The sequence below is a fragment of the Bubalus kerabau genome, chromosome X (assembly GCF_029407905.1).
Source record: "Bubalus kerabau isolate K-KA32 ecotype Philippines breed swamp buffalo chromosome X, PCC_UOA_SB_1v2, whole genome shotgun sequence".
In the NCBI taxonomy this organism is placed as follows: domain Eukaryota; kingdom Metazoa; phylum Chordata; class Mammalia; order Artiodactyla; family Bovidae; genus Bubalus; species Bubalus kerabau.
The window spans coordinates 22,611,926-22,755,311 of record NC_073647.1 but is presented as its reverse complement, the minus strand read 5'-3'; the positions used below and the strand labels follow the sequence as shown (position 1 = coordinate 22,755,311).

The following is a 143,386-nucleotide window of genomic DNA, read 5'->3' as shown; positions in this document are numbered from 1 at the left end:
TCCTATAGCCTGTAGCTCAGTACTCTGACAATCTACTAGAGGAAAATCTACAACAGGCCTTTCAGCATTCTGGAAGGTGCTCTGTCTGACTGCTGGGGAGAGGCTGGGTAAACCAGTGAATCTCCTTAGGATTCACTGAAGTGAGCCCACTGCTGTTCTTTTCCAAAGCTGATGAGAAGCAGGACAGTAGGCCTGCACATGAATAAGGAGAGGCGAAGGAAGCTCAGAAAGCCAACCCAAATCTTAACTGTGAGGTGGCCTGGCTGGCGACGCTCAGTAACCCATTTTGTGTGTGCTGGAGTCAGCACAGTGGACTGGGAGGGCACATTCAAGTCCAGACGGATGAAGAGACCATTCACATTGTACAGGAATGCACGGATTTTGCTCTTTCTGTCCACTCTTTTTGACAGAGCTGCCCACTAAAATTCCATAACTGAAACTCTGCAGATCTGAGTCCTTGCCTCCTACCAAGTATTCAGGCAGGTCCTGTGCACCACGAGACACTGAAATCGGACCTCTGCCAACTGGAGATCAAATCTCTGCTCCTTCAGAGCACTTGAGAAAGGGACGGTGAGAGATGAAGTTCAGCTCCACTGGCCAGCAGACTGCTGACATCAGCAGAGCGGTTTAAACCATCTCTAAACAAGGTTTGTGGTTTTAATCCTCATCCCGAGTGACCCTACTGATCACAGAGAATTCCCCCTGAGGACATATGTATGGGTAAAAAGCTCCTAGAGGATAAGCAGTCACTCATACTTCTTACTTGTCCTTCAGGTGCTCTTTCCACAAGTTCCTCTTGAGGAAGTTCTCTGCACAGGTCTGACTATGGCCAGGACTTTAGAATCAGCACTTGGAGGGAGGGTGAAGATACCCAGGGGTATCTCACGGGCAGCACATTGTAAGGAAACTGAAATAAGGAAAACTAAACTGCTCATGCTGAAAAGGGACAAGACATTCTTTCTCGCCTTTCCTAAAAAACGGTGGAATACGGGTCAGTTCTTTGTCTGACTCTGCTGCTGCTAAATCACTTCAGCCGTGCCCGACTCTGTGCGACCCCATAGACGGCAGCCCACCAGGCTCCTCTGTCCCTGGGATTCTCCAGGCAATGGGTTGCCATCTCTGACTCTCTGCAATGTATGCAAATCTGTTCTCTAAGTTAAATAAGCCTCTTGGTAATTTGACAAACCAAGAGAGTTCCTTCAGGGACCTGGCAGCAAAAGCAGTGACCAAGAGCCCATAAAGCTACAGGAAAAGGGCAGAAAATATCTCTGCAGAAAAACAATCAATAGTGTAAGCAACAGCAGTTCCTTCTCAGAACTCCCTTAGATTATACACTGAGCAACAGTACAGCAGGACAGAGAGCTCCTCTTCCGCAACAGCCGTTTTTCACGGGTCTAGCAACACAGAACAAGGAAGAGACAGCCAAGCCTTCACTTGCAGACAAAATCACAATTCACTTGGGAAAATGGACAATAATCCTGTTCCCATAGTAAATGTCCTAGTTTATGAGAAAGCCGTATTTTCTTATACTATACCCATCAGGGTCCATTGCTATCTTCTGTCCCTCAGCTGTGCTAACCCAAAGGAAGGGCACAAGAATGGAGAAAGGAGACAGGAGAAAGAGCCCTTAACCCACAATGCCCACCACAGTCGTCACACCAGAGACCGTTGTCCTCCCCACTGTCAGTCTTTCCTTATACTCTCAGAGCCTCCTCCTCATAGCCCTGCTGGGCCCAAATTTCCCTAATCAAGAGAAAGCAAAACCCTGAAATGCGGAAACCATGGGACCTTTTCCCTCGCCAAGTTGAGCTCCCCTTTCCTCTCCCCGACTCCAGTGGCACACCACCACAAACAATGCATAGCTGTCCCTCCACTGTTGTACCAACACCACCTTCTTCCTTCAGAATGCAGTGAAGGCCCCTTGAGGCAATGTCACCCCCACCAACAGGAAGACCCAAATGGAAGAGAAGCCACCAGCAGCCAGCCTTTCTGCTAGAAAGGCTTTCTAGCGGACACACTGGGGGAGAGACAGCCACAGCCTGGGGGTGTAGCCCTCTCCAGCAAGAGGAATACAAGGGCTTCATGCTCCAGCTGGGGCACCTGACTCGGGAGGTTCCTGGACATCCAGGCTCATCGGCATATGCGCCGAAACAAGCAAATGGCCCCGGATTCATCGACAGTTCATTGATAAGACCCATCAGACCTCTTTCTTCCAACCAATGTGCAGAGTGTGCTCAGTGGAAGAGTGCAGAAAGTGAACGTGGAAAGTTCCAACCACATTCCTACAGAGTTGGGACTCCTCGGGAATCCCAATGTGCCCTCGCTCTGCACAAAGGCACAGAACTCTGACATCAGGCTACCGCCAACTTCTGCCCCAGACTCAACATTTCCCATGCCCCACATGCTGCCGTTGCCAATATGCGCCTCCTTTAGGACTTTAGCAAGGCACCTGAGGTGTGTGAGTGTGGAAGGAAGAAGTGTCTGGCTGCTATATCACTAGAACACACCAGCAACAGCAGCTCACTTTCATGTGCCTCTTTATGGCCACAGGTAGTCCCAACAGAAGACTTGAGTGGTCTACTCAACCAAGTGTAGTGACCATCAGTGGGCGCCTCCCGGGAGACTCTCTCAGATTACTGCTCTAGGCCACAGTATAGGAGGGGGAAAGCTCACCTTTCCCGAGCCACTTTTGACAGCCTAAGCCAGTGCATAGACTGAAGCAGGAACACAAGAACATCCCTAACAGTGAACTCCAAAATTCTGAGGGATGCTGTAACATAGGGTAAAGCCTTCATCATCAAAGTCTCACCTTTGCCAGAAAGTAATCCACTCTCATGTCACACTCAGCGATGTGCACTATTCTCTTCAGTCCCCATGCTACAATGATCCCAGGCAGTATCAGGGACTGAGAAATAGGTAGCAGACACTTTTGACCACAGAAAGTCCAATGCACCTTTCACATTGAGGGCCTTTATCCTCCTGTCCAGCTTTCTCCTTGTGCTCTGAGAGCAGCTCTATAGAGGGTCACTCTTCCCAGCCCCTTCCCCACCTCTAGGCAGGTCCGTATGCAGTCAGTCATTCCATCTTTCCTGATCAGGGGCGTGCTTTCCCCTTTGAGCCCCTAATCTCTCCAGTACTTCTCCTGAAAAGAACCGACAATCAAAAGTGGCCGAGAACCGCTCACCAAACTCATTTAGTTCAAGACTAAATTGGTACAGCTACTATGGAAAACAGTATGAAAGTCCCTCAAAAACTTAAAAACAGAACTACCATCTAGTCCACCAATCCCACTTGTGGTATGTATCCAAAGGAATACCTCACACCAAGAATTTACAGAACATTAACATTCCCACAAGTGAGTAGACATTCACTGAGGTACTGTCTCATGAGCCTAAGTGACATGGCTGGCCTAGGAATGAATTCCTGGGAAGGAACCAGAAAGCCAGATCCCATCTCAAATTCAGAAGAAGATTACCTTCTCGTTCCATGAGAGCCCTGATTTGTGCGACTGTCACCATTTGGAGAGTCACCTTTGTGGAATCCTCAACCTTGTGACTTATTTTTAAGTGCCAATACACAGCAGATTTACCAATTACACCATCCATTTAGGCTTTCTTGACCCCTGCCTCCAATGAAGGCAGCCAAGATGACTTTGATGGGCAGTGGGAACAAGCGTGTTTGGAAGGGGAAGAAGGCCTCACGGTTATTCTTAAATTTCACAACTGTTTTGACTAGGAAATAAGCCAGTTTTGATCATCATCATGTCACTTGGTGAAGGAACATGGGCCTACGACAGGTTTTTCTAAGTATCTCAGGCTTCAGGTTTTCACTGAGTAGGAGACTATCCCACCCCCGTCTTTCACAGCTTTAAAGTAATTTCACCAATTACAGGGATGAACAAAAAGTCTTCAAACATGCCCTCTAAAGACTACACACTTTCGTTTCCAATCACAAGGAAATGTGGATTTTCTTTTTACCTTCAGTGAATGAAATTCAGGTTCTGTGACGCCTCCCTCTGGATAAAACCTGTGCTAATAAAGCAACAGAGGAGCCCGAGGTTTCTATGAAACTAGAGGTTAGAAGTGTCTCTGAATGCACCTTGGAAGAGCTCACATTTCTATTTAGCGCTTTTCCCCGACCCCAACTGTGAAAACTCTTCCACACATTTTCAACAAATTAACCACTGCCCAGGAAAGAAGTAACTTTATACAGACAACGAAAGAGAGGAGACCTTTTCCGCACCGCCAGTTAACAAGCACCTTCTTGGTGCCTGAACTTGGTGCTGAGCCACATCAGCTTCGGCATAAGGCGTCAGAGATGGCCAGAAAAGAAAGTGGCTCAGAGCAAGGCAAAGTGTGAGTTGCTGGGCTACCTCTTGGCATCATAGCAGGATTAATGAGGCTGGTTTCCAAGAAGCCCAGTAATAGCTGAGGAAATCTGCTGGCCCTGTGAAAGGAAACAAACGTTTGGTTGAAATGGGGGTCTGGACAGGTAGGGAGACGAGCTAAATCAAGCCACAGTGTTCTGTTCCCATATGTTGGAAATGGTGTACTAATTCCCTCCGTACCTCCTGTGAGCTGAGTGCTTTACAAAAACCATACAAGAGATATCCCTGAGAGCAAGGTGTGATTCCCATTTTGCAAATGTGGAAATTGAGGCTCAAAGATGACAGTAAGAAAGAGTCAGACTCAGACGATAAAATTTATTTTTAATGAAACACGATGTATTGTCTCAGCAACACCTGCAAAGCAAAAAAAAAAAAAAAAAAAAAGCCCGACAAACTGTGGAAGGGTAAATATTTAATGAAGTACTGACCCGCATATTACTTGAATTGTTAGCCTACACCTCCAGGACCCCTGCAAAGTAAATGCCCACCCACTTATGGAGGGGAGACTATCATTCTCTGCCACTCACTTGGTGTACAGGCCTCATCTTTCTCCCCTTTCCTAAATAGAGCTGGCTTTAAATTACATTCAAATCCATGTTCCCCTACCTGAAAAAAACAGCACTCCCACAGTCTCTGGATTCCTGAAGTTTGTTTTTCACAATCCCATCCAGTCCAGCCTGCTTCTGCCTGGTATCACAAGTGTTTTCCAAAAGGATAAAAAGACAGGTCAGAGCTCTGATGTGAAAATAGCAAGATCAGGCTTTTTGGAAATGTGACATTCTAATAAATTCAGTCCGTCTGTAATAATGGCACTCATGGTGAACTGGAAAAAGATGCCGCTGACTAGTTAAAGACATGGATTATAAACAGTGTCTGAGCAGCGCTCAGGGAGTGAGCCTGACATTGTTGGAAGTTCCGATCTTAGACACTCAGGGAAGACATTTCAACACCATGTTAAATAATCTTACAGCTGATGGGATGGATGCTACCCTCCTCCCAGCATTTGTGGCCCCACATAACATAAGGTTGCACTTACTCATCTGGCAGGTCTGGACAGATGTGGCTAATTCCGGGTCCACTCTCTTCTCATTACACGCCCATCGGCTGGCCAGTACTAGATTTTTCCATCACAGGTCCTGAAGGAAACAGTGATTATGCAGACCTCCAAGGAGACTTGCTTACAGATGGACAGCCTAACACAGCGGCAGGAAAATTAGGTAAGTTGCAAGCTCGTAACATGAGTGGCTGGGGCAAACTTCCCCTTTCCCTTATCCACAAAACACCAAGGCAGCCAAGGGCCGTCAGCTGTCCTAACACCGCACGCGGTCCCTCAGAGCCTTACTGTCTCGTTTCACGTGGAAAATAACAGAAATACCCTCAATGGTGAAGAAAGGTCACAAAAATGGCCAAGATCAACATTTGAACCAATCCCCGGCAACGATATATCCACCCCAAACGCCCTGCAAGAGAAAGCCGAATCAGCTCCAGGGCGGCCGCCAGTCACCAGTCAGACTGTCCGGCACCCCCACCCACCCAGCCAAACGCACCCGCCCTTCCCTCTCTTTAAGCCGCAAACACTACAAAGCATTAAGACTATAACTGGGAAGGAGGCTCCGAGACCCACATTTAAACCAAGAAAATCTTCTTCACGTTTCAGCATGCCGTTACAATAATGCCCAACACCAAACCCGGAAGTGCCGGAGAGCTCTTCTCCGCCATCCACCCAAGAGCCCGCAGACACGTCTGTCAAAGTGTCCATCAGGACACACCATCTACCCGACTCTCCACTCACACCGCAGACAGCCAAATATGAATAAAGTTAGTAAAACTTACACTTTTGCCATCTCCGGAAAGGGAGCCGCCATGTTAAATCCTAACCGAGGAAAACGGTCTACGGAAGCCCCATAGCACAATCCAGACAGTCAGGAGCTTAGGCACGTGCTAGGGCTTCTTCCGCCTTTCACGCCCCCGCCTCCCAACATCGTCATTGGTGGGCCTGCGATGATTGACGGGGACAATGGCCATTCCTCTCAGCTAGGTCTACTGGGGGGAAACTGTCCATTTCCCAAGGCCCAGCTGACGTTATGAAATCTCTGCTCCTATTCCTATGTCTTGCTATATCTGTGTCCATCCCTGAAGGCCTAGCTCTACTTCTTAGGCCTTTGCACATACCTTGTGCCTTGTTTCTTGTCATCTTAGACTTTGGAAAGCATGAACATTCCATTTACCCGTGCCTAGATCAGTTACGTCCCCCTCCAGGAAGCCTTGGAGAAGGCGATGGCACCCCACTCCAGTACTCTGGCCTGGAATATTTCATGGGCGGAGGAGCCCGGTAGGCTGCAGTCCATGGGGTCGCAAAGAGTCAGACATGACTGAGCGACTTCCCTCTCGCTTTTCACTTTCATGCATTGGAGAAGGAAATGGCAACCCACTCCAGTGTTCTTGCCTGGAGAATTCCAGGGACGGGGGAGCCTGGTGGGCTGCCGTCTGTGGGGTCGCACAGAGTCGGACACGACTGAAGTGTGACTTAGCAGCCAGGAAGCCTTCCAAGTTTTACTCCTTCCAGGCAAAATGTGAGTTCTTCATATTAGATAGGGACATGGAGATGTATCAGAGCAGAGAGGCAGAGGACTTGTTTCTGAGCCCTGGGGTCAGATAGTACTGGGCTGTGCATGTTGTGTGGGACCCAAGGTTTGCACCTGGATATTTTGCAAGTCAGTTCAGGTTGCAGACATTTGGGGAAGACCAGGGAACACTGACAACAGGCTAACTCTAAGAAGCTTGCTAGGATTGGTACGACCGTTTTCAGGAATTTCATATCCTTTCCTGCTTTTCTATCTGTGAAAATCTTGTCCTTCCTACAAGGCCCAGGCATAAATCACTTCCCTAACTTTTTCCTGAATTCATGTTCCCACCCCCAACCACAAGAGTTATTTCTCCTATTGCTATAGGAAGAAAGATATGAGGATTTCATATCTCCGCTGCAAATGTCATTAAGCTTCACAGTTATCCAAAGTGAGACTGGAAGCCCCCTTCCTTCCAGGAGGCCTCTTGCTGAGAGATTTCTGCACCTGCTCACAATTTGTGAATTGTACAAATAAGAAGGCGCAGTTCCCCTAGGCTTGACTGCCTTGAGTGTTTAACTCATCTACACTCTACATGGTGTGTGGACCACATAGGCACGGGGTCCCTTAGCTGGACTGCATGGTCACAGTGCACAGTGCTCCTAGGAAAGGTGATCTAATGCTAGCAGTGTCCCTCCCATGGGAAAGATCATTTGAGGCTTCGTGGTGTGCAGTGTTATGCAGCAGTCCATGATGTTGCCCTACACACTGTGATGCCTAATTTTATGTGCCAACTTGCCTGGCCATGGAGCGTCCAAATTAAACATTATTTCTGGTTGTATCTGTGAGGGTGTTTCTGGATGAGTCTCATTTGTATTCCTCCCTGTTCTCATTCTAAAGAATGAACACCATAACCACCTGTTTTGAGTGGCTCCAGGAACTAAGAGTGTACTTCACATTTTGTGGAACCATTGTTTTGCTGCATACTAGATGTGCTTCTTCTAGGGAACGAGAACTTCTAAACCAGCAGAGATCAGACTTGCAGGCACACAAAGTACAACTGTTGCAGATGAGTCAGATTTATTTATGAGAGACACCACCTTTGTTTCTGCCCCTCTGTTCTGAAACTTGCAGATCTTGGCAATGGGAGAAACAACAGCATAAATGGGTTCCTGGTTCATAGTGGATATTACCTCCTAGCAGCCTGAGCTACAATTCTTGCCACATGCTCCACACAGCAAGCATAGCCATTCACCCTAAACGTTTTGGGCACAACAGGATCTGCTACATGATAAGAGCCAAGAGGCTGACCTACTAGCATGGAGAGCTTGTTTTAGCTGTGGATCCACATTAGCCTGGGTGTGGTAGGAATAACAAGTGCTTTTTGAAGTCTTGGATGGTGGCCCAAATCTCTGCAATTCCCATAAGGATAACCCCGTTTTACTTCCTCTATTGATAAGGAGGGTGATTCGCTCCTTCTGAACCTCATAGCTCTTTCTCCAGTGGCCAGGGAGCATGGGGCAGTAGACAGGAGATGAGAGTCTGTCTCTGCCTGGAAATTTCTGAAGTCAGGAGGTTTCCTGGAGCAGTCTATTCCAGCAGGGTGAGCAGAGACCATTATGAGGTGGATTCCGGAAGAAAAGGATGGGAACAAACTTCCACACCCAGTCTTAACTCTGCATCCCTCAGAAGGTGCAGAAGATGATTTCAGTGTCTTCAGAGATACAACCAGCTGGAGCACAGAGGTTAGAGGAAGCAACAGAACATTAGGATAGCCCTGACACTTACCAGCCACATAGAAATAGATGACCATTCATCACCACATTTATCCTCACAGCAATGCTTGTGTGGGAGATACATACAGCCCGGCCTAAAAAAGCCCTCAATAAATGAAAAAAAAAAATATGCACACTCCTCTCAAGTCTTCCCCAGGCCCAATATCCCTTGGTCTCCTATAAAACACAAAATGTGTCAATTGATTAATTAATTAATACCTGCCAATCCTGTATTAGGAGTACAGATGAGAAGAAGACCTACTCCCCCACATCCAAATCTCAGCATGTTTCTCTCCTGCCTGCTGACTTGGACTTGCATAGCTTAGTCGGGTAGCTCACATCTTAATGGATAAGTCATTCTTTAACACAAGTAGGTAATAATACTGAGATAAAGAGGTACATTCCAGCTCTGATAAGAGAACAGAGAACTTTCTTTGACATCTGCATCCTGAGGAACCCCTTGCGCAGGAGGTGACACGTTGCAGCTTTGGGGGACCCCTAGACCGGGATGGCAAGATGTGAGTTGCGGACACCCACAGCCTATAAAATCTTTATGAATAATCGGGGAGAGACCCGAGCCCACCCACCCAGCGGGCACATCTTCAATCAGGACAGACTGTGACACTCTTGGTTTCTTTTCCCCAGGAGGATGATTTCAATGAGCACAAGGTTTTAATGACTGCCCTCCGCCCTCCCTGCCTCAGCTGCCGCGCGCCCAACTTGCGCCGCCTCACTCCAAGGCCATGTGAGCCTTGTGCCTGCACAAGCCCACCAGGTCTCATGGCCAGTGGAACAGGGTGGGCCTGTGGATGTCAGCACAGAAGGCAAGGTCGACGGCTTCACCCGAGAAGCAGTTCAGGCAGCCATCATCCCCGTGTTGGACCAGGTCAACACCTGCCTGGACCACCTGGAGGAGAGGAATGACCACCTCCCTGGCCGCCTCCAGGAGTGCTTGAATCTAGCTGGCAGACACATCTTGAGTTCCAGCAGCTGCTCAGGGAGGCCCCAAGCGATTGGCAGCCCCTAGTGGAGCCCTCCAGGGGCCCTGGGGCCAGGCCTCAACCCTGCCTGCCTGAGCCCTCACCACCTGGCTTAGGGAGGCCTGCAGATGTCTTGGGGGATCTGCCTACCTGGGCCATCCTTCTGGTCCTTCCCTTCGTGGGCCTGGCATACCCCATCCTGGCATCCCCACCCAGGGTCAGGTGTGGGCCTGTGACCCACCCAACTTGCCTGCCTGCCCAACTCCTGGATGCTGCTCACTCTGCCCAGGCCTTGAGTGTTCACACTGAAGTAGTCTCCAACAGTGTGTGCACACTCACGCACACAAACACACATAAAAGGTCCTTAATATTCTCAAGTTTTTATAATATGGGCAAACCTCATACAAAAGAAGGGGTTAGGCTTGGTTTGGTGGATTCTAAATGGAGGCCAAAATGTCCCTTTTGAGAGGGTCCTTGGCTTTATCAGGGCAGTTCGGATTCCTTCAGGCGTGACATCAACCACAATTACAAAAAATGCATATTCTAAGCAGTGTGCAGATGTTACCTGATGCTAAGTGTTCCTGGGAACTGGTAGAATAATCCCAGAGGAGGGGGTCAGGGTCTCCCTGAGCCTGCTGAGTTTCAACCTCCGAGAAGAACCCTTTTTTCCTAACCTCCAAAAGCACTCCCTCCATTCTGTGCTAGGTACTACTGCGGGGGTGTCCTGGATCCCTTACCTTAGCAGTAGTTTTGCCTGAAAGGCAGTTTCCAGTTAGCCTCTGGAAGGTGTGTGGCTATCCTGCTTCCCTCTGTAAGTTGCCAGGGTTAACTGGTACAGGTACTTTGGGGCGAGGCCAAGAGGAAGTTTCACAAGTGTTACAAAGGATTCACCTGACCATCCTCTATTCTAAGGACTCTGGGTGTGAATAAATCATGCCTGGGAATTGAACGTGAGCTATTCCTTTGTTAGGCTAGTGTGGTGACTAAAAGGCCAGGCACTTCTGTTGGCCAGACCGAAGAATCTTTTTGGTTATAGAAATCAAATTTGGCCTGGGTGGATGATCTGTAGATTTCATTCACGGGACCTCCAAGGTTAATTACCTGTGGCCAGAGATCTGCACGTGTTTTAGTCCACTCAGAATGCTGTAACAAAATGCCACAGACTGGGTGGCTTAAATAGCTCCCATTTATTTTCTCATAATGCTGGAGCCTGAAAGCCCAAGAATAACGCTGCCAGCAGGATTGGTTTCCGGTGAGACCTGTCTTCCTGGCTTGCAGATAGTCCCCTTCTCTTTGCGCCTTCACATGGTCTCTTATGTGTTTGTAGAGAGAGAGATCTAGCGTCTCTCCCTCTTACAAGGACACTCATTCTATCAGAAGAGGGCCCCACCCAGATGACTTCATTTAACCTTAATTATATCCTTAAAGGCCCCATCTCCAAATATAGTCACATTGGGAATTAGGTCTTTGACATATGAATTATGGGGAGGGGGAGCACAATTCAGTCCATAACATGTCAGATGATCCCCAGATGTATGTTATATCTTCTTTGCTACTGATGTTAACTGTCACCACCTGGGCTCATCTATGCCTGGCCCCCTCCAATATGCTACAAATCAGAGAGACCATTTCAATGGCCTCTACTTCTCAACGGCAAACTGAGTCTCAGCGGAAGTGCTTTTGCAAGCTTTGGATGCTTCCCTCACCCACTAATTTCTCCAGGTAAGGGTTACAGGAAAGATGCTTTAATTTCTTTGGAGGGCAAAGTTAGCAGTGAATGGGTAGACCCTCATAAGATTCAATACGGTACTCTCACGTTCAGAAGTTTTGAATTTCCTCCCCTACATTATGCCAGTAGCCTTCCAACCACTCAATACCATATGTCAGAGGCTAGCATCTGGTCCAGGTTTGCATTAGACAACCCAGAAAACAGAATCACAGCCTGCTGCCTGAGCTCACCACTGTAAATAAAATTCATGAATGCCTACCACTCTTTCCATTTCACTCTATTCCTTTCCTGACACTGCATCTCACTTGCCATCCCTGGGTAATATACCTTAAGTCAATCTAGAAGGATGACAGCATCTTTGGACGGTCAATAATATTACCATCTCCATGAGGTGGCCCCTTTCCCTCTGCACATAAATACATAGGGCCCATGGGATAGAATAAATGGACAGCAGTTATTGAATCATATCATGAAAATGACCGTTTAATACTTCTCATTAGGAATGACTTCATCTTTGCACCATAAGCATTTTATCTTTCCAACTTGGGGACAAAGGAGGGTTAATAAACAGTTAATTTCAGTACTCCCTTTCCTGGAAAAAAGATTAGTGCAAGCTCTTCAGGATTCTATCATTCCCGTTGTCAGCGAGTGTAAAAGAAATGGAAATATGATTCAGTCGGGACCATTGAGAGGTGCAGAGTGTACTAGGGTGCTTCTAAGAAATGTTTCCTCTCTCCCCAGAACTAAATGCACAGAGGGCTGGTCCTTTTGTTTTCCCTGTGGAAATGGTTGGATCTGGATGTGACTCCTGGGAACTGCTGTAGCCATCTTGCCAAGAGCCTGACAGTGAAGCCAAATCATGGAGGATGACAGATACAGGGAATCACAGAGAAGTGGAACTGGAGCGCTGTGTCTAGAGCCTGCTATACCTCTGGACTTCTCCCCTGATGACACTAAAAAAAAGGGAAGCTCTTAATAAGTGTGTAACAGGTATTGGAAACCCACGTACGTGGTTTCCTCTGTGTGTCCATCTGTGTGTGTGTATCTTGCTCAATGTAAATTACTAGAGTCACTGGGCTTCCTTGGTGGTACAGTGGATAAGAATCTGCCTACCAATGCAGGGGACACAGGTGTGATCCCTGGTCCAGGAAGATTCCACATGCTGCGGAACAACTAAGCCCGTGTGCCACAACTACCAAGCCCACGTGCGGCAACTACTGAGGCCTGTGCCCCTAGAACCTGTGTCCACAGCAAGAAGCCACTGCAGGGAGAAGCCCATGCGCCACAACAAAGGGTAGCCTCACTCTCTGCAACTAGAGAAAGCCCACATGCAGCGCAACCAAAATGAAGGCCCAGCACAACCAAAAACAAAGTCATTTAAAAAATAAATTATTAGAGCCACTGAAGTCAAGTATTAGCCATCATCCAAATAGGCACTGATTTACAGGAGCGTAGTGCAAATCAATTAGATGATTAAACGGAGGCTGAAGAAGGGAAGGAGAATTGCCTAAGGTCACTCCAGAAGTTAGTAGCAGGTATAAGACTAGAACCCTAGTATTGGCCTGGGAGAGGCTGCAACTCTCCAAGTATTCTGGGATGCTAATGAAGAGTAGAAGGGACAAGAAAAAAGGATCTCAAAATGACAGAGTTTCAGAGGCACCTCTCTAAATGACCCGTCATCAGATATATTTAAAAAATATGCATTCTTAAAGAATATATCAACAGAAGGATGGCTTAGGAAAACTAGCTGTCTCAGCCTGACATGTATCTCTGTCCATCTCAAGATTTAGTAGATGGCACTGTGGGCAGAGTAGGCTCTACAGGAAAGGTACCCTCCACCTCTCCTTTCCAAATCTAGACTTCTCTTTCCCTCAGTTCTCCTCTTCCCAGGCCGGAGACCTGGCCTGTGAGGAATACAATAAACACCCAGGCAGATGCTTTATCCGTGGCACTGATTCATGAAATACAAAGCTGTTGTATTTCAAGACTCAAATGAATTCAGTACTCATTCAACTTCTCCACCTGTGCAGGCACAGACTAAAACAAAGACACAGACTGCCACCTAGGGGTTATTTTTCAGTTTAGATCAGTTCAGTCGCTCAGACCTGTCTGACTCTGTGTGAACCCAAGGACTGCAGCACGCCAGGCCTCTCTGTCCATCACCAACTCCTGGAGCTTGCCCAAATTCATATCCATCGAGTCATCAATGCCATCCAACCATCTCATCCTCTGTCGTCCCCTTCTCCTCCCACCTTCTGTCTTTCCCAGCATCAGGGTCATTTGCAATGACTCACTTTTTCGCATTGGGTGGCCAAAGGATTGGAGTTTCGGCTTCAGTATCAGTCCGTCCAATGAATATTCAGGACTTATTTCCCTTAGGATTGACCGGTTGGACTCCATTCAGTCCAAGGATGCTTAGGAGTCTTCTCCAACACCATAGTTCAAAAGCATCAATTCTTTGGCACTCAGCTTTCTTTATGGTCCAACTCTCACATCCATACATGACCGCTGGAAAAACCATAGCTTTGACTAGACGAACCTTTGTCGGAAAATAATGTCTCTGCTTTTTAATATGCTGTCTAGGTTGGTCATAGCTTTTCTTCTAAGGAGCAAGCGTCTTTTAATTTCATGGCTGCAGTCACCATCTGCAGTGATTTGGGAGCCCCCAAAATAAAGTCTGTCAGTGTGTCCATTGCTTCCCCATCTATTTGCCATGAAGTGATGGCACTGGATGACATGTTCTTAGTTTTCTGAATGTTGAGATTTGCCCCAGCTTTTCCCCTCTCCTCTTTCACCTTCACCAAGAGGCTCTTTAGTTCCTCTTCGCTTTCTGCCATAAGGATGGTGTCATATGCATATCTGAGGTTATTGAAATTTCTCCCAGCAATGTTGGCCAAGAGGACACACTGATCATAGCAAACACCCTCCTCCAGCAACACAAGAGATGACTATACTCATGGACATCACTAGATGGTCAATACTGGTATCAGGTTGATTATATTCTTTGCAGCTGAAGATGGAGAAGCTCTATACCGCCAGCAAAAACACGACCAGAAGCTGACTGTGGCTCAGATCATGAACTCTTTATTGCCAAATTCAGACTTAAATTGAAGAAAGTAGGGAAAACAACTAGACCATTCAGGTATGACCTAAATCAACTCCCTTACGATTATACAGTGGAAAGGACAAATAGATTCAAGGGATTAGATCTGAAAGAAAGACTGCCTGAAAAACTAGGGTCGGAGGTTTGTGACATTGTACAGGAGGCGGTGATCAAGACCATCCCCAAGAAAAAGAAGTACAAAAAGGCAAAACGGTTGTCTGAGCAGTCCTTACAAATAGCTGAGAAAAGAAGAGAAGCTAAAGGCAAAGGAGAAAAGGAAAGATATAAGCATCTGAATGCAGAGCTCCAAAGAATAGCAAGGAGAGATAAGAGAGCCTTCCTAAGTGATCAATGCAAAGAAAGACGAGAACAATAGAATGGGAAAGAGTACAGATCTCTTCAAGAAAATTAGAGATACCAAGGGAACGTTTCATGCAAAGATGGGCACAATAAAGGACAGAAATGCTATGGACCTAACAGAAGCAGAAGATATTAAGAAGAGGTGGCAAGAATACACAGAAGAACTATACAAAGAGAGCTTCATGACCCAGATGACCACGATGGTGTGATCACTCATCTAGAGCCAGACATGCTGGAATGCAAAGTCAAGTGTTCCTTGGGAAGCATCACTATGAACAAAGCTAGAGGAGGTGGAATTCCAGCTGAGCTGTTTCAAATCCTAAAAGATGATGGTGTGAAAGTGCTGCACTCAATACGCCAGCAAATTTGGAAAACTCAGCAGTGGCTACAGGACTGGAAAAGGTCAGTTTCATTCCAATCCCAAAGAAAGGTAATGCCAAAGAATGTTCAAAGTACTGCACAATTGCACTCATCTCACACACTAGCAAAGTAATGCTCAAGATTCTCCAAGCCAGGCTTCAACAGTATGTGAACCATGAACTTCCAGAAGTTCAAGCTGGATTTAGAAAAGGCAGAGGGACTAGAGATCAAATTGCCAACATCTGTTGGATCATCGAAAAAGCAATAGAGTTCCAGAAAAACATCTACTTCTGCTTTATTGACTATGCCAATGCCTTTCACTGTGTGGATCATGACAAAATGTGGAAAATTCTGAAAGAGATGGGAACACCAGACCACCTTACCTGCCTCCTGAGAAATCTGTATGCAGATCAGGAAGCAACAGTTAGAAACAGACATGGAACGACAGACTGGTTCAAGATTGGGAAAGGAGTATGTCAAGGCTGAATATTGTCACCCTGCTTACTTAACTGATAGGCAGAGTACATCATAAGACATGCCGGGCCAGATGAAGCAAAAGCTGGAATCATGATTGCTCGGAGAAATATCAAAAACCTCAGGTGGTATTTATAGTGGAGGGGGAGATGGTCCAAATATTTTGCTCTGTGCTCACGCTTGGGCAAGCATTTTCCCTACAAGGAGCATAATTTCCTCGCCTATAACATGAGTATGTGGTCCTGGAACAGTAGTTCCCAAACTCAGCTCCACAAAAATCTGTATGCTTTTAGTCATTCATAATCTAGGGCACTCTGCCCCTAGCTATTCTGGTTCAGAGGTGTGGAGTTAGCAAAGTCAAGGCCTGGACAGGTGTGAAACAAGAACAAAAACAATCCCCCAGGGCTTCCACAGGCCCCATGTAAGAAATCTGTGATGTAGATGTTAAAAGGTGCTGCTCCGACAAGGTAGCCAGGTTTCCTCACTCTCGGGCTCTGAAAGCCTTCAACAGCCTAATGCAAGTTGTGAACTATCAATAGATGTTAATATCATGCAACATTCTGAAAGGTGTTTGACCAGAGAACCAACACCTACTAACAGTCCAGGCACAACAGCATTTTCCACATCACAGTTAAGAAAACCCTAGATTAGGTGTCTTGGCTCAGATTGTCTAAACAAAGTATCATAGACTAGGTAGCTCAAACTACAGAAATCTATTTCTCACAAATTTGGCGGCTGTTAACTCCAAGATTAAGGCGCCAGCATATGATTGCCTTCTCCCTATGTCCTCACATGGCCTTTCCTCAGTGTGTGTAGGCAGAAAGAGATCTCTCTATCTCTTCCTCTTCTTGTAAGGCCATCAATCCTGTTGGATTAAGACGCCCCCCCCATGACCTCTTTTAAATTCATCTCCAAGACTTTCTATCTTCAAATATAATCACATTAGAGTTAAGTGTTGAAAAGACTAACTGGGGTGAGGAGTGGTTACACAAGTCAGGCTATAGCACTAGAAGATATCCAAGGCCACTCTGAGTCTATATCCTAAGATTCTCAGTGAACCATTTTGTCCTGACGAATCATTGTTCACAATATGAAGGAATTTCCACTGGGAAAATAGTATAGATAACCTCAGTTCAGTTCAGTTCACTCAGCCGTGTCCGACTCTTTAGGACCCCATGAACCGCAGCACACCAGGCCTCCCTGTCCATTGGTAGACGGCCGAAGTCCACCCAAGCCCATGTCCACTGAGTTGGTGATGCCATCCAGCCATCTCATCCTCTGTCATCCTTTTCTCCTCCTGCCCTCAGTCTTTCCCAGCATCAGGGTCTTCTCAAATGAGTCAGCTCTTCACATCAGGTGGCCAAAGTATTGGAGTTTCAGCTTCAACATCAGTCCTTCCAATGAACACCCAGAACTGATCTCCTTTAGGATGGACTGGTTGGAGCTCCTTGCAGTCCAGGGGACGCTCAAGAGTCTTCTCCAACACCACAGTTCAAAAGCATCAATTCTTCGGCGCTCAGCTTTCTTCACAGTCCAACTCTCACATCCATACATGACCACTGGAGAAACCATGGCCTTGACTAGACAGACCTTTGTTGACAAAGTAATGTCTCTGCTTTTTAATATGCTGTCTAGGAGAAATCTGTATGCAGGTCAGGAAGCCAACAGTTAGAACTGGACATGGAACAACAGACTGGTTCCAAATAGGAAAAGGAGTACGTCAAGGCTGTATATTGTCACCTGCTTATTTAACTTATATGCAGAGTACATCATGAGAAACACTGGACTGGAAGAAGCACAAGCTGGAATCAAGATTGCCGGGAGAAATATCAATAACCTCAGATATGCAGATGACACCACCCTTATGGCAGAAAGTGAAGAGGAACTAAAAAGCCTCTTGATGAAAGTGAAAGTGGAGAGTGAAAAGTTGGCTTAAAGCTCAACATTCAGAACTCTAAGATCATGGCATCCGGTCCCATCACTTCATGGGAAATAGATGGGGAAACAGTGGAAACAGTGTCAGACTTTATTTCCTTGGGCTTCAAAATCACTGCAGATGGTGACTGCAGCCATGAAATTAAAAGACACTTACTCCTTGGAAGGAAAGTTATGACCAACCTAGATAGCATATTCAAAAGCAGAGACATTACTTTGCCAACAAAGGTCTGTCTAGTCAAGGCTGTGGTTTTTCTTGTGGTCATGTATGGATGTAAGAGTTGGACTGTGATGAAGGCTGAGCGCCGAAGAATTGATGCTTTTGAACTGTGGTGTTGGAGAAGACTCTTGAGAGTCCCTTGGACTGCAAGGAGATCCAACCAGTCCATTCTGAAGGAGATCAGCCCTGGGATTTCTTTGGAAGGAATGATGCTAAGGCTGAAATTCCAGTACTTTGGCCACCTCATGTGAAGAGTTGACTCGTTGGAAAAGACTCTGATCCTGGGAGGGACTGGGGGCAGGAGGAGAAGGGGACGACAGAGGATGAGATGGCTGGATGGCATCACTGACTCGATGGATGTGAGTCTGAGTGAACTCCGGGAGTTGGTGATGGACAGGGAGGCCTGGTGTGCTGTGATTCATGGGGTCGCAAAGAGTTGAACACGACTGAGCGACTGAACTGAAGTGAACTGAGGTTGGTCATAACTTTCCTTCCAAGGAGTAAGCGTCTTTTAATTTCATGGCTCCAATCACCATCTGCAGAGATTTTGGAGCCCAGAAAAACAAAGTCACCCACTGTTTCCAATGTATCCCCATCTACTTGCCATGAAGTGATGGGACCGGATGCCATGATCTCAGTTTTCTGAATGTTGAGCTTTAAGCCAACTTCTTCACTCTCCTCTTTCACTTTCAGCAAGAGGCTCTTTAGTTCTTCTTCACTTTCTGCCATAAGGGTGGTATCATCTGCATATCTGAGGTTATTGATATTTCTCCCAGCAATCTTGTTTCCAGCTTGTGCTTTCTCCAGCCCTGCGTTTCTCATGATGTACTCTGCATATAAGTTAAATAAGCAGGTGACAATATACAGCCTTGATGTACTCCTTTTCCTATATGGAACCAGTCTGTTGTTCCATGTCCAGTTCTAACTGTTGCTTCCTGACCTGTATACAGGTTTCTCAAGAGGCAGGTCAGGTGGTCTGGTATTCCCATCTCCTTCAGAATTTTCCACAGTTTATTGTGATCCACACAGTCAAAGGCTTTGGCATAGTCAACAAAGCAGAAATAAATGTTTTCTTGGAACTCTCTTGCTTTGTCAGTGACCCAGCAGATGTTGGCAATTTGATCTCTGGTTCCTCTGCCTTTTCCAAAACCAGCTTGTACATCTGGAAGTTCATGGTTCACATATTGCTGAAGCCTGGCTTGGAGAATTTTGAGCATTACTTTTGCTAGAGTGTGAGATTAGTGCAATTGTGCGGTAGTCTGAGCATTCTTTGGCATTGCCTTTTTTGGGATTGCAATGAAAACTGACCTTTTCCAGTCCTGTGGCCACTGCTGAATTTTCCAAATTTGCTGGCATATTGAGTGCAGCACTTTCACAGCATCATCTATTAGGATTTGATATAGCTCAGCTGGAATCCCAACACCTCCACTAGCTTTGTTCATCGTGATGCTTCCTGAAGCCCACTTGACTTCACATTCCAGGGTGTCTGGTTCTACGTGAGTGTGAGTGATCACACCATCATTATTATCTGGGTCGTGAAGATAATTTTTGTACAGTTCTTCTCTGTATTCTTGCCACCACTTCTTAATATCTTCTGCTTCTGTTAGGTCCATACCATATCTGTCCTTTATCGAGCCCATCTTTGCATGAAATGTTCCCTTGGTATCTCTAATTTTCTTGAAGAGATCTTTAGTCTTTCCCATTCTATTGTTTTCTTCTATTTCTTTGCATTGATCGCTAAGGAAGGCTTTCTTATCTCTCCTTGCTATTCGTTGGAACTCTGCATTCAGATGCTTATATCTTTCCTTTTCTCCTTTGCTTTTCGCTACTCTTCTTTTCACAGCTATTTGTAAGGGGTCCCCAGACAGCCATTTTGCTTTTTTGCATTTCTTTTCTTGGGGATAGTCTTGATTCCTGTCTCCTGTACAATGTCACAAACCTCCATCCACAGTTCATCAGGCACTCTGTCTATCAGATCTAGTCCCTTAAATCTATTTCTCACTTCCACTGTACAGTCATAAGGGATTTGATTTAGGTCATACCGGAATGGTCTAGTGGTTTTTCCCCACTTTCTTCAATTTCAGTCTGAATTTGCCAATAAGGAGTTCATGATCTGAACCACAGTCAGCTCCCGGTCTTGTTTTTGCTGACTGTATAGAGCTCCTCCATGTTTGGCTGCAAAGAATACAATCAATTGGATTTTGGGGTTGACCATCTGGTGAGGTCCATGTGTAGAGTGTCCTCTTGTGTTGTTGGAAGAGGGTGTTTGCTATGACCAGCGCATTCTCTTGGCAGAACTCTATTAGCCTTTGCCCTGCTTCACTCTGTACTCCAAGGCCAAATTTGCCTGTTACTTCAGGTGTTTCTTGACTTCCTACTTTGGCATTCCAGTCCCCTATAATGAAAAGGACATCTTTGGGGGGTGTTATTTCTAGAAGGTCTTGTAGATAACCTCACAGAGGTGTATTTTCAAAGTGTTCTTAGTGCGTCCAATGAAAGAGGTTGCCAAAGAACAAAGTATTACTGTGATGACCAGTCCTTTTGGGTGGGGGCGGGGAGGCTGTCCTTTCTATGAATACTGGGACCAAAACAAGTACCAATATTCTGAACCTGCTCAGAACGCTAGTCCATATCACGTTACCAATTCTAACTCAGATGGTGCCAAGCCATGCCTTATTTGTCATCAGTTCAGTTCAATTTAGCCGCTCAGTCGTGTCCGACTCTTTGCGACCCCATAAATTGCAGCACACCAGGCCTCCCTGTCTATCACCAACTCTCGGAGCTCACCCAAACCCACGTCCATCGAGTCAGTGATGCCATCCAACCATCTCATCCTCTGTCGTCCCCTTTTCCTCCTGCCCCCAATCCCTCCCAGCATCAGAGACTTTTCCAATGAGTCAACTCTTCGCATCAGGTGGACAATCATGTCAACACAAATAACCAATAAACGATCTGTAACAGGAATAGAAATAGAAAAGAGTTTTCTTTGTACCAAACTAAGGACTATAGCCTAGGGAAAAACTTATCAGTAACTCTCAGAAGCTGTGATGGAGAAGCGTGGTTTTCATCACAGTTTTGTATCTTTTCAGAACAAAGAACCATCAAACAGAGACATGCAGGGGTACAGTCCTTCAAGATTTCAAAAGGGATAGATTATCACGTACAAGAGTGAATCAGCAGGAACTTGGTATCTGGGAAGAAAAACTTATCTTTAAAGGAATACTAGCATAAGCATCATAGGAGAGGGTAGCATTTATCCCTACCTTCAAAGTGGACATACTTTACTTCTGGATAATGATTTCTTTTCTTAAGGGCTAAGGCAGATGTACACTGCAGGATAAACAGGTCATAAGACAGGCTACTCTAGTTAGCATAAAGTTCAAGCTAAATCACATATAAGCCAGAATGATTTCCCCATACCTCAATTGCGAAAATTTCTTCCTTCAGTTACAAAGTTGTACTGATGCCAAACAGTGATCTCAAACTCGAATCCTGCATCTCAGCTTTACACAACATTCAAGTTGTGGACCATATGCTTATTTTCTCCTCTACTCTCCTGGAGGTAGAAAGGAGATTCCATTTATTTTCTACTCCTCTTAGGATATGGGGAGAGCACACTGAGCTGAAATTCTAACCCTTTGCAAATCCACAGATATTTCCTTTACACCCATTTTTGATTCTGTGTCCACCCTAGGGGATTAGAAGGGATTCATACACCTTGTGTAAGCACATACCTTCCATACTGACTTTGTTTCCTTATACTGGCTCATGTCTTTTTATGAGTCCATATTCTGCTTGTGGGACTCTGCTTCTAGGTATTGGCTCATATTTCCACATACAGACTGTGGTAAATTGACTGAAAAAAAAGGCCACAGCAATTCCTCCTGTTCCTGGATGTGCAGCCCTTTGCTTATATGTTGAAGGCCGAGCTGAGGATTTGCTGATGGAGTTAGTGTGGGACATGAAGGAAACAGAGGAGTCGAGGAGGATGCCAAGGTGCTTGGCCTAGGCAATATGAAGAAAAGAACTTTCATTTACAAAGGGGAAGAAGACAAGAGGAAGAACAGAGTTGGGAGGGGCAATAAAGCAGTCAGTGAGGAAAACCTTCATGAATACCCAACCTATTTTTAAGTAAACTTATAAAATTCGTAAAACTGAGATTCCCTTAAATGTTCCCATATATATGCAATATATTAAGGAAGAGTTCAACTAAAATCCCAACTCCAAACAGGTGAGTTAATTACCTATTTTCATTTGGAACAAGAGTCACATCCTCTTCGGGTTGAGCTGTTGTGGGTATCCAGGGAGGTTGACCTGTGGCACTGTCTCATAAAAACACATGACTTGTGAAAGAAATTGGAGTGCCATTGCCCTAAGTCAACAGTGAATTATGTGCATATATGTGATGATGCTGTCAGAGAAAGTAACTTAATGATCTGAGTGTTAATTTGATTTTCTGGTATTGGTAATAGACTAAAAGCAAATGCCTCTGGTAACATCAGATACCCCTTCATTTTTATCTTTTCAAAGCTGATGCAGATGACCAGATGATTATTTTTTTTTTTAGTCTTTTAATATAGAAAATTAAGAGATTTCTTATCATTCAACCTTCCTTACATTCCCTGGTCACGGTGCACTCTTTGAACATGCTGCTCTGGATTACGCTGGCTAGTGTTTGGGGCTTTCCCATTAATGTGGCAGGCAACATCTGCAGCGTAGGTGCCAATCATCTGTCTGAGAGATGCATGAATAAGCAGGGAAATGTGTTCACAGAACCTCATGCAAGCCAAAGAACTCAGATGGCCAAGTGAATGGCGGGCTCAGGAGGGAGGGTGGGAACTGGCTGACTCCTCTGCTCCAAGGGCAGAGGGCCTCGCCCCCATCCTGTAAGATGCAGAGTCCTGGGCCCTGGCCCCTGCCCTTCACCCACGGCCCGCCTGGGGAAACCTAGGCCCCGCCCCTCGTTGCTGATCCCGCCTCCTTATGGCCATTAGCTCCGCCGATCCCCAGCCCTCTTCTCCCGCCCCTCCAGTCCTAGCTCCGCCTCCACCTTGCGCCTGCGCACTTGCAACCATCTGCTCTTGAGGGCGGGCCCTGCGCGGGCGCCAGTTTGGCTCTCGCCCCGCCCACCCCTGCCCTGGGCCCGCCTCCATGGAAACCGATGGTCAGGCTTGGCGTGTCAATTAAAATCAGAATGGTAGTGGGATTTCACGGTGTTTGGCAGTCTAAATGCAAATGCCTCAGGAAAAATCATACCCACTGACCTGTAATAGAGCCAATGGGAGATGGCTTACAGTCTTATGTTAGACTCGTTCTGTAGCTGCTGCTGCTGCTGCTTAGTCATTTCAGTCGTGTCCGACTGTGTGCGACCACATAGACGGCAGCCCACCAAGCTCCCCCGTCCCTGGGATTCTCCAGGCAAGAACACTGGAGTGGGTTGCCATTTCCTTCTCCAATGCATGAAAGTGAAAAGTGAAAGTGAAGTCGCTCAGTCGTGTCCGACCCTCAGCGACCCCATCGACTGCAGCCTTGCAGGTTCCTCTGTCCATGGGATTTTCCAGGCAAGAGTACTGGAGTGGGGTGCCATTGCCTTCTCTGCGTTCTGTAGCAGGAGAGGATAATTAAGGGATACAAAGTTCCAGCTGCAGTTAGAGAAAAAGAGAAGTGATCTGAGCTCTGCATCCCGATGAACCTCTCGGGCAGGAAATGAGACACTGAAGCTTGAGGCTCCCTAGACTGAATGGCAAGAACAGAATTGCTGCCACCTTCAGCCCAAGAGTACTGGAGTGGTGTCATCTTCATGACACCCAGCCACCCAGAAGATCTACAGGCAGAACACACTGCCAGTCTTACTCTCCTTTCCTGTGGGGGTGGGGAGGGGGTTACTGACCACAGTAAGGCTATTTGCTGGGAAAATTTTTTTTTTTTTTTCATATTTCTTAATTTGGCTGCGCTGGGTCTTAGTTGTGGCATGTGCAATCTATTTTCCGAGCCATGGATCGAACTTCGGCCCCCTGCACTGGAAGCATGGAGTCTCAGCCACTGGACCACCGGGAAAGGCCCTGCTGAAATGTTTAAACCATGGTAAGTTATATGTAAGACCTGCAATTTTAGTTAATTGCATGTCTAGTTCCAGTTAGAACTGGAAAGTGTATCGATATGTTTAAAGAATAAACAATGCCAAAAAATTCTACCCACTTAGTAATTTAATTCTGCTATTACAAAGTCTTTATAAGACCTAGTGGTGTGGCGTAATAAAAGATGTCTCAGGCACAAGGGACTGAGATACTAATGCAGGCTTCAGCAGGAATTAATTGTGTGCTTCCTGCTTCTAGTTTGGTCCTACTGACTTCTGAACTAATCTTCTATAAAACCATGCTGGTCACCCTACCTCTCCTTGCCCTTAGGAGTATCAGAAGATTTCTCCATGATCCCTAAATATGCATTCATGGGCTTCATGAAGTGGCTAAAAGTAGCACTTCTCTTAGGGAGGTGTTAGATTACCTGCTACCTTTAGGGGATCAGGCTTCCCAGATGGCTTGGATGGTAAAGAATCTGCCTGTAATGCAGGAGACCAGGGTTCGATCCCTGGGTTGGGAAGATCCCCTGGGGAAGGGAATGGCAACCCACTCCAGTACTCTTGCCTGGAAAATCCCATGAACAGAGGAGCCTGGCAGGCTACAGTCCACGGGGTCGCACAGAGTCGGACATGACTGAGTGACTAACATTAAGGGGAATACTTCCCTGAACAAAGGGGTGAGCTTAACAAAGAGGGGAACTTTTAGCATGGTCTGGACACCCCATCCCCTTGCCACCCGTTCCTGCTCTTAACTCATCAGCCTTCAGAGCTTAGTGCTCCACCGCGGTTCAGGTAACAATGCCCATGACAGAGCCGAAGCTTCCTTGATCATGCTGGTGTTCATTGTGAGTAAGAAACCCATACAAGTGAGATCTTCTGAAGCAAATGGATTTTATTGGAAGAACACAAGTATTTAACAAAATGCAAGAAACTTAAGCAACAAATACATTTTAAAGACACAGAAATGAGGCTAGCTCAGGGAAACTCAGCATTAGGTCTTTCTTTCTTTTTTTTTTTTTGGACATGCTATGCAGCATGTGGGATCTTAGTTCCCCCACCAGGGATTGAAACCCTCCCCCCTATATTGGAAGCAAGGAGTCTTAACTACTGGACTGCTGGGGAAGTCCCAACAGTGTATCTTTTTACATTCTCTGCAGTAAAAGGTTACTAGTGAACCTTTGCAGGCTCTCACTCATTCTTGCGGGTCTAGTCCCAAACTATAGCAAAAGTATTACTGGCTCAACGAGGATAAGATGAAAAGTATACCAAACCAAGTAGCTTGGCCAGGAAACTCAGTGACACAGAAAATAGAAGGCTGTGGGAAGGTCTCAGAGAAAAGAGGCCTGCTAGAGAGACAAATGAGCCTGAGACAGGGCCTTCCACCCTGTGGAATACAAATACAGCACACACGCATGTTGACATGCCCCCATGGGTACACAATTTTTAAAGATTTCTTGAGTAAGCACAAAAGCATATATTACAGAAAATGAAAACAACCCAAAGTCCAAGCCATTCCCAAAGGCACAATACCCAAAGTCAATTTCTGGTCAAATGACCACTCGCTGATGTCATAGGGTCACTCCTTGAGCCGAAGTCCCCCGCATGAAGTTGACGACTTCTGTAGAACTGCTGTGATTCTATGAAATTCAAAACCCTACGGACTAAAGGATAACCTTATACACCACTAATGCAAATACTATGTATCCATAGAAAAACTAAGGCAAAACCAGAATACAGAAGCTGTAAATGGCATTACCCATTTCCCCAAGGAGAAACAGTCTTCCCTCTCAGTTCTAAAATCTAAAAACACTTGGAGGGGGGCACTCATTTGTGATCACGGAAGGGTCTTTTTTATTATGTTTTTAAACCCCTTCATTGAGGTATGAGCAATGAGTGACATACAAAAATAAAGTACACATTTAATGTATACAATCTAATGAGTCTGGAGATAGGTTACATCCATAAAGCATCCCCATAATCTATATCGTAAACACACCCATCCACTCTGAAGTTTCATTCCACCTTCGTAATTGATTGTTATCTGGTAATAAAAACATGACGGAGTAAGATCTACCCTCTTAGCCTTTCCAGTACACATCAGTTCTGGGGTCCGGAGGAGATGCACAGGTGCTTGGTTCCTGGCTTTAACTATATCCTATAGCCTGTAGCTCAGTACTCTGACAATCTACTAGAGGAAAATCTACAACAGGCCTTTCAGCATTCTGGAAGGTGCTCTGTCTGACTGCTGGGGAGAGGCTGAGTAAACCAGTGAATCTCCTTAGGATTCACTGAAGTGAGCCCACTGCTGTTCTTTTCCAAAGCTGATGAGAAGCAGGACAGCAGGCCTGCACATGAATAAGGAGAGGCGAAGGAAGCTCAGAAAGCCAACCCAAATCTTAACTGTGAGGTGGCCTGGCTGGCGACGCTCAGTAACCCATTTTGTGTGTGCTGGAGTCAGCACAGTGGACTGGGAGGGCACATTCAAGTCCAGACGGATGAAGAGACCATTCACATTGTACAGGAATGCACGGATTTTGCTCTTTCTGTCCACTCTTTTTGACAGAGCTGCCCACTAAAATTCCATAACTGAAACTCTGCAGATCTGAGTCCTTGCCTCCTACCAAGTATTCAGGCAGGTCCTGTGCACCACGAGACACTGAAATCGGACCTCTGCCAACTGGAGATCAAATCTCTGCTCCTTCAGAGCACTTGAGAAAGGGACGGTGAGAGATGAAGTTCAGCTCCACTGGCCAGCAGACTGCTGACATCAGCAGAGCGGTTTAAACCATCTCTAAACAAGGTTTGTGGTTTTAATCCTCATCCCGAGTGACCCTACTGATCACAGAGAATTCCCCCTGAGGACATATGTATGGGTAAAAAGCTCCTAGAGGATAAGCAGTCACTCATACTTCTTACTTGTCCTTCAGGCGCTCTTTCCACAAGTTCCTCTTGAGGAAGTTCTCTGCACAGGTCTGACTATGGCCAGGACTTTAGATTCAGCACTTGGAGCGAGGGTGAAGATACCCAGGGGTATCTCACGGGGAGCACATTGTAAGGGAAACTAAAATAAGGAAAACTAAACTGCTCATGCTGAAAAGGGACAAGACATTCTTTCTCGCCTTTCCTAAAAAACGGTGGAATACGGGTCAGTTCTTTGTCTGACTCTGCTGCTGCTAAATCACTTCAGCCGTGCTCGACTCTGTGCGACCCCATAGACGGCAGCCCACCAGGCTCCTCTGTCCCTGGGATTCTCCAGGCAATGGGTTGCCATCTCTGACTCTCTGCAATGTATGCAAATCTGTTCTCTAAGTTAAATAAGCCTCTTGGTAATTTGACAAACCAAGAGAGTTCCTTCAGGGACCTGGCAGCAAAAGCAGTGACCAAGAGCCCATAAAGCTACAGGAAAAGGGCAGAAAATATCTCTGCAGAAAAACAATCAATAGTGTAAGCAACAGCAGTTCCTTCTCAGAACTCCCTTAGATTATACACTGAGCAACAGTACAGCAGGACAGAGAGCTCCCCTTCCGCAACAGCCGTTTTTCGTGGGTCTAGGCCACACAGAACGAGGAACAGGCAGCCAAGCCTTCACTTGCAGACAAAATCACAATTCACTTGGGAAAATGGACAATAATCCTGTTCCCATAGTAAATGTCCTAGTTTATGAGAAAGCCGTATTTTCTTATAGTATACCCATCAGGGTCCATTGCTATCTTCTGTCCCTCAGCTGTGCTAACCCAAAGGAAGGGCACAAGAATGGAGAAAGGAGACAGGAGAAAGAGCCCTGAACCCACAATGCCCACCACAGTCGTCACACCAGAGACCGTTGTCCTCCCCACTGTCAGTCTTTCCTTATACTCTCAGAGCCTCCTCCTCATAGCCCTGCTGGGCCCAAATTTCCCTAATCAAGAGAAAGCAAAACCCTGAAATGCGGAAACCATGGGACCTTTTCCCTCGCCAAGTTGAGCTCCCCTTTCCTCTCCCCGACTCCAGTGGCACACCACCACAAACAATGCATAGCTGTCCCTCCACTGTTGTACCAACACCACCTTCTTCCTTCAGAATGCAGTGAAGGCCCCTTGAGGCAATGCCACCCCCACCAACAGGAAGACCCAAATGGAAGAGAAGCCACCAGCAGCCAGCATTTCTGCTAGAAAGGCTTTCTAGCGGACACACAGGGGGAGAGACAGCCACAGCCTGGGGGTGTAGCCCTCTCCAGCAAGAGGAATACAAGGGCTTCATGCTCCAGCTGGGGCACCTGACTCGGGAGGTTCCTGGACATCCAGGCTCATCGGCATATGCGCCGAAACAAGCAAATGGCCCCGGATTCATCGACAGTTCATTGATAAGACCCATCGGACCTCTTTCTTCCAACCAATGTGCAGAGTGTGCTCAGTGGAAGAGTGCAGAAAGTGAACGTGGAAAGTTCCAACCACATTCCTACAGAGTTGGGACTCCTCGGGAATCCCAATGTGCCCTCGCTCTGCACAAAGGCACAGAACTCTGACATCAGGCTACCGCCAACTTCTGCCCCAGACTCAACATTTCCCACGCCCCACATGCTGCCGTTGCCAATATGCGCCTCCTTTAGGACTTTAGCAAGGCACCTGAGGTGTGTGAGTGTGGAAGGAAGAAGTGTCTGGCTGCTATATCACTAGAACACACCAGCAACAGCAGCTCACTTTCATGTGCCTCTTTATGGCCACAGGTAGTCCCAGCAGAAGACTTGAGTGGTCTACTCAACCAAGTGTAGTGACCATCAGTGGGCGCCTCCCAGGAGACGCTCTCAGATTACTGCTCTAGGCCACAGTATAGGAGGGGGAAAGCTCACCTTTCCCAAGCCGCTTTTGACAGCCTAAGGCAGTGCATAGACTGAAGCAGGAACACAAGAACATCCCTAACAGTGAACTCCAAAATTCTGAGGGATGCTGTAACATAGGGTAAAGCCTTTATCATCAAAGTCTCACCTTTGCCAGAAAGTAATCCACTCTCACGTCACACTCAGCGATGTGCACTATTCTCTTCAGACCCCGTGCTACAATGATCCCAGGCAGTATCAGGGACTGAGAAATAGGTAGCAGACACTTTTGACCACAGAAAGTCCAATGCACCTTTCACATTGAGGGCCTATATCCTCCTGTCCAGCTTTCTCCTTGTGCTCTGAGAGCAGCTCTATAGAGGGTCACTCTTCCCAGCCCCTTCCCCACCTCTAGGCTTTAGGAACCCCAACGAAGGTCCGTATGTAGTCAGTCATTCCATCTTTCCTGATCAGGGGCGTGCTTTCCCCTTTGAGCCCCTAATCTCTCCAGTACTTCTCCTGAAAAGAACCGACAATCAAAAGTGGCCGAGAACCGTTCACGAAACTCATTTAGTTCAAGACTAAATTGGTACAGCTACTATGGAAAACAGTATGAAAGTCCCTCAAAAACTTAAAAAACAGAACTACCATCTAGTCCACCAATCCCACTTGTGGTATGTATCCAAAGGAATACCTCACACCAAGAATTTACAGAACATTAACATTCCCACGAGTGAGTAGACATTCAGAGGTACTATCTCAGGAGCCTAAGTGACATGGCTGGCCTAGGAATGAATTCCTGGGAAGGAACCAGAAAGCCAGATCCCATCTCAAATTCAGAAGATTACCTTCTCTTTCCATGAGAGCCCTGATTTGTGAGACTGTCACCATTTGGAGAGTCACCTTTGTGGAATCCTCAACCTTGTGACTTATTTTTAAGTGCCAATACACAGCAGATTTACCAATTACACCATCCATTTAGGCTTTCTTGACCCCTGTCTCCAATGAAGTCAGCCAAGATGACTTTGATGGGCAGTGGGAACAAGCGTGTATGGAAGAGGAAGAAGGCCTAACAGTTATTCTTAAGTTTCACAACTGTTTTGACTAGGAAATAAGCCAGTTTTGATCATCATCATGTCACTTGGTGAAGGAACATGGGCCTACGACAGGTTTTTCTAAGTATCTCAGGCTTCAGGTTTTCACTGAGTAGGAGACTATCCCACCCCCGTCTTTCACAGCTTTAAAGTAATTTCACCAATTACAGGGATGAACAAAAAGTCTTCAAACATGCCCTCTAAAGACTACACACTTTCGTTTCCAATCACAAGGAAATGTGGATTTTCTTTTTACCTTCAGTGAATGAAATTCAGGTTCTGTGACGCCTCCCTCTGGATAAAACCTGTGCTAATAAAGCAACAGAGGAGCCCGAGGTTTCTATGAAACTAGAGGTTAGAAGTGTCTCTGAATGCACCTTGGAAGAGCTCACATTTCTATTTAGCGCTTTTCCCCGACCCCAACTGTGAAAACTCTTCCACACATTTTCAACAAATTAACCACTGCCCAGGAAAGAAGTAACTTTATACAGACAACGAAAGAGAGGAGACCTTTTCCGCACCGCCAGTTAACAAGCACCTTCTTGGTGCCTGAACTTGGTGCTGAGCCACATCAGCTTCGGCATAAGGCGTCAGAGATGGCCAGAAAAGAAAGTGGCTCAGAGCAAGGCAAAGTGTGAGTTGCTGGGCTACCTCTTGGCATCATAGCAGGATTAATGAGGCTGGTTTCCAAGAAGCCCAGTAATAGCTGAGGAAATCTGCTGGCCCTGTGAAAGGAAACAAACGTTTGGTTGAAATGGGGGTCTGGACAGGTAGGGAGACGAGCTAAATCAAGCCACAGTGTTCTGTTCCCATATGTTGGAAATGGTGTACTAATTCCCTCCGTACCTCCTGTGAGCTGAGTGCTTTACAAAAACCATACAAGAGATATCCCTGAGAGCAAGGTGTGATTCCCATTTTGCAAATGTGGAAATTGAGGCTCAAAGATGACAGTAAGAAAGAGTCAGACTCAGACGATAAAATTTATTTTTAATGAAACACGATGTATTGTCTCAGCAACACCTGCAAAGCAAAAAAAAAAAAAAAAAAAAAGCCCGACAAACTGTGGAAGGGTAAATATTTAATGAAGTACTGACCCGCATATTACTTGAATTGTTAGCCTACACCTCCAGGACCCCTGCAAAGTAAATGCCCACCCACTTATGGAGGGGAGACTATCATTCTCTGCCACTCACTTGGTGTACAGGCCTCATCTTTCTCCCCTTTCCTAAATAGAGCTGGCTTTAAATTACATTCAAATCCATGTTCCCCTACCTGAAAAAAACAGCACTCCCACAGTCTCTGGATTCCTGAAGTTTGTTTTTCACAATCCCATCCAGTCCAGCCTGCTTCTGCCTGGTATCACAAGTGTTTTCCAAAAGGATAAAAAGACAGGTCAGAGCTCTGATGTGAAAATAGCAAGATCAGGCTTTTTGGAAATGTGACATTCTAATAAATTCAGTCCGTCTGTAATAATGGCACTCATGGTGAACTGGAAAAAGATGCCGCTGACTAGTTAAAGACATGGATTATAAACAGTGTCTGAGCAGCGCTCAGGGAGTGAGCCTGACATTGTTGGAAGTTCCGATCTTAGACACTCAGGGAAGACATTTCAACACCATGTTAAATAATCTTACAGCTGATGGGATGGATGCTACCCTCCTCCCAGCATTTGTGGCCCCACATAACATAAGGTTGCACTTACTCATCTGGCAGGTCTGGACAGATGTGGCTAATTCCGGGTCCACTCTCTTCTCATTACACGCCCATCGGCTGGCCAGTACTAGATTTTTCCATCACAGGTCCTGAAGGAAACAGTGATTATGCAGACCTCCAAGGAGACTTGCTTACAGATGGACAGCCTAACACAGCGGCAGGAAAATTAGGTAAGTTGCAAGCTCGTAACATGAGTGGCTGGGGCAAACTTCCCCTTTCCCTTATCCACAAAACACCAAGGCAGCCAAGGGCCGTCAGCTGTCCTAACACCGCACGCGGTCCCTCAGAGCCTTACTGTCTCGTTTCACGTGGAAAATAACAGAAATACCCTCAATGGTGAAGAAAGGTCACAAAAATGGCCAAGATCAACATTTGAACCAATCCCCGGCAACGATATATCCACCCCAAACGCCCTGCAAGAGAAAGCCGAATCAGCTCCAGGGCGGCCGCCAGTCACCAGTCAGACTGTCCGGCACCCCCACCCACCCAGCCAAACGCACCCGCCCTTCCCTCTCTTTAAGCCGCAAACACTACAAAGCATTAAGACTATAACTGGGAAGGAGGCTCCGAGACCCACATTTAAACCAAGAAAATCTTCTTCACGTTTCAGCATGCCGTTACAATAATGCCCAACACCAAACCCGGAAGTGCCGGAGAGCTCTTCTCCGCCATCCACCCAAGAGCCCGCAGACACGTCTGTCAAAGTGTCCATCAGGACACACCATCTACCCGACTCTCCACTCACACCGCAGACAGCCAAATATGAATAAAGTTAGTAAAACTTACACTTTTGCCATTTCCGGAAAGGGAGCCGCCATGTTAAATCCTAACCGAGGAAAACGGTCTACGGAAGCCCCATAGCACAATCCAGACAGTCAGGAGCTTAGGCACGTGCTAGGGCTTCTTCCGCCTTTCACGCCCCCGCCTCCCAACATCGTCATTGGTGGGCCTGCGATGATTGACGGGGACAATGGCCATTCCTCTCAGCTAGGTCTACTGGGGGGAAACTGTCCATTTCCCAAGGCCCAGCTGACGTTATGAAATCTCTGCTCCTATTCCTATGTCTTGCTATATCTGTGTCCATCCCTGAAGGCCTAGCTCTACTTCTTAGGCCTTTGCATATACCTTGTGCCTTGTTTCTTGTCATCTTAGACTTTGGAAAGCATGAACATTCCATTTACCCGTGCCTAGATCAGTTACGTCCCCCTCCAGGAAGCCTTGGAGAAGGCGATGGCACCCCACTCCAGTACTCTGGCCTGGAATATTTCATGGGCGGAGGAGCCCGGTAGGCTGCAGTCCATGGGGTCGCAAAGAGTCAGACATGACTGAGCGACTTCCCTCTCGCTTTTCACTTTCATGCATTGGAGAAGGAAATGGCAACCCACTCCAGTGTTCTTGCCTGGAGAATTCCAGGGACGGGGGAGCCTGGTGGGCTGCCGTCTGTGGGGTCGCACAGAGTCGGACACGACTGAAGTGTGACTTAGCAGCCAGGAAGCCTTCCAAGTTTTACTCCTTCCAGGCAAAATGTGAGTTCTTCATATTAGATAGGGACATGGAGATGTATCAGAGCAGAGAGGCAGAGGACTTGTTTCTGAGCCCTGGGGTCAGATAGTACTGGGCTGTGCATGTTGTGTGGGACCCAAGGTTTGCACCTGGATATTTTGCAAGTCAGTTCAGGTTGCAGACATTTGGGGAAGACCAGGGAACACTGACAACAGGCTAACTCTAAGAAGCTTGCTAGGATTGGTACGACCGTTTTCAGGAATTTCATATCCTTTCCTGCTTTTCTATCTGTGAAAATCTTGTCCTTCCTACAAGGCCCAGGCATAAATCACTTCCCTAACTTTTTCCTGAATTCATGTTCCCACCCCCAACCACAAGAGTTATTTCTCCTATTGCTATAGGAAGAAAGATATGAGGATTTCATATCTCCGCTGCAAATGTCATTAAGCTTCACAGTTATCCAAAGTGAGACTGGAAGCCCCCTTCCTTCCAGGAGGCCTCTTGCTGAGAGATTTCTGCACCTGCTCACAATTTGTGAATTGTACAAATAAGAAGGCGCAGTTCCCCTAGGCTTGACTGCCTTGAGTGTTTAACTCATCTACACTCTACATGGTGTGTGGACCACATAGGCACGGGGTCCCTTAGCTGGACTGCATGGTCACAGTGCACAGTGCTCCTAGGAAAGGTGATCTAATGCTAGCAGTGTCCCTCCCATGGGAAAGATCATTTGAGGCTTCGTGGTGTGCAGTGTTATGCAGCAGTCCATGATGTTGCCCTACACACTGTGATGCCTAATTTTATGTGCCAACTTGCCTGGCCATGGAGCGTCCAAATTAAACATTATTTCTGGTTGTATCTGTGAGGGTGTTTCTGGATGAGTCTCATTTGTATTCCTCCCTGTTCTCATTCTAAAGAATGAACACCATAACCACCTGTTTTGAGTGGCTCCAGGAACTAAGAGTGTACTTCACATTTTGTGGAACCATTGTTTTGCTGCATACTAGATGTGCTTCTTCTAGGGAACGAGAACTTCTAAACCAGCAGAGATCAGACTTGCAGGCACACAAAGTACAACTGTTGCAGATGAGTCAGATTTATTTATGAGAGACACCACCTTTGTTTCTGCCCCTCTGTTCTGAAACTTGCAGATCTTGGCAATGGGAGAAACAACAGCATAAATGGGTTCCTGGTTCATAGTGGATATTACCTCCTAGCAGCCTGAGCTACAATTCTTGCCACATGCTCCACACAGCAAGCATAGCCATTCACCCTAAACGTTTTGGGCACAACAGGATCTGCTACATGATAAGAGCCAAGAGGCTGACCTACTAGCATGGAGAGCTTGTTTTAGCTGTGGATCCACATTAGCCTGGGTGTGGTAGGAATAACAAGTGCTTTTTGAAGTCTTGGATGGTGGCCCAAATCTCTGCAATTCCCATAAGGATAACCCCGTTTTACTTCCTCTATTGATAAGGAGGGTGATTCGCTCCTTCTGAACCTCATAGCTCTTTCTCCAGTGGCCAGGGAGCATGGGGCAGTAGACAGGAGATGAGAGTCTGTCTCTGCCTGGAAATTTCTGAAGTCAGGAGGTTTCCTGGAGCAGTCTATTCCAGCAGGGTGAGCAGAGACCATTATGAGGTGGATTCCGGAAGAAAAGGATGGGAACAAACTTCCACACCCAGTCTTAACTCTGCATCCCTCAGAAGGTGCAGAAGATGATTTCAGTGTCTTCAGAGATACAACCAGATGGAGCACAGAGGTTAGAGGAAGCAACAGAACATTAGGATAGCCCTGACACTTACCAGCCACATAGAAATAGATGACCATTCATCACCACATTTATCCTCACAGCAATGCTTGTGTGGGAGATACATACAGCCCGGCCTAAAAAAGCCCTCAATAAATGAAAAAAAAAAATATGCACACTCCTCTCAAGTCTTCCCCAGGCCCAATATCCCTTGGTCTCCTATAAAACACAAAATGTGTCAATTGATTAATTAATTAATACCTGCCAATCCTGTATTAGGAGTACAGATGAGAAGAAGACCTACTCCCCCACATCCAAATCTCAGCATGTTTCTCTCCTGCCTGCTGACTTGGACTTGCATAGCTTAGTCGGGTAGCTCACATCTTAATGGATAAGTCATTCTTTAACACAAGTAGGTAATAATACTGAGATAAAGAGGTACATTCCAGCTCTGATAAGAGAACAGAGAACTTTCTTTGACATCTGCATCCTGAGGAACCCCTTGCGCAGGAGGTGACACGTTGCAGCTTTGGGGGACCCCTAGACCGGGATGGCAAGATGTGAGTTGCGGACACCCACAGCCTATAAAATCTTTATGAATAATCGGGGAGAGACCCGAGCCCACCCACCCAGCGGGCACATCTTCAATCAGGACAGACTGTGACACTCTTGGTTTCTTTTCCCCAGGAGGATGATTTCAATGAGCACAAGGTTTTAATGACTGCCCTCCGCCCTCCCTGCCTCAGCTGCCGCGCGCCCAACTTGCGCCGCCTCACTCCAAGGCCATGTGAGCCTTGTGCCTGCACAAGCCCACCAGGTCTCATGGCCAGTGGAACAGGGTGGGCCTGTGGATGTCAGCACAGAAGGCAAGGTCGACGGCTTCACCCGAGAAGCAGTTCAGGCAGCCATCATCCCCGTGTTGGACCAGGTCAACACCTGCCTGGACCACCTGGAGGAGAGGAATGACCACCTCCCTGGCCGCCTCCAGGAGTGCTTGAATCTAGCTGGCAGACACATCTTGAGTTCCAGCAGCTGCTCAGGGAGGCCCCAAGCGATTGGCAGCCCCTAGTGGAGCCCTCCAGGGGCCCTGGGGCCAGGCCTCAACCCTGCCTGCCTGAGCCCTCACCACCTGGCTTAGGGAGGCCTGCAGATGTCTTGGGGGATCTGCCTACCTGGGCCATCCTTCTGGTCCTTCCCTTCGTGGGCCTGGCATACCCCATCCTGGCATCCCCACCCAGGGTCAGGTGTGGGCCTGTGACCCACCCAACTTGCCTGCCTGCCCAACTCCTGGATGCTGCTCACTCTGCCCAGGCCTTGAGTGTTCACACTGAAGTAGTCTCCAACAGTGTGTGCACACTCACGCACACAAACACACATAAAAGGTCCTTAATATTCTCAAGTTTTTATAATATGGGCAAACCTCATACAAAAGAAGGGGTTAGGCTTGGTTTGGTGGATTCTAAATGGAGGCCAAAATGTCCCTTTTGAGAGGGTCCTTGGCTTTATCAGGGCAGTTCGGATTCCTTCAGGCGTGACATCAACCACAATTACAAAAAATGCATATTCTAAGCAGTGTGCAGATGTTACCTGATGCTAAGTGTTCCTGGGAACTGGTAGAATAATCCCAGAGGAGGGGGTCAGGGTCTCCCTGAGCCTGCTGAGTTTCAACCTCCGAGAAGAACCCTTTTTTCCTAACCTCCAAAAGCACTCCCTCCATTCTGTGCTAGGTACTACTGCGGGGGTGTCCTGGATCCCTTACCTTAGCAGTAGTTTTGCCTGAAAGGCAGTTTCCAGTTAGCCTCTGGAAGGTGTGTGGCTATCCTGCTTCCCTCTGTAAGTTGCCAGGGTTAACTGGTACAGGTACTTTGGGGCGAGGCCAAGAGGAAGTTTCACAAGTGTTACAAAGGATTCACCTGACCATCCTCTATTCTAAGGACTCTGGGTGTGAATAAATCATGCCTGGGAATTGAACGTGAGCTATTCCTTTGTTAGGCTAGTGTGGTGACTAAAAGGCCAGGCACTTCTGTTGGCCAGACCGAAGAATCTTTTTGGTTATAGAAATCAAATTTGGCCTGGGTGGATGATCTGTAGATTTCATTCACGGGACCTCCAAGGTTAATTACCTGTGGCCAGAGATCTGCACGTGTTTTAGTCCACTCAGAATGCTGTAACAAAATGCCACAGACTGGGTGGCTTAAATAGCTCCCATTTATTTTCTCATAATGCTGGAGCCTGAAAGCCCAAGAATAACACTGCCAGCAGGATTGGTTTCCGGTGAGACCTGTCTTCCTGGCTTGCAGATGGTCCCCTTCTCTTTGTGCCTTCACATGGTCTCTCTTTTATGTGTTTGTAGAGAGAGAGATCTAGCGTCTCTCCCTCTTACAAGGACACTCATTCTATCAGAAGAGGGCCCCACCCAGATGACTTCATTTAACCTTAATTATATCCTTAAAGGCCCCATCTCCAAATATAGTCACATTGGGAATTAGGTCTTTGACATATGAATTATGGGGAGGGGGAGCACAATTCAGTCCATAACATGTCAGATGATCCCCAGATGTATGTTATATCTTCTTTGCTACTGATGTTAACTGTCACCACCTAGGCTCATCTATGCCTGGCCCCCTCCAATATGCTACAAATCAGAGAGCCCATTTCAATGGCATCTACTTCTCAACGGCAAACTGAGTCTCAGCGGAAGTGCTTTTGCAAGCTTTGGATGCTTCCCTCACCCACTAATTTCTCCAGGTAAGGGTTACAGGAAAGATGCTTTAATTTCTTTGGAGGGCAAAGTTAGCAGTGAATGGGTAGACCCTCATAAGATTCAATACGGTACTCTCACGTTCAGAAGTTTTGAATTTCCTCCCCTACATTATGCCAGTAGCCTTCCAACCACTCAATACCATATGTCAGAGGCTAGCATCTGGTCCAGGTTTGCATTAGACAACCCAGAAAACAGAATCACAGCCTGCTGCCTGAGCTCACCACTGTAAATAAAATTCATGAATGCCTACCACTCTTTCCATTTCACTCTATTCCTTTCCTGACACTGCATCTCACTTGCCATCCCTGGGTAATATACCTTAAGTCAATCTAGAAGGATGACAGCATCTTTGGACGGTCAATAATATTACCATCTCCATGAGGTGGCCCCTTTCCCTCTGCACATAAATACATAGGGCCCATGGGATAGAATAAATGGACAGCAGTTATTGAATCATATCATGAAAATGACCGTTTAATACTTCTCATTAGGAATGACTTCATCTTTGCACCATAAGCATTTTATCTTTCCAACTTGGGGACAAAGGAGGGTTAATAAACAGTTAATTTCAGTACTCCCTTTCCTGGAAAAAAGATTAGTGCAAGCTCTTCAGGATTCTATCATTCCCGTTGTCAGCGAGTGTAAAAGAAATGGAAATATGATTCAGTCGGGACCATTGAGAGGTGCAGAGTGTACTAGGGTGCTTCTAAGAAATGTTTCCTCTCTCCCCAGAACTAAATGCACAGAGGGCTGGTCCTTTTGTTTTCCCTGTGGAAATGGTTGGATCTGGATGTGACTCCTGGGAACTGCTGTAGCCATCTTGCCAAGAGCCTGACAGTGAAGCCAAATCATGGAGGATGACAGATACAGGGAATCACAGAGAAGTGGAACTGGAGCGCTGTGTCTAGAGCCTGCTATACCTCTGGACTTCTCCCCTGATGACACTAAAAAAAAGGGAAGCTCTTAATAAGTGTGTAACAGGTATTGGAAACCCACGTACGTGGTTTCCTCTGTGTGTCCATCTGTGTGTGTGTATCTTGCTCAATGTAAATTACTAGAGTCACTGGGCTTCCTTGGTGGTACAGTGGATAAGAATCTGCCTACCAATGCAGGGGACACAGGTGTGATCCCTGGTCCAGGAAGATTCCACATGCTGCGGAACAACTAAGCCCGTGTGCCACAACTACCAAGCCCACGTGCGGCAACTACTGAGGCCTGTGCCCCTAGAACCTGTGTCCACAGCAAGAAGCCACTGCAGGGAGAAGCCCATGCGCCACAACAAAGGGTAGCCTCACTCTCTGCAACTAGAGAAAGCCCACATGCAGCGCAACCAAAATGAAGGCCCAGCACAACCAAAAACAAAGTCATTTAAAAAATAAATTATTAGAGCCACTGAAGTCAAGTATTAGCCATCATCCAAATAGGCACTGATTTACAGGAGCGTAGTGCAAATCAATTAGATGATTAAACGGAGGCTGAAGAAGGGAAGGAGAATTGCCTAAGGTCACTCCAGAAGTTAGTAGCAGGTATAAGACTAGAACCCTAGTATTGGCCTGGGAGAGGCTGCAACTCTCCAAGTATTCTGGGATGCTAAAGAAGAGTAGAAGGGACAAGAAAAAAGGATCTCAAAATGACAGAGTTTCAGAGGCACCTCTCTAAATGACCCGTCATCAGATATATTTAAAAAATATGCATTCTTAAAGAATATATCAACAGAAGGATGGCTTAGGAAAACTAGCTGTCTCAGCCTGACATGTATCTCTGTCCATCTCAAGATTTAGTAGATGGCACTGTGGGCAGAGTAGGCTCTACAGGAAAGGTACCCTCCACCTCTCCTTTCCAAATCTAGACTTCTCTTTCCCTCAGTTCTCCTCTTCCCAGGCCGGAGACATGGCCTGTGAGGAATACAATAAACACCCAGGCAGATGCTTTATCCGTGGCACTGATTCATGAAATACAAAGCTGTTGTATTTCAAGACTCAAATGAATTCAGTACTCATTCAACTTCTCCACCTGTGCAGGCACAGACTAAAACAAAGACACAGACTGCCACCTAGGGGTTATTTTTCAGTTTAGATCAGTTCAGTCGCTCAGACCTGTCTGACTCTGTGCGAACCCAAGGACTGCAGCACGCCAGGCCTCTCTGTCCATCACCAACTCCTGGAGCTTGCCCAAATTCATATCCATCGAGTCATCAATGCCATCCAACCATCTCATCCTCTGTCGTCCCCTTCTCCTCCCACCTTCTGTCTTTCCCAGCATCAGGGTCATTTGCAATGACTCACTTTTTCGCATTGGGTGGCCAAAGGATTGGAGTTTCGGCTTCAGTATCAGTCCGTCCAATGAATATTCAGGACTTATTTCCCTTAGGATTGACCGGTTGGACTCCATTCAGTCCAAGGATGCTTAGGAGTCTTCTCCAACACCATAGTTCAAAAGCATCAATTCTTTGGCACTCAGCTTTCTTTATGGTCCAACTCTCACATCCATACATGACCGCTGGAAAAACCATAGCTTTGACTAGACGAACCTTTGTCGGAAAATAATGTCTCTGCTTTTTAATATGCTGTCTAGGTTGGTCATAGCTTTTCTTCTAAGGAGCAAGCGTCTTTTAATTTCATGGCTGCAGTCACCATCTGCAGTGATTTGGGAGCCCCCAAAATAAAGTCTGTCAGTGTGTCCATTGCTTCCCCATCTATTTGCCATGAAGTGATGGCACTGGATGACATGTTCTTAGTTTTCTGAATGTTGAGATTTGCCCCAGCTTTTCCCCTCTCCTCTTTCACCTTCACCAAGAGGCTCTTTAGTTCCTCTTCGCTTTCTGCCATAAGGATGGTGTCATATGCATATCTGAGGTTATTGAAATTTCTCCCAGCAATGTTGGCCAAGAGGACACACTGATCATAGCAAACACCCTCCTCCAGCAACACAAGAGATGACTATACTCATGGACATCACTAGATGGTCAATACTGGTATCAGGTTGATTATATTCTTTGCAGCTGAAGATGGAGAAGCTCTATACCGCCAGCAAAAACACGACCAGAAGCTGACTGTGGCTCAGATCATGAACTCTTTATTGCCAAATTCAGACTTAAATTGAAGAAAGTAGGGAAAACAACTAGACCATTCAGGTATGACCTAAATCAACTCCCTTACGATTATACAGTGGAAAGGACAAATAGATTCAAGGGATTAGATCTGAAAGAAAGACTGCCTGAAAAACTAGGGTCGGAGGTTTGTGACATTGTACAGGAGGCGGTGATCAAGACCATCCCCAAGAAAAAGAAGTACAAAAAGGCAAAACGGTTGTCTGAGCAGTCCTTACAAATAGCTGAGAAAAGAAGAGAAGCTAAAGGCAAAGGAGAAAAGGAAAGATATAAGCATCTGAATGCAGAGCTCCAAAGAATAGCAAGGAGAGATAAGAGAGCCTTCCTAAGTGATCAATGCAAAGAAAGACGAGAACAATAGAATGGGAAAGAGTACAGATCTCTTCAAGAAAATTAGAGATACCAAGGGAACGTTTCATGCAAAGATGGGCACAATAAAGGACAGAAATGCTATGGACCTAACAGAAGCAGAAGATATTAAGAAGAGGTGGCAAGAATACACAGAAGAACTATACAAAGAGAGCTTCATGACCCAGATGACCACGATGGTGTGATCACTCATCTAGAGCCAGACATGCTGGAATGCAAAGTCAAGTGTTCCTTGGGAAGCATCACTATGAACAAAGCTAGAGGAGGTGGAATTCCAGCTGAGCTGTTTCAAATCCTAAAAGATGATGGTGTGAAAGTGCTGCACTCAATACGCCAGCAAATTTGGAAAACTCAGCAGTGGCTACAGGACTGGAAAAGGTCAGTTTCATTCCAATCCCAAAGAAAGGTAATGCCAAAGAATGTTCAAAGTACTGCACAATTGCACTCATCTCACACACTAGCAAAGTAATGCTCAAGATTCTCCAAGCCAGGCTTCAACAGTATGTGAACCATGAACTTCCAGAAGTTCAAGCTGGATTTAGAAAAGGCAGAGGGACTAGAGATCAAATTGCCAACATCTGTTGGATCATCGAAAAAGCAATAGAGTTCCAGAAAAACATCTACTTCTGCTTTATTGACTATGCCAATGCCTTTCACTGTGTGGATCATGACAAAATGTGGAAAATTCTGAAAGAGATGGGAACACCAGACCACCTTACCTGCCTCCTGAGAAATCTGTATGCAGATCAGGAAGCAACAGTTAGAAACAGACATGGAACGACAGACTGGTTCAAGATTGGGAAAGGAGTATGTCAAGGCTGAATATTGTCACCCTGCTTACTTAACTGATAGGCAGAGTACATCATAAGACATGCCGGGCCAGATGAAGCAAAAGCTGGAATCATGATTGCTCGGAGAAATATCAAAAACCTCAGGTGGTATTTATAGTGGAGGGGGAGATGGTCCAAATATTTTGCTCTGTGCTCACGCTTGGGCAAGCATTTTCCCTACAAGGAGCATAATTTCCTCGCCTATAACATGAGTATGTGGTCCTGGAACAGTAGTTCCCAAACTCAGCTCCACAAAAATCTGTATGCTTTTAGTCATTCATAATCTAGGGCACTCTGCCCCTAGCTATTCTGGTTCAGAGGTGTGGAGTTAGCAAAGTCAAGGCCTGGACAGGTGTGAAACAAGAACAAAAACAATCCCCCAGGGCTTCCACAGGCCCCATGTAAGAAATCTGTGATGTAGATGTTAAAAGGTGCTGCTCCGACAAGGTAGCCAGGTTTCCTCACTCTCGGGCTCTGAAAGCCTTCAACAGCCTAATGCAAGTTGTGAACTATCAATAGATGTTAATATCATGCAACATTCTGAAAGGTGTTTGACCAGAGAACCAACACCTACTAACAGTCCAGGCACAACAGCATTTTCCACATCACAGTTAAGAAAACCCTAGATTAGGTGTCTTGGCTCAGATTGTCTAAACAAAGTATCATAGACTAGGTAGCTCAAACTACAGAAATCTATTTCTCACAAATTTGGCGGCTGTTAACTCCAAGATTAAGACGCCAGCATATGATTGCCTTCTCCCTATGTCCTCACATGGCCTTTCCTCAGTGTGTGTAGGCAGAAAGAGATCTCTCTATCTCTTCCTCTTCTTGTAAGGCCATCAATCCTGTTGGATTAAGACGCCCCCCTCATGACCTCTTTTAAATTCATCTCCAAGACTTTCTATCTTCAAATATAATCACATTAGAGTTAAGTGTTGAAAAGACTAACTGGGGTGAGGAGTGGTTACACAAGTCAGGCTATAGCACTAGAAGATATCCAAGGCCACTCTGAGTCTATATCCTAAGATTCTCAGTGAACCATTTTGTCCTGACGAATCATTGTTCACAATATGAAGGAATTTCCACTGGGAAAATAGTATAGATAACCTCAGTTCAGTTCAGTTCACTCAGCCGTGTCCGACTCTTTAGGATCCCATGAACCGCAGCACACCAGGCCTCCCTGTCCATTGGTAGACGGCCGAAGTCCACCCAAGCCCATGTCCACTGAGTTGGTGATGCCATCCAGCCATCTCATCCTCTGTCGTCCTCTTCTCCTCCTGCCCTCAGTCTTTCCCAGCATCAGGGTCTTCTCAAATGAGTCAGCTCTTCACATCAGGTGGCCAAAGTATTGGAGTTTCAGCTTCAACATCAGTCCTTCCAATGAACACCCAGAACTGATCTCCTTTAGGATGGACTGGTTGGAGCTCCTTGCAGTCCAGGGGACGCTCAAGAGTCTTCTCCAACACCACAGTTCAAAAGCATCAATTCTTCGGCGCTCAGCTTTCTTCACAGTCCAACTCTCACATCCATACATGACCACTGGAGAAACCATGGCCTTGACTAGACAGACCTTTGTTGACAAAGTAATGTCTCTGCTTTTTAATATGCTGTCTAGGAGAAATCTGTATGCAGGTCAGGAAGCCAACAGTTAGAACTGGACATGGAACAACAGACTGGTTCCAAATAGTAAAAGGAGTACGTCAAGGCTGTATATTGTCACCTGCTTATTTAACTTATATGCAGAGTACATCATGAGAAACACTGGACTGGAAGAAGCACAAGCTGGAATCAAGATTGCCGGGAGAAATATCAATAACCTCAGATATGCAGATGACACCACCCTTATGGCAGAAAGTGAAGAGGAACTCAAAAGCCTCTTGATGAAAGTGAAAGTGGAGAGTGAAAAGTTGGCTTAAAGCTCAACATTCAGAACTCTAAGATCATGGCATCCGGTCCCATCACTTCATGGGAAATAGATGGGGAAACAGTGGAAACAGTGTCAGACTTTATTTCCTTGGGCTCCAAAATCACTGCAGATGGTGACTGCAGCCATGAAATTAAGACGCTTATTCCTTGGAAGGCCAACCTAGATAGCATATTCAAAAGCAGAGACATTTCTTTGCCAACAAAGAAAGGTCCATCTAGTCAAGGCTATGGTTTTTCCTGTGGTCATGTATGGATGTAGGAGTTGGACTGTGAAGAAGGCTGAGCACCAAAGAATTGATGCTTTTGAACTGTGGTGTTGGAGAAGACTCTTGAGAGTCCCTTGGACTGCAAGGAGATCCAACCAGTCCATTCTGAAGGAGATCAGCCCTGGGATTTCTTTGGAAGGAATGATGCTAAAGCTGAAACTCCAGTACTTTGACCACCGCATGTGAAGAGTTGACTCGTTGGAAAAGACTCTTCTGCTGGGAGGGATTGGGGGCAGGAGGAGAAGGGGACAACAGAGCATGAGATGGCTGGATGGCATCACTGACTCGATGGATGTGAGTCTGAGTGAACTCCGGGAGTTGGTGATGGACAGGGAGGCCTGGCGTGCTGCGATTCGTGGGGTTGCAAAGAGTCGGACACGACTGAGCGACTGAACTGAACTGAACTGAGGTTGGTCATAACTTTCCTTCCAAGGAGTAAGTGTCTTTTAATTTCATGGCTCCAATCACCATCTGCAGAGATTTTGGAGCCCAGAAAAACAAAGTCACCCACTGTTTCCAATGTATCCCCATCTACTTGCCATGAAGTGATGGGACCAGATGCCATGATCTTAGTTTTCTGAATGTTGAGCTTTAAGCCAACTTCTTCACTCTCCTCTTTCACTTTCAGCAAGAGGCTCTTTAGTTCTTCTTCACTTTCTGCCATAAGGGTGGTATCATCTGCATATCTGAGGTTATTGATATTTCTCCCAGCAATCTTGTTTCCAGCTTGTGCTTTCTCCAGCCCAACGTTTCTCATGATGTACTCTGCATATAAGTTAAATAAGCAGGTGACAATATACAGCCTTGATGTACTCCTTTTCCTATATGAAACTAGCCTGTTGTTCCATGTCCAGTTCTAACTGTTGCTTTCTGACCTGCATACAGGTTTCTCAAGAGGCAGGTCATGTGATCTGGTATTCCCATCTCCTTCAGAATTTTCCACAGTTTATTGTGATCCACACAGTCAAAGGCTTTGGCATAGTCAACAAAGCAGAAATAAATGTTTTCTTGGAACTCTCCTGCTTTTTCAATAATCCAACAGATGTTGGCAATTTGATCTCTGGTTCCTCTGCCTTTTCTAAAACCAGCTTGTGCATTTGAAAGTTCAGGGTTCATGTATTGCTGAAGCCTGGCTTGGAGAATTTTGAGCATTACTTTGCTAGCGTGTGAGATGAGTGCAATTGTGTGGTAGTTGAGCATTTTTTGGCATTGCCTTTCTTTGGGATTGGAATGAAAACTGACCTTTTCCAGTCCCTTGGCCACTGCTGAATTTTCCAAATTTGCTGGCATATTGAGTGCAGCAATTTCACAGCATCATCTATTAGGATTTGATAATAGCTCAACTGGAATCCCATCACCTCCACTAGCTTTGTTCATAGGGATGCTTCCTGAGGCCCTCTTGACTTCACATTCCAGGATGTCTGGCTCTAGGTGAGTGTGAGTGATCATACCGTCATGATTATCTGGGTCGTGAAGATCTTTTTTGTACAGTTCTTCTGTTTATTCTTGCTACCACTTCTTAATATCTTCTGCTTCTCTTAGATCCATATATTTCTGTCCTTTATTGAACCCATCTTTGCATGAAATCGTCCCTTGGTACCTCTAATTTTCTTGAAGAGATCTCTAGTCTTTCCCATTCTATTGTTTTCTTCTATTTCTTTGCAGTGATTGCTAAGGAAGGCTTTCTTATCTCTCCTTGCTATTCTTTGGAACTCTGCATTCAGATGGTTATATCTTTCCTTTTCTCCTTTGCTTTTCGCTACTCTTCTTTTCACAGCTATTTGTAAGGCCTCCCCAGACAGCCATTTTGCTTTTTTGCATTTCTTTTCTTGGGGATAGTCTTGATTCCTGTCTCCTGTACAATGTCACAAACCTCCATCCACAGTTCATCAGGCACTCTGTCTATCAGATCTAGTCCCTTAAATCTATTTCTCACTTCCACTGTACAGTCATAAGGGATTTGATTTAGGTCATACCTGAATGGTCTAGTGGTTTTTCCCACTTTCTTCAATTTCAGTCTGAATTTGCCAATAAGGAGTTCATGATCTGAGCCGCAGTCAGATCCTGGTCTTGTTTTTGCTGACTGTATAGAGCTCCTCCATCTTTGGCTGCAAAGAATACAATCAATCTTATTTCAGGGTTGACCATCTGCTGAGGTCCATGTGTAGAGTGTCCTCTTGTGTTGTTGGAAGAGGGTGTTTGCTATGACCAGTGCATTCTCTTGGCAGAACTCTATTAGCCTTTGCCCTGCTTCACTCTGTACTCCAAGGCCAAATTTGTCTGTTACTCCAGGTGTTTCTTGACTTCCTACTTTGGCATTCCAGTCCCCTATAATGAAAAGGACATCTTTGGGGGGTGTTATTTCTAGAAGGTCTTGTAGATAACCTCACAGAGGTGTATATTCAAAGTGTTCTTATTGCCTCCAATGAAAGAGATTGCCAAAGAACAAAGTATTATGTGATGACCAGTCCTTTTGGGTGGGGGAGGGGAGGCTGTCCTTTCTATGAATACTGGAACCAAAACAAGAACCAATATTCGGAACGTGCTCAGAACGCTAGTCCATATCACGTTACCACTTCTAACTCAGATGGTGCCAAGCCATGCCTTATTTATCATCAGTTCAGTTCAATTTAGTCGCTCAGTCGTGTCTGACTCTTTGCGACCCCATAAATTGCAGCACACCAGGCCTCCCTGTCCAGCACCAACTCCCGGAGTTCACCCAAACCGACATCCATCGAGTCAGTGATGCCATCCAACCATCTCATCCTCTGTCATCCCCTTTTCCTCCTGCCCCCAATCCCTCCCAGCATCAGAGACTTTTCCAATGAGTCAACTCTTCGCATCAGGTGGACAATCATGTCAACACAAATAACCAATAAACGATCTGTAACAGGAATAGAAATAGAAAAGAGTTTTCTTTGAACCAAACTAAGGACTATAGCCTAGGGAAAAACTTATCAGTAACTCTCAGAAGCTGTGCTGGAGAAGCATGGTTTTCATCACAGTTTTGTATCTTTTCAGAACAAAGAACCGACAAACATAAACATGCAGCGGTATATTCCTTCAAGATTTCAAAAGGGATAGATTAGCACGTACAAGAGTGAATCAGCAGGAACTTGGTATCTGGGAAGAAAAACTTATCTTTAAAGGAATACTAGCATAAGCATCATAGGAGAGGGTAGCATTTATCCCTACCTTCAAAGTGGACATACTTTACTTCTGGATAATTAATTCTTTTCTTAAGGGCTAAGGCAGATGTACACTGCATGATAAACAGGTCATAAGACAGGCTGTTCTAGTTAGCATAAAGTTCAAGCTAAATCACATATAAGCCAGAATGATTTCCCCATACCTCAATTGCAAAAATTTCTTCCTTCAGTCACAAAGTTGCACTGATCCCAAACAGTGATCTCAAACTCGAATCCTGCATCTCAACTTTGCACAACATTCAAGTTGTGGGCTATATGCTTATTTTCTTCTCTACTCTCCTGGAGGTAGAAAGGAGATTCCATTTATTCTCTACTCCTCTTAGGATATGGAGAGAGCACACTGAGCTGAAATTCTAGCCCTTTGCAAATCCGCAGATGTTTCCTTTACACCCATTTTTGATTCTGTGTCCACCCTAGGGGATTAGAAGGGATTCATACACCTTGAGTAAGCACATACCTTCCATACTGACTTTGTTTCTGTATATTGGCTCATGTCTTTTTATGAGTCCATATTCTGCTTGTGGGACTCTGCTTCTAGGTATTGGCTCATATTTCCACATACAGACTGTGGTAAATTGACTGAAAAAAAAGGCCACAGCAATTCCTCCTGTTCCTGGATGTGCAGCCCTTTGCTTATATGTTGAAGGCCGAGCTGAGGATTTGCTGATGGAGTTAGTGTGGGACATGAAGGAAACAGAGGAGTCGAGGAGGATGCCAAGGTGCTTGGCCTAGGCAATATGAAGAAAAGAACTTTCATTTACAAAGGGGAAGAAGACAAGAGGAAGAACAGAGTTGGGAGGGGCAATAAAGCAGTCAGTGAGGAAAACCTTCATGAATACCAAACCTATTTTTTTTTTAAAGTAAACTTATAAAATTCGTAAAACTGAGATTCCCTTAAATGTTCCCATATATATGCAATATATTAAGGAAGAGTTCAACTAAAATCCCAACTCCAAACAGGTGAGTTAATTACCTATTTTCATTTGGAACAAGAGTCACATCCTCTTCGGGTTGAGCTGTTGTGGGTATCCAGGGAGGTTGACCTGTAGCACTGTCTCATAAAAACACATGACTTGTGAAAGAAATTGGAGTGCCATTGCCCTAAGTCAACAGTGAATTATGTGCATATATGTGATGATGCTGTCAGAGAAAGTAACTTAATGATCTGAGTGTTAATTTGATTTTCTGGTATTGGTAATAGACTAAAAGCAAATGACTCTGGTAACATTAGATACCCCTTCATTTTTATCTTTTCAAAGCTGATGCAGATGACCAGATGATTATTTTCTTTTAGTCTTTTAATATAGAAAATTAAGAGATTTCTTAGCATTCAACCTTCCTTACATTCGCATTCAACCTTCCTTACATTCCCTGGTCACAGTGCACTCTTTGAACATGCTGCTCTGGATTACGCTGGCTAGTGTTTGGGGCTTTCCCATTAATGTGGCAGGCAACATCTGCAGCGTAGGTGCCAATCATCTGTCTGAGAGATGCATGAATAAGCAGGGAAATGTGTTCACAGAACCTCATGCAAGCCAAGGAACTCAGAAGGCCAAGTGAGTGGCGGTCTCAGCAGGGAGGGTGGGAACTGGCTGACTCCTCTGCTCCAAGTGCAGAGGGCCTCGCCCCCATCCTGTAAGATGCAGAGTCCTGGGCCCTGGCCCCTGCCCTTCACCCACCGCCCGCCTGGGGAACCTAGACCCCGCCCCTCGTTTCTGATCCCTCCTCCGTATGGCCTTTAGCTCCGCCCACCCCCCCAGCCCTGTTCTTCCGCCCCTCCAGTCCTAGCTCCGCCTCCACGTTGCGCCTGCGCACTTGCAACCATCTTCTCTTGAGGGCGGGGCCTGTGCAGGAGCCAGTACTGCTCACGGCCCCGCCCACCCCTGCCCTGGGCCCGCCTCCATGGAAATCGCTGGTCAGGCTTAGCGTGTCAATTAAAATCAGAATGGTAGTGGGATTTCACAGTGTTTGGCAGTCTCAATGCAAATGCCTCAGGTAAAATCATACCCACTGACCTGAAATAGGGCCAATGGGCGATGGCTTACAGTCTTATGTGAGACTCGTTCTGTAGCAGGAGAGGATAATTAAGGGATACAAAGTTCCAGCTGCAATTAGAGAAAAAGAGAAGTGATCCGAGCTCTGCATGCTGATGAACCTCTCGGGCAGGAAATGAGACACTGAAGCTTGAGGCCCTCTAGACTGAACGGCAAGAACAGAATTGCTGCCACCTTCAGCCCAAGATCTTTATGACACCCAGCCACCCTGAAGATCTACAGGCAGAACACTGCCAGTCTTACTCTCCTTTCCTTGGGGGTGGGGAGGGGGTTACTGACCACAGTAAGGCTATTTGCTGGGAAATTTTTTTTTTTTAGTATTTATTAACTTGGCTGCGCTGGGTCTTAGTTGTGGCATGTGGAATCTATTTTACCAGCCACAGATCGAACTTGGGCCCCCTACATTGGAAGCATGGAGTCTCAGCCACTGGACCACCGGGGAAGTCCCTGCTGAAATGTTTAAACCACGGTAAGCTGGCTCAGACGGTAAAGTGTCTGCCTGCAATGAAGGAGACCCTGGTTCGATTCCTGGGTCGGGAAGATCCCCTGGAGAAGGAAATGGCAATCCACTCCAGCACTCTTGCCTGGAAAATCCCTTGGACGGAGGAGCCTGATACGCTATAGTCTGTGGGGTCGCAGAGTCGGATACGACTGAGCGACTTCACTTCACTTCAAGTTATACGTAAGACCTGCAATTTTAGTTAATTGCATGTCTAATTCCAGTTAGAATTGGAAAGTGTATCGATATGTTTAAAGAATAAACAAGGCCAAAAAATTCTACCCACTTAGTAATTTAATTCTGCTACTACAAAGTATTTATAAGACCTAGTTGTGTGGTGTAATAAAAGATGTCTCAGGCACAAGGGACCGAGATTCTAATGCAGGCTTCAGCAGGAATTAATTGTGCGCTTGCTGCTTCTAGTTTGGTCCTAATGACTTCTGAACTAATCTTCTATAAAACCATGCTGGTCACCCTACCTCTCCTTGCCCTTAGGAGTATCAGAAGATTTCTCCATGATCCCCAAATATGCATTCATGGCCTTCATGAAGTGGCTACAAGTATCATTTCTCTTAGGGAGGTGTTAGATTACCTGCTGCCTTTAGGGGATCAGGCTTCCCAGGTGGCTTGGATGGTAAAGAATCTGCCTGTAATGCAGGAGACCAGGGTTCGATCCCTGGCTTGGGAAGATCCCCTGGAGAAAGAAATGGCAACCCACTCCAGTATTCTTGCCTGGAGAATCCCACGGACAGAGGAGCCTGGCGGGCTACAGTCCATGGGGTCACACAGAGTCGGACATGACTGAGTGACTAACATTAAGGGGAATACTTCCCTGAACAAAGGGGCGAGCTTAATAAAGAGGGGAACTTTTAGCATGGCCTAGAGACCCCATCCCTTTGCCACCCACTCCTGTTCTTAACACATCAGCCTTTAGAGCTTAGTGCTCTGCCGCAGTTCAGGTGACAATGCCCATGACAGAGCTGCAGCTTCCTTGATCATGCTGGTGTTCCATAGAGTAAGAAACACATACAAGTGAGATCTTCTGAAGCAAATGGATTTTATTGGAAGAACACAAGTATTTAACAAAATACAAGAAACTTAACCAACAAATACATTTTAAAGACACAGAAATGAGGCTAGCTCAGGGAAACTCAGCATTAGGTCTTTCTTTTTTTTTTTTTTTGGCCATGCTTGCAGCATGTGGGATCTTAGTTCCCCCACCAGGGATTGAACCCCTCCCCCCTATATTGGAAGCAAGGAGTCTTAACTACTGGACTGCTGGGGAAGTCCCAACAGTGTATCTTTTTACATTCTCTGCAGTAAAAGGTTACTAGTGAACCTTTGCAGGCTCTCACTCATTCTTGCGGATCTAGTCCCAAACTATAGCAAAAGTATTACTGGCTCAACGAGGATAAGATGAAAAGTATACCAAACCAAGTAGCTTGGCCAGGAAACTCAGTGACACAGAAAATAGAAGGCTGTGGGAAGGTCTCAGAGAAAAGAGGCCTGCTAGAGAGACCAATGAGCCTGACACAGGGCCTTCCACCCTGTGGAATACAAATACAGCACACACGCATGTTGACATGCCCCCATGGGTACACAATTTTTAAAGATTTCTTGAGTAAGCACAAAAGCATATATTACAGAAAATGAAAACAACCCAAAGTCCAAGCCATTCCCAAAGGCACAATACCCAAAGTCAATTTCTGGTCAAATGACCACTCGCTGATGTCATAGGGTCACTCCTTGAGCCGAAGTCCTCCGCATGAAGTTGACGACTTCTGTAGAACTGCTGTGATTCTATGAAATTCAAAACCCTATGGACTAAAGGATAACCTTATACACCACTAATGCAAATACTATGTATCCATAGAAAAACCAAGGCAAAACCAGAATACAGAAGCTGTAAATGGCATTACCCATTTCCCCAAGGAGAAAGAGTCTTCCCTCTCAGTTCTAAAATCTAAAAACACTTGGAGGGGGGCACTCATTTGTGATCACGGAAGGGTCTTTTTTATTATGTTTTTAAACCCCTTCATTGAGGTATGAGCAATGAGTGACATACAAAAATAAAGTACACATTTAATGTATACAATCTAATGAGTCTGGAGATAGGTTACATCCATAAAGCATCTCCATAATCTATATCGTAAACACACCCATCCACTCTGAAGTTTCATTCCACCTTCGTAATTGATTGTTATCTGGTAATAAAAACATGACGGAGTAAGATCTACCCTCTTAGCCTTTCCAGTACACATCAGTTCTGGGGTCCGGAGGAGATGCACAGGTGCTTGGTTCCTGGCTTTAACTATATCCTATAGCCTGTAGCTCAGTACTCTGACAATCTACTAGAGGAAAATCTACAACAGGCCTTTCAGCATTCTGGAAGGTGCTCTGTCTGACTGCTGGGGAGAGGCTGAGTAAACCAGTGAATCTCCTTAGGATTCACTGAAGTGAGCCCACTGCTGTTCTTTTCCAAAGCTGATGAGAAGCAGGACAGCAGGCCTGCACATGAATAAGGAGAGGCGAAGGAAGCTCAGAAAGCCAACCCAAATCTTAACTGTGAGGTGGCCTGGCTGGCGACGCTCAGTAACCCATTTTGTGTGTGCTGGAGTCAGCACAGTGGACTGGGAGGGCACATTCAAGTCCAGACGGATGAAGAGACCATTCACATTGTACAGGAATGCACGGATTTTGCTCTTTCTGTCCACTCTTTTTGACAGAGCTGCCCACTAAAATTCCATAACTGAAACTCTGCAGATCTGAGTCCTTGCCTCCTACCAAGTATTCAGGCAGGTCCTGTGCACCACGAGACACTGAAATCGGACCTCTGCCAACTGGAGATCAAATCTCTGCTCCTTCAGAGCACTTGAGAAAGGGACGGTGAGAGATGAAGTTCAGCTCCACTGGCCAGCAGACTGCTGACATCAGCAGAGGGGTTTAAACCATCTCTAAACAAGGTTTGTGGTTTTAATCCTCATCCCGAGTGACCCTACTGTTCACAGAGAATTCCCCCTGAGGACATATGTATGGGTAAAAAGCTCCTAGAGGATAAGCAGTCACTCATACTTCTTACTTGTCCTTCAGGCGCTCTTTCCACAAGTTCCTCTTGAGGAAGTTCTCTGCACAGGTCTGACTATGGCCAGGACTTTAGAATCAGCACTTGGAGCGAGGGTGAAGATACCCAGGGGTATCTCATGGGGAGCACATTGTAAGGGAAACTAAAATAAGGAAAACTAAACTGCTCATGCTGAAAAGGGACAAGACATTCTTTCTCGCCTTTCCTAAAAAACGGTGGAATACGGGTCAGTTCTTTGTCTGACTCTGCTGCTGCTAAATCACTTCAGCCGTGCTCGACTCTGTGCGACCCCATAGACGGCAGCCCACCAGGCTCCTCTGTCCCTGGGATTCTCCAGGCAATGGGTTGCCATCTCTGACTCTCTGCAATGTATGCAAATCTGTTCTCTAAGTTAAATAAGCCTCTTGGTAATTTGACAAACCAAGAGAGTTCCTTCAGGGACCTGGCAGCAAAAGCAGTGACCAAGAGCCCATAAAGCTACAGGAAAAGGGCAGAAAATATCTCTGCAGAAAAACAATCAATAGTGTAAGCAACAGCAGTTCCTTCTCAGAACTCCCTTAGATTATACACTGAGCAACAGTACAGCAGGACAGAGAGCTCCCCTTCCGCAACAGCCGTTTTTCGTGGGTCTAGGCCACACAGAACGAGGAACAGGCAGCCAAGCCTTCACTTGCAGACAAAATCACAATTCACTTGGGAAAATGGACAATAATCCTGTTCCCATAGTAAATGTCCTAGTTTATGAGAAAGCCGTATTTTCTTATAGTATACCCATCAGGGTCCATTGCTATCTTCTGTCCCTCAGCTGTGCTAACCCAAAGGAAGGGCACAAGAATGGAGAAAGGAGACAGGAGAAAGAGCCCTGAACCCACAATGCCCACCACAGTCGTCACACCAGAGACCGTTGTCCTCCCCACTGTCAGTCTTTCCTTATACTCTCAGAGCCTCCTCCTCATAGCCCTGCTGGGCCCAAATTTCCCTAATCAAGAGAAAGCAAAACCCTGAAATGCGGAAACCATGGGACCTTTTCCCTCGCCAAGTTGAGCTCCCCTTTCCTCTCCCCGACTCCAGTGGCACACCACCACAAACAATGCATAGCTGTCCCTCCACTGTTGTACCAACACCACCTTCTTCCTTCAGAATGCAGTGAAGGCCCCTTGAGGCAATGCCACCCCCACCAACAGGAAGACCCAAATGGAAGAGAAGCCACCAGCAGCCAGCCTTTCTGCTAGAAAGGCTTTCTAGCGGACACACGGGGGGAGAGACAGCCACAGCCTGGGGGTGTAGCCCTCTCCAGCAAGAGGAATACAAGGGCTTCATGCTCCAGCTGGGGCACCTGACTCGGGAGGTTCCTGGACATCCAGGCTCATCGGCATATGCGCCGAAACAAGCAAATGGCCCCGGATTCATCGACAGTTCATTGATAAGACCCATCGGACCTCTTTCTTCCAACCAATGTGCAGAGTGTGCTCAGTGGAAGAGTGCAGAAAGTGAACGTGGAAAGTTCCAACCACATTCCTACAGAGTTGGGACTCCTCGGGAATCCCAATGTGCCCTCGCTCTGCACAAAGGCACAGAACTCTGACATCAGGCTACCGCCAACTTCTGCCCCAGACTCAACATTTCCCACGCCCCACATGCTGCCGTTGCCAATATGCGCCTCCTTTAGGACTTTAGCAAGGCACCTGAGGTGTGTGAGTGTGGAAGGAAGAAGTGTCTGGCTGCTATATCACTAGAACACACCAGCAACAGCAGCTCACTTTCATGTGCCTCTTTATGGCCACAGGTAGTCCCAACAGAAGACTTGAGTGGTCTACTCAACCAAGTGTAGTGACCATCAGTGGGCGCCTCCCGGGAGACTCTCTCAGATTACTGCTCTAGGCCACAGTATAGGAGGGGGAAAGCTCACCTTTCCCGAGCCGCTTTTGACAGCCTAAGCCAGTGCATAGACTGAAGCAGGAACACAAGAACATCCCTAACAGTGAACTCCAAAATTCTGAGGGATGCTGTAACATAGGGTAAAGCCTTCATCATCAAAGTCTCACCTTTGCCAGAAAGTAATCCACTCTCACGTCACACTCAGCGATGTGCACTATTCTCTTCAGTCCCCATGCTACAATGATCCCAGGCAGTATCAGGGACTGAGAAATAGGTAGCAGACACTTTTGACCACAGAAAGTCCAATGCACCTTTCACATTGAGGGCCTTTATCCTCCTGTCCAGCTTTCTCCTTGTGCTCTGAGAGCAGCTCTATAGAGGGTCACTCTTCCCAGCCCCTTCCCCACCTCTAGGCAGGTCCGTATGCAGTCAGTCATTCCATCTTTCCTGATCAGGGGCGTGCTTTCCCCTTTGAGCCCCTAATCTCTCCAGTACTTCTCCTGAAAAGAACCGACAATCAAAAGTGGCCGAGAACCGCTCACCAAACTCATTTAGTTCAAGACTAAATTGGTACAGCTACTATGGAAAACAGTATGAAAGTCCCTCAAAAACTTAAAAACAGAACTACCATCTAGTCCAGCAATCCCACTTGTGGTATGTATCCAAAGGAATACCTCACACCAAGAATTTACAGAACATTAACATTCCCACGAGTGAGTAGACATTCACTGAGGTACTGTCTCATGAGCCTAAGTGACATGGCTGGCCTAGGAATGAATTCCTGGGAAGGAACCAGAAAGCCAGATCCCATCTCAAATTCAGAAGAAGATTACCTTCTCGTTCCATGAGAGCCCTGATTTGTGCGACTGTCACCATTTGGAGAGTCACCTTTGTGGAATCCTCAACCTTGTGACTTATTTTTAAGTGCCAATACACAGCAGATTTACCAATTACACCATCCATTTAGGCTTTCTTGACCCCTGCCTCCAATGAAGGCAGCCAAGATGACTTTGATGGGCAGTGGGAACAAGCGTGTTTGGAAGGGGAAGAAGGCCTCACGGTTATTCTTAAATTTCACAACTGTTTTGACTAGGAAATAAGCCAGTTTTGATCATCATCATGTCACTTGGTGAAGGAACATGGGCCTACGAAAGGTTTTTCTAAGTATCTCAGGCTTCAGGTTTTCACTGAGTAGGAGACTATCCCACCCCCATCTTTCACAGCTTTAAAGTAATTTCACCAATTACAGGGATGAACAAAAAGTCTTCAAACATGCCCTCTAAAGCCTACACACTTTCGTTTCCAATCACAAGGAAATGTGGATTTTCTTTTTACCTTCGGTGAATGAAATTCAGGTTCTGTGATGCCTCCTTCTGGATAAAACCCGTGCTAATAAAGCAACAGAGGAGCCCGAGGTTTCTATGAAACTAGAGGTTAGAAGTGTCTCTGAATGCACCTTGGAAGAGCTCACATTTCTATTTAGCGCTTTTCCCCCACCCCAACTGTGAAAACTCTTCCACACATTTTCAACAAATTAACCACTGCCCAGGAAAGAAGTAACTTTATACAGACAACGAAAGAGAGGAGACCTTTTCCACACCGCCAGTTAACAAGCACCTTCTTGGTGCCTGAACTTGGTGCTGAGCCACATCAGCTTCGGCATAAGGCGTCAGAGATGGCCAGAAAAGAAAGTGGCTCAGAGCAAGGCAAAGTGTGAGTTGCTGGGCTACCTCTTGGCATCATAGCAGGATTAATGAGGCTGGTTTCCAAGAAGCCCAGTAATAGCTGAGGAAATTTGCTGGCCCTGTGAAAGGAAACAAACGTTTGGTTGAAATGGGGGTCTGGACAGGTAGGGAGACGAGCTAAATCAAGCCACAGTGTTCTGTTCCCATATGCTGGAAATGGTGTACTAATTCCCTCCGTACCTCCTGTGAGCTGAGTGCTTTACAAAAACCATACAAGATATCCCTGAGAGCAAGGTGTGATTCCCATTTTGCAAATGTGGAAATTGAGGCTCAAAGATGACAGTAAGAAAGAGTCAGACTCAGACGATAAAATTTATTTTTAATGAAACACGATGTATTGTCTCAGCAACACCTGCAAAGCAAAAAAAAAAAAAAAAAAAAAGCCCGACAAACTGTGGAAGGGTAAATATTTAATGAAGTACTGACCCGCATATTACTTGAATTGTTAGCCTACACCTCCAGGACCCCTGCAAAGTAAATGCCCACCCACTTATGGAGGGGAGAGACTGGCAGACTATCATTCTCTGCCACTCACTTGGTGTACAGGCCTCATCTTTCTCCCCTTTCCTAAATAGAGCTGGCTTTAAATTACATTCAAATCCATGTTCCCCTACCTGAAAAAAACAGCACTCCCACAGTCTCTGGATTCCTGAAGTTTGTTTTTCACAATCCCATCCAGTCCAGCCTGCTTCTGCCTGGTATTACAAGTGTTTTCCAAAAGGATAAAAAGACAGGTCAGAGCTCTGATGTGAAAATAGCAAGATCAGGCTTTTTGGAAATGTGACATTCTAATAAATTCAGTCCGTCTGTAATAATGGCACTCATGGTGAACTGGAAAAAGATGCCGCTGACTAGTTAAAGACATGGATTATAAACAGTGTCTGAGCAGCGCTCAGGGAGTGAGCCTGACATTGTTGGAAGTTCCGATCTTAGACACTCAGGGAAGACATTTCAACACCATGTTAAATAATCTTACAGCTGATGGGATGGATGCTACCCTCCTCCCAGCATTTGTGGCCCCACATAACATAAGGTTGCACTTACTCATCTGGCAGGTCTGGACAGATGTGGCTAATTCCGGGTCCACTCTCTTCTCATTACACGCCCATCGGCTGGCCAGTACTAGATTTTTCCATCACAGGTCCTGAAGGAAACAGTGATTATGCAGACCTCCAAGGAGACTTGCTTACAGATGGACAGCCTAACACAGCGGCAGGAAAATTAGGTAAGTTGCAAGCTCGTAACATGAGTGGCTGGGGCAAACTTCCCCTTTCCCTTATCCACAAAACACCAAGGCAGCCAAGGGCCGTCAGCTGTCCTAACACCGCACGCGGTCCCTCAGAGCCTTACTGTCTCGTTTCACGTGGAAAATAACAGAAATACCCTCAATGGTGAAGAAAGGTCACAAAAATGGCCAAGATCAACATTTGAACCAATCCCCGGCAACGATATATCCACCCCAAACGCCCTGCAAGAGAAAGCCGAATCAGCTCCAGGGCGGCCGCCAGTCACCAGTCAGACTGTCCGGCACCCCCACCCACCCAGCCAAACGCACCCGCCCTTCCCTCTCTTTAAGCCGCAAACACTACAAAGCACTAAGACTATAACTGGGAAGGAGGCTCCGAGACCCACATTTAAACCAAGAAAATCTTCTTCAAGTTTCAGCATGCCGTTACAATAATGCCCAACACCAAACCCGGAAGTGCCGGAGAGCTCTTCTCCGCCATCCACCCAAGAGCCCGCAGACACGTCTGTCAAAGTGTCCATCAGGACACACCATCTACCCTGCTCTCCAACTCACACCGCAGACAGCCAAATACGAATAAAGTTAGTAAAACTTACACTTTTGCCATCTCCGGAAAGGGAGCCGCCATGTTAAATCCTAACCGAGGAAACCGGTCTACGGAAGCCCCATAGCACAAACCAGACAGTCAGGAGCTTAGGCAAGTGCTAGGGCTTCTTCTGCCTTTCACGCCCCCGCCTCCCAACATCGTCATTGGTGGGCCTGCGATGATTGACGGGGACAATGGCCATTCCTCTCAGCTAGGTCTACTGGGGGAAACTGTCCATTTCCCAAGCTCAGCCGACGTCTTGAAATCTCTGCTCGTATTCCTATGTCTTGCTATATCTGTGTCCATCCCTCAAGGCCTAGCTCTACTTCTTAGGCCTTTGCACATACCTTGTGCTTTGTTTCTTGTCATCTTAGACTTTGGAAAGCATGAACATTCCATTTACCCGTGCCTAGATCAGTTACGTCCCCCTCCAGGAAGCCTTGGAGAAGGCGATGGCACCCCACTCCAGTACTCTTGCCTGGAATATTTCATGGGCAGAGGAGCCCGGTAGGCTGCAGTCCATGGGGTCGCGAAGAGTCGGACATGACTGAGCGACTTCCCTCTCGCTTTTCACTTTCATGCATTGGAGAAGGAAATGGCAACCCACTCCAGTGTTCTTGCCTGGAGAATTCCAGGGACGGGGGAGCCTGGTGGGCTGCCGTCTGTGGGGTCGCACAGAGTCGGACACGACTGAAGTGTGACTTAGCAGCCAGGAAGCCTTCCAAGTTTTACTCCTTCCAGGCAAAATGTGAGTTCTTCATATTAGATAGGGACATGGAGATGTATCAGAGCAGAGAGGCAGAGGACTTGTTTCTGAGCCCTGGGGTCAGATAGTACTGGGCTGTGCATGTTGTGTGGGACCCAAGGTTTGCACCTGGATATTTTGCAAGTCAGTTCAGGTTGCAGACATTTGGGGAAGACCAGGGAACACTGACAACAGGCTAACTCTAAGAAGCTTGCTAGGATTGGTACGACCGTTTTCAGGAATTTCATATCCTTTCCTGCTTTTCTATCTGTGAAAATCTTGTCCTTCCTACAAGGCCCAGGCATAAATCACTTCCCTAACTTTTTCCTGAATTCATGTTCCCACCCCAACCACAAGAGTTATTTCTCCTATTGCTATAGGAAGAAAGATATGAGGATTTCATATCTCTGCTGCAAATGTCATTAAGCTTCACAGTTATCCAAAGTGAGACTGGAAGCCCGCTTCCTTCCAGGAGGCCTCTTGCTGAGAGATTTCTGCACCTGCTCACAATTTGTGAATTGTACAAATAAGAAGGCGCAGTTCCCCTAGGCTTGACTGCCTTGAGTGTTTAACTCATCTACACTCTACATGGTGTGTGGACCACATAGGCACGGGGTCCCTTAGCTGGACTGCATGGTCACAGTGCACAGTGCTCCTAGGAAAGGTGATCTACTGCTAGCAGTGTCCCTCGCATGGGAAAGATCATTTGAGGCTTCGTGGTGTGCAGTGTTATGCAGCAGTCCATGATGTTGCCCTACACACTGTGATGCCTAATTTTATGTGCCAACTTGCCTGGCCATGGAGCGTCCAAATTAAACATTATTTCTGGTTGTGTCTGTGAGGGTGTTTCTGGATGAGATGAGCATTTGAATCGGTGACTTAGTAAAATAGAAGGCCTTCCCCAATGTGGGTAGGCATCGTCCAATCCATTGAGGGCCCAAATGGAACAAAAGCAGAGAAAGGAAAAATTCTTCCCTTTTTTCCCTATTTCGCTGCTTGAGATAGAACATTTCTCCTAGTTTTCTCCTTCTCTTCAACTAGGATTCACACCACCAGCCCCCCTGGTTCACAGGCCTTCAGACTGGGACTGAATTATACCACTGGCTTTCCTGGCTTTATACCTTGTAGGCAGGAGATTGTGGAATTTCTCAGCCTCCATAAATAGGGAACTAAACTCAAGATAAACCTCAAGATATATATATATATATATATATATATATATAGATATAGATATAGATATATAGATATAGATATAGATATAGATATAGATATAGATGTAGGCTTCCCTCATAGCTCAGTTGGTAAAGAATCTGCCTGCAATGCAGGAGACCAGGTCTGATTCCTGGGTCAGGAAGATCCCCTGGAGAAAGAAATGGCAACCCACTCCAGTATCCTTGCCTGGAGAATCCCATAGGCAGAGGAGCCTGGCAGGCTACAGTCCATGGGGTCACAAGAGTTGGACATGACTTAGTGACTAAACCAACAGCCAATATATAGATAGATAGATAGATATAGATAGATAGACATAGATATAGATAGATAGATTTAGATATAAAATGTCTCTTATTGGTTCTGTTTCCTTGAATAACTCTTGACTAATAAACCTGGAATATCGCAGCCAGCTGCAGCTGTTACACTTGGCTTCATAGTCCTCAAATAGAACTCAGAAGAAACAGCAAAATCAAATACATGAAAATTAGTTCCAAACTATGAGTGAGGAAACTATGATACCAGAAACAAACAGCCAGATATTGGCCCAGAGGGGTTTCTTTTCCAGTAGATTAGCTGCTCGTTTGCAAGCCCTGAGAAAGCTTACAGGTGAGCTTTTCTAGAACTGGGGTTGTTAGGTGAGACTCTGACAAAGATCCAGAGGGCAGAAGAGCTGTTGCAGGCCTTGTCCAGGAATCAGTAAAGGACGATTAATCCACATGGGGAGGGAAGACAAATAAAGACTGGGGCCATTGATGTGAATCCTGCCCCAGGATCTGCCAAGTCTTTCCCATGTGTTACTAGGCTTGTCTCTCTGACTGGCGTCAGCAGATGGATACATGCTGAACCGTCTCAATCCCTGGCATACAATGACCACTACTACACAGGTCCTATCTTTCAGATCACCAGTGTCTCCTCGATCTGTGGTCACCATTCATTCTTTTTATTTTATTTTTCTCTTGTCTTGCACAGTTTATGGGTTCTTAGTTTTCTGACCAGGGACCGATGCTGGGCCCACAGCAGTGAAAGCACTGAGTTTAACCACTGGACCACCAGGAAAGTCCTGCCTTTCATTCTTGTCTCATTTATACTTCATTCCACATTCATGGTCTGTCTGAAGAAAATAATATCTTCTTACCTACTGTGTACAGTACATGGGCTTGAGATACGCTCTTGGGATTCATATCACAATTATTCCTCCTACCAGCTGAATATCCTTCATTGTTTTGTGCCTCAGTTTCCTAATCGTAGGGTGAGGATCCTAATAAGAACTATGTCTTCAGGCTGCCATGACCCTTAGTGAGTTCATGAAAAGCATTTAGACCAGTGACTAACACACACTAAGCTTTCATGAAATGATAACTAGGACTGTTACCTTATCACCATGCATGTCTCTGGTCAAATACAATGTCCTTTCTGGAGACTTTCCCATGCTAGCTCTGCCAACACTAATCTACTTTCTCTGATTCTTTTTCTACTTACCATTCACGTAACATAATCCACATCTTACAATGTATTGGCCAGTTTGCCAGTTGTTTTGTTCCACAATTATTACTTTCATCTATGCTAATGTCTTTGTTGACTTATTAACTTGTGCATGTCTTCATCTATATGTCTTGTTCTTAAAACTTTTACCACCAGTTTCCAATTCATCAGTTTAGTTGCTCATTTTCTCCTGGTATAATATAGCTCAATATACAGTGCAACACATATGAAGATTCTATAGCACATAAGGGGACACTGACATAGTACCTTTCCTTAGGAGAGCCCCCGTGATATTCGATATTCCCCATGAGAAGGTCATAAACTCCCTTGTTCACTCATTGGTTTTACCAGAAGGCACAATGCAGGTGGTGCCCTGATAAGAGGAATTGGCAAAAATGTACTGAAGATTTGGTTGACCGTATCAGGCCCATCTGTGAAGAAAAGATGCACCAGGCTGAAATGTGTGTTGCAGGAGAGTTGACGTGAAACATGGGCAAGAGAGGAGGCGGTTTAAAGGATTAAGGAGGAGCAAGTGCACAGGAGCAGGAATGTGAAAGAATATGGCCTTCTCAGGGAAGAACGCACATTCTGGCCTCATGGGAGAAGAGAGTTAATGATATAAACTGCGAAAGATAAAGGGAAAAAGATAAGTGGCCCATAGCAAGGACACATGGGTTGGATGTGGTGAACTCCATTAAGATCCAATTTGCTTTTCAAATTTACCATTTTGGTGTCAGTGTGCAGAACAGATCAAAACAGAGGGTCAGCAGAAAAAGGGAGACCGAGCACCCATCGTGGCCTCACTCCAACATCACGTGAGTCTTGCATGTGCACGAGCCCACCTTGTCTGCTGCCATGTGGAACAGGGCTGTGGATGTGGGTGCCGAAGGCCAGGACGACGACATAGCTGGACAGGCAGTGTATGCCGCCATCAACTGCATGTTGGACCAGGTCAATGCCTGTCTGGACCACCTGGAGGAGAGGAATGACTACCTCCCTGGCCGCCTCCAGGAGTGCTTGAATCTAGCTGGCAGACACATCTTGGGATCCAGCAGCTGCTCAGGGAGGCCCCAAGCGATTGGCAGCCCCTAGTGGAGCCCTCCAGGGGCCCTGGGGCCAGGCCTCAACCCTGCCTGCCTGAGCCCTCACCACCTGGCTTAGGGCGGCCTGCAGATGACCTGGGGGATCTGCCTGCCTAGGCCATCCTTCTGCTACTTCCCTTTTGCATGCTTGGCTTGCCCCCACCACCTGGCATCCCCTCCTGGGATCAGGTGTGGGCGTGTGATCCACCCAACTTGCCCACCTGCCCAAATCCTGGATGCTTCTCTCTCTGCCTAGGTTCATTAGGCAGATTGAGAGTTATCTTAACATTCTCCAAATTAGTATTCCTGCACCATTATGCCAATTGAATGGCTATTTCATAAAATGTTGTCCACAAGCTGCTCTACAAAGGGGTTCTAAATTTACTATTAGAAATTTTACACAATGTATGTAGAGTTGTTTTTTTTTTTTAAGCACAAAACAATTCTGCCATTCAGTTACCTTTTTGATTCTGTCCATTCATACTCTGCTAATGAGTGTTACATAGTGAAAAATCCCTAATAATCAAGGGACTGGATTCTAATACAAAATGGACCAGGAGTTTATTGTGTGCTTCCAGATTTTTGTTTCCATGACTTCTGATGTTCTTCAGAACCATGCTGGCCCACTCCTCATATCCTCACCCACAGCAGGAATGGGAGATATCCCCATCACCCCCACAATATCCAGGCATGTATCTGTCATCTTCATGAAATGGCCAGAAGGATCACTTCACCTAAGAAGATGTCAGATTACCTACCATCCTTCTTACCTTAACTAGGGGAGAACTTCAATTACGGCCTGGAGACCCCTCACCCTGCCACCCCACCCCCTGTCATTAATGCCCCAGATTACTGAGCCCAGAGTCCCACTCGGTACCTGATGTGATGTACACGCAGAGCCACATCTTCATTGATCATGCTTGGAGTCATCACAAATAATAACATTTACAAGTGGGAGCTTTTCCATCATACACATTTTATTGAAAAACAAAATTTTACAAATTCAAAATATTTTACACAATCTTCTGTTCCCCTCTGACAGAGTGGAACAGTACATTTTCCACTTGCCAAGACTGGTGAGATCAGCATAGCAACTGAAACCATCTGTAAACAAGGCCTCTGGTTATATTCCCTACTGCAAATGACCACAGAGAACTCCCCATAAGGGCACAGGTATTGGTAAAATATAAGTGAGCTGGAGGGTGAACAATGGCTCCTACTTATTCCTTTTCCTTGCAGTACCTTTGGCACAAGTTCCACTGAAGGAAGTTCCCTGCGGCCTGAGTTTGGCCAGGGTGTGACAATCACAATTTGCGGGGGACAGACACCTGGGGGGATGTGTTATCTTATGTTAGGATATTGGAGGGCAAATACAAAGTTACATAAGAAACAAAGGTTTAATTATCCCCATTGAAAAGTGAGAGCAGGCTTTCTCCCTTCCCATTGCTTTAGAAGGTTTACTTTGGAAAACTTGTCAGTTCTTTCTCTGTCTCTTTGCAATATGTGGAAATCGTTTTAAAAAGCTCAATAAGCCTCTTGCCAATTCGATAACCCAGGAATGCTCCTTTAAGGACCTGGAAGCAAAAATCCTTGCAAAGGGGGAAAACTAGGTAAAGAGGGAACAACTTAAGCAGTTGAAACCAGAAACTACTAGACCTTCTGGACAAGCAGAGAAAGAAATGACTATCAAAGCAATGCACCAGAGTCAATAAAGCTGCAGGAGAAGATCATGAAAAGGTGAGGGCAGGCAGCATCTCAGGAGGATTACAGCATCCACAGAAGCAAGAGGTGTTCCTTCTCAGAACTCCCTCAGGTTATGTTATTGTGCAACAGTATAAAACAGTATAAACAACATTAAACGGTGCACAGAAAGAGTAGAGGTAGAAAAATCATCTCCTGGCAGAGAGGCCCACAATTCACTGGGAAAATGAAATGTGAAGACCTGATCCCAATATTAATGCCTCATCTTGAATAGAGGCCCACATCCACTCACTTCACATGTATCCGTGTGCTTTACTATCTTCTATACCACAGCTATGGCCACCGAATGGTAGTGTGAGGGAACAGGGCCAGGAGACAGGAGAAAGAGCCCTGAATCCACTATGTCCACCACAATTTTCACACCAAAACCCTTGTCCTCCCCACTGTCAGTCTTTCCTTATACTCTCAGAGCCTCCTGCTCATAGCCCTGCTGGGCCCAAATTTCCCTAATCGAGAGAAAGCAAAAGCCTGAAATGGGGAAACCCTTGGACCCTTTCCCTCCCCAAACTGAGCTCCCCTTTGCTCTCCCTAATTTCAGTAGCACAACACTACAAACAATGCATAACCGCCCCTCTGCTGTTGTACCAACAACACCTTCTTCCTTGAGAGCCCAGAGAAGATCCCCTTGAGGCAATGTCACCCCCACTAATAGGAAGACTCAAATGGGAAAGGAGCCACCACCAAGCAGAAAGGCTTTCTAGCAGATACACAGGGGGAGAGACAGTTACAGCCTGGGGGTGTGGCCCTCTCCAGCAAGAGTAATACAAAGGCTTCATTCTCCAGCCAGGATGCCTGACTCAGGAGGTTCCTGGACATCCAGGCTCACTGGTGCATGCCCCAAAGGAAACAAATGGCCCCAGATTCAAGCATGGTTCACTGACAAGACCCATCGGACCTCTTTCTTCCAACTAATGTCCAGAGTGTGCTTAGCGGAAGAGTCAGAAAGCGAACGTAGCAAGTTCCAAGCACATTCCCACACACAGAGCTGAGACACCTCAGTATTTCCCATGCCCCTTTGGGACACAGATGTCTGACTCAGGTCAGTGCCAACCTACTACCCAGACCCAACTTTCCCCATGCCCCATGGGACACAGAATTCTGACAAGAGGCCACAAAAAATTTATGGCCTGGAGCCAACATTCACCATGCCCACATGCTGCCATTGACACTATGGGCCTTTTTTAGGACATTCGCAAGGCACCTGTGATGTGTGAGCTTTGAAGGAAGTACCGTCTGACTGGTATATCAGTAGAACATACCAAGAATTGGTTGCTCACTTTCAGTTGTCTCTTTACAGAGCACAGGGAAATCTCAACATGAGAGCTGAGCATCTACTCAACCAAGTGTAGTCAACATCAGTGGGCACCTCCCAGGAGACTCCCTCAGATAACCCTTCTAGGCCACAGTATAGGAGGCGCAATGGCCACCTTTCCTGAACTGCTTTTCACAGCCTAAGGCAGTGCACAGACTGAAGCAGGAACACAAGAACTTTTCTAACAGTGACATCCAAAAGTCTGAGGAATGGTGTAAAGTAGGGCAAAGCCCGCGTTATAAAAGTCTCACCTGTTCCAGAAGGCAATCTATTCTCATGTCTCACTCAATCATGTGCATTGCCATCGTCAGTCCCCATACTCTGGCAATCCCAGGCAGGAACAGGGATGTGGAAGGGGAAGAAAACACTTCTTTGAATACAAGAAGTTTCTCATATCTTTCACACCACAGTCCCTTGTCCTTAATTATTATGAGCAGCTGCATCCAGTGCTGCCCTTTCCCATCCTCTGTCCACCTGCAATCAGCAGGCCTCTGAAGGAGGGACCATGGTCTATATGCCATTTCATCTTTCCTGAACAGAGAGGCTCCTGCCCTGGGGTGACCCTGTAACCTCTATAAGCCTTTCTGTAAAGAAGAGACAATCAAACTGGCTGGCCAATCAGCCATGAAATCCATTTAGTTCAATATGTATTCTCCCAAATTTCGGGAGCATTTTCCATATCAATCATTTACACTATGGTTAAAGACACACTGTGCCACCCCAAGATAGCCATATTGACTTGAAGAGGAGATGGAGGTAACGGTAACCACAGATCGTTTTAAGCAAAAAATGTTACTTAAGAAGGCTTCACACAGCTTAGAAATTAACATTAGAAGATTGGTCCAGCTAAACCCAACAATAATGTCCCTCTATACCATGGGGGCTGCTGCTGCTACTGCTAAGTCGCTTCAGTCGTGTCCGACTCTGTGCGACCCCATAGACGGCAGCCCAACAGGCTCCCCCGTCCCTGGGATTCTCCAGGCAAGAACACCGTTGGGGCGGGGGGAGTAAAACTTGGAAGACTTCCTGGAGGCGGGTGTAATTGATCTAGGCCCGGGTAAATGGAATGTTCATGCTTTCCAAAGTCTAAGATGACAAGAAACAAAGCACAAGGTATGTGCAAAGGCCTAAGAAGTAGAGCTAGGCCTTCAGGGATGGGTACAGATATAGAAAGACATAGGAATACGAGCAGAGATTTCATAACGTCAGCTGGGCCTTGGGAAATGGACAGTTTCCCCCCAGTAGACCTAGCTGAGAGGAATGGCCATTGTCCCCGTCAATCATCGCAGGCCCACCAATGACGATGTTGGGAGGCGGGGGCGTGAAAGGCGGAAGAAGCCCTAGCACGGGCCTAAGCTCCTGACTGTCTGGATTGTGCTGTGGGGCTTCCGTAGACCGGTTTGCTCGGTTAGGATTTAACATGGCGGCTCCCTTTCCGGAGATGGCAAAAGTGTAAGTTTTACTAACTTTATTCGTATTTGGCTGTCTGCGGTGTGAGTTGGAGAGCAGGGTAGATGGTGTGTCCTGATGGACACTTTGATAGACGTGTCTGCGGGCTCTTGGGTGGATGGCGGAGAAGAGCTCTCCGGCACTTCCGGGTTTGGTGTTGGGCATTATTGTAACGGCATGCTGAAACGTGAAGAAGATTTTCTTGGTTTAAATGTGGGTCTCAGAGCCTCCTTCCCAGTTATAGTCTTAGTGCTTTGTAGTGTTTGCGGCTTAAAGAGAGGGAAGGGCGGGTGCGTTTGGCTGGGTGGGTGGGGGTGCCGGACAGTCTGACTGGTGACTGGCGGCCGCCCTGGAGCTGATTCGGCTTTCTCTTGCAGGGCGTTTGGGGTGGATATATCGTTGCCGGGGATTGGTTCAAATGTTGATCTTGGCCATTTTTGTGACCTTTCTTCACCATTGAGGGTATTTCTGTTATTTTCCACGTGAAACGAGACAGTAAGGCTCTGAGGGACCGCGTGCGGTGTTAGGACAGCTGACGGCCCTTGGCTGCCTTGGTGTTTTGTGGATAAGGGAAAGGGGAAGTTTGCCCCAGCCACTCATGTTACGAGCTTGCAACTTACCTAATTTTCCTGCCGCTGTGTTAGGCTGTCCATCTGTAAGCAAGTCTCCTTGGAGGTCTGCATAATCACTGTTTCCTTCAGGACCTGTGATGGAAAAATCTAGTACTGGCCAGCCGATGGGCGTGTAATGAGAAGAGAGTGGACCCGGAATTAGCCACATCTGTCCAGACCTGCCAGATGAGTAAGTGCAACCTTATGTTATGTGGGGCCACAAATGCTGGGAGGAGGGTAGCATCCATCCCATCAGCTGTAAGATTATTTAACATGGTGTTGAAATGTCTTCCCTGAGTGTCTAAGATCGGAACTTCCAACAATGTCAGGATCACTCCCTGAGCGCTGCTCAGACACTGTTTATAATCCATGTCTTTAACTAGTCAGTGGCATCTTTTTCCAGTTCACCATGAGTGCCATTATTACAGACGGACTGAATTTATTAGAATGTCACATTTCCAAAAAGCCTGATCTTGCTATTTTCACATCAGAGCTCTGACCTGTCTTTTTATCCTTTTGGAAAACACTTGTAATACCAGGCAGAAGCAGGCTGGACTGGATGGGATTGTGAAAAACAAACTTCAGGAATCCAGAGACTGTGGGAGTGCTGTTTTTTTCAGGTAGGGGAACATGGATTTGAATGTAATTTAAAGCCAGCTCTATTTAGGAAAGGGGAGAAAGATGAGGCCTGTACACCAAGTGAGTGGCAGAGAATGATAGTCTCCCCTCCATAAGTGGGTGGGCATTTACTTTGCAGGGGTCCTGGAGGTGTAGGCTAACAATTCAAGTAATATGCGGGTCAGTACTTCATTAAATATTTACCCTTCCACAGTTTGTCGGGCTTTTTTTTTTTTTTTTTTGCTTTGCAGGTGTTGCTGAGACAATACATCGTGTTTCATTAAAAATAAATTTTATCGTCTGAGTCTGACTCTTTCTTACTGTCATCTTTGAGCCTCAATTTCCACATTTGCAAAATGGGAATCACACCTTGCTCTCAGGGATATCTCTTGTATGGTTTTTGTAAAGCACTCAGCTCACAGGAGGTACGGAGGGAATTAGTACACCATTTCTAGCATATGGGAACAGAACACTGTGGCTTGATTTAGCTCGTCTCCCTACCTGTCCAGACCCCCATTTCAACCAAACGTTTGTTTCCTTTCACAGGGCCAGCAAATTTCCTCAGCTATTACTGGGCTTCTTGGAAACCAGCCTCATTAATCCTGCTATGATGCCAAGAGGTAGCCCAGCAACTCACACTTTGCCTTGCTCTGAGCCACTTTCTTTTCTGGCCATCTCTGACGCCTTATGCCGAAGCTGATGTGGCTCAGCACCAAGTTCAGGCACCAAGAAGGTGCTTGTTAACTGGCGGTGCGGAAAAGGTCTCCTCTCTTTCGTTGTCTGTATAAAGTTACTTCTTTCCTGGGCAGTGGTTAATTTGTTGAAAATGTGTGGAAGAGTTTTCACAGTTGGGGTGGGGGAAAAGCGCTAAATAGAAATGTGAACTCTTCCAAGGTGCATTCAGAGACACTTCTAACCTCTAGTTTCATAGAAACCTCGGGCTCCTCTGTTGCTTTATTAGCACGGGTTTTATCCAGAAGGAGGCATCACAGAACCTGAATTTCATTCACCGAAGGTAAAAAGAAAATCCACATTTCCTTGTGATTGGAAACGAAAGTGTGTAGGCTTTAGAGGGCATGTTTGAAGACTTTTTGTTCATCCCTGTAATTGGTGAAATTACTTTAAAGCTGTGAAAGACGGGGGTGGGATAGTCTCCTACTCAGTGAAAACCTGAAGCCTGAGATACTTAGAAAAACCTGTCGTAGGCCCATGTTCCTTCACCAAGTGACATGATGATGATCAAAACTGGCTTATTTCCTAGTCAAAACAGTTGTGAAACTTAAGAATAACCGTGAGGCCTTCTTCCCCTTCCATACACGCTTGTTCCCACAGCCCATCAAAGTCATCTTGGCTGCCTTCATTGGAGGCAGGGGTCAAGAAAGCCTAAATGGATGGTGTAATTGGTAAATCTGCTGTGTATTGGCACTTAAAAATAAGTCACAAGGTTGAGGATTCCACAAAGGTGACTCTCCAAATGGTGACAGTCGCACAAATCAGGGCTCTCATGGAACGAGAAGGTAATCTTCTTCTGAATTTGAGATGGGATCTGGCTTTCTGGTTCCTTCCCAGGAATTCATTCCTAGGCCAGCCATGTCACTTAGGCTCATGAGACAGTACCTCAGTGAATGTCTACTCACTCGTGGGAATGTTAATGTTCTGTAAATTCTTGGTGTGAGGTATTCCTTTGGATACATACCACAAGTGGGATTGCTGGACTAGATGGTAGTTCTGTTTTTAAGTTTTTGAGGGACTTTCATACTGTTTTCCATAGTAGCTGTACCAATTTAGTCTTGAACTAAATGAGTTTGGTGAGCGGTTCTCGGCCACTTTTGATTGTCGGTTCTTTTCAGGAGAAGTACTGGAGAGATTAGGGGCTCAAAGGGGAAAGCACGCCCCTGATCAGGAAAGATGGAATGACTGACTGCATACGGACCTGCCTAGAGGTGGGGAAGGGGCTGGGAAGAGTGACCCTCTATAGAGCTGCTCTCAGAGCACAAGGAGAAAGCTGGACAGGAGGATAAAGGCCCTCAATGTGAAAGGTGCATTGGACTTTCTGTGGTCAAAAGTGTCTGCTACCTATTTCTCAGTCCCTGATACTGCCTGGGATCATTGTAGCATGGGGACTGAAGAGAATAGTGCACATCGCTGAGTGTGACGTGAGAGTGGATTACTTTCTGGCAAAGGTGAGACTTTGATGATGAAGGCTTTACCCTATGTTACAGCATCCCTCAGAATTTTGGAGTTCACTGTTAGGGATGTTCTTGTGTTCCTGCTTCAGTCTATGCACTGGCTTAGGCTGTCAAAAGCTGCTCGGGAAAGGTGAGCTTTCCCCCTCCTATACTGTGGCCTAGAGCAGTAATCTGAGAGAGTCCCCCGGGAGGCGCCCACTGATGGTCACTACACTTGGTTGAGTAGACCACTCAAGTCTTCTGTTGGGACTACCTGTGGCCATAAAGAGGCACATGAAAGTGAGCTGCTGTTGCTGGTGTGTTCTAGTGATATAGCAGCCAGACACTTCTTCCTTCCACACTCACACACCTCAGGTGCCTTGCTAAAGTCCTAAAGGAGGCACATATTGGCAACGGCAGCATGTGGGGCGTGGGAAATGTTGAGTCTGGGGCAGAAGTTGGCGGTAGCCTGATGTCAGAGTTCTGTGCCTTTGTGCAGAGCGAGGGCACATTGGGATTCCCGAGGAGTCCCAACTCTGTAGGAATGTGGTTGGAACTTTCCACGTTCACTTTCTGCACTCTTCCACTGGGCACACTCTGCACATTGGTTGGAAGAAAGAGGTCCGATGGGTCTTATCAATGAACTGTCGATGAATCCGGGGCCATTTGCTTGTTTCGGCGCATATGCCGATGAGCCTGGATGTCCAGGAACCTCCCGAGTCAGGTGCCCCAGCTGGAGCATGAAGCCCTTGTATTCCTCTTGCTGGAGAGGGCTACACCCCCAGGCTGTGGCTGTCTCTCCCCCCGTGTGTCTGCTAGAAAGCCTTTCTAGCAGAAAGGCTGGCTGCTGGTGGCTTCTCTTCCATTTGGGTCTTCCTGTTGGTGGGGGTGGCATTGCCTCAAGGGGCCTTCACTGCATTCTGAAGGAAGAAGGTGGTGTTGGTACAACAGTGGAGGGACAGCTATGCATTGTTTGTGGTGGTGTGCCACTGGAGTCGGGGAGAGGAAAGGGGAGCTCAACTTGGGGAGGGAAAAGGTCCCATGGTTTCCGCATTTCAGGGTTTTGCTTTCTCTTGATTAGGGAAATTTGGGCCCAGCAGGGCTATGAGGAGGAGGCTCTGAGAGTATAAGAAAAGACTGCCAGTGGGGAGGACAACGGTCTCTGGTGTGACGACTGTGGTGGGCATTGTGGGTTCAGGGCTCTTTCTCCTGTCTCCTTTCTCCATTCTTGTGCCCTTCCTTTGGGTTAGCACAGCTGAGGGACAGAAGATAGCAATGGACCCTGATGGGTATACTATAAGAAAATACGGCTTTCTCATAAACTAGGACATTTACTATGGGAACAGGATTATTGTCCATTTTCCCAAGTGAATTGTGATTTTGTCTGCAAGTGAAGGCTTGGCTGTCTGTTCCTCGTTCTGTGTGGCCTAGACCCATGAAAAACGGCTGTTGCGGAAGGGGAGCTCTCTGTCCTGCTGTACTGTTGCTCAGTGTATAATCTAAGGGAGTTCTGAGAAGGAACTGCTGTTGCTTACACTATTGATTGTTTTTCTGCAGAGATATTTTCTGCCCTTTTCCTGTAGCTTTATGGGCTCTTGGTGACTGCTTTTGCTGCCAGGTCCCTGAAGGAACTCTCTTGGTTTGTCAAATTACCAAGAGGCTTATTTAACTTAGAGAACAGATTTGCATACATTGCAGAGAGTCAGAGATGGCAACCCATTGCCTGGAGAATCCCAGGGACAGAGGAGCCTGGTGGGCTGCCGTCTATGGGGTCGCACAGAGTCGAGCACGGCTGAAGTGATTTAGCAGCAGCAGAGTCAGACAAAGAACTGACCCGTATTCCACCGTTTTTTAGGAAAGGCGAGAAAGAATGTCTTGTCCCTTTTCAGCATGAGCAGTTTAGTTTTCCTTATTTTAGTTTCCCTTACAATGTGCTCCCCGTGAGATACCCCTGGGTATCTTCACCCTCGCTCCAAGTGCTGAATCTAAAGTCCTGGCCATAGTCAGACCTGTGCAGAGAACTTCCTCAAGAGGAACTTGTGGAAAGAGCGCCTGAAGGACAAGTAAGAAGTATGAGTGACTGCTTATCCTCTAGGAGCTTTTTACCCATACATATGTCCTCAGGGGGAATTCTCTGTGAACAGTAGGGTCACTCGGGATGAGGATTAAAACCACAAACCTTGTTTAGAGATGGTTTAAACCGCTCTGCTGATGTCAGCAGTCTGCTGGCCAGTGGAGCTGAACTTCATCTCTCACCGTCCCTTTCTCAAGTGCTCTGAAGGAGCAGAGATTTGATCTCCAGTTGGCAGAGGTCCGATTTCAGTGTCTCGTGGTGCACAGGACCTGCCTGAATACTTGGTAGGAGGCAAGGACTCAGATCTGCAGAGTTTCAGTTATGGAATTTTAGTGGGCAGCTCTGTCAAAAAGAGTGGACAGCAAGAGCAAAATCCGTGCATTCCTGTACAATGTGAATGGTCTCTTCATCCGTCTGGACTTGAATGTGCCCTCCCAGTCCACTGTGCTGACTCCAGCACACACAAAATGGGTTACTGAGCGTCGCCAGCCAGGCCACCTCACAGTTAAGATTTGGGTTGGCTTTCTGAGCTTCCTTCGCCTCTCCTTATTCATGTGCAGGCCTGCTGTCCTGCTTCTCATCAGCTTTGGAAAAGAACAGCAGTGGGCTCACTTCAGTGAATCCTAAGGAGATTCACTGGTTTACTCAGCCTCTCCCCAGCAGTCAGACAGAGCACCTTCCAGAATGCTGAAAGGCCTGTTGTAGATTTTCCTCTAGTAGATTGTCAGAGTACTGAGCTACAGGCTATAGGATATAGTTAAAGCCAGGAACCAAGCACCTGTGCATCTCCTCCGGACCCCAGAACTGATGTGTACTGGAAAGGCTAAGAGGGTAGATCTTACTCCGTCATGTTTTTATTACCAGATAACAATCAATTACGAAGGTGGAATGAAACTTCAGAGTGGATGGGTGTGTTTACGATATAGATTATGGGGATGCTTTATGGATGTAACCTATCTCCAGACTCATTAGATTGTATACATTAAATGTGTACTTTATTTTTGTATGTCACTCATTGCTCATACCTCAATGAAGGGGTTTAAAAACATAATAAAAAAGACCCTTCCGTGATCACAAATGAGTGCCCCCCTCCAAGTGTTTTTAGATTTTAGAACTGAGAGGGAAGACTGTTTCTCCTTGGGGAAATGGGTAATGCCATTTACAGCTTCTGTACTCTGGTTTTGCCTTGGTTTTTCTATGGATACATAGTATTTGCATTAGTGGTGTATAAGGTTATCCTTTAGTCCGTAGGGTTTTGAATTTCATAGAATCACAGCAGTTCTACAGAAGTCGTCAACTTCATGCGGAGGACTTCGGCTCAAGGAGTGACCTGTGACATCAGCGAGTGGTCATTTGACCAGAAATTGACTTTGGGTATTGTGCCTTTGGGAATGGCTTGGACTTTGGGTTGTTTTCATTTTCTGTAATATATGCTTTTGTGCTTACTCAAGAAATCTTTAAAAATTGTGTACCCATGGGGGCATGTCAACATGCGTGTGTGCTGTATTTGTATTCCACAGGGTGGAAGGCCCTGTGTCAGGCTCATTGGTCTCTCTAGCAGGCCTCTTTTCTCTGAGACCTTCCCACAGCCTTCTGTTTTCTGTGTCACTGAGTTTCCTGGCCAAGCTACTTGGTTTGGTATACTTTTCATCTTATCCTTGTTGAGCCAGTAATACTTTTGCTATAGTTTGGGACTAGACCCCCAAGAATGAGTGAGAGCCTGCAAAGGTTCACTAGTAACCTTTTACTGCAGAGAATGTAAAAAGATACACTGTTGGGACTTCCCCAGCAGTCCAGTAGTTAAGACTCCTTGCTTCCAATATAGGGGGGAGGGTTTCAATCCCTGGTGGGGGAACTAAGATCCCACATGCTGCATGGCATGGCCAAAAAAAAAAAAAAAAAAAGAAAGACCTACTGCTGAGTTTCCCTGAGCTAGCCTCATTTCTGTGTCTTTAAAATGTATTTGTTTGTTAAGTTTCTTGTATTTTGTTAAATACTTGTGTTCTGCCAATAAAATCCATTTGCTTCAGAAGATCTCACTTGTATGTGTTTCTTACTCTATGGAACACCAGCATGATCAAGGAAGCTGCAGCTCTGTCATGGGCATTGTCACCTGAACTGCGGCAGAGCACTAAGCTCTAAAGGCTGATGTGTTAAGAACAGGAGTGGGTGGCAAAGGGATGGGGTCTCTAGGCCATGCTAAAAGTTCCCCTCTTTATTAAGCCCGCCCCTTTGTTCAGGGAAGTATTCCCCTTAATGTTAGTCACTCAGTCATGTCCGACTCTGTGCGACCCCATGGACTGTAGCCCGCCAGGCTCCTCTGTCCGTGGGATTCTCCAGGCAAGAATACTGGAGTGGGTTGCCATTTCTTTCTCCAGGGGATCTTCCCGAGCCAGGGATCGAACCCTGGTCTCCTGCATTACAGGCAGATTCTTTACCATCCAAGCCACCTGGGAAGCCTGATCCCCTAAAGGTAGCAGGTAATCTAACACCTCCCTAAGAGAAATGATACTTGTAGCCACTTCATGAAGGCCATGAATGCATATTTGGGGATCATGGAGAAATCTTCTGATACTCCTAAGGGCAAGGAGAGGTAGGGTGACCAGCATGGTTTTATAGAAGATTAGTTCAGAAGTCATTAGGACCAAACTAGAAGCAGCAAGCGCACAATTAATTCCTGCTGAAGCCTGCATTAGAATCTCGGTCCCTTGTGCCTGAGACATCTTTTATTACACCACACAACTAGGTCTTATAAATACTTGGTAGTAGCAGAATTAAATTACTAAGTGGGTAGAATTTTTTGGCCTTGTTTATTCTTTAAACATATCGATACACTTTCCAATTCTAACTGGAATTAGACATGCAATTAACTAAAATTGCAGGTCTTACGTATAACTTGAAGTGAAGTGAAGTCGCTCAGTCGTATCCGACTCTGCGACCCCACAGACTATAGCGTATCAGGCTCCTCCGTCCAAGGGATTTTCCAGGCAAGAGTGCTGGAGTGGATTGCCATTTCCTTCTCCAGGGGATCTTCCCGACCCAGGAATCGAACCAGGGTCTCCTTCATTGCAGGCAGACACTTTACCGTCTGAGCCAGCTTACCGTGGTTTAAACATTTCAGCAGGGACTTCCCCGGTGGTCCAGTGGCTGAGACTCCATGCTTCCAATGTAGGGGGCCCAAGTTCGATCTGTGGCTGGTAAAATAGATTCCACATGCCACAACTAAGACCCAGCGCAGCCAAGTTAATAAATACTAAAAAAAAAAAAATTTCCCAGCAAATAGCCTTACTGTGGTCAGTAACCCCCTCCCCACCCCCAAGGAAAGGAGAGTAAGACTGGCAGTGTTCTGCCTGTAGATCTTCAGGGTGGCTGGGTGTCATAAAGATCTTGGGCTGAAGGTGGCAGCAATTCTGTTCTTGCCGTTCAGTCTAGAGGGCCTCAAGCTTCAGTGTCTCATTTCCTGCCCGAGAGGTTCATCAGCATGCAGAGCTCGGATCACTTCTCTTTTTCTCTAATTGCAGCTGGAACTTTCTATCCCTTAATTATCCTCTCCTGCTACAGAACGAGTCTCACATAAGACTGTAAGCCATCGCCCATTGGCCCTATTTCAGGTCAGTGGGTATGATTTTACCTGAGGCATTTGCATTGAGACTGCCAAACACTGTGAAATCCCACTACCATTCTGATTTTAATTGACACGCTAAGCCTGACCAGCGATTTCCATGGAGGCGGGCCCAGGGCAGGGGTGGGCGGGGCCGTGAGCAGTACTGGCTCCTGCACAGGCCCCGCCCTCAAGAGAAGATGGTTGCAAGTGCGCAGGCGCAAGGTGGAGGCGGAGCTAGGACTGGCGGGGCGGGAGAAGAGGGCTGGGGGTGGGCGGAGCTAAAGGCCATAAGGAGGAGGGATCAGAAACGAGGGGCGGGGTCTAGGTTCCCCAGGCGGGCGGTGGGTGAAGGGCAGGGGCCAGGGCCCAGGACTCTGCATCTTACAGGATGGGGGCGAGGCCCTCTGCACTTGGAGCAGAGGAGTCAGCCAGTTCCCACCCTCCCTGCTGAGACCGCCACTCACTTGGCCTTCTGAGTTCCTTGGCTTGCATGAGGTTCTGTGAACACATTTCCCTGCTTATTCATGCATCTCTCAGACAGATGATTGGCACCTACGCTGCAGATGTTGCCTGCCACATTAATGGGAAAGCCCCAAACACTAGCCAGCGTAATCCAGAGCAGCATGTTCAAAGAGTGCACCGTGACCAGGGAATGTAAGGAAGGTTGAATGCGAATGTAAGGAAGGTTGAATGCTAAGAAATCTCTTAATTTTCTATACTAAAAGATTAAAAGAAAATAATCATCTGGTCATCTGCATCAGCTTTGAAAAGATAAAAATGAAGGGGTATCTGATGTTACCAGAGGCATTTGCTTTTAGTCTATTACCAATACCAGAAAATCAAATTAACACTCAGATCATTAAGTTACTTTCTCTGACAGCATCATCACATATATGCACATAAGTCACTGTTGACTTAGGGCAATGGCACTCCAATTTCTTTCACAAATCATGTGTTTTTATGAGACAGTGCTACAGGTCAACCTCCCTGGATACCCACAACAGCTCAACCCGAAGAGGATGTGACTCTTGTTCCAAATGAAAATAGGTAATTAACTCACCTGTTTGGAGTTGGGATTTTAGTTGAACTCTTCCTTAATATATTGCATATATATGGGAACATTTAAGGGAATCTAAGCTTTACGGATTTTATAAGTTTACTTTAAAAAAAAATAGGTTTGGTATTCATGAAGGTTTTCCTCACTGACTGCTTTATTGCCCCTCCCAACTCTGTTCTTCCTCTTGTCTTCTTCCCCTTTGTAAATGAAAGTTCTTTTCTTCATATTGCCTAGGCCAAGCACCTTGGCATCCTCCTCGACTCCTCTGTTTCCTTCATGTCCCACACTAACTCCATCAGCAAATCCTCAGCTCGGCCTTCAACATATAAGCAAAGGGCTGCACATCCAGGAACAGGAGGAATTGCTGTGGCCTTTTTTTTCAGTCAATTTACCACAGTCTGTATGTGGAAATATGAGCCAATACTTAGAAGCAGAGTCCCACAAGCAGAATATGGACTCATAAAAAGACATGAGCCAATATACAGAAACAAAGTCAGTATGGAAGGTATGTGCTTACTCAAGGTGTATGAATCCCTTCTAATCCCCTAGGGTGGACACAGAATCAAAAATGGGTGTAAAGGAAACATCTGCGGATTTGCAAAGGGCTAGAATTTCAGCTCAGTGTGCTCTCTCCATATCCTAAGAGGAGTAGAAAATAAATGGAATCTCCTTTCTACCTCCAGGAGAGTAGAGGAGAAAATAAGCATATGGTCCACAACTTGAATGTTGTGTAAAGCTGAGATGCAGGATTAGAGTTTGAGATCACTGTTTGGCACCAGTACAACTTTGTGACTGAAGGAAGAAATTTTCGCAATTGAGGTATGGGGAAATCATTCTGGCTTATATGTGATTTAGCTTGAACTTTATGCTAACTAGAGTAGCCTGTCTTATGACCTGTTTATCATGCAGTGTACATCTGCCTTAGCCCTTAAGAAAAGAAATCATTATCTAGAAGTAAAGTATGTCCACTTTGAAGGTAGGGATAAATGCTACCCTCTCCTATGATGCTTATGCTAGTATTCCTTTAAAGATAAGTTTTTCTTCCCAGATACCGAGTTCCTGCTGATTCACTCTTGTACGTGATAATCTATCCCTTTTGAAATCTTGAAGGACTGTACCCCTGCATGTCTCTGTTTGATGGTTCTTTGTTCTGAAAAGATACAAAACTGTGATGAAAACCACGCTTCTCCATCACAGCTTCTGAGAGTTACTGATAAGTTTTTCCCTAGGCTATAGTCCTTAGTTTGGTTCAAAGAAAACTCTTTTCTATTTCTATTCCTGTTACAGATCGTTTATTGGTTATTTGTGTTGACATGATTGTCCACCTGATGCGAAGAGTTGACTCATTGGAAAAGTCTCTGATGCTGGGAGGGATTGGGGGCAGGAGGAAAAGGGGACGACAGAGGATGAGATGGTTGGATGGCATCACTGACTCGATGGACGTGGGTTTGGGTGAGCTCCGAGAGTTGGTGATAGACAGGGAGGCCTGGTGTGCTGCAATTTATGGGGTCGCAAAGAGTCGGACACGACTGAGCGGCTAAATTGAACTGAACTGATGACAAATAAGGCATGGCTTGGCACCATCTGAGTTAGAATTGGTAACGTGATATGGACTAGCGTTCTGAGCAGGTTCAGAATATTGGTTCTTGTTTTGGTCCCAGTATTCATAGAAAGGACAGCCTCCCCGCCCTCACCCAAAAGGACTGGTCATCACAGTAATACTTTGTTCTTTGGCAATGTCTTTCATTGGAGGCACTAAGAACACTTTGAAAATACACCTCTGTGAGGTTATCTACAAGACCTTCTAGAAATAACACCCCCCAAAGATGTCCTTTTCATTATAGGGGACTGGAATGCCAAAGTAGGAAGTCAAGAAACACCTGAAGTAACAGGCAAATTTGGCCTTGGAGTACAGAGTGAAGCAGGGCAAAGGCTAATAGAGTTCTGCCAAGAGAATGCGCTGGTCATAGCAAACACCCTCTTCCAACAACACAAGAGGAGACTCTACACATGGACCTCACCAGATGGTCAACCCCAAAATCCAATTGATTGTATTCTTTGCAGCCAAACATGGAGGAGCTCTATACAGTCAGCAAAAACAAGACCGGGAGCTGACTGTGGCTCAGATCATGAACTCCTTATTGGCAAATTCAGACTGAAATTGAAGAAAGTGGGGAAAAAATCACTAGACCATTCCGTATGACCTAAATCAAATCCCTTATGACTGTACAGTGGAAGTGAGAAATAGATTTAAGGGACTAGATCTGGTAGACAGAGTGCCTGATGAACTGTGGATGGAGGTTTGTGACATTGTACAGGAGACAGGAATCAAGACTATCCCCAAGAAAAGAAATGCAAAAAAGCAAAATGGCTGTCTGGGGACCCCTTACAAATAGCTGTGAAAAGAAGAGTAGCGAAAAGCAAAGGAGAAAAGGAAAGATATAAGCATCTGAATGCAGAGTTCCAACGAATAGCAAGGAGAGATAAGAAAGCCTTCCTTAGTGATCAATGCAAAGAAATAGAAGAAAACAATAGAATGGGAAAGACTAAAGATCTCTTCAAGAAAATTAGAGATACCAAGGGAACATTTCATGCAAAGATGGGTTCGATAAAGGACAGATATGGTATGGACCTAACAGAAGCAGAAGATATTAAGAAGTGGTGGCAAGAATACAGAGAAGAACTGTACAAAAAATATCTTCACGACCCAGATAATAATGATGGTGTGATCACTCACACTCACGTAGAACCAGACATCCTGGAATGTGAAGTCAAGTGGGCTTCAGGAAGCATCACGATGAACAAAGCTAGTGGAGGTGTTGGGATTCCAGCTGAGCTATATCAAATCCTAATAGATGATGCTGTGAAAGTGCTGCACTCAATATGCCAGCAAATTTGGAAAATTCAGCAGTGGCCACAGGACTGGAAAAGGTCAGTTTTCATTGCAATCCCAAAAAAGGCAATGCCAAAGAATGCTCAGACTACCGCACAATTGCACTAATCTCACACTCTAGCAAAAGTAATGCTCAAAATTCTCCAAGCCAGGCTTCAGCAATATGTGAACCATGAACTTCCAGATGTACAAGCTGGTTTTGGAAAAGGCAGAGGAACCAGAGATCAAATTGCCAACATCTGCTGGGTCACTGACAAAGCAAGAGAGTTCCAAGAAAACATTTATTTCTGCTTTGTTGACTATGCCAAAGCCTTTGACTGTGTGGATCACAATAAACTGTGGAAAATTCTGAAGGAGATGGGAATACCAGACCACCTGACCTGCCTCTTGAGAAACCTGTATACAGGTCAGGAAGCAACAGTTAGAACTGGACATGGAACAACAGACTGGTTCCATATAGGAAAAGGAGTACATCAAGGCTGTATATTGTCACCTGCTTATTTAACTTATATGCAGAGTACATCATGAGAAACGCAGGGCTGGAGAAAGCACAAGCTGGAAACAAGATTGCTGGGAGAAATATCAATAACCTCAGATATGCAGATGATACCACCCTTATGGCAGAAAGTGAAGAAGAACTAAAGAGCCTCTTGCTGAAAGTGAAAGAGGAGAGTGAAGAAGTTGGCTTAAAGCTCAACATTCAGAAAACTGAGATCATGGCATCCGGTCCCATCACTTCATGGCAAGTAGATGGGGATACATTGGAAACAGTGGGTGACTTTGTTTTTCTGGGCTCCAAAATCTCTGCAGATGGTGATTGGAGCCATGAAATTAAAAGACGCTTACTCCTTGGAAGGAAAGTTATGACCAACCTCAGTTCACTTCAGTTCAGTTCAGTCGCTCAGTCGTGTTCAACTCTTTGCGACCACATGAATCCCAGCACGCCAGGCCTCCCTGTCCATCACCAACTCCCGGAGTTCACTCAGACTCACATCCATCGAGTCAGTGATGCCATCCAGCCATCTCATCCTCTGTCGTCCCCTTCTCCTCCTGCCACCAGTCCCTCCCAGGATCAGAGTCTTTTCCAACGAGTCAACTCTTCACATGAGGTGGCCAAAGTACTGGAGTTTCAGCTTTAGCATCAGTCCTTCCAAAGAAATCTCAGGGCTGATCTCCTTCAGAATGGACTGGTTGGATCTCCTAGCAGTCCAAGGGACTCTCAAGAGTCTTCTCCAACACCACAGTTCAAAAGCATCAATTCTTCGGCGCTCAGCCTTCATCACAGTCCAACTCTTACATCCATACATGACCACAAGAAAAACCACAGCCTTGACTAGACAGACCTTTGTTGGCAAAGTAATGTCTCTGCTTTTGAATATGCTATCTAGGTTGGTCATAACTTTCCTTCCAAGGAGTAAGTGTCTTTTAATTTCATGGCTGCAGTCACCATCTGCAGTGATTTTGAAGCCCAAGGAAATAAAGTCTGACACTGTTTCCACTGTTTCCCCATCTATTTCCCATGAAGTGATGGGACCGGATGCCATGATCTTAGTTTTCTGAATGTTGAGCTTTAAGCCAACTTTTCACTCTCCACTTTCACTTTCATCAAGAGGCTTTTTAGTTCCTCTTCACTTTCTGCCATAAGGGTGGTGTCATCTGCATATCTGAGGTTATTGATATTTCTCCCGGCAGTCTTGATTCCAGCTTGTGCTTCTTCCAGTCCAGTGTTTCTCATGATGTACTCTGCATATAAGTTAAATAAGCAGGTGACAATATACAGCCTTGACATACTCCTTTTCCTATTTGGAACCAGTCTGTTGTTCCATGTCCAGTTCTAACTGTTGGCTTCCTGACCTGCATACAGATTTCTCCTAGACAGCATATTAAAAAGCAGAGACATTACTTTGTCAACAAAGGTCTGTCTAGTCAAGGCCATGGTTTCTCCAGTGGTCATGTATGGATGTGAGAGTTGGACTGTGAAGAAAGCTGAGCGCCGAAGAATTGATGCTTTTGAACTGTGGTGTTGGAGAAGACTCTTGAGCGTCCCCTGGACTGCAAGGAGCTCCAACCAGTCCATCCTAAAGGAGATCAGTTCTGGGTGTTCATTGGAAGGACTGATGTTGAAGCTGAAACTCCAATACTTTGGCCACCTGATGTGAAGAGCTGACTCATTTGAGAAGACCCTGATGCTGGGAAAGACTGAGGGCAGGAGGAAAAGAGGACGACAGAGGATGAGATGGCTGGATGGCATCACCAACTCAGTGGACATGGGCTTGGGTGGACTTCGGCCGTCTACCAATGGACAGGGAGGCCTGGTGTGCTGCGGTTCATGGGGTCCTAAAGAGTCGGACACGGCTGAGTGAACTGAACTGAACTGAGGTTATCTATACTATTTTCCCAGTGGAAATTCCTTCATATTGTGAACAATGATTCGTCAGGACAAAATGGTTCACTGAGAATCTTAGGATATAGACTCAGAGTGGCCTTGGATATCTTCTAGTGCTATAGCCTGACTTGTGTAACCACTCCTCACCCCAGTTAGTCTTTTCAACACTTAACTCTAATGTGATTATATTTGAAGATAGAAAGTCTTGGAGATGAATTTAAAAGAGGTCATGAGGGGGGCGTCTTAATCCAACAGGATTGATGGCCTTATAAGAAGAGGAAGAGATAGAGAGATCTCTTTCTGCCTACACACACTGAGGAAAGGCCATGTGAGGACATAGGGAGAAGGCAATCATATGCTGGCACCTTAATCTTGGAGTTAACAGCCGCCAAATTTGTGAGAAATAGATTTCTGTAGTTTGAGCTACCTAGTCTATGATACTTTGTTTAGACAATCTGAGCCAAGACACCTAATCTAGGGTTTTCTTAACTGTGATGTGGAAAATGCTGTTGTGCCTGGACTGTTAGTAGGTGTTGGTTCTCTGGTCAAACACCTTTCAGAATGTTGCATGATATTAACATCTATTGATAGTTCACAACTTGCATTAGGCTGTTGAAGGCTTTCAGAGCCCGAGAGTGAGGAAACCTGGCTACCTTGTCGGAGCAGCACCTTTTAACATCTACATCACAGATTTCTTACATGGGGCCTGTGGAAGCCCTGGGGGATTGTTTTTGTTCTTGTTTCACACCTGTCCAGGCCTTGACTTTGCTAACTCCACACCTCTGAACCAGAATAGCTAGGGGCAGAGTGCCCTAGATTATGAATGACTAAAAGCATACAGATTTTTGTGGAGCTGAGTTTGGGAACTACTGTTCCAGGACCACATACTCATGTTATAGGCGAGGAAATTATGCTCCTTGTAGGGAAAATGCTTGCCCAAGCGTGAGCACAGAGCAAAATATTTGGACCATCTCCCCCTCCACTATAAATACCACCTGAGGTTTTTGATATTTCTCCGAGCAATCATGATTCCAGCTTTTGCTTCATCTGGCCCGGCATGTCTTATGATGTACTCTGCCTATCAGTTAAGTAAGCAGGGTGACAATATTCAGCCTTGACATACTCCTTTCCCAATCTTGAACCAGTCTGTCGTTCCATGTCTGTTTCTAACTGTTGCTTCCTGATCTGCATACAGATTTCTCAGGAGGCAGGTAAGGTGGTCTGGTGTTCCCATCTCTTTCAGAATTTTCCACATTTTGTCATGATCCACACAGTGAAAGGCATTGGCATAGTCAATAAAGCAGAAGTAGATGTTTTTCTGGAACTCTATTGCTTTTTCGATGATCCAACAGATGTTGGCAATTTGATCTCTAGTCCCTCTGCCTTTTCTAAATCCAGCTTGAACTTCTGGAAGTTCATGGTTCACATACTGTTGAAGCCTGGCTTGGAGAATCTTGAGCATTACTTTGCTAGTGTGTGAGATGAGTGCAATTGTGCAGTACTTTGAACATTCTTTGGCATTACCTTTCTTTGGGATTGGAATGAAACTGACCTTTTCCAGTCCTGTAGCCACTGCTGAGTTTTCCAAATTTGCTGGCGTATTGAGTGCAGCACTTTCACACCATCATCTTTTAGGATTTGAAACAGCTCAGCTGGAATTCCACCTCCTCTAGCTTTGTTCATAGTGATGCTTCCTAAGGTCCACTTGACTTTGCATTCCAGCATGTCTGGCTCTAGATGAGTGATCACACCATCGTGGTCATCTGGGTCATGAAGCTCTCTTTGTATAGTTCTTCTGTGTATTCTTGCCACCTCTTCTTAATATCTTCTGCTTCTGTTAGGTCCATAGCATTTCTGTCCTTTATTGTGCCCATCTTTGCATGAAACGTTCCCTTGGTATCTCTAATTTTCTTGAAGAGATCTGTACTCTTTCCCATTCTATTGTTCTCGTCTTTCTTTGCATTGATCACTTAGGAAGGCTCTCTTATCTCTCCTTGCTATTCTTTGGAGCTCTGCATTCAGATGCTTATATCTTTCCTTTTCTCCTTTGCCTTTAGCTTCTCTTCTTTTCTCAGCTATTTGTAAGGACTGCTCAGACAACCGTTTTGCCTTTTTGTACTTCTTTTTCTTGGGGATGGTCTTGATCACCGCCTCCTGTACAATGTCACAAACCTCCGACCCTAGTTTTTCAGGCAGTCTTTCTTTCAGATCTAATCCCTTGAATCTATTTGTCCTTTCCACTATATAATCGTAAGGGAGTTGATTTAGGTCATACCTGAATGGTCTAGTTGTTTTCCCTACTTTCTTCAATTTAAGTCTGAATTTGGCAATAAAGAGTTCATGATCTGAGCCACAGTCAGCTTCTGGTCGTGTTTTTGCTGGCGGTATAGAGCTTCTCCATCTTCAGCTGCAAAGAATATAATCAACCTGATACCAGTATTGACCATCTAGTGATGTCCATGAGTATAGTCATCTCTTGTGTTGCTGGAGGAGGGTGTTTGCTATGATCAGTGTGTCCTCTTGGCCAACATTGCTGGGAGAAATTTCAATAACCTCAGATATGCATATGACACCATCCTTATGGCAGAAAGCGAAGAGGAACTAAAGAGCCTCTTGGTGAAGGTGAAAGAGGAGAGGGGAAAAGCTGGGGCAAATCTCAACATTCAGAAAACTAAGAACATGTCATCCAGTGCCATCACTTCATGGCAAATAGATGGGGAAGCAATGGACACACTGACAGACTTTATTTTGGGGGCTCCCAAATCACTGCAGATGGTGACTGCAGCCATGAAATTAAAAGACGCTTGCTCCTTAGAAGAAAAGCTATGACCAACCTAGACAGCATATTAAAAAGCAGAGACATTATTTTCCGACAAAGGTTCGTCTAGTCAAAGCTATGGTTTTTCCAGCGGTCATGTATGGATGTGAGAGTTGGACCATAAAGAAAGCTGAGTGCCAAAGAATTGATGCTTTTGAACTATGGTGTTGGAGAAGACTCCTAAGCATCCTTGGACTGAATGGAGTCCAACCGGTCAATCCTAAGGGAAATAAGTCCTGAATATTCATTGGACGGACTGATACTGAAGCTGAAACTCCAATCCTTTGGCCACCCAATGCGAAAAAGTGAGTCATTGCAAATGACCCTGATGCTGGGAAAGACAGAAGGTGGGAGGAGAAGGGGACGACAGAGGATGAGATGGTTGGATGGCATTGATGACTCGATGGATACGAATTTGGGCAAGCTCCAGGAGTTGGTGATGGACAGAGAGGCCTGGCGTGCTGCAGTCCTTGGGTTCGCACAGAGTCAGACAGGTCTGAGCGACTGAACTGATCTAAACTGAAAAATAACCCCTAGGTGGCAGTCTGTGTCTTTGTTTTAGTCTGTGCCTGCACAGGTGGAGAAGTTGAATGAGTACTGAATTCATTTGAGTCTTGAAATACAACAGCTTTGTATTTCATGAATCAGTGCCACGGATAAAGCATCTGCCTGGGTGTTTATTGTATTCCTCACAGGCCATGTCTCCGGCCTGGGAAGAGGAGAACTGAGGGAAAGAGAAGTCTAGATTTGGAAAGGAGAGGTGAAGGGTACCTTTCCTGTAGAGCCTACTCTGCCCACAGTGCCATCTACTAAATCTTGAGATGGACAGAGATACATGTCAGGCTGAGACAGCTAGTTTTCCTAAGCCATCCTTCTGTTGATATATTCTTTAAGAATGCATATTTTTTAAATATATCTGATGACGGGTCATTTAGAGAGGTGCCTCTGAAACTCTGTCATTTTGAGATCCTTTTTTCTTGTCCCTTCTACTCTTCATTAGCATCCCAGAATACTTGGAGAGTTGCAGCCTCTCCCAGGCCAATACTAGGGTTCTAGTCTTATACCTGCTACTAACTTCTGGAGTGACCTTAGGCAATTCTCCTTCCCTTCTTCAGCCTCCGTTTAATCATCTAATTGATTTGCACTACGCTCCTGTAAATCAGTGCCTATTTGGATGATGGCTAATACTTGACTTCAGTGGCTCTAATAATTTATTTTTTAAATGACTTTGTTTTTGGTTGTGCTGGGCCTTCATTTTGGTTGCGCTGCATGTGGGCTTTCTCTAGTTGCAGAGAGTGAGGCTACCCTTTGTTGTGGCGCATGGGTTTCTCCCTGCAGTGGCTTCTTGCTGTGGACACAGGTTCTAGGCGCACAGGCCTCAGTAGTTGCCGCACGTGGGCTTGGTAGTTGTGGCACACGGGCTTAGTTGTTCCGCAGCATGTGGAATCTTCCTGGACCGGGGATCACACCTGTGTCCCCTGCATTGGTAGGCAGATTCTTATGCACTGTACCACCAAGGAAGCCCAGTGACTCTAATAATTTACATTGAGCAAGATACACACACACAGATGGACACACAGAGGAAACCACGTACGTGGGTTTCCAATACCTGTTACACACTTATTAAGAGCTTCCCTTTTTTTTAGTGTCATCAGGGGAGAAGTCCAGGGGTATAGCAGGCTCTAGACACAGCGCTCCAGTTCCACTTCTCTGTGATTCCCTGTATCTGTCATCCTCCATGATTTGGCTTCACTGTCAGGCTCTTGGCAAGATGGCTACAGCAGTTCCCAGGAGTCACATCCAGATCCAACCATTTCCACAGGGAAAACAAAAGGACCAGCCCTCTGTGCATTTAGTTCTGGGGAGAGAGGAAACGTTTCTTAGAAGCACCCTAGTACACTCTGCACCTCTCAATGGTCCCGACTGAATCATATTTCCATTTCTTTTACACTCGCTGACAACGGGAATGATAGAATCCTGAAGAGCTTGCACTAATCTTTTTTCCAGGAAAGGGAGTACTGAAATTAACTGTTTATTAACCCTCCTTTGTCCCCAAGTTGGAAAGATAAAATGCTTATGGTGCAAAGATGAAGTCATTCCTAATGAGAAGTATTAAATGGTCATTTTCATGATATGATTCAATAACTGCTGTCCATTTATTCTATCCCATGGGCCCTATGTATTTATGTGCAGAGGGAAAGGGGCCACCTCATGGAGATCGTAATATTATTGACCGTCCAAAGATGCTGTCATCCTTCTAGATTGACTTAAGGTATATTACCCAGGGATGGCAAGTGAGATGCAGTGTCAGGAAAGGAATAGAGTGAAATGGAAAGAGTGGTAGGCATTCATGAATTTTATTTACAGTGGTGAGCTCAGGCAGCAGGCTGTGATTCTGTTTTCTGGGTTGTCTAATGCAAGCCTGGACCAGATGCTAGCCTCTGACATATGGTATTGAGTGGTTGGAAGGCTACTGGCATAATGTAGGGGAGGAAATTCAAAACTTCTGAACGTGAGAGTACTGTATTGAATCTTATGAGGGTCTACCCATTCACTGCTAACTTTGCCCTCCAAAGAAATTAAAGCATCTTTCCTGTAACCCTTACCTGGAGAAATTAGTGGGTGAGGGAAGCATCCAAAGCTTGCAAAAGCACTTCCGCTGAGACTCAGTTTGCCGTTGAGAAGTAGATGCCATTGAAATGGGCTCTCTGATTTGTAGCATATTGGAGGGGGCCAGGCATAGATGAGCCTAGGTGGTGACAGTTAACATCAGTAGCAAAGAAGATATAACATACATCTGGGGATCATCTGACATGTTATGGACTGAATTGTGCTCCCCCTCCCCATAATTCATATGTCAAAGACCTAATTCCCAATGTGACTATATTTGGAGATGGGGCCTTTAAGGATATAATTAAGGTTAAATGAAGTCATCTGGGTGGGGCCCTCTTCTGATAGAATGAGTGTCCTTGTAAGAGGGAGAGACGCTAGATCTCTCTCTCTACAAACACATAAAAGAGAGACCATGTGAAGGCACAAAGAGAAGGGGACCATCTGCAAGCCAGGAAGACAGGTCTCACCGGAAACCAATCCTGCTGGCAGTGTTATTCTTGGGCTTTCAGGCTCCAGCATTATGAGAAAATAAATGGGAGCTATTTAAGCCACCCAGTCTGTGGCATTTTGTTACAGCATTCTGAGTGGACTAAAACACGTGCAGATCTCTGGCCACAGGTAATTAACCTTGGAGGTCCCGTGAATGAAATCTACAGATCATCCACCCAGGCCAAATTTGATTTCTATAACCAAAAAGATTCTTCGGTCTGGCCAACAGAAGTGCCTGGCCTTTTAGTCACCACACTAGCCTAACAAAGGAATAGCTCACGTTCAATTCCCAGGCATGATTTATTCACACCCAGAGTCCTTAGAATAGAGGATGGTCAGGTGAATCCTTTGTAACACTTGTGAAACTTCCTCTTGGCCTCGCCCCAAAGTACCTGTACCAGTTAACCCTGGCAACTTACAGAGGGAAGCAGGATAGCCACACACCTTCCAGAGGCTAACTGGAAACTGCCTTTCAGGCAAAACTACTGCTAAGGTAAGGGATCCAGGACACCCCCGCAGTAGTACCTAGCACAGAATGGAGGAAGTGCTTTTGGAGGTTAGGAAAAAAGGGTTCTTCTCGGAGGTTGAAACTCAGCAGGCTCAGGGAGACCCTGACCCCCTCCTCTGGGATTATTCTACCAGTTCCCAGGAACACTTAGCATCAGGTAACATCTGCACACTGCTTAGAATATGCATTTTTTGTAATTGTGGTTGATGTCACGCCTGAAGGAATCCGAACTCCCCTGATAAAGCCAAGGACCCTCTCAAAAGGGACATTTTGGCCTCCATTTAGAATCCACCAAACCAAGCCTAACCCCTTCTTTTGTATGAGGTTTGCCCATATTATAAAAACTTGAGAATATTAAGGACCTTTTATGTGTGTTTGTGTGCGTGAGTGTGCACACACTGTTGGAGACTACTTCAGTGTGAACACTCAAGGCCTGGGCAGAGTGAGCAGCATCCAGGAGTTGGGCAGGCAGGCAAGTTGGGTGGGTCACAGGCCCACACCTGACCCTGGGTGGGGATGCCAGGATGGGGTATGCCAGGCCCACGAAGGGAAGGACCAGAAGGATGGCCCAGGTAGGCAGATCCCCCAAGACATCTGCAGGCCTCCCTAGGCCAGGTGGTGAGGGCTCAGGCAGGCAGGGTTGAGGCCTGGCCCCAGGGCCCCTGGAGGGCTCCACTAGGGGCTGCCAATCGCTTGGGGCCTCCCTGAGCAGCTGCTGGAACTCAAGATGTGTCTGCCAGCTAGATTCAAGCACTCCTGGAGGCGGCCAGGGAGGTGGTCATTCCTCTCCTCCAGGTGGTCCAGGCAGGTGTTGACCTGGTCCAACACGGGGATGATGGCTGCCTGAACTGCTTCTCGGGTGAAGCCGTCGACCTTGCCTTCTGTGCTGACATCCACAGGCCCACCCTGTTCCACTGGCCATGAGACCTGGTGGGCTTGTGCAGGCACAAGGCTCACATGGCCTTGGAGTGAGGCGGCGCAAGTTGGGCGCGCGGCAGCTGAGGCAGGGAGGGCGGAGGGCGGTCATTAAAACCATGTGCTCATTGAAATCATCCTCCTGGGGAAAAGAAACCAAGAGTGTCACAGTCTGTCCTGATTGAAGATGTGCCCGCTGGGTGGGTGGGCTCGGGTCTCTCCCCAATTATTCATAAAGATTTTATAGGCTGTGGGTGTCCGCAACTCACATCTTGCCATCCCGGTCTAGGGGTCCCCCAAAGCTGCAACGTGTCACCTCCTGCCCGAGGGGTTCCTCAGGATGCAGATGTCAAAGAAAGTTCTCTGTTCTCTTATCAGAGCTGGAATTTACCTCTTTATCTCAGTATTATTACCTACTTGTGTTAAAGAATGACTTATCCATTAAGATGTGAGCTACCTGACTAAGCTATGCAAGTCCAATTCAGCAGGCAGGAGAGAAACATGCTGAGATTTGGATGTGGGGGAGTAGGTCTTCTTCTCATCTGTACTCCTAATACAGGATTGGCAGGTATTAATTAATTAATCAATTGACACATTTTGTGTTTTATAGGAGACCAAGGGATATTGGGCCTGGGGAAGACTTGAGAGGAGTGTGCATATTTTTTTTTCATTTATTGAGGGCTTTTTTAGGCCAGGCTGTATGTATCTCCCACACAAGCATTGCTGTGAGGATAAATGTGGTGATGAATGGTCATCTATTTCTATGTGGCTGGTAAGTGTCAGGGCTATCCTAATGTTCTGTTGCTTCCTCTAACCTCTGTGCTCCAGCTGGTTGTATCTCTGAAGACACTGAAATCATCTTCTGCACCTTCTGAGGGATGCAGAGTTAAGACTGGGTGTGGAAGTTTGTTCCCATCCTTTTCTTCCGGAATCCACCCTATAATGGTCTCTGCTCACCCTGCTGGAATAGACTGCTCCAGGAAACCTCCTGACTTCAGAAATTTCCAGGCAGAGACAGACTCTCATCTCCTGTCTACTGCCCCATGCTCCCTGGCCACTGGAGAAAGAGCTATGAGGTTCAGAAGGAGTGAATCACCCTCCTTATCAATAGAGGAAGTAAAACGGGGTTATCCTTATGGGAATTGCAGAGATTTTGGCCACCATCCAAGACTTCAAAAAGCACTTGTTATTCCTACCACACCCAGGCTAATGTGGATCCACAGCTAAAACAGGCTCTCCATGCTAGTAGGTCAGCCTCTTGGCTCTTATCATGTAGCAGATCCTGTTGTGCCCAAAACGTTTAGGGTGAATGGCTATGCTTGCTGTGTGGAGCATGTGGCAAGGAGAATTGTAGCTCAGGCTGCTAGGAGGTAATATCCACTATGAACCAGGAACCCATTTATGCTGTTGTTTCTCCCATGGCCAAGATCTGCAAGTTTCAGAACAGAGGGGCAGAAACAAAGGTGGTGTCTCTCATAAATAAATCTGACTCATCTGCAACAGTTGTACTTTGTGTCCCTGCAAGTCTGATCTCTGCTGGTTTAGAAGTTCTCGTTCCCTAGAAGAAGCACATCTAGTATGCAGCAAAACAATGGTTCCACAAAATGTGAAGTACACTCTTAGTTCCTGGAGCCACTCAAAACAGGTGGTTATGGTGTTCATTCTTTAGAATGAGAACAGGGAGGAATACAAATGAGACTCATCCAGAAACACCCTCACAGATACAACCAGAAATAATGTTTAATTTGGACGCTCCATGGCCAGGCAAGTTGGCACATAAAATTAGGCATCACAGTGTGTAGGGCAACATCATGGACTGCTGCATAACACTGCACACCACGAAGCCTCAAATGATCTTGCCCATGGGAGGGACACTGCTAGCAGTAGATCACCTTTCCTAGGAGCACTGTGCACTGTGACCATGCAGTCCAGCTAAGGGACCCCGTGCCTATGTGGTCCACACACCATGTAGAGTGTAGATGAGTTAAACACTCAAGGCAGTCAAGCCTAGGGGAACTGCGCCTTCTTATTTGTACAATTCACAAATTGTGAGCAGGTGCAGAAATCTCTCAGCAAGAGGCCTCCTGGAAGGAAGGGGGCGTCCAGTCTCACTTTGGATAACTGTGAAGCTTAATGACATTTGCAGCAGAGATATGAAATCCTCATATCTTTCTTCCTATAGCAATAGGAGAAATAACTCTTGTGGTTGGGGTGGGAACATGAATTCAGGAAAAAGTTAGGGAAGTGATTTATGCCTGGGCCTTGTAGGAAGGACAAGATTTTCACAGATAGAAAAGCAGGAAAGGATATGAAATTCCTGAAAACAGTCGTACCAATCCTAGCAAGCTTCTTAGAGTTAGCCTGTTGTCAGTGTTCCCTGGTCTTCCGCAAATGTCTGCAACCTGAACTGACTTGCAAAATATCCAGGTGCAAACCTTGGGTCCCACACAACATGCACAGCCCAGTACTATCTGACCCCAGGGCTCAGAAACAAGTCCTCTGCCTCTCTGCTCTGATACATCTCCATGTCCCTATCTAATATGAAGAACTCACATTTTGCCTGGAAGGAGTAAAACTTGGAAGGCTTCCTGGCTGCTAAGTCACACTTCAGTCGTGTCCGACTCTGTGCGACCCCACAGACGGCAGCCCACCAGGCTCCCCCGTCCCTGGAATTCTCCAGGCAAGAACACTGGAGTGGGTTGCCATTTCCTTCTCCAATGCATGAAAGTGAAAAGCGAGAGGGAAGTCCCTCAGTCATGTCCGACTCTTTGCGACCCCATGGACTGCAGCCTACCGGGCTCCTCCGCCCATGAAATATTCCAGGCAAGAGTACTGGAGTGGGGTGCCATCGCCTTCTCCAAGGCTTCCTGGAGGGGGACGTAACTGATCTAGGCACGGGTAAATGGAATGTTCATGCTTTCCAAAGTCTAAGATGACAAGAAACAAAGCACAAGGTATGTGCAAAGGCCTAAGAAGTAGAGCTAGGCCTTCAGGGATGGACATAGATATAGCAAGACATAGGAATAGGAGCAGAGATTTCATAACGTCAGCTAGGCCTTGGGAAATGGACAGTTTCCCCCCAGTAGACCTAGCTGAGAGGAATGGCCATTGTCCCCGTCAATCATCGCAGGCCCACCAATGACTATGTTGGGAGGCGGGGGCGTGAAAGGCGGAAGAAGCCCTAGCACGTGCCTAAGCTCCTGACTGTCTGGATTGTGCTATGGGGCTTCCGTAGACCGTTTTCCTCGGTTAGGATTTAACATGGCGGCTCCCTTTCCGGAGATGGCAAAAGGGTAAGTTTTACTAACTTTATTCATATTTGGCTGTCTGCGGTGTGAGTGGAGAGTCGGGTAGATGGTGTGTCCTGATGGACACTTTGACAGACGTGTCTGCGGGCTCTTGGGTGGATGGCGGAGAAGAGCTCTCCGGCACTTCCGGGTTTGGTGTTGGGCATTATTGTAACGGCATGCTGAAACTTGAAGAAGATTTTCTTGGTTTAAATGTGGGTCTCGGAGCCTCCTTCCCAGTTATAGTCTTAGTGCTTTGTAGTGTTTGCGGCTTAAAGAGAGGGAAGGGCGGGTGCGTTTGGCTGGGTGGGTGGGGGTGCCGGACAGTCTGACTGGTGACTGGCGGCCGCCCTGGAGCTGATTCGGCTTTCTCTTGCAGGGCGTTTGGGGTGGATATATCGTTGCCGGGGATTGGTTCAAATGTTGATCTTGGCCATTTTTGTGACCTTTCTTCAGCATTGAGGGTATTTCTGTTATTTTCCACGTGAAACGAGACAGTAAGGCTCTGAGGGACCGCGTGCGGTGTTAGGACAGCTGACGGCCCTTGGCTGCCTTGGTGTTTTGTGGATAAGGGAAAGGGGAAGTTTGCCCCAGCCACTCATGTTACGAGCTTGCAACTTACCTAATTTTCCTGCCGCTGTGTTAGGCTGTCCATCTGTAAGCAAGTCTCCTTGGAGGTCTGCATAATCACTGTTTCCTTCAGGACCTGTGATGGAAAAATCTAGTACTGGCCAGCCGATGGGCCTGTAATGAGAAGAGAGTGGACCCGGAATTAGCCACATCTGTCCAGACCTGCCAGATGAGTAAGTGCAACCTTATGTTATGTGGGGCCACAAATGCTGGGAGGAGGGTAGCATCCATCCCATCAGCTGTAAGATTATTTAACATGGTGTGAAATGTCTTCCCTGAGTGTCTAAGATCGGAACTTCCAACAATGTCAGGATCACTCCCTGAGCGCTGCTCAGACACTGTTTATAATCCATGTCTTTAACTAGTCAGTGGCATCTTTTTCCAGTTCACCATGAGTGCCATTATTACAGACGGACTGAATTTATTAGAATGTCACATTTCCAAAAAGCCTGATCTTGCTATTTTCACATCAGAGCTCTGACCTGTCTTTTTATCCTTTTGGAAAACACTTGTAATACCAGGCAGAAGCAGGCTGGACTGGATGGGATTGTGAAAAACAAACTTCAGGAATCCAGAGACTGTGGGAGTGCTGTTTTTTTCAGGTAGGGGAACATGGATTTGAATGTAATTTAAAGCCAGCTCTATTTAGGAAAGGGGAGAAAGATGAGGCCTGTACACCAAGTGAGTGGCAGAGAATGATAGTCTGCCAGTCTCTCCCCTCCATAAGTGGGTGGGCATTTACTTTGCAGGGGTCCTGGAGGTGTAGGCTAACAATTCAAGTAATATGCGGGTCAGTACTTCATTAAATATTTACCCTTCCACAGTTTGTCGGGCTTTTTTTTTTTTTTTTTTTTTGCTTTGCAGGTGTTGCTGAGACAATACATCGTGTTTCATTAAAAATAAATTTTATCGTCTGAGTCTGACTCTTTCTTACTGTCATCTTTGAGCCTCAATTTCCACATTTGCAAAATGGGAATCACACCTTGCTCTCAGGGATGTCTCTTGTATGGTTTTTGTAAAGCACTCAGCACACAGGAGGTACGGAGGGAATTAGTACACCATTTCCAGCATATGGGAACAGAACACTGTGGCTTGATTTAGCTCATCTCCCTACCTGTCCAGACCCCCATTTCAACCAAACGTTTGTTTCCTTTCACAGGGCCAGCAAATTTCCTCAGATATTACTGGGCTTCTTGGAAACCAGCCTCATTAATCCTGCTATGATGCCAAGAGGTAGCCCAGCAACTCACACTTTGCCTTGCTCTGAGCCACTTTCTTTTCTGGCCATCTCTGACGCCTTATGCGGAAGCTGATGTGGCTCAGCACCAAGTTCAGGCACCAAGAAGGTGCTTGTTAACTGGCGGTGCGGAAAAGGTCTCCTCTCTTTCGTTGTCTGTATAAAGTTACTTCTTTCCTGGGCAGTGGTTAATTTGTTGAAAATGTGTGGAAGAGTTTTCACAGTTGGGGTGGGGGAAAAGCGCTAAATAGAAATGTGAGCTCTTCCAAGGTGCATTCAGAGACACTTCTAACCTCTAGTTTCATAGAAACCTCGGGCTCCTCTGTTGCTTTATTAGCACGGGTTTTATCCAGAAGGAGGCATCACAGAACCTGAATTTCATTCACCGAAGGTAAAAAGAAAATCCACATTTCCTTGTGATTGGAAACGAAAGTGTGTAGGCTTTAGAGGGCATGTTTGAAGACTTTTTGTTCATCCGTGTAATTGGTGAAATTACTTTAAAGCTGTGAAAGATGGGGGTGGGATAGTCTCCTACTCAGTGAAAACCTGAAGCCTGAGATACTTAGAAAAACCTGTCGTAGGCCCATGTTCCTTCACCAAGTGACATGATGATGATCAAAACTGGCTTATTTCCTAGTCAAAACAGTTGTGAAATTTAAGAATAACCGTGAGGCCTTCTTCCCCTTCCAAACACGCTTGTTCCCACTGCCCATCAAAGTCATCTTGGCTGCCTTCATTGGAGGCAGGGGTCAAGAAAGCCTAAATGGATGGTGTAATTGGTAAATCTGCTGTGTATTGGCACTTAAAAATAAGTCACAAGGTTGAGGATTCCACAAAGGTGACTCTCCAAATGGTGACAGTCGCACAAATCAGGGCTCTCATGGAACGAGAAGGTAATCTTCTTCTGAATTTGAGATGGGATCTGGCTTTCTGGTTCCTTCCCAGGAATTCATTCCTAGGCCAGCCATGTCACTTAGGCTCATGAGACAGTACCTCAGTGAATGTCTACTCACTCGTGGGAATGTTAATGTTCTGTAAATTCTTGGTGTGAGGTATTCCTTTGGATACATACCACAAGTGGGATTGCTGGACTAGATGGTAGTTCTGTTTTTAAGTTTTTGAGGGACTTTCATACTGTTTTCCATAGTAGCTGTACCAATTTAGTCTTGAACTAAATGAGTTTGGTGAGCGGTTCTCGGCCACTTTTGATTGTCGGTTCTTTTCAGGAGAAGTACTGGAGAGATTAGGGGCTCAAAGGGGAAAGCACGCCCCTGATCAGGAAAGATGGAATGACTGACTGCATACGGACCTGCCTAGAGGTGGGGAAGGGGCTGGGAAGAGTGACCCTCTATAGAGCTGCTCTCAGAGCACAAGGAGAAAGCTGGACAGGAGGATAAAGGCCCTCAATGTGAAAGGTGCATTGGACTTTCTGTGGTCAAAAGTGTCTGCTACCTATTTCTCAGTCCCTGATACTGCCTGGGATCATTGTAGCATGGGGACTGAAGAGAATAGTGCACATCGCTGAGTGTGACATGAGAGTGGATTACTTTCTGGCAAAGGTGAGACTTTGATGATGAAGGCTTTACCCTATGTTACAGCATCCCTCAGAATTTTGGAGTTCACTGTTAGGGATGTTCTTGTGTTCCTGCTTCAGTCTATGCACTGGCTTAGGCTGTCAAAAGCGGCTCGGGAAAGGTGAGCTTTCCCCCTCCTATACTGTGGCCTAGAGCAGTAATCTGAGAGAGTCTCCCGGGAGGCGCCCACTGATGGTCACTACACTTGGTTGAGTAGACCACTCAAGTCTTCTGTTGGGACTACCTGTGGCCATAAAGAGGCACATGAAAGTGAGCTGCTGTTGCTGGTGTGTTCTAGTGATATAGCAGCCAGACACTTCTTCCTTCCACACTCACACACCTCAGGTGCCTTGCTAAAGTCCTAAAGGAGGCGCATATTGGCAACGGCAGCATGTGGGGCGTGGGAAATGTTGAGTCTGGGGCAGAAGTTGGCGGTAGCCTGATGTCAGAGTTCTGTGCCTTTGTGCAGAGCGAGGGCACATTGGGATTCCCGAGGAGTCCCAACTCTGTAGGAATGTGGTTGGAACTTTCCACGTTCACTTTCTGCACTCTTCCACTGAGCACACTCTGCACATTGGTTGGAAGAAAGAGGTCCGATGGGTCTTATCAATGAACTGTCGATGAATCCGGGGCCATTTGCTTGTTTCGGCGCATATGCCGATGAGCCTGGATGTCCAGGAACCTCCCGAGTCAGGTGCCCCAGCTGGAGCATGAAGCCCTTGTATTCCTCTTGCTGGAGAGGGCTACACCCCCAGGCTGTGGCTGTCTCTCCCCCCGTGTGTCTGCTAGAAAGCCTTTCTAGCAGAAAGGCTGGCTGCTGGTGGCTTCTCTTCCATTTGGGTCTTCCTGTTGGTGGGGGTGGCATTGCCTCAAGGGGCCTTCACTGCATTCTGAAGGAAGAAGGTGGTGTTGGTACAACAGTGGAGGGACAGCTATGCATTGTTTGTGGTGGTGTGCCACTGGAGTCGGGGAGAGGAAAGGGGAGCTCAACTTGGGGAGGGAAAAGGTCCCATGGTTTCCGCATTTCAGGGTTTTGCTTTCTCTTGATTAGGGAAATTTGGGCCCAGCAGGGCTATGAGGAGGAGGCTCTGAGAGTATAAGGAAAGACTGACAGTGGGGAGGACAACAGTCTCTGGTGTGACGACTGTGGTGGGCATTGTGGGTTCAGGGCTCTTTCTCCTGTCTCCTTTCTCCATTCTTGTGCCCTTCCTTTGGGTTAGCACAGCTGAGGGACAGAAGATAACAATGGACCCTGATGGGTATAGTATAAGAAAATACGGCTTTCTCATAAACTAGGACATTTACTATGGGAACAGGATTATTGTCCATTTTCCCAAGTGAATTGTGATTTTGTCTGCAAGTGAAGGCTTGGCTGTCTCTTCCTTGTTCTGTGTTGCTAGACCTGTGAAAAACGGCTGTTGCGGAAGAGGAGCTCTCTGTCCTGCTGTACTGTTGCTCAGTGTATAATCTAAGGGAGTTCTGAGAAGGAACTGCTGTTGCTTACACTATTGATTGTTTTTCTGCAGAGATATTTTCTGCCCTTTTCCTGTAGCTTTATGGGCTCTTGGTGACTGCTTTTGCTGCCAGGTCCCCGAAGGAACTCTCTTGGTTTGTCAAATTACCAAGAGACTTATTTAACTTAGAGAACAGATTTGCATACATTGCAGAGAGTCAGAGATGGCAACCCATTGCCTGGAGAATCCCAGGGACAGAGGAGCCTGGTGGGCTGCCGTCTATGGGGTCGCACAGAGTCGGGCACGGCTGAAGTGATTTAGCAGCAGCAGAGTCAGACAAAGAACTGACCCGTATTCCGCCGTTTTTTAGGAAAGGCGAGAAAGAATGTCTTGTCCCTTTTCAGCATGAGCAGTTTAGTTTTCCTTATTTCAGTTTCCCTTACAATGTGCTGCCCGTGAGATACCCCTGGGTATCTTCACCCTCCCTCCAAGTGCTGATTCTAAAGTCCTGGCCATAGTCAGACCTGTGCAGAGAACTTCCTCAAGAGGAACTTGTGGAAAGAGCGCCTGAAGGACAAGTAAGAAGTATGAGTGACTGCTTATCCTCTAGGAGCTTTTTACCCATACATATGTCCTCAGGGGGAATTCTCTGTGATCAGTAGGGTCACTCGGGATGAGGATTAAAACAACAAACCTTGTTTAGAGATGGTTTAAACCACTCTGCTGATGTCAGCAGTCTGCTGGCAAGTGGAGCTGAACTTCATCTCTCACCGTCCCTTTCTCAAGTGCTCTGAAGGAGCAGAGATTTGATCTCCAGTTGGCAGAGGTCCGATTTCAGTGTCTCGTGGTGCACAGGACCTGCCTGAATACTTGGTAGGAGGCAAGGACTCAGATCCTGCAGAGTTTCAGTTATGGGATTTTAGTGTGCAGCTCTGTCAAAAAGAGTGGACAGAAAGAGCAAAATCCGTGCATTCCTGTACAATGTGAATGGTCTCTTCATCCGTCTGGACTTGAATGTGCCCTCCCAGTCCACTATGCTGACTCCAGCACACACAAAATGGGTTACTGAGCGTCGCCAGCCAGGCCACCTCACAGTTTAGATTTGGGTTGGCTTTCTGAGCTTCCTTCGCCTCTCCTTATTCATGTGCAGGCCTACTGTCCTGCTTCTCATCAGCTTTGGAAAAGAACAGCAGTGGGCTCACTTCAGTGAATCCTAAGGAGATTCACTGGTTTACCCAGCCTCTCCCCAGCAGTCAGAGCACCTTCCAGAATGCTGAAAGGCCTGTTGTAGATTTTCCTCTAGTAGATTGTCAGAGTACTGAGCTACAGGCTATAGGATATAGTTAAAGCCAGGAACCAAGCACCTGTGCATCTCCTCCGGACCCCAGAACTGATGTGTACTGGAAAGGCTAAGAGGGTAGATCTTACTCCGTCAGGTTTTTATTACCAGATAACAATCAATTACGAAGGTGGAATGAAACTTCAGAGTGGATGGGTGTGTTTACGATATAGATTATGGGGATGCTTTATGGATGTAACCTATCTCCAGACTCATTAGATTGTATACATTAAATGTGTATTTTATTTTTGTATGTCACTCATTGCTCATACCTCAATGAAGGGGTTTAAAAACATAATAAAAAAGACCCTTCCGTGATCACAAATGAGTGCCCCCCTCCAAGTGTTTTTAGATTTTAGAACTGAGAGGGAAGACTGTTTCTCCTTGGGGAAATGGGTAATGCCATTTACAGCTTCTGTACTCTGGTTTTGCCTTGGTTTTTCTATGGATACATAGTATTTGCATTAGTGGTGTATAAGGTTATCCTTTAGTCCGTAGGGTTTTGAATTTCATAGAATCACAGCAGTTCTACAGAAGTCGTCAACTTCATGCGGAGGACTTCGGCTCAAGGAGTGACCCTATGACATCAGCGAGTGGTCATTTGACCAGAAATTGACTTTGGGTATTGTGCCTCTGGGAATGGCTTGGACTTTGGGTTGTTTTCATTTTCTGTAATATATGCTTTTGTGCTTACTCAAGAAATCTTTAAAAATTGTGTACCCATGGGGGCATGTCAACATGCGTGTGTGCTGTATTTGTATTCCACAGGGTGGAAGGCCCTGTCTCAGGCTCATTGGTCTCTCTAGCAGGCCTCTTTTCTCTGAGACCTTCCCACAGCCTTCTATTTTCTGTGTCACTGAGTTTCCTGGCCAAGCTACTTGGTTTGGTATACTTTTCATCTTATCCTCGTTGAGCCAGAAATACTTTTGCTATAGTTTGGGACTAGACCCGCAAGAATGAGTGAGAGCCTGCAAAGGTTCACTAGTAACCTTTTACTGCAGAGAATGTAAAAAGATACACTGTTGGGACTTCCCCAGCAGTCCAGTAGTTAAGACTCCTTGCTTCCAATATAGGGGGGAGGGTTTCAATCCCTGGTGGGGGAACTAAGATCCCACATGCTGCATGGCATGGCCAAAAAAAAAAAAAAAAAGAAAGACCTACTGCTGAGTTTCCCTGAGCTAGCCTCATTTCTGTGTCTTTAAAATGTATTTGTTGGTTAAGTTTCTTGTATTTTGTTAAATACTTGTGTTCTGCCAATAAAATCCATTTGCTTCAGAAGATCTCACTTGTATGTGTTTCTTACTCTATGGAACACCAGCATGATCAAGGAAGCTGCAGCTCTGTCATGGGCATTGTCACCTGAACTGCGGCAGAGCACTAAGCTCTAAAGGCTGATGTGTTAAGAACAGGAGTGGGTGGCAAAGAGATGGGGTCTCTAGGCCATGCTAAAAGTTCCCCTCTTTATTAAGCTCGCCCCTTTGTTCAGGGAAGTATTCCCCTTAATGTTAGTCACTCAGTCATGTCCGACTCTGTGCGACCCCATGGACTGTAGCCCGCCAGGCTCCTCTGTCCGTGGGATTCTCCAGGCAAGAATACTGGAGTGGGTTGCCATTTCTTTCTCCAGGGGATCTTCCCGAGCCAGGGATCGAACCCTGGTCTCCTGCATTACAGGCAGATTCTTTACCATCCAAGCCACCTGGGAAGCCTGATCCCCTAAAGGCAGCAGGTAATCTAACACCTCCCTAAGAGAAATGATACTTGTAGCCACTTCATGAAGGCCATGAATGCATATTTGGGGATCATGGAGAAATCTTCTGATACTCCTAAGGGCAAGGAGAGGTAGGGTGACCAGCATGGTTTTATAGAAGATTAGTTCAGAAGTCATTAGGACCAAACTAGAAGCAGCAAGCGCACAATTAATTCCTGCTGAAGCCTGCATTAGAATCTCGGTCCCTTGTGCCTGAGACATCTTTTATTACACCACACAACTAGGTCTTATAAATACTTTGTAGTAGCAGAATTAAATTACTAAGTGGGTAGAATTTTTTGGCCTTGTTTATTCTTTAAACATATCGATACACTTTCCAATTCTAACTGGAATTAGACATGCAATTAACTAAAATTGCAGGTCTTACGTATAACTTGAAGTGAAGTGAAGTCGCTCAGTCGTATCCGACTCTGCGACCCCACAGACTATAGCCTATCAGGCTCCTCCGTCCAAGGGATTTTCCAGGCAAGAGTGCTGGAGTGGATTGCCATTTCCTTCTCCAGGGGATCTTCCCGACCCAGGAATCGAACCAGGGTCTCCTTCATTGCAGGCAGACACTTCACCGTCTGAGCCAGCTTACCATGGTTTAAACATTTCAGCAGGGACTTCCCTGGTGGTCCAGTGGCTGAGACTCCATGCTTCCAATGTAGGGGGCCCAAGTTCGATCTGTGGCTGGTAAAATAGATTCCACATGCCACAACTAAGACCCAGCGCAGCCAAATTAATAAATACTAAAAAAAAAAAATTTCCCAGCAAATAGCCTGACTGTGGTCAGTAACCCCCTCCCCACCCCCAAGGAAAGGAGAGTAAGACTGGCAGTGTTCTGCCTGTAGATCTTCAGGGTGGCTGGGTGTCATAAAGATCTTGGGCTGAAGGTGGCAGCAATTCTGTTCTTGCCGTTCAGTCTAGAGGGCCTCAAGCTTCAGTGTCTCATTTCCTGCCCGAGAGGTTCATCAGCATGCAGAGCTCGGATCACTTCTCTTTTTCTCTAATTGCAGCTGGAACTTTGTATCCCTTAATTATCCTCTCCTGCTACAGAACGAGTCTCACATAAGACTGTAAGCCATCGCCCATTGGCCCTATTTCAGGTCAGTGGGTATGATTTTACCTGAGGCATTTGCATTGAGACTGCCAAACACTGTGAAATCCCACTACCATTCTGATTTTAATTGACACGCTAAGCCTGACCAGCGATTTCCATGGAGGCGGGCCCAGGGCAGGGGTGGGCGGGGCCGTGAGCAGTACTGGCTCCTGCACAGGCCCCGCCCTCAAGAGAAGATGGTTGCAAGTGCGCAGGCGCAAGGTGGAGGCGGAGCTAGGACTGGCGGGGCGGGAGAAGAGGGCTGGGGGGTGGGCGGAGCTAAAGGCCATAAGGAGGAGGGATCAGAAACGAGGGGCGGGGTCTAGGTTCCCCAGGCGGGCGGTGGGTGAAGGGCAGGGGCCAGGGCCCAGGACTCTGCATCTTACAGGATGGGGGCGAGGCCCTCTGCACTTGGAGCAGAGGAGTCAGTCAGTTCCCACCCTCCCTGCTGAGACCGCCACTCACTTGGCCTTCTGAGTTCCTTGGCTTGCATGAGGTTCTGTGAACACATTTCCCTGCTTATTCATGCATCTCTCAGACAGATTATTGGCACCTACGCTGCAGATGTTGCCTGCCACATTAATGGGAAAGCCCCAAACACTAGCCAGCGTAATCCAGAGCAGCATGTTCAAAGAGTGCACCGTGACCAGGGAATGTAAGGAAGGTTGAATGCGAATGTAAGGAAGGTTGAATGCTAAGAAATCTCTTAATTTTCTATACTAAAAGACTAAAAGAAAATAATCATCTGGTCATCTGCATCAGCTTTGAAAAGATAAAAATGAAGGGGTATCTAATGTTACCAGAGTCATTTGCTTTTAGTCTATTACCAATACCAGAAAATCAAATTAACACTCAGATCATTAAGTTACTTTCTCTGACAGCATCATCACATATATGCACATAAGTCACTGTTGACTTAGGGCAATGGCACTCCAATTTCTTTCACAAGTCATGTGTTTTTATGAGACAGTGCTACAGGTCAACCTCCCTGGATACCCACAACAGCTCAACCCGAAGAGGATGTGACTCTTGTTCCAAATGAAAATAGGTAATTAACTCACCTGTTTGGAGTTGGGATTTTAGTTGAACTCTTCCTTAATATATTGCATATATATGGGAACATTTAAGGGAATCTCAGTTTTACGAATTTTATAAGTTTACTTTAAAAAAAAAATAGGTTTGGTATTCATGAAGGTTTTCCTCACTGACTGCTTTATTGCCCCTCCCAACTCTGTTCTTCCTCTTGTCTTCTTCCCCTTTGTAAATGAAAGTTCTTTTCTTCATATTTCCTAGGCCAAGCACCTTGGCATCCTCCTCGACTCCTCTGTTTCCTTCATGTCCCACACTAACTCCATCAGCAAATCCTCAGCTCGGCCTTCAACATATAAGCAAAGGGCTGCACATCCAGGAACAGGAGGAATTGCTGTGGCCTTTTTTTTCAGTCAATTTACCACAGTCTGTATGTGGAAATATGAGCCAATACCTAGAAGCAGAGTCCCACAAGCAGAATATGGACTCATAAAAAGACATGAGCCAATATACAGAAACAAAGTCAGTATGGAAGGTATGTGCTTACTCAAGGTGTATGAATCCCTTCTAATCCCCTAGGGTGGACACAGAATCAAAAATGGGTGTAAAGGAAACATCTGCGGATTTGCAAAGGGCTAGAATTTCAGCTCAGTGTGCTCTCTCCATATCCTAAGAGGAGTAGAGAATAAATGGAATCTCCTTTCTACCTCCAGGAGAGTAGAGAAGAAAATAAGCATATAGCCCACAACTTGAATGTTGTGCAAAGTTGAGATGCAGGATTCGAGTTTGAGATCACTGTTTGGGATCAGTGCAACTTTGTGACTGAAGGAAGAAATTTTCGCAATTGAGGTTATGGGGAAATCATTCTGGCTTATATGTGATTTAGCTTGAACTTTATGCTAACTAGAACAGCCTGTCTTATGACCTGTTTATCATGCAGTGTACATCTGCCTTAGCCCTTAAGAAAAGAAATCATTATCCAGAAGTAAAGTATGTCCACTTTGAAGGTAGGGATAAATGCTACCCTCTCCTATGATGCTTATGCTAGTATTCCTTTAAAGATAAGTTTTTCTTCCCAGATACCAAGTTCCTGCTGATTCACTCTTGTACGTGCTAATCTATCCCTTTTGAAATCTTGAAGGAATATACCGCTGCATGTTTATGTTTGTCGGTTCTTTGTTCTGAAAAGATACAAAACTGTGATGAAAACCATGCTTCTCCAGCACAGCTTCTGAGAGTTACTGATAAGTTTTTCCCTAGGCTATAGTCCTTAGTTTGGTTCAAAGAAAACTCTTTTCTATTTCTATTCCTGTTACAGATCGTTTATTGGTTATTTGTGTTGACATGATTGTCCACCTGATGCGAAGAGTTGACTCATTGGAAAAGTCTCTGATGCTGGGAGGGATTGGGGGCAGGAGGAAAAGGGGACGACAGAGGATGAGATGGTTGGATGGCATCACTGACTCGATGGATGTGGGTTTGGGTGAACTCCGGGAGTTGGTGATGGACAGGGAGGCCTGGTGTGCTGCAATTTATGGGGTCGCAAAGAGTCGGACACGACTGAGCGACTAAATTGAACTGAACTGATGATAAATAAGGCATGGCTTGGCACCATCTGAGTTAGAAGTGGTAACGTGATATGGACTAGCGTTCTGAGCACGTTCCGAATATTGGTTCTTGTTTTGGTTCCAGTATTCATAGAAAGGACAACCTCCCCTCCCCCACCCAAAAGGACTGGTCATCACATAATACTTTGTTCTTTGGCAATCTCTTTCATTGGAGGCAATAAGAACACTTTGAATATACACCTCTGTGAGGTTATCTACAAGACCTTCTAGAAATAACACCCCCCAAAGATGTCCTTTTCATTATAGGGGACTGGAATGCCAAAGTAGGAAGTCAAGAAACACCTGGAGTAACAGGCAAATTTGGCCTTGGAGTACAGAGTGAAGCAGGGCAAAGGCTAATAGAGTTCTGCCAAGAGAATGCACTGGTCATAGCAAACACCCTCTTCCAACAACACAAGAGGACACTCTACACATGGACCTCAGCAGATGGTCAACCCTGAAATAAGATTGATTGTATTCTTTGCAGCCAAAGATGGAGGAGCTCTATACAGTCAGCAAAAACAAGACCAGGATCTGACTGCGGCTCAGATCATGAACTCCTTATTGGCAAATTCAGACTGAAATTGAAGAAAGTGGGAAAAACCACTAGACCATTCAGGTATGACCTAAATCAAATCCCTTATGACTGTACAGTGGAAGTGAGAAATAGATTTAAGGGACTAGATCTGATAGACAGAGTGCCTGATGAACTGTGGATGGAGGTTTGTGACATTGTACAGGAGACAGAAATCAAGACTATCCCCAAGAAAAGAAATGCAAAAAAGGAAAATGGCTGTCTGGGGAGGCCTTACAAATAGCTGTGAAAAGAAGAGTAGCGAAAAGCAAAGGAGAAAAGGAAAGATATAACCATCTGAATGCAGAGTTCCAAAGAATAGCAAGGAGAGATAAGAAAGCCTTCCTTAGCAATCAGTGCAAAGAAATAGAAGAAAACAATAGAATGGGAAAGACTAGAGATCTCTTCAAGAAAATTAGAGGTACCAAGGGACGATTTCATGCAAAGATGGGTTCAATAAAGGACAGAAATATATGGATCTAAGAGAAGCAGAAGATATTAAGAAGTGGTAGCAAGAATAAACAGAAGAACTGTACAAAAAAGATCTTCACGACCCACATAATCATGACGGTATGATCACTCACACTCACCTAGAGCCAGACATCCTGGAATGTGAAGTCAAGTGGGCTTCAGGAAGCATCACGATGAACAAAGCTAGTGGAGGTGTTGGGATTCCAGCTGAGCTATATCAAATCCTAATAGATGATGCTGTGAAAGTGCTGCACTCAATATGCCAGCAAATTTGGAAAATTCAGCAGTGGCCACAGGACTGGAAAAGGTCAGTTTTCATTGCAATCCCAAAAAAGGCAATGCCAAAGAATGCTCAGACTACCGCACAATTGCACTAATCTCACACTCTAGCAAAAGTAATGCTCAAAATTCTCCAAGCCAGGCTTCAGCAATATGTGAACCATGAACTTCCAGATGTACAAGCTGGTTTTGGAAAAGGCAGAGGAACCAGAGATCAAATTGCCAACATCTGCTGGGTCACTGACAAAGCAAGAGAGTTCCAAGAAAACATTTATTTCTGCTTTGTTGACTATGCCAAAGCCTTTGACTGTGTGGATCACAATAAACTGTGGAAAATTCTGAAGGAGATGGGAATACCAGACCACCTGACCTGCCTCTTGAGAAACCTGTATACAGGTCAGGAAGCAACAGTTAGAACTGGACATGGAACAACAGACTGGTTCCATATAGGAAAAGGAGTACATCAAGGCTGTATATTGTCACCTGCTTATTTAACTTATATGCAGAGTACATCATGAGAAACGCAGGGCTGGAGAAAGCACAAGCTGGAAACAAGACTGCTGGGAGAAATATCAATAACCTCAGATATGCAGATGATACAACCCTTATGGCAGAAAGTGAAGAAGAACTAAAGAGCCTCTTGCTGAAAGTGAAAGAGGAGAGTGAAGAAGTTGGCTTAAAGCTCAACATTCAGAAAACTGAGATCATGGCATCCGGTCCCATCACTTCATGGCAAGTAGATGGGGATACATTGGAAACAGTGGGTGACTTTGTTTTTCTGGGCTCCAAAATCTCTGCAGATGGTGATTGGAGCCATGAAATTAAAAGACGCTTACTCCTTGGAAGGAAAGTTATGACCAACCTCAGTTCACTTCAGTTCAGTTCAGTCGCTCAGTCGTGTTCAACTCTTTGCGACCACATGAATCCCAGCACGCCAGGCCTCCCTGTCCATCACCAACTCCCGGAGTTCACTCAGACTCACATCCATCGAGTCAGTGATGCCATCCAGCCATCTCATCCTCTGTCGTCCCCTTCTTCTCCTGCCCCCAATCCCTCCCAGGATCAGAGTCTTTTCCAACGAGTCAACTCTTCACATGAGGTGGCCAAAGTACTGGAGTTTCAGCTTTAGCATCAGTCCTTCCAAAGAAATCTCAGGGCTGATCTCCTTCAGAATGGACTGGTTGGATCTCCTTGCAGTCCAAGGGACTCTCAAGAGTCTTCTCCAACACCACAGTTCAAAAGCATCAATTCTTCGGCGCTCAGCCTTCATCACAGTCCAACTCTTACATCCATACATGACCACAAGAAAAACCATAGCCTTGACTAGACAGACCTTTGTTGGCAAAGTAATGTCTCTGCTTTTGAATATGCTATCTAGGTTGGTCATAACTTTCCTTCCAAGGAGTAAGTGTCTTTTAATTTCATGGCTGCAGTCACCATCTGCAGTGATTTTGGAGCCCAAGGAAATAAAGTCTGACACTGTTTCCACTGTTTCCCCATCTATTTCCCATGAAGTGATGGGACCGGATGCCATGATCTTAGAGTTCTGAATGTTGAGCTTTAAGCCAACTTTTCACTCTCCACTTTCACTTTCATCAAGAGGCTTTTTAGTTCCTCTTCACTTTCTGCCATAAGGGTGGTGTCATCTGCATATCTGAGGTTATTGATATTTCTCCCGGCAATCTTGATTCCAGCTTGTGCTTCTTCCAGTCCAGTGTTTCTCATGATGTACTCTGCATATAAGTTAAATAAGCAGGTGACAATATACAGCCTTGACATACTCCTTTTCCTATTTGGAACCAGTCTGTTGTTCCATGTCCAGTTCTAACTGTTGGCTTCCTGACCTGCATACAGATTTCTCCTAGACAGCATATTAAAAAGCAGAGACATTACTTTGTCAACAAAGGTCTGTCTAGTCAAGGCCATGGTTTCTCCAGTGGTCATGTATGGATGTGAGAGTTGGACTGTGAAGAACGCTGAGCGCCGAAGAATTGATGCTTTTGAACTGTGGTGTTGGAGAAGACTCTTGAGCGTCCCCTGGACTGCAAGGAGCTCCAACCAGTCCATCCTAAAGGAGATCAGTCCTGGGTGTTCATTGGAAGGACTGATGTTGAAGCTGAAACTCCAATACTTTGGCCACCTGATGTGAAGAGCTGACTCATTTGAGAAGACCCTGATGCTGGGAAAGACTGAGGGCAGGAGGAGAAAAGGATGACAGAGGATGAGATGGCTGGATGGCATCACCAACTCAGTGGACATGGGCTTGGGTGGACTTCGGCCGTCTACCAATGGACAGGGAGGCCTGGTGTGCTGCGGTTCATGGGGTCCTAAAGAGTCGGACACGGCTGAGTGAACTGAACTGAACTGAACTGAGGTTATCTATACTATTTTCCCAGTGGAAATTCCTTCATATTGTGAACAATGATTCGTCAGGACAAAATGGTTCACTGAGAATCTTAGGATATAGACTCAGAGTGGCCTTGGATATCTTCTAGTGCTATAGCCTGACTTGTGTAACCACTCCTCACGCCAGTTAGTCTTTTCAACACTTAACTCTAATGTGATTATATTTGAGTATAGAAAGTCTTGGAGATGAATTTAAAAGAGGTCATGAGGGGGGCGTCTTAATCCAACAGGATTGATGGCCTTATAAGAAGAGGAAGAGATAGAGAGATCTCTTTCTGCCTACACACACTGAGGAAAGGCCATGTGAGGACATAGGGAGAAGGCAATCATATGCTGGCACCTTAATCTTGGAGTTAACAGCCGCCAAATTTGTGAGAAATAGATTTCTGTAGTTTGAGCTACCTAGTCTATGATACTTTGTTTAGACAATCTGAGCCAAGACACCTAATCTAGGGTTTTCTTAACTGTGATGTGGAAAATGCTGTTGTGCCTGGACTGTTAGTAGGTGTTGGTTCTATGGTCAAACACCTTTCAGAATGTTGCATGATATTAACATCTATTGATAGTTCACAACTTGCATTAGGCTGTTGAAGGCTTTCAGAGCCCGAGAGTGAGGAAACCTGGCTACATGGTTGGAGCAGCACCTTTTAACATCTACATCACAGATTTCTTACATGGGGCCTGTGGAAGCCCTGGGGGATTGTTTTTGTTCTTGTTTCACACCTGACCAGGCCTTGACTTTGCTAACTCCACACCTCTGAACCAGAATAGCTAGGGGCAGAGTGCCCTAGATTATGAATGACTAAAAGCATACAGATTTTTGTGGAGCTGAGTTTGGGAACTACTGTTCCAGGACCACATACTCATGTTATAGGCGAGGAAATTATGCTCCTTGTAGGGAAAATGCTTGCCCAAGCGTGAGCACAGAGCAAAATATTTGGACCATCTCCCCCTCCACTATAAATACCACCTGAGGTTTTTGATATTTCTCCGAGCAATCATGATTCCAGCTTTTGCTTCATCTGGCCCGGCATTTCTTACGATGTACTCTGCCTATCAGTTAAATAAGCAGGGTGACAATATTCAGCCTTGACATACTCCTTTCCCAATCTTGAACCAGTCTGTCGTTCCATGTCTGTTTCTAACTGTTGCTTCTTGATCTGCATACAGATTTCTCAGGAGGCAGGTAAGGTGGTCTGGTGTTCCCATCTCTTTCAGAATTTTCCACATTTTGTCATGATCCACACAGTGAAAGGCATTGGCATAGTCAATAAAGCAGAAGTAGATGTTTTTCTGGAACTCTATTGCTTTTTCGATGAGCCAACAGATGTTGGCAATTTGATCTCTAGTCCCTCTGCCTTTTCTAAATCCAGCTTGAACTTCTGGAAGTTCATGGTTCACATACTGTTGAAGCCTGGCTTGGAGAATCTTGAGCATTACTTTGCTAGTGTGTGAGATGAGTGCAATTGTGCAGTACTTTGAACATTCTTTGGCATTACCTTTCTTTGGGATTGGAATGAAACTGATCTTTTCCAGTCCTGTAGCCACTGCTGAGTTTTCCAAATTTGCTGGCATATTGAGTGCAGCACTTTCACACCATTGTCTTTTAGGATTTGAAAGAGCCCAACTGGAATTCCATCATCTCCACTAGCTTTGTTCATAGTGATGCTTCCCAAGGAACACTTGACTTTGCATTCTAGCGTGTCTGGCTCTAGATGAGTGATCACACCATCGTGGTCATCTGGGTCATGAAGCTCTCTTTGTATAGTTCTTCTGTGTATTCTTGCCACCTCTTCTTTATATCTTCTGCTTCTGTTAGGTCCACAGCATTTCTGTCCTTTATTGTGCCCATCTTTGCATGAAACGCTCCCTTGGTATCTCTAATTTTCTTGAAGAGATCTGTACTCTTTCCCATTCTATTGTTTTCTTCTATTTCTTTGCATTGATCACTTAGGAAGGCTCTCTTATATCTCCTTGCTATTCTTTGGAGGTCTGCTTTCAGATGGGTATATCTTTCCTTTTCCCCTTTGCCTTTAGCTTCTCTTCTTTTCTCAGCTATTTGTAAGGACTGCTCAGACAACTGTTTTGCATTTTTGTATTTCTTTTTCTTGGGGATGGTCTTGGTCACCGTCTCCTGTACAATAGCACGAACCTCCGACCCTAGTTCTTCAGGCAGTCTTTCTTTCAGATCTAATCCCTTGAATCTATTTGTCCTTTCCACTATATAATCATAAGGGAGTTGATTTAGGTCATACCTGAATGGTCTAGTTGTTTTCCCTACTTTCTTCAATTTAAGTCTGAATTTGGCAATAAGGAGTTCATGATCTCAGCCACAGTCAGCTTCCAGTCTTGTTTTTGCTGGCGGTATAGAGCTTCTCCATTTTTAGCTGCAAAGAATACAATCAACCTGATACCAGTATTGACCATCTGGTGATGTCCATGAGTATAGTCATCTCTTTTGTTGCTGGAAGAGGGTGTTTGCTATGATCAGTGCATTCTCTTGGCCAACATTGCTGGGAGAAATTTCAATAACCTCAGATATGCATATGACACCATCCTTATGGCAGAAAGCGACAAGGAACTAAAGAGCCTCTTGATGAAGGTGAAAGCAGAGAGCGAAAAAGCTGGGGTAAATCTCAACATTCAGAAAACTAAGAACATGTCATCCAGTGCCATCACTTCATGGCAAATAGATGGGGAAGCAATGGACACACTGACAGACTTTATTTTGGGGGCTCCCAAATCACTGCAGATGGTGACTGCAGCCATGAAATTAAAAGACGCTTGCTCCTTAGAAGAAAAGCTATGACCAACCTAGACAGCATATTAAAAAGCAGAGACATTATTTTCTGACAAAGGTTCGTCTAGTCAAAGCTATGGTTTTTCCAGTGGTCATGTATGGATGAGAGAGTTGGGCCATAAAGAAAGCTGAGTGCCGAAGAATTGATGCTTTTGAACTATGTTGTTGGAGAAGACTCCTGAGCGTTCCTTGGACTGAATGGAGTCCAACCGGTCAATCCTAAAGGAAATAAGTCCTGAATATTCATTGGACGGACTGATACTGAAGCTGAAACTCCAATCCTTTGGCCACCCAATGTGAAGAAGTGAGTTATTGGAAAAGACCCTGATGCTGGGAAAGACAGAAGGTGGGAGGAGAAGGGGAGGACAGAGGATGAGATGGTTGGATGGCGTTACTGACTCGATGGACATGAGTTTGTGCAAGCTCCAGGAGTTGGTGATGGACAGGGAGGCCTGGCGTGCTGCAGTCCTTGGGGTCGCACAGAGTCAGACAGGTCTGAGCGACTGAACTGAACTAAACTGAAAAATAACCCCTAGGTGGCAGTCTGTGTCTGTTTTAGTCTGTGCCTGCACAGGTGGAGAAGTTGAATGAGTACTGAATTCATTTGAGTCTTGAAATACAACAGCTTTGTATTTCATGAATCAGTGCCACGGATAAAGCATCTGCCTGGGTGTTTATTGTATTCCTCACAGGCCAGGTCTCCGGCCTGGGAAGAGGAGAACTGAGGGAAAGAGAAGTCTAGATTTGGAAAGGGGAGGTGAAGGGTACCTTTCCTGTAGAGCCTACTCTGCCCACAGTGCCATCTACTAAATCTTGAGATGGACAGAGATACATGTCAGGCTGAGACAGCTAGTTTTCCCAGGCCATCCTTCTGTTGATATATTCTTTAAGAATGCATATTTTTAAAATATATCTGATGACGGGTCATTTAGAGAGGTGCCTCTTGAAACTCTGTCATTTTGAGATCCTTTTTTCTTGTCCCTTCTACTCTTCATTAGCATCCCAGAATACTTGGAGAGTTGCAGCCTCTCCCAGGCCAATACTAGGGTTCTAGTCTTATACCTGCTACTAACTTCTGGAGTGACCTTAGGCAATTCTCCTTCCCTTCTTCAGCCTCCGTTTAATCATCTAATTGATTTGCACTACGCTCCTGTAAATCAGTGCCTATTTGGATGATGGCTAATACTTGACTTCAGTGGCTCTAATAATTTATTTTTTAAATGACTGTTTTTGGTTGTGCTGGGCCTTCATTTTGGTTGCGCTGCATGTGGGCTTTCTCTAGTTGCAGAGAGTGAGGCTACCCTTTGTTGTGGCGCATGGGCTTCTCCCTGCAGTGGCTTCTTGCTGTGGACACAGGTTCTAGGCGCACAGGCCTCAGTAGTTGCCGCACGTGGGCTTGGTAGTTGTGGCACACGGGCTTAGTTGTTCCGCAGCATGTGGAATCTTCCTGGACCGGGGATCACACCTGTGTCCCCTGCATTGGTAGGCAGATTCTTATCCACTGTACCACCAAGGAAGCCCAGTGACTCTAATAATTTACATTGAGCAAGATACACACACACAGATGGACACACAGAGGAAACCACGTACGTGGGTTTCCAATACCTGTTACACACTTATTAAGAGCTTCCCTTTTTTTTAGTGTCATCAGGGGAGAAGTCCAGAGGTATAGCAGGCTCTAGACACAGCGCTCCAGTTCCACTTCTCTGTGATTCCCTGTATCTGTCATCCTCCATGATTTGGCTTCACTGTCAGGCTCTTGGCAAGATGGCTACAGCAGTTCCCAGGAGTCACATCCAGATCCAACCATTTCCACAGGGAAAACAAAAGGACCAGCCCTCTGTGCATTTAGTTCTGGGGAGAGAGGAAACGTTTCTTAGAAGCACCCTAGTACACTCTGCACCTCTCAATGGTCCCGACTGAATCATATTTCCATTTCTTTTACACTCGGTGACAATGGGAATGATAGAATCCTGAAGAGCTTGCACTAATCTTTTTTCCAGGAAAGGGAGTACTGAAATTAACTGTTTATTAACCCTCCTTTGTCCCCAAGTTGGAAAGATAAAATGCTTATGGTGCAAAGATGAAGTCATTCCTAATGAGAAGTATTAAACGGTCATTTTCATGATATGATTCAATAACTGCTGTCCATTTATTCTATCCCATAGGCCCTATGTATTTATGTGCAGAGGGAAAGGGGCCACCTCATGGAGATCATAATATTATTGACCGTCCAAAGATGCTGTCATGCTTCTAGATTGACTTAAGGTATATTACCCAGGGATGGCAAGTGAGATGCAATGTCAGGAAAGGAATAGAGTTAAATGGAAAGAGTGGTAGGCATTCATGAATTTTATTTACAGTGGTGAGCTCAGGCAGCAGGCTGTGATTCTGTTTTCTGGGTTGTCTAATGCAAACCTGGACCAGATGCTAGCCTCTGACATATGGTATTGAGTGGTTGGAAGGCTACTGGCATAATGTAGGGGAGGAAATTCAAAACTTCTGAACGTGAGAGTACCGTATTGAATCTTATGAGGGTCTACCCATTCACTGCTAACTTTACCCTCCAAAGAAATTAAAGCATCTTTCCTGTAACCCTTACGTGGAGAAATTAGTGGGTGAGGGAAGCATCCAAAGCTTGCAAAAGCACTTCCGCTGAGACTCAGTTTGCCGTTGAGAAGTAGAGGCCATTGAAATGGGCTCTCTGATTTGTAGCATATTGGAGGGGGCCAGGCATAGATGAGCCCAGGTGGTGACAGTTAACATCAGTAGCAAAGAAGATATAACATACATCTGGGGATCACCTGACATGTTATGGACTGAATTGTGCTCCCCCTCCCCATAATTCATATATTGAATCCCTAATTCCCAATGTGACTATATTTGGAGATGGGGCCTTTAAGGATATAATTAAGGTTAAATGAAGTCATCTGGGTGGGGCCCTCTTCTGATAGAATGAGTGTCCTTGTAAGAGGGAGAGACGCTAGATCTCTCTCTCTACAAACACATAAAATGGAGGCCATGGGAAGGCACAAAGAGAAGGGGACCATCTGCAAGCCAGGAAGACAGGTCTCACCAGAAACCAATCCTGCTGGCAGTGTTATTCTTGGGCTTTCAGGCTCCAGCATTATGAGAAAATAAATGGGAGCTATTTAAGCCACCCAGTCTGTGGCATTTTGTTACAGCATTCTGAGTGGACTAAAACACGTGCAGATCTCTGGCCACAGGTAATTAACCTTGGAGGTCCCGTGAATGAAATCTACAGATCATCCACCCAGGCCAAATTTGATTTCTATAACCAAAAAGATTCTTCGGTCTGGCCAACAGAAGTGCCTGGCCTTTTAGTCACCACTCTAGCCTAACAAAGGAATAGCTCACGTTCAATTCCCAGGCATGATTTATTCACACCTAGAGTCCTTAGATGGAGAAGGCAATGCCACCCCACTCCAGTACTCTTGCCTGGAAAATCCCATGGATGGAGGAGGCTGGTGGGCTGCAGTCCATGGGGTCGCTGGGAGTGGGACACGACTGAGCGATTTCACTTTGACTTTTCACTTTCATGCATTGGAGGAGGAAATGGCAACCCACTCCAGTGTTCTTGCCTGGAGAATCCCATGGACGGGGGAGCCTGGTGGGCTGCCGTCAATGGGGTCGCACAGAGTCGGACACAACTGGGGCGACTTAGCAGCAGCAGCAGCAGCAGCAGAGTCCTTAGAATAGAGGATGGTCAGGTGAATCCTTTGTAATACTTGTGAAACTTCCTCTTGGTCTCGCCCCAAAGTACCTGTACCAGTTAACCCTGGCAACTTACAGAGGGAAGCAGGATAGCCACACACCTTCCAGAGGCTAACTGGAAACTGCCTTTCAGGCAAAACTACTGCCAAGGGATCCAGGACACCCCCACAGTAGTACCTAGCACAGAATGGAGGGAGTGCTTTTGGAGGTTAGGAAAAAAGGGTTCTTCTCGGAGGTTGAAACTCAGAAGGCTCAGGGAGACCCTGACCCCCTCCTCTGGGATTATTCTACCAGTTCCCAGGAACACTTAGCATCAGGTAACATCTGCACACTGCTTAGAATATGCATTTTTTGTAATTGTGGTTGATGTCGAGCCTGAAGGCATCTGAACTCCCCTGATAAAGCCAAGGACCCTCTCAAAAGGGACATTTTGGCTTCCATTTAGAATCCACCAAACCAAGCCTAACCCCTTCTTTTGTATGAGGTTTGCCCATATTATAAAAACTTGAGAATATTAAGGACCTTTTATGTGTGTTTGTGTGCGTGAGTGTGCACACACTGTTGGAGACTACTTCAGTGTGAACACTCAAGGCCTGGGCAAAGTGAGCAGCATCCAGGAGTTGGGCAGGCAGGCAAGTTGGGTGGGTCACAGGCCCACACCTGACCCTGGGTGGGGATGCCAGGATGGGGTATGCCAGGCCCACGAAGGGAAGGACCAGAAGGATGGCCCAGGTAGGCAGATCCCCCAAGACATCTGCAGGCCTCCCTAAGCCAGGTGGTGAGGGCTCAGGCAGGCAGGGTTGAGGCCTGGCCCCAGGGCCCCTGGAGGGCTCCACTAGGGGCTGCCAATCGCTTGGGGCCTCCCTGAGCAGCTGCTGGAACTCAAGATGTGTCTGCCAGCTAGATTCAAGCACTCCTGGAGGCGGCCAGGGAGGTGGTCATTTCTCTCCTCCAGGTGGTCCAGGCAGGTGTTGACCTGGTCCAACACGGGGATGATGGCTGCCTGAACTGCTTCTCGGGTGAAGCCGTCGACCTTGCCTTCTGTGCTGACATCCACAGGCCCACCCTGTTCCACTGGCCATGAGACCTGGTGGGCTTGTGCAGGCACAAGGCTCACATGGCCTTGGAGTGAGGCGGCGCAAGTTGGGCGCGCGGCGGCCGAGGCAGGGAGGGTGGAGGGCAGTCATTAAAACCTTGTGCTCATTGAAATCATCCTCCTGGGGAAAAGAAACCAAGAGTGTCACAGTCTGTCCTGATTGAAGATGTGCCCGCTGGGTGGGTGGGCTCGGGTCTCTCCCCGATTATTCATAAAGATTTTATAGGCTGTGGGTGTCCGCAACTCACATCTTGCCATCCCGGTCTAGGGGTCCCCCAAAGCTGCAACGTGTCACCTCCTGCCCGAGGGGTTCCTCAGGATGCAGATGTCAAAGAAAGTTCTCTGTTCTCTTACCAGAGCTGGAATTTACCTCTTTATCTCAGTATTATTACCTACTTGTGTTAAAGAATGACTTATCCATTAAGATGTGAGCTACCCGACTAAGCTATGCAAGTCCAAGTCAGCAGGCAGGAGAGAAACATGCTGAGATTTGGATGTGGGGGAGTGGGTCTTCTTCTCATCTGTACTCCTAATACAGGATTGGCAGGTATTAATTAAATAATTATTCAATTGACACGTTTTGTGTTTTATAGGAGACCAAGGGATTTTGGGCCTGGGGAAGACTTGAGAGGAGTGTGCATATATTTTTTTTTCCATTTATTGAGGGCTTTTTTAGGCCAGGCTGTATGTATCTCCCACACAAGCATTGCTGTGAGGATAAATGTGGTGATGAATGGTCATCTATTTCTATGTGGCTGGTAAGTGTCAGGGCTATCCTAATGTTCTGTTGCTTCCTCTAACCTCTGTGCTCCAGCTGGTTGTATCTCTGAAGACACTGAAATCATCTTCTGCACCTTCTGAGGGATGCAGAGTTAAGACTGGGTGTGGAAGTTTGTTCCCATCCTTTTCTTCCGGAATCCACCACATAATGGTCTCTGCTCACCCTGCTGGAATAGACTGCTCCAGCAAACCTCCTGACTTCAGAAATTTCCAGGCAGAGACAGACTCTCATCTCCTGTCTACTGCCCCATGCTCCCTGGCCACTGGAGAAAGAGCTATGAGGTTCAGAAGGAGTGAATCACCCTCCTTATCAATAGAGGAAGTAAAATGGGGTTATCCTTATGGGAATTGAATAAGCTTATCCTTATGGGAACTGCAGAGATTTTGGCCACCGTCCAGGACTTCAAAAAGCACTTGTTATTCCTACCATCCGAGAAGGCAACAGCACCCCACTCCAGTACTCTTGCTTGGAAAATCCCATGGACGGAGAAGCCTGGTTGGCTGCAGTCCATGGGGTCGTTAAGAGTCGGACACGACTGAGTGACTTCACTTTCACTTTTCACTTTCATGCACTGGAGAAGGAAATGGCAACCCACTCCAGTGTTCTTGCCTTGAGAATCCCAGGGACCAGGGAGCCTGTTGGGCTGCCGTCTATGGGGTCGCACAGAGTCGGACACAACTGAAGTGATTTAGCGTAGCATAGCATTCTTACCACACCCAGGCTAATGTGGATCCACAGCTAAAACAGGCTCTCCATGGCCCAAAACATTTAGGGTGAATCGGTATGCTTGCTGTGTGGAGCATGTGGCAAGAATTGTACCTCAGGCTGCTAGGAGGTAATATCCATTATGGACCAGGAACCCATTTATGGTGCTGTTTCTCCCATTGCCAAGATTTGCAAGTTTCAGAACAGAGGGGCAGAAACAAAGGTGGTGTCTCTCATAAATAAATCTGACCCATCTGCAACAGTTGTACTTTGTGTCCCTGCATGTCTGATCTCTGCTGGTTTAGAAGTTCTCGTTCCCTAGAAGAAGCACATCTAGTATGCAGCAAAACAATGGTTCCACAAAATGTGAAGTACACTCTTAGTTCCTGGAGCCACTCAAAATAGGTGGTTATGGTGTTCATTCTTTAGAATGAGAACAGGGAGGAATACAAATGAGACTTGGATCCCCTAAGGTCTCTTCTTATATGACTGTGCTGAGGGGTTACACACCAGAGTACTGCAGCCTTAAGAAGCCCACCAAAGCTCAGACTCCTCAGGAATGAAACTGTGCCCCACCGCCCCACCCCCGGCAGGTAAGGCAAAAGGACAGTGAAATTGACAGAGAAGTTATAAATAAATAACAGGACCACCTTGTGGCTATGTGCAGACACAAGGACTTACCCTCTACCTGTGTTGGCCGGCCGATTGTGTTTTTTAAAAACTCTCACCTCTTCTTTAGTATTTTAAATAGGATAGAGTGGGAGTGAATTCACCATTTAGGTCATGGAACTGTAGAATAACAACAATAAGTTGGGATAATGTGGCTCTAGAGAAAGAAGAGATTGTGGAGAAAAACTGAACTGTAAACAGATGCCCCATAACCTCACTTTTGACTGTGATAGCTGGAAATGTTTGTATCTGTTATTTCTCTCTGGTTAGTTCTTGGTGGTATGTGGAGTAATTAAAGTATGCCAGGAGGGAGCCATGTTTGGAATGGTATGAATGGAAGAAGGGTGTTTGTACAAGTTAGGAGTAGAAAGTAGTTACCATCTATATTACTTTTCTTTTAAAAAAATATTTATTTATTTGGCTGCATGGGTCTTAGTTGAGACATGTGGGATCTAGTTCCCTGACCAGGGACTGAACCTGAGTCCCCTGCATTGGGAGCACAGAATCTTAGCCACTGGACCACCAGGGAAGTCCCCTATATTACGTTTCTGTCTACCTAACATTTACTCCTTTAGGGAACTGCTGAAAATCACAGGGATTCGCTTCTTCAGACCATAGGAGTGCTTGGTATAGAAATACAAATGATGGAAGGACAGCAGTACCCAGCAAAGGATCCCCAAATTGGACCGCCAAAGGACCCTTGCTTGTCCTTTTAAAGGCCTCCACCTTTTAAGACTTTGGTTACCTTACTTGGAATTACTCAGATTCTTTGGTTCAACAAAATTTAGCTTATGAACTTGACTTCTAGCTTCCCAAGTATCCTTAGGGAAGGATTTGAAGCAAAGTTCTTAGATTTGCAGTAACACTACCCAAGGTCTGGACTTAGGGTAACATGTCTTAAAAGACAGACTGTTTCCCACTCTCTGACCACTCTCACACCTATCCTGGGGCCCAGGATTCTAAAGATAGTCTCTCTGAGTTGCTGGAGAAGGGAGTCATCACCAGTAATCATTCAGGTGACCAGAACCAGTCTGAAGGCAGTCATGGGACTGCCTTCAAGAAAGGGGGTCAAGGGTCACAATGGAAAGTGCAGGCTGTAGTCCAGCCTGAGGAAAGTCTAGGGCCTGGAACCTTCATCTGTGCCTGTGAAGTCAGAAGTTTGGTCCTACCTGGAGAGGACCTTGGGGAAAGGAAGGGGGAATTGATAGAGTCAAGGTAGAAAAGGAATTTTTTTCACCAGTCAGAATGGGCATCATCAAAAAGTCTATAAATAACAAGTGCTGGAGAGGGTATGGAGAAAAAGGAACTCTTCTGCACTGTTGGTGGGAATGTAAATTGATACAGGCACTTTGGAAAACAGTATGGAGGTTCTTTATAGAACTAAAAATAGAGCTACCATATGATCCAGGAATCCCACTCTTGGGCATATATCTGGAGAAAAGTCTTTGTTTTTGTTTTTAAAGAAGAATTTATTTATTTAATTGGAGGATAATTACTTTACAATATTGTGATGGTTTTTGCCATACATTGACATGAATCAGCCATGGATGAACATGTGTCCCCCATCCTGAACCCCTGTCCCACCTCCCTCTGCACCCCATCCCTCTGAGTTGGCCCAGAGCACTGGCTTTGAGTGCCCTGCTTCATGCACTGAGCTTGCACTGGTCATCTATGTTACAAATGGTAATATATGTTTCAATGCTATTCTCTCAGATCATCCCACCCTCGCCTTCTCCCACACAGTCCAAAAGTTTGTTCTTTACACCTGTGTCTCTTTTGCTGCCTTGCATATAGGATCGTCTTTACTGCCTTTCTAAATTCCATATATATGCGTTAATATTCTCTTTTGGTGTTTCTCTTTCTGACTTACTTCATTCTGTATAATAAGCTCCAGTTTCATCCACCTCATTAGAGCTGACTCAAATGCATTCTTTTTTATAGCTGAGTAATACTCCATTGTGTATATGTACCACAGCTTTCTTATCCATTTGTCTGCTGATGGACATCTAGGTTGCTTCCATGTCCTGGCTATTGCAAACAGTGCTGCAATGAATATTGGGATACACGTGTCTCTTTCAATTCTGGTTTCCTCAGTGTGTATGCCCAGCACTGGGATTGCTGGGTCATATGGCAGTTCTAGTTCCAGTTTTTTAAGGAATCTCCACACTATTTTCCACAATGGCTGTACCAGTTTACATTCCCACCAACAGTGTAAGAGGGTTCCTTTTCCTCCACACCCTCTCCAGCATTTATTGTGTGTAGACTTTTTGATGGTGGCCATTCTGACTGGCGTGAGATGACATCACTGTGGTTTTGATTTGCATTTCTCTGATAAGAAGTGATGTAGAGCATCTTTTCATGTGTTTATTAGCCATCTGTATGTATTCTTTGGAGAAATATCTGTTTAGTTCTTTTGCCCACTTTTTGATTGGGTTGTTCGTTTTTCTGGTATTGAGCTGCATGAGCTGCTTGTATATTTTGGAGATTAATTCTTTGTCAGTTGTTTCATTTGCTCTTATTTTCTCCCATTCTGAAGGCTGTCTTTTCACCTTGCTTATAGTTTCCTTCATTGTGAAAAAGCTTTTAAGTTTAATTAGATCCCATTGGTTTATTTTTGTTTTTATTTCCATTACTCTGGGAGATGGGTCATAGAGGATCTTGCTATGATTTATGTCAGAGTGTTCCGCCTATGTTTTCCTCTAAGAGTTTTATAGTTTATGGTCTTACATTTAGATCTTTAATCTGTTTTGAGTTTATTTTTGTGTGTCAGAAATTATTCTAGTTTCATTCTTTTACACGTGGTTGACCAGTTTTCCCAGCACCACTTGTTAAAGAGACTGTCTTTCCTGCATTGTATATTTTTGCCTCCTTTGTCAAAGATGAGGTGTCCATAGGTGTGTGGATTTATCTCTGGGCTTTCTATTTTGTTCCATTGATCTGTATTTCTGTCTTTGTGCCAGTACCATACTGTCTTAATGACTGTAACTTTATAGTATAGTCTTAAGTCAGGAAGGTTGATTGCTCCCGTTCCATTCTTCTTTTTCAATATTCGAGGTATTTTGTGTTTCCATGCAAATTGTGAAATTATTTGTTCTAGTTCTGTGAAAAATATCACTGATAGCTTGATAGGGATTGCATTGAATCTATAGATTGCTTTGGGTAGTATACTCATTTTCACTATATTGTTTCTCCCAGTCCACGAACATGGTATATTTCTCCATCTATTTGTGTCATCTTTGATTTCTTTCATCAGTGTTTTATAGTTTTCTGTATATAGGTTTTTTGTTTCTTTAGGTAAATTTATTCCCAAGTATTTTATTCTTTTCGTTGCAATGGTGAATGGGATTGTTTCTTGAATTTCTCTCTCTGTTTTTTCATTGTTAGTATATAGGAATGCAAAAACTCTTAATCTGAAAAGATACATGCACCCCAATGTGCACAGCAGCACCATTTACAATAGTCAAGACATGGAAGCAACCTAAGTGTCCGCTGACAGATGAATGGATAAAAAAGATGTGGTATATATAGACAATGGGGTACTGCTGCTGCTGCTGCTGCTAAGTCGCTTCAGTCGTGTCCGACTCTGTGTGACCCCATGGACTGCAGCCTACCAGGCTCCCCCGTCAGTGGGATTCTCCAGGCGAGAACACTGGAGTGGGTTGCCATTTCCTTCTCCAATGCATGAAAGTGGAAAGTGAAAGTGAAGTTGCTCAGTCGTGTCTGACTCTTTGCGACCCCATGGACTGCAGCCTACCAGGCTCCTCCATCCATGGGATTTTCTGGGCAACAGTACTGGAGTGGGGTGCCACTGCCTTCTCCACAATGAGATACTACTCAGCCATAAAAAAGAGTGAAATAATGCTATTTGCAGCAACATGGGTGGACTTAGAGAATACTGTACTAAGTGAAATAAGTCAGACAGGGAAAGACAGATATCATATGATATCACTTATATGTGGAATCTAAAAAATAATAATACAAATCAACTTATTTACAAAACATAAATAGACTCACAGACATAGAAAACAGACTTATGGTTACCAAAGGGGATAGAGGGGGTGGGAGGGAGAGAAATTAGGAGTTTGGGATTAACAGATGCAAACTACTATATATGAAACAGATTAACAACAAGGTCCTACTGTATAGCACAGGGAACTGTACTCAGTATCTTGTAATAACATATAATGGAAAAGAATTTGAAAACAAATATATATATATATATATATATATATATATATATATATACACACATACATACACATATATACATATATGGCTGCCTGCCTACCTGCTAGGTCACTTCAGTCATGTCTGACTCTTTGTGACCCTATGGACTGTAGCCCGCCAGGCTCTTCTGTCCATGGGATTCTCCAGGCAAGAATACTGGAGTGGGTTGCCATCCCCTCCTCCAGGGGCCATGGATCTTCCCAACCCAAGGAATGAACTCCCATCTCCTGCACTGCAGGCAGATTCTTTACCACTGAGCCACTAGGGAAGCCTATATATATGTATATATATGTTGTAAATAATGCTGCTGTGAATATTGAGCTCATGTATCTTTTTGAATTAAGAGTTTTCTCCAGACGTATGTCATATATATATATATACATTTGGCTACACCATGCAGCTTGTGGGATCTTAGTTCCCTGACCAGGGATCGAATCTGGGTCCATGGCAGTGAAAGCACTGGGTCTTAACCACTGGGCCACCAGGGAAGTCTCTATATATTTGTATGCATAACTGAGTCACTTTGATGTACACCTGACACATTGCAAATCAACTATACTTCAATTTAAAAGAAAAGAAAGAAAAGGAATTCTTTTCATCTTATATGTGAGAGAGGAGCTTCCTCTCATCTGGTGCTTTAAGAGAGTTGCATGTTTAGAAAAGCCTGAATTAAAGGACATTTTCTGTTGCTCTAGGATAGTGTTAGCAGTGCTCAAGAGAACTGCATCTCACTCGACAATTAAGTCTATGCCAAAAGTTGCCAGAAATATTTGGCTCACGAAAGTCAGATGGTCATGGAATTGAGCAGGTTAATTAATCTGAGGATGCTGTGGTTTCACTGGCTGTCTTTTTTATTTTCTTTTGGTCTGTCAGATGAAGAGAAATTATACCTGCAGTGAATTAGGGGAAATAATTTGAAAAGTGAACCCCAAAACCAAAAACCTGTACATAATCTATGCAAGTTAAAAAATTTTAAACTGCAACTGTCTAAAACTGTGTATATTTGATGTTTCTCTGTTAATGGGCAAAAACTGTTTTCTGAGGAGAAAGTGACATTTAATTACAGTTTAATTAATTGCATTTAATTACAGTTACAGTTTCCACATTAAAGCTATTTTGCTTTTGAGTATTGTTGCAAGAATGCATTTAATATCTCATCAAAACTAATTTCTTTGGTTAAAATTCAAATCCTGAGTGACTCTGAGTTACACCTGACCCTCCATTCATGTGCAGTGGTACACGTACTTGGGAGTGCTAACTCAAGGGTGTAGGAATGGGGTGTCCAACCCTGTGTTCCCCAAATTCTAGCATCCATGCCATCCACTTGGATAGTGAATTTTACACTAAAGTTTTTTAATATTTATTTTATTATTTATTTGGCTGTGCCACGTCTTATTTGTGGCATATGGGATACAATTCCTTGACCCAAGATCAAACCCAGGGCCCTCTGCATTGGGAGTGCAGAGTAATGCAAAGAAAAAAACAAATCATAGCTATGAAGGTCTCACATTAGTAGGAATAATATTATTGTTGGCAATATTTCATCACTCTGTCACTATCCTTCTCCGTGTTTGTCTCCTCTCCTGCAAACCAGGGGTGATGATAGTCACGTATCTCTGAGTTGTCGTGAGGATTAAATGAAATGATGCATACAAACTGCTTGGGATATTGCATGGTTATAGTAAATGTGCAATAGTGTTTCCAAGTATTATTTCTCCATAATTAAGAAGAGTGTATGTAATATAATATATATTTCTCTCTGGCTCAGTAACGGCATCCCACTCCAGTATTCTTGCCTGGAAAATGCCATGGACAGAGGAGCCTGTTAGGCTACAGTCCCTGGGGTCACAAAGAGTCGGACAAGACTGAGCAACTGAACATGCACATACTACCCCATTCCATTGATAGACTATTTCTATTTAGCCCAGCTTCTGTTGCACATTTAGCTTATTTCCCCCCTCTTGCTATTATGATCAATACTAAAATGTGAGAACCTTGTCTAAACATCATGGGGTACTTGCCCAATTTTTCAGTTTTGAAAAATTAAATCACACTTTTTGTTTTGTTTTTACCTTAACCATGACATTGCAGAGATTAGCTCATGAGAAGTTTCATAGAGTAAGGAAGCTCTGGGCTATCTGAAGATCACTGATAATTTCATCAGGCATTTCCTTATGGTCTTATGGTGTACTTAGAAAGCAAGGAAATCATATTTCATGTGCTCATTCAGGAACAGTTTAGGATACGCATCCACTGTTGCAGAAAGATAGGAAGGCAAAACCTACCTGGACTCATGGGCCACTCCCCAACTCCCTTCCCCCAAATTTCCAACTGCAGTAAATTCACTTTTAATAGGTTTTAATTTTTAATCAAGATAATACATGCATAAAAAGGATTATAAAAAAATCAACCAGTGCAAAAGGACATATAATGAAAAGCAGTGAACCCCCGCCTACCCTTCTTAACTTTTGCTTTCCCATTCCAGAGGCAAAAACTTTACATGTCTGTTTAAAGGTTAACTCCATTTTTCCTAGTAATATGCTTTTCTTACTATTTTTTAACTTTGATGAAGTGGGACATTTTCTGCTGCCTTCCTGCTGTCTCCTGGGTTTTCCTCCCCCACTTCCTTACCATTGTATCACTATTTTTAAGTTTCCTGTTGGTTAACTCCTTCAGTTTAAAAATTTAACCCCTAAATTTGCCTTATTCTTTCACCTAGAGATTTCCTCGTTTAGGAGAATAACACCACTATTCCCTTTCCTCGCCTCTGGTTGCCAACTTGTTGCCTGTACTTGTCAAAGTTGATTACCATTCCCATTCTGTTCTATGACCATAATTAAGTCTTCCCTGCTTTGCCTAGAGATTTACTCTAAAAACGAAAAAGCATAACTAATATTTCCACTGTAATGGTTATTTAAACACTGTTCATTGAATAGGGATGTTGAAGCTATGATTGGATTTTCTGTGATTGCAGAGTCTTGATCCACGTATGCCAGTGTTCCGAATCCCTTTCTCACACTCCCCGCAACGGCTGAAAACTGAGGTTGCTTCATATTTGAAGCATGTTCTCCTTGTACAGTTTGAAATGTTTGTTTTTCCCTGAAGGTTCTGGTTTTTTTTTTTTTTTTTCCTTTGGGGAATGAAGAAAAGTATGCCTTCCAGATCATGTGATCAGTTTCCTCCAGCTTCTAACTCCATCCATCTATTGCCTAGAATTGATTTCATCCAGTTGGAAGTCCTTTCACTTCTTTTTCAAATTTGGAAAATTTGCTTCCTATTTGGACCATTCTTGTGCAGTTCATTTAAGTCGTTGGTAACTTTTCCTCTTTTTTCTCCTTTAGGGCATCCTGTGCTCATTGTCATTTCCCAGTGTGCGTGCTCATTTGATTCTTTACCAGCTAAGCCACGAGGGAAGCCCTTTATGTACGGAAGAACTTCTTAAATATTTCTGAGGATTTTCAGATTTTTTAGTTCTGTTCCTTCCTTGAGATTCAACTTCTCGTTTATTTTAGAGTTTCCTGGCTATATTGCAGGCTTTCCGCAAATAATGATTTCTAGCCGTCCGTTTATATGAAAAGATGGGGCGATAGCAGGACAGGTCGGCAAGTGTGTGTGCGCCAGGCAAGCCGGTCACTGTGCTCTAGGGCGGGTGAGCCAGTGGGTGGAGGTCAGCCATCCTGCTGGGCCTCCCCACTGCCGCAAAGTTAGTTGCTCTAAATATGTACCTGCAGGCGGACGTTGAGAATCACCGAAGCCACGATGTAGAAGTAGGGGAAGTTCATGCGTAGACGCCAGGCCAGGTCGAAGAAGGTGATCAGCGTGCGCGTGAGCCCCTTGCAGAAGGCGCCATACGAGCCGCGGGTCGTGGCTGAGCGCGACAGCCGCACTGCTACGCCCGACAGGGCCGCTGTTGCTGCCATCGGTTTGCTGTGGCCCCGGATACAGCGCCCAGAGCCAGGTGCTTCCCGCTGGTTCAGCGGACAGAAGGACGCTCGCGGGGGGGAATCGGCGCGGTAGGTGGATCGCGCAGCAGCAGATGCTAATTGCTCTGCACTGTGGGATCCCACCTCCTCCGGCTGTGCTCCCTCCTCCTCTGGCTGTGCTCCCTCCTCCTCTGGCTGTGCTCCGGCCACAGCGGTCACTGGTGCCCCGCCGGGCCGCCCTCCTAGGCTGCCTCAGGGCCACGTGGGGCGGGATCTGACAGAGCGCCAGGGATCCAGAGCCCTGGGACTGGGAAGGGGGAATTTTAAGGGGGAGTCGGGAGGAGCAGGGAGGGGCGGGCAGTTTGTCCGGGAGACCTAGCTTCCTGACCCCAGTGGTCCTTTTTTAACTTTTAATTTTTAAATTTTAACGGAAGCAAGGTGAAACTTGCTCCAAACGTTAGAAATTTTCCTTCATAAGCACAATCTTGAGCAGCTTCGAAGCTTGAACCCGTTTCCTGTCACTTCAAATCCCTTTAGGAATTTTTTCAGTCCCCAGTTGTAAGCTAGTACAAACACACCAAACCAACTAATTTAAGTTGTGTGCATTCTGCTTTATTCATTCAAGCATCTTATTTGTTTGTGATTTATATCTGTAGTATTCTGCTAATGGGAAAAGTCTAAAAGCAAGTTTTTCGACTTTGTCAACAGCACAATGAGAACAATGGAAAGCAAATTCCCTGCTTAGCTTCCCTTTCCCCACCCCGCCCCAGCAGCCATGAACTGAGATTACGTTTCCTGTATATACTTCCAGATGTGATGTGTTGATAAGGTGCTCTTACCATGTCAATAACACACAACTGCCTCACTCTCCTTGAAGATGGATAATTACACCAATACATATATTAGCTCATAATGTTCAATAATTCATTTAACAAGTCCCTTGTTGATGGGCGTTCTGAATGTTTCCAGTTTTTCTTATGTCAAAATTTATTGCGATAGCATCATTGTAAACATGAATTTGCAAGTGGCAGAAGAGGATGAATCATATGATTCCATCTTTATTATTAAAAATCACATAGCATAGATATTTAGTGTTTGAGGTCAATAAGTTTTCCTAATACATGCGGTTGATCAAAGAAGTTTAGAGAAGGAAGCTCTATACAACATTAAGTGTCAGTCTTGGAATTTTTTTCCTTAACATGAGAGACAACAATTGTATCTTATTATTCTTCTAATTTGCATTTATTTAATTATCAGAAAAGCTTAGCAACTTTAAAAAATTTCTTAAGTTTTAATATATATAATTTTTACCAATTGTTTGTAAATCATTGAACCTTAAAGTTTCTAGGATCACAACCACCAGAAAAAAAAAGACTATTAACAGCTTGGTATATGTTTTAGTCAATTTTAATAAACAAAACACATACACACACATATATATTTCACACACCAATAGTAAAATAAAAGTGAAATCATACTAACATACTGTCTTGACAATTGTTTTTAAATATAATGATATATCTTGCTTATCCTTCCATATTGATTCTTTGTGATCAATAGTACTGTGTATGACTCCTTATGGCAGGCCAATCATTAACTGAAGGATATTTGGATGGTTTCAAAGTTTCCACAGTCATAAACAGTGTTGAGATTAGCATCCTCATGCATATCTTTGTATACTTCTCTGATGTCTCGCTCCGGTACATTCCTAGAAATGGAGTTCTTGGATCAAAAGTTTTTCATTTGTTTAATGACTTTGATACATATTGTCAAACTGTCTTCCACACAGCTCTAAGGTATCCATGAACACCCTCTACTTTCTTAATAATGGCATTGATGTTCTTTTAAATCTTGGGTGTTCTAGGTGAAAATGACATCTCATTGTTTTAATTTGCATATTTTGTTTACTGGCAAGGTTAGACATCTTTTATACGTACAGATATTGTTGCACATTTGCATGAAAGGAAGTACTCTGTCAAAAGATTTGTAGTCTTATAGAAAACAAATTTATGGTTAAAGGAGGGAGAGGGATAAATTAGGAGTTTGGGATTAACACATTGCTATATATAAAAGACAGTGAAGAATCTAATCTGCCTGCTATGCGGGAGACCCAGGTTTGATCCCTGGGTTGGGAAGATCCCTTGAAGAAGGGAATGTCTATGACTAACACTTTCACTTTTTCATATATAAAAGAGATAAACAACAAAGACCTGTATAGCATAGGGAACTATATTCAATATCTTGTAATAACCTACAGTGGAAAAGAATCTGAAAAAGTATATATAGATATAGATATATAGGCTTCCCTGGTGGCTCAGATAGTAAAGCCCTCCATAAAACTGAGGGCTTCCTAGGTGGTACAATGGTAAACCAGTGCAGGAAACACAAGTTTGATCCCTGGGTCAGAAAGATCCCCTGGAGTAGGAAATAAAAACCCACTCCAGTATTCTTGCCTGGAAAATTCCATGGACAGAGGAGCCTGGCAGGCTACAGTCACGGGATCACAAAGAGTTGAACATGACTGAGTGCACATACACATATATAACTGAATCACTTTATTGTACACCTGAAAGTTAACACAATATTGTAAATAAATTATACTTCAATTAAATATATATATATATTAAATAAATATGTATATATATAAACATTTGGATAAGCTAAAAAAAAAAGATTTTCAGTCTTCATTTTAATCAGTATATTCAATTTCCATGTAAGAAAGGTTGTACCCATTTCCACTCCCTCAAGTAATGTATGAGGCTGTCCATTTCTCCACATCCTCACTCATATTATTATTATGTATTTTTTTTATTGTTAATCTAAAAACAAAGCATTATTCTAATTAATTTGCTTATATTTGATTACAGTTGAAGCTGAATATTATGTTTATTGGTCATTCATAGTGGCCTCAAAAGGAAGGAGGGCCCCATGGACTAGATGACTGGAAGGCAGACTAAAAGGGTCCTGGAAACCCCAGGGGCAGTGGCAACAGTGGGGAGAGGAGAGTTAAGCTTTAAGTTAACTTTCCCTTCTCCTCACCCCTGTCTCTTTGCTCCTCAAGTTGCCCAGGCTCTGGTTCCTTTGCTCATTTTTATATTAGAATTTTTGTCTAAGGCAAGCAGAACAGCGCAAGCAATCTATAAATGATAAAATCTCAACCCCAGCTTTAGGAGAAACAGAGTAGACAAGACAGCCTCAGGCAATGCATTGTCCTTGGGAAACTGTATAATCTTGTGAAAGTTGCTCAGTCGTGTCCAACTCTTTAAGACCCCATGGACTATACAGTCCATGGAATTCTCCAGGCCAGAATACTGGAGTGGGTAGCCTTTCCCTTCTCCAGGGGATCTTCCCAACCCAGGGATCGAACCCAGGTCTCCTGCATTGCAATTGGATTCTTTACCAACTGAGCTATCAGGGAAGTCCCTAGTGGCCCAAAATGTTTGATAAATTCCTGGAATGAATACAGATTGGCTCAAACTGAAATCATACAGGAGGGCACCACAGCCCAACGAATCTCAGGCAGGCAAAGGATGCTGCAGAAGCAGAGCCACTTTGAGGGAAGAAGGACCAGTATGGAAAGTGGACATGGAAGGATGAGGGGAAAGGAAATGATTATTTTAAAAATTATTTGAAAAATGGTTGACTAATTTGGGTTTTGCTTCCACCATCTTCCTTTCCCTCATCACCAGTGAAGGAGTTTATCTCCTGGATGAAAATGAACAGTGTTTTTTCTAAAGAAATTGAGGGATATGCCTGCAAAAGGCTAGGGCTCCAGAATAGAGGGGGAGAAGAGGATTGGTGCCTGGGGCAGAGTAAAAATCACCACAAATGCTTCCTCTCCCTGAATCCATAACTTTGCACTGATACTGCAGATCTGTCAAGAGGTGACCTGCTTTGTTTTTTTCTTGAAGATATCTTTTAACTTGCTTTGGTCAATGGGACATTGGCAAAAATAGTGCAGACAAAAGCTAGAAAAGTACCTATGTGTTGGGGCCCACACGATTGCTAGTCTTGTAAACCTGCTGCCACCAGACTGGATGATCGAACTCATGCCCTAATTATCCCCGTATCCCCAAATAATAGCCAACCAACTCCTAGACATAGTGTCACTAGGACGCTAGCAGCAGCTGACTACAGATACATGAGAGCGTACACAAGCAAAAGAATAGTCCAGTTGAGCCCAGCCCAAATTGCCAACTCCCAGCAACTGTACATTAAATAAATGGCGGTTGTTTTAAGGCTCTAGGTTTTGAGTGGTTTGATCTTTGGTGGAAATTACTTGAATCATGGGGCCCTAGGACTGAAATAGGAGTATGACTCATTTAACCAAAAGAAGTCTGGCAAAAAGAGAGTTGGGTCACCATGAGAGAGGGTCATAGCTCCTCAGGTTGTATATCCAGTGTCCCTAGAATGAAGGGGAGACTGAGAGCCTTGAGGAAGGATGTTATGGTAACATTGTAATTATGTACAGTAAATCTTCCTAGTTACCCCTGAAAGGACCCACAGCAATTTCCCAAAGTAATTGTGTAGTGGAGAAATAAAAATCCACATACTCTCCAAGGCTTATTACACAATGGCTTTGAGGTAACAGTCATCCTGGGGAATGAGAGCATCACTATCACCCACAGTCAGAGTGAGGGCTAATGAATGTCAAATGATAAATGGATAAATCCAACTCATAATGGGGCCAGGGGTGTACAAACCCACTCTCTGGTAATTTCTCCAGTTCCTAGGTTTACAGTTGTAACAGGTAAAACAAGAAGCTGGCAAAATACCCCAACTGGCTCCCCGTGGAAAAAGAATTTTTCTGTTAAGGAAGGGACAGGTCGAAAACTGGAACTTATTCTCCTTTCCAATTGTAGCAGGAATAGCAAACACAAATATGGCTCTTGTTATACGCCAGACACTCTTCCAAGCACTTTACCTACATTAAAAAATTATTCCTCAAAACAGCACTACAAAGTAGGTACTATTTTTTTTTTTTTGCTTTTAGGTATTTTAAAATGATTTTTAAATTTAAGCATAGTTGACTTACAATATAGTATTAGTTTCAAAGTAGGTACTGTTATTGTACACATTTTACAGAAAAGTTAAGCTTAAATAACTTGCCCAAGGTCACCAGTTAATAATTGGTAAGGTGGAACTTAAACCAGAAGCTGGCTCCAGAGTCCATGCTATTAATCCTTATATTGTATTGTCTAAATAGTAAACTGTAACCAATACTGCAGACATGGGAGACTCTCAGAAATTAGGGTCGCCATCAAGACTTTAAAATTCCAGTGTAGTGAAACCTATTACATAACATTCTTAGGTGATATACCTGTATGGCTAGTGAAGAGTACAGAGGGCTCTTGAAATAGAAATGATATATATGGATTGACTTTGAGTAGGTTCTGAAGGCACAAGTAACATTGGTGAGCAGTGACTCACACTGCCGGTGTGCCTCCACCTGCCACATTGCTTTCCTTTTGTCAACCCACACTTACAGTTCCATGGGAACTCTTATGGGCTAAACTGAATCTTTTTTATTTGTCCGCACTGGGCCTTTGTTGCTGTGTGCAGGCTTTGTCTAGTTGTGGCGAGTAGGGGCTACTCCTAGTTGCAGCGCTCAGGCTTCTTATTGCAGTGGCTTCTCTCTTTGTGAAGCGCAGGATTTTGTAGTTGCAGCTCGTGGACTCTAGAGCGCAGGCTCAGTAGTTGTAGCACTCAGGCTCAGTAGCGGGGCTACACAGAGTTAATTGCTTGGAGGCATGTGGGATCTTTCCAGACTAGAGACTGGACCCATTTCCCCTGTCCTGGAAGTTGGACTTTCAACCACTGGACCACCAGGGAAGTCCAAAGACAAGGTCGTTAAACATATAACTGAGGTTATATAAGGTCCTTGAGGTGAGCCCTAATCCAGCATGACTGCTATTCTTTTAAGAAGAGTGAGTGAGTGACTGAGTAAAAGTTACTCAGTCATGTCTGACTCTTTGTGACCCCATGGACTGTAGCCCATCAGGCTCCTCTGTCCATGGGATTCTCCAGGCAAGAATACTGGAGTGGGTTGCCATTTCCTTCTTCCTGTCCCAGGGATCGAATCTGGGTCTTCTGCATTGCAGGCAGTGTCTTGACCAGCTGAGCCACCAGGGAGATTATAAGAAGAGATCAGGACTCAAATAGGCCCAGAGAGAAGACCATGTGAAGACACATGAAGAAGATGGCAGAGGTGAGGGCTTCAAAAGAAACTAACTCTGCTGATACCTTAATTTCTGATTTCTAGCCTCCAGAGCTCTAAGGAAGTAAATTTCTGTTGTTAGGGCCACCCATTCTGTGGTTCTTTGTCATGGCAACCCTGGCAAACTAATATAGGGACTTATTTATAGACCAGTTGTATTAGTCAGGGTTCTCCAGAGAAACAATAGGAAAGAGATGGGAATACCAAACCACCTGACCTGCCTCTTGAGAAACCTGTATGCAGGTCAGGAAGCAACAGTTAGAACTGGACACGGAACAACAGACTGGTTCCAAATAGCAAAAGGAGTACGTCAAGGTGTATATTGTCACCCTGCTTATTTAACTTATATGCAGAGTATATCATGAGAAACGCTTGGCTGGAGAAAGCACAAGCTGGAATCAAGATTGCCGGAGGAAATATCAACAACCTCAGATATGTAGGTGACACCACCCTTATGGCAGAAAGTGAAGAGGAACTCAAAAGCCTCTTGATGAAAGTGAAAGAGGAGAGTGAAAACATTGGCTTAAAGCTCAACATTCAGAAAACTGAGATCATGGCATCTGGTCCCATCACTTCATGGGAAATAGATGGGGAAACAGTGTCAGACTTTATTTTTGGGGGCTTCAAAATCACTGCAGATGGTGATTGCAGCCATGAAATTAAAAGACACTTACTCCTTGGAAGGAAAGTTATGACCAGCCTAGATAGCATATTCAAAAGCAGAGACATTACTTTGCCAACAAAGGTCCGTCTAGTCAAGGCTATGGTTTTTCCAGTGGTCATGTATGGATGTGAGAGTTGGACTGTGAAGAAAGCTGAGCACCGAAGAATTGATGCTTTTGAACTGTGCTGTTGGAGAAGACTCTTGAGAGTTCCTTGGACTGCAAGGAGCTCCAACCAGTCCATCCTAAAGGAGATCAGTCCTGGGTGTTCATTGGAAGGACTGATGCTAAAGCTGAAACTCCAATACTTTGGCCACCTCATGTGAAGAGTTGACTCATTGGAAAAGACCCTGATGCTGGGAGGGACTGGGGGCAGGAGAAGGGGACGACAGAGGATGAGATGGCTGGATGGTATCACCGACTCAATGGAAATAAGTTTGAGTAAACTCCGGGAGTTGGTGATGGACAGGGAGGCCTGGCATGCTGCGATTCATGGGGTTGCAAAGAGTCGGACACGACTGAGCGACTGAACTGAACTGAACTGATATATATATATATATGAAAAGATTTATTATAGAAATTGTCTCGCACAGTTATGGAGGCTGAGAATTCCACAGTCTGCTGTCAGCTAGCTAGAGAACAGGGAAAGCCAGTGGTATAATTCAGTCCAAATCCTAAGCCAGAAAGCCAGAGGTGCTGGTATAAATCCTGGAGTTCAAAGGCCCAGGAACCAGCATCACAATCAAATGTTTGAGGGTAGGAAAAGATGGATGTCCCAGCTCAAAAAGAGAGAGAATTCTCCCTTTGCCTTTTTGTTCCTTTCAGGTCCTCCCACCAAACTGGTGAGGATGGATGTCCTTACTCAGTCAGGAACCTATTGAAGTACAGCTTTGCATGTCATTAGGGCATCAGCCAGAAGCATATTGCTGCAACATTCCAGCCCCACGTAGGAGTAGGCCAAGAAAGACAGTGCAAAAGTAAAATCTTCCCTGAAGATTGGTATATCTGGTTGTTCACTTTGCTTAGAAGGAGAAATGGCCTAAGGTATGGCTCTACACTGTCTGATGTTCAGGAACTAGGAAAGAAAATAATTTGTAGTACTGGTGACAAGAAGGTTTGGGAGGAGTAATATGTAGTTGAACCTCTAGGAACAGCCAGAGAGTGTGAGTACATTTGTGCTTCATATAAACGCCCAACAGAGCATATTAGCTGTGATGAAGGCGCTCACTGATCACGTGAACAGGGTGAATTACCTAAGAATGTCAGCCAGCCCCACCCTGAATCTTGCTCAGTGGCCCATATACAAAGTGGCCATGGTTGCAGGAACAGAGGCTCTTCACAGGCTCAATTACATGGGCGTCCCCTCACCCAGGCAGATGTAGTTGTCAGATCAGTTGAGTGTCCAACCCCAACTTGCCAATAGCAGAGGCCAATACCAAACTCTTGATATGTGCCATTTCCTTCTGGGAGGAGGGTTCCAACCAGCCATCTGGTGGCACATTAATTACATTGGACCCCTTCCATGATAGAAGGGGCAAGAATATGGACTTGCCTTCCCTAACTGCAACACTGCAGCCGGCACCACTCTCGCGGGCATGCAATTGTGATATCCCACACAACACTGCTTCTGACTAAGGAACTTCTTTTACAGAAACAGGCAAAAAAGAGTTAAACAGAATTCACCCTCGTCATACCTTACCCTCCATCATCTAAAATGGTGAATTGCCTATTCAACCTCCATTTGTAAGTATTTTCTTCACATCCTCTTGATTTGGGCCTCTGCTGATTTAAAACTCTGATTATTAGTCTACCAGTAGAAATAACAGTGATTCTATTGAATAGATTGTTGAGACTGCAACCTAGCCATTTGAGCTTCATGAATCACTGGGCCAGCAGGCAAAATATGGGTTTGATTGGTGTGATTGATCCTGATCATCAAGGGGATGTTTGGCTTCTCTCACACAATGCATGCAGGGAAAATTAAGTCTGAAACTCTGTGGCTCCTCTTGAAACTGGAATATTCAGTGGTCAAAGTTAATGAAAGATTACAGCCACATCACATAGGCAAGACCACTGAAAGCTCAAACCTCTGAGGAATGAAGCTTTACCTCTGCCCACTGGGCAAAAAGAACTCAATAGCTGAGAAACTGACTGAGGGCAAGAGAAAATGGAATAAGTAATGGAAGAAAGAAGTTATATTCAGTTCAGTTCAGTCGCTCAGTCGTGTCTGACTCTTTGCGACCACGCAGCACACCAGGCCTCCCTGTAAACTCCCGGAGTTTACCCAAGCTCATGTGCATCGAGTCAGTGATGCCATCCAGCCATCTCATCCTCTGTTGTCCTCTTCTCCTCCTTCCCCCAATCCCTCCCAGCATCAGAGTCTTTTCCAATGAGTCAACACTTTGCATGAGGTGGCCAAAGTACTGGAGTCTCAGCCTCAGCATCAGTCCTTCCAATGAACACCGAGGACTGGTCTCCTTTAGGATGGACTGGTTGGATCTCCTTGCAGTCCAAAGGATGCTCAAGAGTCTTCTCCAACACCACAGTTCAAAAGCGTCAATTCTTCAGCACTCAGCTTTCTTTACAGTCCAACTCTCACATCCATACATGACCACTGGAAAAACCATAGCCTTGACTAGACGGACCTTTGTTGGCAAAGTAATGTCTCTGCTTTTCAATATGCTATCTAGGTTGGTCATAACTTTCCTTCCAAGGAGTAAGTGTCTTTTAATTTCATGGCTGCAATCACAATCTGCAGTGATTTTGAAGCCCCCAAAATAAAGTCTGACACTGTTTCCACTGTTTCCCCATCTATTTCCCATGAAGTGATGGGACCAGATGCCATGATCTCAGTTTTCTGAATGTTGAGCTTTAAGCCAACTTTTCCACTCTTCTCTTTCACTTTCATCAAGAGGCTTTTGAATTCCTCACTTTCTGCCATAAGGGTGGTGTCATCTGCATATCTGAGGTTGTTGATATTTCTCCCGGCAATCTTGATTCCAGCTTGTGCTTCTTCCAGCCCAGCGTTTCTCATGATGTACTCTGCATAGAAGTTAAATAAACAGGGTGACAATATACACCTTGACGTACTCCTTTTCCTATTTGGAACCAGCCTGTTGTTCCATGTCCAGTTCTAACTGTTGCTTCCTGACCTGCATATAGGTTTCTCAAGAGGCAGGTCAGGTGGTCTGGTATTCCCATCTCTTTCAGAATTTTCCACAGTTTATTGTGATCCACACAGTCAAAGGCTTTGGCATAGTCAATAAAGCAGAAATAGATGTTTTTCTGGAACTCTCTTGCTTTTTCTGTGATCCAGTGGATGTTGGCAATTTGATCTCTGGTTCTTCTGCCTTTTCTAAAACCAGCTTGAACATCTGGAAGTTCACGGTTCACGTATTGCAGAAGCCTGGCTTGGAGAATTTTGAGCATTACTTTACTAGCGTGTGAGATGAGTGCAATTGTGCAGTAGTTTGAGCATTCTTTGGCATTGCCTTTCTTTGGGATTGGAATGAAAACTGACCTTTTCCAGTCCTGTGGCCACTGCTGAGTTTTCCAAATTTGCTGGCATATTGAGTGCAGCACTTTCACAGCGTCATCTTCTGATTTGAAATAGCTCAACTGGAATTCCCTCACCTTCACTAGCTTTGTTCGTAGTGATGCTTTCTAAGGCCCACTTGACTTCACATTCCAGGATGTCTGGCTCTAGGTGAGTGATCACACCATCGTGATTAGTGTGACCAAGAGTAGCTACACCTCGCCCAAGGTCAGGGGCAGCGGCCGAGAGGAGCAACCCCACGTTCAAGGAGCGGCAGCTGCGTGGGGGCAGGAGGGCTGAGAGGAGCTACTCCACGTTCAAGGTCAGGAGGGGTGGCCGTGAGGAGATACCTCTTGTCCAAGGTAAGGAGCAGTGGCTGCGCTTTGCAGCCAAGATAAGAGAAACCCAAGTAAGAGGGTAGGTGTTGTGAGAGGGCATCAGAGGGTAGACACACTGAAACCATAATCACAGAAAAGTAGTCAATCTGATCACACGGACCACAGCCTTGTCTAACTCAGTGAAACTAAGCCATGCCATGTGGGGCCACCCAAGACGGGCGGGTCATGGTGGAGAGGTCTGACAAAATGTGCTCAACTGGAGAAGGGAATGGCAAACCACTTCAGTATTCTTGCCTTGAGAACCCCATGAATAGTATGAACAGTATGAAGTTATATTAATAAATACCAACTATAGCTTTGTGGCTAGTTTCAGAAACAAAATGGAAATAGTTGTTTATATTTTCTATTTTCCTCATTTTGCAATATGTGTGTGTGTTCTAGATGTGTTAATGTACCCTCTTCACCTTGTCCCCTTATCTAGGGGATGTTGATTGTGACCAAACTTCACAATTTAGTCCACAAATTACAGAATATCAGTATGTGATTATGTTGAGCTTAGGAATGAACTTGGGTCGATAATCCTAAATTTAGAGCTGGGTGTGATAACTTGTGAGAGTTTGGGCATTCTCTTTTGGGGAAAAGTTGAGTGTGAGTTTTTTTGTACAAGGCATAGTTGTTATATGCTAAAGTGAACATCTTTAAAAAAAAAACTATTTGGCTGCATTGGGTCTTAGTTGTGGCATGTGGGCTTAGTTGCCTCGCAGTATGTGGGCTCCTGGTTCCCTGACTAGGGATTGAACCTGCATCCCTGTGTTGGAAGGCAGATTCTTAACCACTGGACCAGCAGGGAAGTCCCTGGAACACTTTATTGTTGTCACCATTGTTATTTAGAATTTTAAGTGTGGAAAAAGATTGAATAGATATTCATCATTATTTAAATCTAATCTGTTACAGAAAATACATTGAATAGCACATTGTTGGATAGCAGAAGCCTATCTTTCATTAATTTAAGTGAGAAAAAATGTTTCTTAGCTTAGCCAAACCCATTTTCCCAAATGTTACTAAAAGACTCTTAAAAAATCTATATAATCTGCCAAAGTTTTCTGTATAATATAAAGCATTTGTAATCCAACTATCTAGCTATTTAATATTTAAGGAACTCACTAGTTTATATCTTCAGGTGCAGTATGTGATGATACCATAAAGTATAGGATATGAATTACACTCTTCCACATTGCAGGAAACACATTCTGTAATATTATTACACTATAATGTTGCTGCTGCTAAGTTGCTTCAGTCATGTCTGACTCTGTGTGACCCCATACATGGCAGCCCACCAGGCTCCCCCGTCCCTGGGATTCTCCAGGCAAGAACACTGGAGTGGGTTGCCATTTCCTTCTCCAATGCATGAAAGTGAAAAGTGAAAATGAAGTCGCTCAGTCGTGTCTGACTCTTAGCAATTCCATGGACTGCGGCCCACCAGGCTCCTCCATCCATGGGATTTTCCAGGCAAGAGTACTGGAATGGGGTGCCATTGCCTTCTCTGCCACTATAATGTTACAGTAATCTAATAGTGTGGTATTGAAGAAGAAATAAATACACATATCAGTGGAATAGAAGAGAGCCCAGAAATAGACCTACACACATATGGCTAACTGATTTTTCACAAGGATGAAAAAGCAATTAAATAGAGAAAAGACAGCCTTTCAACATATGTGTTGAAATAATTGAACATCAATAGGCAAAAAAAAGAAAAACTGTCTCGACTTAAAAATAATACTTTATTAAAAAGTAGTCTGAACTGGATGATAAATATAAATGTAAGACATAAAGTATAAAAAGTTTTAGAAGAAAGCACAGGAAAAAATCTGTATGACCTGGGATTAGGCAAAGAATGAGTAAGCATGACACAAAAGCACAATCCATGAAAAAAATTGATGAACATTATCAAAATTAAAAACTTGTGCTCTTTAGAAGTCCCTGTTAAGGAAATGAAAAGACAAGGTACTGTCAAGAACTTGATGATATGAGATTTTATCATACTTAGAAGATTAAAAACTAACCTGTTTCATGGGTACTGGCAAAAGACTCTTGGGTCTGATACAAATGACCTTATTGCTCCTGGCAAAAGCCATAGCTAGAGGATCAGCATGATGCTCATGTTGGTCCCTCATGCTCCCCGAGTCCCACGGAGGTGATGCAAAGCCTCTATTGTGGATGTTAGGACACACAGGGGCTACATTACAGGAGAGGGACAGTGGGCTTGGTGAATACACTGCTTTTATAGCAAGTGTAAGCAAGCCCTTTGTGTCTAGGGGAAGACGTCACCTCATTCGTCAAGGCTGTTTGCTCTGATATAAACACAATCGTGAAAAAAGTCCAGGTAAAGAGAGTCAGTGTTTCCAGTCTTGGCCAGCCCATCAGAAAGATGTGCAATGGCACTAGTGGCCCATGGTGACTGTCTCTCCCAACATTCTTGGCCAACTTTGATTTTTTTTGCATAAATATGCCACCTTAATCTGACCAAGAGAGTGTGGGATCAAATCTGTTGAGTTTGTCTCATAAACTGTTTTCACCAGAACTCCAAGCTGCAGGATGAGACTGCCTAGCAGTAGTCACCTCATCCACCCCTCCCAGAGTCCTAGTCTCACCCAACTCTGAATAAGTCCCAGCAGGGAGCACTTGGTCTTCTTTTACACACTAAGGATATAGTCTCAGGCCAGACTACTACCTATAACAGCCCACAAAAGGGAGTTTAGACTATCCTGACGATCTTTAGTATCATTGCCAATAATTATAAGGACCAAAAAGCAATCTCTATTCCCAATGGAGAGAGGCCATGGCTCACTTCCCCCAACATGCAAACATATAACCCAAAAGGGCACAGTTCAGGATTTGTTGTCACAAAGTGAAGTCAAGTTGAAGTCAAGTGATCAGTTGAAAGTCAAGTTGAAGTCAAGTGATCAGGCTGAAAGAGCAACACATAACTCAAGCCACGTGGGCAGTGTCACCAGGTATTTGCAGCCTCAGTCTTCATACATGACATAACTCAAGGCCGCTTGGGTGTCAAGAGAAGCATATGAATCCGAATTAGATTGAAACATTATACTGGATCATGTGTTTATACATGTTCACTTTCAGGGGATGCTGTTGATGGCATTAGGTATAACAAAATAGTTCTAGACCTGTCACAACCACGTGAGTTTTTCTGATTTCATGGAACATGGAAGGGGATTACAATATTAAGCAGCAGGTCAGATTGCCAGTGCAGCTCTTGCCTGACTTAGGTCACAGTGCTGGATCCAGGGGACAAAGACAGCATTAATCCCCCTCCATCCTTGGAGGTCTAAGGTGTTCTCTGTCAAGGTGCTGGGGATTGGTAATTTCCCTTTTCTGTCACATGATTGGGGTGTGCCTTCCTAATACCTATAGCTTCATTTTTTCTCCAGTCATCCCTTGCTTGTATGCAGAACTTTCATCCTGGCCATTGCACAGGAGGCAGCCAAGCGATCTCTTTCTGGGGACAGCTGCATTCAGTGCCCAAATTGCCCCACTAAGGTGTGTGGACCAAGCAGAAGTAGAGTCATAAGTCATTCCAATGCTTAACAATATCAGATTCTAATGGATGGTAGGGTGTGTGGAATGGTCATCAAATACTTTGACTATTGGTCCATTACTGGGTGACATTTGAGGGGGAAAAAAAGATGTACTATTTGTCATGCTGCAGAGGGACTGGAGAACTGAAAATGTAACACAGATAAGACTCACAGAAGCCATATGGTATAGCTGAAGTCAAGTGATCAGGCTGAAACAGCAACACATAACCTGAAAAGGTGTCAAAAGTGATGAGACTATGGGTGGCATTGAGGGGGACAGTAAAAGGTCTCATTTAGTCAATCTGTCAGGAGGGAGCAAAGTCAATTCCCCATGCATTGTGGCTCCCATTGTTGCAAACAAACAGGCCAACTTGACCAAAGTCACAAATCTGGCGCATGGTAGTGGCTTCTGCATCAGAAACAGAGTCCTTTAGTTTGTGCCTAGTCCCCAGTGCCAGATGTGTTGCCATGTCTGATCGCATTGTGTTAGTGCAGCCTTGGTCATTGGTTAAGGATCTGCCTGCTTGGAGCTCACACCCGGTGCTCTGTGACAACCTAGAGGGATGAGATAGGGTAGGAGGTGGGAGGGAAGTTCAGGAGGGAGGGGACACATGTATGCCTATGGCTGATTCATATTGATGTATGGCAGAAACCAACACACAATATTGTAAAGCAATTATCCTCCAATTAAAAGCAAGTTAAAAAGAAGTAAAGGAAAAAAAAAAAAAAGAATCTGTCTGCAAATGCAGGGGACATGGGTTTGATCCCTGGTCTGGGAAGATTTGGCTCTAGAGCCTGAATTACTGAGCCCATTGGGCCACAACTGCTGAAGCCCTTGTGCCCTAGAGCCCATGCTCTGCAACAATAGAAGCCACCACAATGAGAAGCCTGCACACCGCAACTAGAGAAAAAACCCAAGCAGCAATGAAGACCCAACATAGCCAAAGAAGAGAAAAAAACAGATCTCCTTTGCTGTAGGCATCCCTATGAGTGAGCCAGACATTCTCATTAACACCCACAGTTTGTGTTTCCATAGTTTACAACCCCCTACCCTAAGAGGTGTCTTTTATCTGCCAGTCTGTAGTCTTTCAACTGACAGATTGAATGGCCAAGCCATTAGCAACAGCCCCAGAGCCAGTAAAAGTATAACAAGTTTCATCAAGGGGTGGGTTGACCAAATTGATGAGAACAGCCTTGAATTCTGCCCATTGAGCACAAGTGTTCCCTCCCTGTTGAGAAATCTGTATGCAGATCAAGAAGCAACAGTTAGAACCAGACATGGAACAACAGACTGGTTCAAAATTGGGAAAGGAGTACAGCAAGGCTGTATATTGCCCTGCTTATTTAACTTATATGCAGAGTACATCATTCGAAATGCTGGGCTGGATGAAGCACAAGCTGGAATCAAGATTGCTTGGAGAAATATCAACAACCTCAGATATGCAGATGACACCATCCTTATGGCAGAAAGCAAAGAAGAACTAAAGAGCTTCTTAATGAAGTTGAAAGAGGAGAGTGAAAAAGCTGGCTTAAAACTCAACATTCAGAAAACTAAAATCATGGCATCTAGTCCCATCACTTCATGACAAATAGATCGGGAAACAATGGAAACAGTGACTTCATTTTCTTGGGCTCCAAAATCACTGCAGATCGTGACTGCATCCATGAAATTAAAAGACGCTTACTCTTTGGAAAAAAACTGTCCAACCTAGACAGCATCTTAAAACTCAGAGACAGTACTTTGCCAACAAATGTCCATCTAGTCAAAGCTATGGTTTTTCTAGTAGTCATGTATGGATATGAGAGTTGGACTATAAAGAAAGCTGAGCACCAAAGAATCGATGCTTTTGAACTGTGGTGTTGGAGAAGACTCTTGAGTGTCCCTTGGACTGCAAGGAGATCCAACCAGTCCATCCTAAAGGAAATCGGTCCTGAACATTCATTGGAAGGACTGATGCTGAAGCTGAAACTCCAGTCATTTGGCCACCTGTTGTGAAGAACTGACTCATTGGAAAAGAGCCTGATGCTCAGAAAGATTGAAGCCAGGAGAAGGGTATGAAAGAGGATGAGATGGCTGGATGGCATCACCAACTTAATGGACATGAATTAAGCAAACTCTAGGAGTTGATGATGGATGGGGAAGCCTGGCATGCTGTAGTCCATGGGGTCGCACAAAGAGTTGGACACG

General features: G+C 45.3%; 1 protein-coding gene and 9 long non-coding RNA genes across 28 annotated transcripts in view; 4 read left to right on the top strand and 6 right to left on the bottom strand.

The window, feature by feature from the left end:
* LOC129638850 (uncharacterized) overlaps nt 1–10,779 on the bottom strand; it is a 12,060-nt gene extending 1,281 nt beyond the window's left edge. The window contains exons 1-4 of one of the 6 annotated variants that reach the window (XR_008708067.1): nt 10,444–10,779; nt 5,424–5,523; nt 4,994–5,074; nt 1–4,446 (exon numbers count right to left, since the gene is read on the bottom strand). The exon at nt 1–4,446 is cut by the window's left edge and continues 1,281 nt beyond it. This is a non-coding gene — a long non-coding RNA (uncharacterized LOC129638850). Of the gene's footprint in view, nt 4,447–4,993; nt 5,075–5,423; nt 5,581–5,729; nt 5,745–6,011; nt 6,031–6,220; nt 6,342–10,443 lie in introns of those variants that run through there. The other 5 variants (XR_008708066.1, XR_008708065.1, XR_008708070.1 and 2 more) reach the window with 5 other exon arrangements.
* A 29-nt stretch (nt 10,780–10,808) lies between these two features.
* Nucleotides 10,809–12,811, top strand: LOC129638851 (uncharacterized). Its single transcript, XR_008708071.1, has 2 exons — nt 10,809–11,428; nt 12,177–12,811. It is a non-coding gene; the product is annotated as an uncharacterized LOC129638851 (long non-coding RNA).
* Nucleotides 12,812–24,999: 12,188 nt separating this feature from the next.
* Nucleotides 25,000–36,929, bottom strand: LOC129638841 (uncharacterized). 8 transcript variants are annotated; one of them, XR_008708056.1, is made up of 6 exons: nt 36,578–36,929; nt 34,874–35,037; nt 31,558–31,657; nt 31,128–31,208; nt 29,171–30,580; nt 25,000–25,627 (listed from the first exon to the last, which is right to left on the bottom strand). It is a non-coding gene; the product is annotated as an uncharacterized LOC129638841 (long non-coding RNA). The 8 variants fall into 8 exon arrangements; XR_008708054.1 differs by lacking the exon at nt 34,874–35,037; XR_008708062.1 differs by lacking the exon at nt 34,874–35,037 and having other exon boundaries at nt 30,366–30,580; nt 36,578–36,916.
* Nucleotides 36,930–37,411: 482 nt separating this feature from the next.
* LOC129638842 (uncharacterized) lies at nt 37,412–38,949 on the top strand. The gene is made up of 2 exons (XR_008708063.1): nt 37,412–37,566; nt 38,315–38,949. It is a non-coding gene; the product is annotated as an uncharacterized LOC129638842 (long non-coding RNA).
* A 16,377-nt stretch (nt 38,950–55,326) lies between these two features.
* Nucleotides 55,327–58,501, bottom strand: LOC129639151 (uncharacterized). Of its 2 annotated transcripts, none has more exons than XR_008708225.1 (4): nt 58,392–58,501; nt 57,594–57,693; nt 57,164–57,244; nt 55,327–56,608 (listed from the first exon to the last, which is right to left on the bottom strand). It is a non-coding gene; the product is annotated as an uncharacterized LOC129639151 (long non-coding RNA). The 2 variants fall into 2 exon arrangements; XR_008708226.1 differs by having other exon boundaries at nt 57,594–57,750; nt 58,392–58,482.
* Nucleotides 58,502–67,322: 8,821 nt separating this feature from the next.
* LOC129638546 (uncharacterized) lies at nt 67,323–74,929 on the top strand. Of its 2 annotated transcripts, none has more exons than XR_008707894.1 (4): nt 67,323–67,427; nt 68,126–68,225; nt 68,575–68,655; nt 69,200–74,929. It is a non-coding gene; the product is annotated as an uncharacterized LOC129638546 (long non-coding RNA). The 2 variants fall into 2 exon arrangements; XR_008707895.1 differs by having other exon boundaries at nt 67,342–67,427; nt 68,069–68,225.
* A 10,591-nt stretch (nt 74,930–85,520) lies between these two features.
* On the bottom strand, nt 85,521–88,884 carry LOC129638548 (uncharacterized). Its single transcript, XR_008707901.1, has 2 exons — nt 88,260–88,884; nt 85,521–87,511 (listed from the first exon to the last, which is right to left on the bottom strand). It is a non-coding gene; the product is annotated as an uncharacterized LOC129638548 (long non-coding RNA).
* Nucleotides 88,885–88,896: 12 nt separating this feature from the next.
* On the top strand, nt 88,897–96,536 carry LOC129638547 (uncharacterized). 5 transcript variants are annotated; one of them, XR_008707897.1, is made up of 5 exons: nt 89,383–89,420; nt 90,789–90,950; nt 94,169–94,268; nt 94,617–94,697; nt 95,255–96,536. It is a non-coding gene; the product is annotated as an uncharacterized LOC129638547 (long non-coding RNA). The 5 variants fall into 5 exon arrangements; XR_008707898.1 differs by lacking the exons at nt 89,383–89,420; nt 90,789–90,950 and adding an exon at nt 88,897–89,248; XR_008707896.1 differs by lacking the exons at nt 89,383–89,420; nt 90,789–90,950 and adding an exon at nt 93,379–93,471.
* A 15,085-nt stretch (nt 96,537–111,621) lies between these two features.
* On the bottom strand, nt 111,622–114,594 carry LOC129638716 (uncharacterized). The gene is made up of 2 exons (XR_008707987.1): nt 114,317–114,594; nt 111,622–113,568 (listed from the first exon to the last, which is right to left on the bottom strand). It is a non-coding gene; the product is annotated as an uncharacterized LOC129638716 (long non-coding RNA).
* Nucleotides 114,595–125,288: 10,694 nt separating this feature from the next.
* On the bottom strand, nt 125,289–127,044 carry LOC129639046 (small integral membrane protein 10-like protein 2A). The gene has a single exon (XM_055563902.1). The coding sequence runs from the start codon at nt 126,845–126,847 to the stop codon at nt 126,641–126,643; it is 207 nt and encodes a 68-aa protein (XP_055419877.1). The 5' UTR covers nt 126,848–127,044; the 3' UTR covers nt 125,289–126,640.
* Between the last annotated feature and the right edge of the window lie 16,342 nt (nt 127,045–143,386).

Coding starts and splice junctions, on each gene's coding strand:
- LOC129639046 (XM_055563902.1), bottom strand. CDS start 126,847: ATGGCAGCAACAGCGGCCCTGTCGGGCGTAGCAGTGCGGCTGTCGCGC.